General features: G+C 37.3%; 3 protein-coding genes across 3 annotated transcripts; 1 reads left to right on the top strand and 2 right to left on the bottom strand.

Annotated features, from left to right (window-relative positions):
- Positions 1-5909: 5909 nt before the first annotated feature.
- LOC137396727 (exonuclease 1-like) lies at positions 5910-41819 on the bottom strand. Its single transcript, XM_068083036.1, has 16 exons — positions 41600-41819; positions 41180-41299; positions 39035-39158; positions 34699-35052; positions 33642-33847; positions 23201-23312; positions 22045-22210; positions 21713-21831; positions 20414-20474; positions 20086-20218; positions 14664-14883; positions 9332-9471; positions 8233-8444; positions 7040-7296; positions 6705-6865; positions 5910-6128 (listed from the first exon to the last, which is right to left on the bottom strand). The coding sequence occupies exons 1-16, from the start codon at positions 41761-41763 to the stop codon at positions 6047-6049; spliced, it is 2631 nt and encodes an 876-aa protein (XP_067939137.1). The 5' UTR covers positions 41764-41819; the 3' UTR covers positions 5910-6046.
- A 4496-nt stretch (positions 41820-46315) lies between these two features.
- On the top strand, positions 46316-100370 carry LOC137396436 (cubilin-like). Its single transcript, XM_068082717.1, has 22 exons — positions 46316-46385; positions 60234-60334; positions 64354-64447; positions 65412-65569; positions 69568-69699; positions 71051-71239; positions 71703-71819; positions 72638-72761; positions 74502-74641; positions 77533-77631; positions 81291-81379; positions 82359-82453; positions 84220-84332; positions 86173-86283; positions 89211-89364; positions 90145-90281; positions 91041-91193; positions 91486-91620; positions 92703-92883; positions 94224-94387; positions 98355-98465; positions 99875-100370. Exons 2-22 carry the CDS (start codon positions 60259-60261, stop codon positions 100069-100071), a joined length of 2769 nt encoding a protein of 922 aa, XP_067938818.1. The 5' UTR covers positions 46316-46385; positions 60234-60258; the 3' UTR covers positions 100072-100370.
- LOC137397586 (E3 SUMO-protein ligase ZBED1-like) lies at positions 50244-56970 on the bottom strand. The gene is made up of 7 exons (XM_068083880.1): positions 56941-56970; positions 55800-55973; positions 55544-55695; positions 54400-55432; positions 54069-54272; positions 51175-51289; positions 50244-50554 (listed from the first exon to the last, which is right to left on the bottom strand). The coding sequence occupies exons 1-7, from the start codon at positions 56968-56970 to the stop codon at positions 50244-50246; spliced, it is 2019 nt and encodes a 672-aa protein (XP_067939981.1).
- Positions 100371-119496: the final 19126 nt, after the last annotated feature.

Genomic DNA, 119496 nt, shown 5'->3' with positions numbered 1-119496 from the left:
GAAGTATTGAGGCCTTGGTCTGCAACCTAAATATACCTCTTACCGTGTTAGGGCACAAAGTAATACAGTAATAAATATCTTGACATGTTGAACATAAGGTATTGATGTCTCTGGTCAACCCGTAAACAGTTTATGCATACAAACTGGAGCCGCTATGGTTCATACATTGGCACATCCCGAGTTGGTTCGTTTGTCAAGTAAAGTACTATCTTTCCACACGGACATACATGTAGTAGAGGAGATGTTATTTAGCAATAAAAATGCAGCTATAATAACTGCAAACCATGGCAATTGTCCTTTTTTAATAGCTGTTTAACTTATAGCTTCCCAAAGCGTGTCAGCTGAAATCGCGTAAGCCTTAATATTAACAGTTCACTGCTTTTGGCACTGTTGCTCGTTGTTGCACCGAGAGTGAATGAACTCTGAGAAAGCATGCCTGATAGGATTTAGGGCAATGCATCTAGAACAAGTATTTTGAATTGAAACAAATATTGCAAATTTAAGCATAAATATTTCACACAATACAAGTACAACATACAAACACTCGCCGCTCTATAGACAAAAACCGATTAAGCATGCTTTGCTTGATCGCACAAACACACAGCATTCATAAACAAAATGGTGTTAACATTGAAATGTTACAATATGTATGGTAGATGTTATTATTACGTCAGAACGGCTTTGATGTTGGTGGCAAATAGGCAGTTGGAGAGTAGTTCTGTTGGAACATACTGATGACAACTTGTATTTGAGGCTATTTGTGAAGCTGTGAACTCAAACCTGCACTATTTATGAGAGCAAAGGCTCGGTGAATACAGGTAGAAGTTGAGTTTAATGTAATCTTTTTTTTAACTGAGTCTTAAAGGCAATGCAATGTTTAGATTCAAATCTACCTTTTCAACAAACCTAAGAGTTTAAATGCAACTGAATTAATTGTGTTATGATTGTTGATTGGAAGCTGACACATAGGACTGGGCAAAGTGACTCAGTTTAATCACAATGCTGTCTTGATACAACAAATATGTAATAGTTTGTTTTTGTAAACCGACAATGGTATATGACAATGTCGGCAGGTATAGGAAGTTAGATCTAAAGAACAAACATGACAAGGGTAAAGCGTAACAAAGTCGCACCAATGCAGCTCGTAGGCATAACAAATGCAACTACACGGTCGAGCGAAGAACTGGAAGAGTTCTGGAATGATCCGGAGCAAGACAGACTGAGGGCGTTAGAGCAAGAATATGAGAAGGTAATTTAGTGTGTGATTTCCTTGCCTATATACTAGCTTGCGACCTGCCGCCTAGTAATAGGTCGCAAGCAGTATTGCATCAGCATTCACTACCCTATACAGTGCTAGTAAAGATTTTAACTTAAAGAATTTTCATTTTTGGTCAGAATCACACGCGTTTATTGAAATTAGGTATGCATCTTATCAAACCGCTGCAGTGTATGTTAGAATGTGTGTAATCATGGCACACTCTTGGGGCGAAAAGTTTTGAAAAACTCAAAATATCCACAGTTCGGTTATATTGTTTCAATTTCTGAAGCTTTATTCCTATATGGAACCTCAACACGAAATGGTTTATACAATTAGTCTTAAAACTAGTCTCTAATAAATTTTTTGTACAGTATTACGAACCATTTCAGTGAGTTTGCTAAGGCTGGTGAGCATTAGCTATATATTTACATTGATATATTGAAGTGGTCTCTTGTATTTCCTGTCTGTCCTTCTATTTACTGAACACCTCGAGTATTCAACATCTGACTGTTTAAATAATACAAAGGAGCTAGCAATTTTATTTGTTTTGTTAAACATGGACTTTCGCAGATAAAAGCACCTGTAACAGTTTTATCATGAGCAGATGAGGAAGTGGTGACATTGATAGTCTATGGACAGTAACACCTCGACATACAAGCTTAATGCATTCCGGGGCCAAGCTCGTATCTCAATTCTTTTGTATCTCAATTCATTTTGCCTATATAAAATAACTAAATACAAAGTTCGCACCCTCTACAAAACAACCTAAAACAAGATTTTAAAATGGAAACATGTGTTGTAAACTGTTCTAATTCCCTACCTACACTCCGCTTACAAAGTAGCAAATACATGTATTTATAAAAGTAGGTGAGGTGGTAACTTTATCTCAATGATTGGCTTACACTGAATAAAAATGGCTGAATTATTACCCGTCGGCCAATTATTATTGGCCGACTATTAAAATGGCTGAATTACTGCTTCGTCTTTCACTTGTTGCAGGTGAAGACTAAGATGAACCTTACCTTTCACCGGCTGAACATTCTCCGTGGTAACACAAAGGTCAGCAGCGGTAAGCTAGCCAGCCGCAAGAGAGACCTTGGCAGCAAGAAAAAACCCGGTAACAAACATACTTACAGCAGCACAACGAAAACAAAGCGTTCTGTAAAAGTGAAAGAGTACCTGAAGCTGAAAGACTCATTGGTTTTACAAGAAACTGCAATTCATCAACTTCAAGATAAGATTATTGAGGTAACAGATATATGACAGATATATGACAGATATATGACAGATATAAGACAGATATTAACATATACACAATACAATAGTTGTAGATACAATACACACATTCAATAGAATGTTTGCACCTAATCATTGAAAAACTAAATAATTTATGATAGGATTCTATATAGCTGAAGTTGTAATTTTACATAGACATGGTAATTCGTTACGCTAACATAGAGCTGTATTTTTACCCTGGCTATAAACTAAATGCAAAGAGGGCCTGCTTATACTCACACAAGTGCAGCGAGAAGGTTTACACGGAGCTTCTAGTTTTCTAGTTTCAGATTGTTTTATTGCTCGTAAGCTAATAATTGTTGAGAGAAGTCACCACCTCCTCTGGCTGTATAAATGAATGTATTTGTTACTCTACTTAGTGAGTGTAGGCGGTGAACTAAAACAATTTAAAACACATTTTTCCATTGTAATATTTGGTTTGTGAGAAGGTTTGCAGAGGATGGGAACGGATTAATTTGTATTTAGCTATTTTATTGTAGAAAAAATCGATTTGTGATGCAAGAGAATTGAGATACAAGCAGAGCCTTGAAATGCATTAAGCACATATGTCTAGGCATGTCCGTGCATAGACTATCATTGCCACCACTTTCTCATCTGCTCATGATAATACAGTGCACCCTCGGGTTACGACGTCCCTGTTTTACGGTTTTTTCGCCTTACAATGTGGAACACGATGTTTTTTCGTTTCCTCCTCACAGCATTTTTTTTCACCGTATGATATCAACAAACATGTCTCTCGACAATCAAATTTGGCGGTTAGTGTGCTGCATACGTCGGAATAATGAAGATGCTGATATGCTATTCCTTGAAATCCCTCCCTTCACACCTGAAAGAGATACGACGCTCGCTCTCTTTTTCCTTCCAAATGCCGGCAATCGTTTGCTTTATGTAGGATGTTATCAGCTTTTTTCTAACTCATTCCCTCCTGCTATTAGACCAACTTCCTCTAGATGTCTACTTGAGAGTTCTCTAACTACGACGAGCTGACAACTCTGGTCTATCTATCCAAGCGTTCCCTATTTGCACAACTTTCGCATTGCAAACCCGCAATAACGAGGGAAAACTCTTCACTTTTTCTACAGATAATACTTACAAGTGAACATTCGTCTATATATATACATTTCAAAGTATGTGTACCGTAAGTCCTCATGCTCAAGCCATGCGGCTTGTGCTCAAAAGCAGATGACTCACGAAAGAAAAAATAATCCTCCAACAAGCCGCATATGCCCACAGACCGCGGCTAACGACTGAGGTTTTTTCATCCTTGACCCCTTCGGGAGCGAGATTGTTGAGACGGGTTTCGCTAATTTCCTGTCCTCTTGAATAAGAAAACAGGCTACATCAGTACATGTGAAAAGAATTTTCTTTTACTTCCAAGTACGAATTAAAATTCCTGAACCCTTGCATCAACAACTTACTTGCTATGTCTCAGCTAGATTTTTATCTGCTTCAATGTCAGCAGGTATTAACACGCTCCCAACCGCTTGTCTCTCACTCGTGTGTCACGAATTCATATCGAATTAGAGCGATAAATTCTTCTTTAGTCTAAAGTATTCCATAAACATGACATTGAAAATAAACGAGTAGGTCGCCAAAACCCCGTACATAAACGTGTATCATGGCTGCGATTCTATGGTTATAACGCGGAACTGAGCAGAGACCGCATTTATCGAGAAGCCGCCCTGAGCCCCACGTACGTTTTAAAAACTTGGCTTTAGCTGCGGTTTATGACCTTGAACCAGAAGCCGCACCTAACGACAAGCCGCGCGGCTTGAGCATAAGGACTTAAGGTATATGTATTTTAGTATTTCTGGCTATAGCTACTAAAATTTGGCATTAAGGCTCAGTATCACAGAAGATTTGATCTCGGAACATCACATTCACCAGACGACACGCTCAACCATGGAGCTACGGCGAGATTGATAGCTTCTTTAGCGATATGAGTGAATATCTGGGTGAACATACCGCTATGCATTACACAACATGATTAAAGATTGCTCTAACGACTTTTATTAGTAAGTTACTAGCCTGCGCAAATTAGCCATTGGCAATGTGCCAAGCTAATAGTAAGTGGCAGGCAAATACATTACCGGCCACTGTTTTATAAGCTGTTTTAATAGCCGTGCAACGCCGGACATTACGCTAGTCAACCTATAAAACTGCTGCGCTTGAGATGTTTTCTCTGGAAATAGACTAGATGTCTATCTAGATAGCTATCTAATGTTAAGGTATGCTAGAATAGTGAGGCGCTATAAACCCAACTTATGAGTACAATAAGATGCATAGCACAAAATGTACTTTAGAGCTGATGTAGGCTACAAGCCAGTTTGCTATGGCAGGCATAAATCTTTTGGTTCTCAGGCTAAGAGCAAAGCACTGCTTCAGAACACAAATGATAAACCATACAATAGTTACGTGTGAGGAAGACATTTGCTACCTAATAGTATAGCTATTCAAGAGAAAGTGACTCTTAAAACATTCCAATTCTCCTTCATTTTGCCATGAAAAACCACTAAGAAATGGTTTATGTAAACTAAAATTAATTTACAGTCTAATTTCTTTCACTGACCTTTTTAAACTGATTTTAAAGATAGTATATGAATTATCAGCAATCCTGAAGGTGAGAACCATTTGAGACAAAAAATAAACTTTTCCTTTACAGCCACTACAGATGTTTCTAGAGACCACTTGGAATCTACATCAACGAAGAGTAGTCACGCTGTATTTATGTTATTAGGTCAAGGTCATGCCAGCTAACCAGAAACGAGCTAGTGGTATTATTAGAGGAATGCAGAGCAACATGAAATCACGGCTGGAGGAAATAAGCATATTGAAGGATGCTATCTTTCAGATAGTTGACAAATCATGAGCCTTTCAGAGAGAGACCTGTTATTTGTGTGTTGCCATGGAGACTACACCAGCAATTGATATCAGCATCCATAATGTATTTTATTACATCATATTGAGATGAGCTACTAGAACGTAAATTTTTAAAATACAAATAAATTTTGGCAAGCAAAAAGATATACTCCAAGAGATCTTCAATGCACATGTTCCTTGACCTGATATTTAAATAGGGTTCAACAGACATACATATATACACAGACGCGGACACGCTTCGCTATTCAGACTGTGACTTAATTACTAAAAACATAAACAAAACAATAAAATAGTTTGAATGGATAAAGAATAAATCATTGCACCGATCTATAAGTAAATACAACTAAAAAGGTGTTGACACCCTGAAGTTTAGTTGTTCTGAAGTAAAATACCATCTGTAACTTGACCTTCCTATCGGCTATATCAGAACAGTGAATGCTTCCTATCGGCTATACCAGAACAGTGAATGCTTCCTATCGGTTATATCAGAACAGTGAATGTAGGAAAGATACGACCAGCAAACGGCTAAACATACTCCGTATTCCCTGCCTAGATCTTACTCGAGGCTGATACAGTTCAGCAAGGTAATCATGCCACATCTACGCATGGATATCACGTCAAATCAATGACAATCTCTGAAGAGTTTTGAGAGACAAGCAGAGTAGATCTCTTAGCAGAAGGCATCTGAGCTGCTCTAAAATAGGGATAGGAATTGAAAGGCTTTCTGAAAGTGCTTTGACCAATGTGATAGACAAAAGAACACTAGATAGATAACAATTGATGTCACTAGCTTTATAACATCATGTGATAACATTAGCTCTATACCATAACTCGGTAACATATCTCGATAACCTTAGCTACATGTTACAACTCGATAACATTAGCTAAATAACATCAATTGATAATATTAGCTAGAAGCAGCATTTGATAAAATTAGCTATACAGCAGAATTCGATATCGCTAGCAAGATAGCATCATTTGATAGTACTACCTTAAGAGTATCACAGGATATAATTCACTAGAGAAAATATAATCTGGTCCCTTATTTGACCAAGTTAACTCGCGCTGTCATTGATGAAAACCTGCTGTAAACTTACAATATATTCTATCCCTCATAGAAGCATGCAAGAGACAGCCACAGCTCTCAAAGTAAAACAATAGATACACAATTCATTGATGGCAAAAGGTTGCTCCATCAAACCTAATCTAGTAAAGTCAGTCTAGAAATCACATCAGAACACAGTCTAGACAGGCCTATCATCACACTCACTTGGGTCTCGTGAACTTGGCAAGGAAAGAGGAGACACCTGACTTCTTCTTGACACTGTCTTTGTTAGAGTTCTTGAGTTTCTGAGAGAGGATAGGAGAGTCAAAGGCCCGACAATTACTCCTCTCATTTGTATGAATCATTTCTACATCTTTGAGAGCTTCCTGTGAAACCAACAAAACGTGCGATAGAAATGTAAAGGAGGATATCGATGCAATATTATATAGCTGAGGGTCAAATGGGAAGGCAGAAGGGCAAAAAGCCTTAGATCCAAAGTATTTTACAAAAAAATAGTTACGGTCTACTATAATATCCTAAATATTCTGACGCTGCCTCACTTCACTTCGGGTGTTTGAGTCAGGGGGTGAACTCTCTGGCAACATATTATTGGTCGTTAAGATCTCGCGTGGCCCAGAGTCAAGTGTACCGGGCCTTTGGCAAGCAGCTTGCTCAATCGTTGCACAGTTTTCCTTCTGACTAGAGTTATCTCCATCGGCACTATCAGTACACTGAGAGTTCTCTTCCTTCGTTGGAGATTTAGTCAGCTTGAATGCTGAAAGCCTCCGTGTCACCAGAGGTTTTTCTGTTTTACTGCCTAAAAGCAGTCGAGAGCGTTCTGTTATTAGTATGTTGCTGTCCTGCTTCTAAATACACACATACTTATAATAAAAAAAAATCAAAAACAAAAAAATACGGAATGCAAAACTTTATATATATATTATATATAGAAACGCTAACTTCGCAAAGAATAATAAAGAAAAAGCACTCAATGTACTATGTGTAGAGTGAATTATAGTATAATATATAATATAAAGAGTAGGCCTACTTAGCTGTTAATTAATTACTACAAACAAATTTGTAGTAATTAACTAACTGCTAAATGTTTATTATATTATATATAAAAAATATTTAATAAATTTCACTAATAGATAAATAGCCAGGCCTACTGCTAACAGCACTGAAAAGTGCGGAGTGTTGTAACTAACTAAAGTGTTGGAATAGGTTAATGTTGCTTATCTTAAAATCCATTAAACGTAAGATTTAAAAAGATTTAACGCAAGGTCTCTTTAACGCAAGTTACCTGACGAGTGCAGAAACACCAAACAGACCTGTTGTGACCTTAGAGAGAAAGAACAACCTGGATTTGAAGAAAAATACAACACTCTAGCTAGTAATAAATTTCAATATACATGTATATATTTTATATATATTATAGATATATTTTGAATATCTTATATATATTATATGTTTTTACATTTATCATATATATAAAATATACATAAAATATATATAATATATATAAAACACATATACATTGAAATTTATCACAAGTAGAACTAAAACCACAGTGTTCAACATAGAATGGATCAGTATAAATTAGTAGTGAATTAGATAGTCTGCGTATCTTTGTCATCATGCTGTCGATCTCAACTCATCAGGAGTTGAGATCCAACTAACAGCCACTAATACAACATACGACTAACAATCGAACAGCTGAAGAAGGAACTAGCTGAAGGGACTAGCAACTCACCTATTCTGGAAAGCTGCTTAGCTGTAAACGGATCACTAGGGTCATCCGCTGATTTGACCTCGACAGCTTTACCAAAAACAGCCCTCTCTCTGCGACTTGGAGAAGTTGCGAGTTTAAATGGATTGGCAGTAACTGCACTACGCATGGTCGGGCTCACCTTGGGCTGCCGTCGGAATGGATTGATAGGTGGAATGCTAACACCAGCCTCATCACTGCAATGTAATGAATCACTATAAACAACTGATCAAAGCACAAGGTACAATCTAGGCAGCCACACTAGCTGTCTGACATGCAACTGCTGAGCTGGTAGAAAATACGGTATCTGTTATATCAGGAAATATTTAAAAAAGTGTATAAAGCAGACACGGCCCATATATAGACAAGTTTTACAAAGGCTGGTTCGTACTATAACGCCGTATCTTGGCGTTGATGCCACAATACTTCTGTGATCATCGATGTTCACACTATCACAAACCCATTCGCGTTTACATCAGGAAATACTCCGTGACGTCGTGTTATCATTTCTCTTTTTAACTTTCTGCAAAGAAATCTCTTTGTTTTCGTGTGCTGGAATCAAAAACTAGTCCCGCAGCGATTATCATAAACGGATATAAATAAATCTCGCCATCCGCGACTGCGAATTACCATCGCCAAAATGGTTGCATTTGAAATGTGGTCGTCGACGCTCAGTGAAATATCGGGAAAGTTTGACAGCTGCAAACTTTCCCGACAGGTCTGCGATGCTTCGTCTATGCCATCGGTTCACGGTTCACATAATCAACGATGAACGCCGAAAGGGAAACGCTGACAAACGGCAATATAGTGTTAACCAGCCTGAGCCAGGAATAAAAAATAATCATTGTTCAAAATTGATGGAGATGACAACCTGTTCCACATTAATATATAGTCTGATTGATGCTGAAAAGCAAGGAAGTAACATACGTGACTCAATAACATAAGCGATGACTTGACAAATGAAAACAATCAGTCTCTTTTGTCTATATTACGTCTAAACAGATCAAAACAAGTTAAAGTATGGCTTATCTCCTCTTTACAGCACAAGAGTAGACAACAACGAACAAGAGTGAAAGAGCTACACCTGTGTGCTGCTGATGTGAGCTGGGCGAGCTTTGACTTTAGCAGCGGGGATTTGAACTGCTGACTAGGATTGGGCGAGAGGCCAGAACTCTCTGTCCCCGACTCATGGATAGATGACTTGGACCACCGGAATGCATTAGACTACAAAAGCATGACAGGTCTTTAGATGACAGGTCTGTAGATAAGACCTCGTAGTCTATCTACAGTTTTAAATGCAGAGAAAAGGGGCTTAGAAATGCCCTATAACTGTGCAGGAGAACTTGTAAAGCAGGAAACGCAAAAACAGGGATCATGGGCCAGGTGATACTATTTCAATTTAGAATAATGTACATGTATACAAAAAACAAATTATAAAATTTTAGAGTGATGCGCTCTAAGAGTAATGTTATTACTGTCATCCTATATATATATATGTCAATCTCAGTGTTTGTGAGTCCGCCTGTACTTCGGTGTGTCCAGCTATAGCTATTAAAATCTTGGAACAAAAAGCTTGCACCGTGCTGGACTTGAACTCTTCAATATTGCACCAATGATCATGGTGCAATCATTCAATGATGAATTATTGTACCTCTCGATGATTGGTGTTTGTAAACCCATCATCAAACCACAAAATTCTACGAAGGTTCTTACGATTCTATCGCTCTTACTATATACTGTATACCCTTTTCCGGATTTCACACGCTAAATGATGTATTAATTGATACATTACGCCAACGGGTTATGATGCCCGTTATAAAATATTTTTTGCCTGACTCTAGGAAACACGATGCTTTTTTGTCCTCGCCATAATAGGGTGAATTTGTTTTCCCGCCATACGATATCAACAAAAATTTCTCTCGAAATTTAAATTTGGCGATTTGTGTACTGATTATATACGTTATTAGGAGATATACGCTGCTCGCCATGGCGAGTTCAGTGTTATCCGTTATGGTAAAAACCGATTCGCAAACAGATAAGTGATAAAATTTTAGTTAGAAGCTTGAAGTTGAATACTAAAACTTCTTTTAAGTATGTGTTTAGTAAGCTAAATTCATTCAAGTTTGATTCAGCGTTTATGATACGCGTCTGTCTCGAACTCACCCCGATACGTTCGGCGCGTAGCACATTGTAATATTACATTTTCTTGCAGATCATAACCCCAAAATGCAATATACAGTGAAACATGGATAACTCGCCCTCGGATATAGCGAACACATGGTTAACTCGAATGGATTTGCTTGGTCCGTTCCCACGCAATGATAAATGGCTCTATATAACTCGAACTCAACAGTGTTAATTCGAACTGTTTTTTTCCCAACGGCTACAGAAACGGTTGCTATCGCTTTAGAAAATCACTTTATTCCAAGCCATAGAGGTAAACCTCAACTTTTCGTAATTCATAAGCGTCGTTATTACCTCCATCGGCAAAATATTTTTGTCAACGACTTTTCTAAAGGTTTGGTGAAATTTATACTGCTATACGATGAATAGCACGGGCCAGCCGGGTCACCCGCGCAAGGATTTTCGCCATGTACATACAAAACAAAAACAGCATGTTGTTTTTGTTTTGTAATTGCGTGGCGAAAATCCTTGAGTGCGTGACCCGGCTAGCCCGTGATGAACAGTTTTCCGACGTTGATTCCGTGTTGAATCAACGTCGGAATGTTGAATGTTTAAAACGTCTTAAAAATTGTTGTAATTAAACGTATACGTTGTCTTAGCTAAAAAAACTATTCATCGTTTGACCTAAACACAGAATACGTGTACATTCAATTAGTATCCATTCAAAAATCATGAGTGATATACAATGTACCGTAAAACCTCGTAAAACTTTTAATTGAACTGCCTCGGAGTGTTGCTCTTAACGAATCCCAGGTAAAGTAAGGTAATCTTTGCATAAACTTCAAGAAAAATCGGCAAAATTGATCGTGGGTAAAACGCTCAAAAGAAAAAGATGTCTTTTCTTTTGAGTATTTCAGCAATGATCAAGTTTTGCCAATGTCAATCTAAAAAACGTCCTGGCAATAACATCACCTCAAACAACAAACCAATCTCAAGTGATAGAAAAATCTCTATACTTTTTGATAAAAACGTTTTAAACTTTACATTAGAAGCATTTAATTTGAAACAAGCCATTTGCGCTTTTGATTTATATTATAGTTTGTATATGTACATGTATCTACTAATAAATAAGTAAATACATAGACTTGTGACAGTGCTCTGATAACTTGAACGCTCTGATAATTCGAACACTTTTGCTCGGTCCCTTGAAGTTTGAGTTATCCGAGTTTCACTGTAGTTATTGCAGGTAACTATAGTTACTAAGGTTAACATATTGTTTTGTTACTATTTTTTAATTCTGATGATTTCCTCATGATATGAAGTTTAAAACTTGGAATGGTAAATGTTGTATATGTAAAATAAAAATAAATTTTTTGTCCAAAGTCGCTTTTATTACCCGGGGCAACGCCAGGCATTCATCTAATTTTTTAATAATTATAGATAAAATCCTATTGAAAAATAACAGCAATCCAACACTAATCTATAAACAGTTCACTTCATTTTATAACCAACTTGTTTGTACGAATACAAACTGTCATTGCAAAGACCTGCTATTCTGTTGATAATAAGACTAAAAAACTATAAAACTAAAAATAATACTATAAAAGGTGCTCTTAACCGCAAAATACGAAAATTACAAAAATCATCTCATTTGCAAAAATAACAAAGCTAGAAAGCTCGCTTTTTTATGTTTGTGACCTCATATTGCATCATGGTAATTAATATTTGTGTTATGCTGCCTGGTTCTTTAAACCTGAACTCTCATGCCTAAAACTTGACAAGCACCGCTGCTCATAAAGCATGAACAACGCTGCGCTGATTATAATGCTACAACATAAATTTGTGGAACATAAATTTGCGGCATACAACATAAATGTCGCAAGAACAACATAAATGTCGCAAGAACAACATAAATGTCGCAAGAACAACATAAATGTCGCAAGAACAACATAAATGTCGCAAGAACAACATAAATGTCGCAAGAACAACATAAATGTCGCAAGAACAACATAAATGTCGCAAGAACAACATAAATGTCGCAAGAACAACATAAATGTCGCAAGAACAACATAAATGTCGCAAGAACAACATAAATGTCGCAAGAACAACATAAATGTTGCAAGAACAACATAAACTTTGTTGTTGTTTAGCAATAATTTAAATTTCGAAAACGCAAAATAAAATGATCGGCTCCTTTTTATTATTTAAACAGTCAGATGTTGGATACTCGAGGTGTTCAGTAAATAAAAGGACAGACAAACAATACAAGAGACCCCTTCAATATATTGATGTAAATATAATATAGCAAATGTTCATCAGCCATAGCAACTCAAAGCTTCATCAAATACCTATTTTATTATAAGCTAATTTTTTAAAACTAATTTATTGAGCCTGCTTTGTTTGACCACAAAATTACTAACCCTTGGTAATCTTGCACAAGTCAATTTGTAAGATTTTTTCGGAATGCCAGTTGTAAACAAAGGAAATACCAACACATATATAAAATAATTAAAAAATCAGGCATATAGTTTTAGGTGTTTTCTGTTATCCACTCACCCCAGATAGGTGAACCTCAGTGCCAAATATGAGAATTCCGCTGTTCTTCAACCAATAGGTATATCACATTACTGGATGAATGCCCTGAGTTGCCCGAGTAGTAAAAAAGTCTTTGTGCAGAAAACTTATTTTTATTTGACATATAGAACATTTACCATTCTAACTTTTAAACTTTAAATCTTGAGAAAAGTGTTTTTGTGCAGTTCAAATAAATTAAGAGAAAAAATAAACTATGAGTTCATAGAAGTGCGTATGATAGAGGTTACTGTTGCAGCAGAAGCTCGTTGCATCTTGATGAATGACACTGGTAACTTTTGATACCGGTACAAACGTAAAAAGGAGATATCAGACTTTCGTTGTCTGATACTTTGTTTGACCGAATGGAGAGAAAATGTAGAGGCAACTCCTATTTCAAATAATACAATTGTCACCGTGAAAATTATTTAGCTTTTACAGATTTACCGAAACTGGAAATATGAGTGTAACGGCACATTTGAAAGTAAAACAACACATTTGAAAATTACTAATTAAAAAGTTAATGGTAAAAAAATTAGCTTTTAAAAAATTTCAAAGAATAGCAATAGCAAAAGGTAATAATAATTAATAATAAGAAGCGCACATCTAGCGGAGGGAAATGGCGAAAAGAAAATGCAGTATATGGTGAGAGCAATGGGAATGATACTAACATCTTAGCCTTGTGATTACGTGTGCTTATTAGGAGACTGGCAATTTGATTGTCTTGAGTTCAAAGCTACTACGAAGTTGATTTTTTGCTGGTAAAACTTTAACGCTATTACTGGACAGATGAATGACAGACAGACAAACATTGAGATTTACGTATACAGTGGAACCTCGGTTCTCGAACATAATCCGTTTCAAAAGATATGAAAACCGAGTTGTTTGAGATCAGAAACAATTATTCAGATAAGAGTTAATGTATGTAAATTTTAATCCGTTCCAAGCCGAGAAAACAACTTCGGTAAAGTATTTTTTAAACATTTTACACCATAAACTGAACTGTATAAAAACAGGTAGATGTAGATCGGGTTTATTTTTAATAAGATATTTTATATCTATGATAATGAAAACAGAAAAAAAGTAAAAATTTCGTATGTTTTGCTCTTAAAACATCGAAATCATTTTAGGTTAAGATATAATACCAAAAATTGCAAAAATTTATAATGAAACAGCAAAAAATGCTACAGATCAGTTACATCAGAAATCATGTGAAAAAGAACATATAAACAGCAATGGCATGTTTACTTCACATCTTTGAGGGAAAATCCTCCAAAACAATTTAGGTAACTCGACTGGAGGAGTTGTTTCCCTAGCAAATCTCTTCGGTCTGCCCGTCGTTCCAGACAGTTTTGTCCTTTTTATAAAAAATTTGTGATGTGTAACTTGCTTCTCCATGTGTTAACGAATGCTTCCATGCTGTTTCCGGAGTTGTTCCGAGCGTTTAATTATAATACGCATACTCCGGTTTGGTCGAGAACCGAATTTATGTTCAAGAACCGAGGCGAACAAATCTAAATTTTTTTGATCGAAAACCGAATTGGTCGAGAACCAGAGCGTTCGAGAACCGAGGTTCCAATGTATTTGAATAGATTTAAAGTATGAGCATAAAGCCTTCATTGCAAGGTCATTCATATCAAGCAATGTACATGAAACCCTTAAGATGTGCCAAACTTCCTCGACCAGTTTTTTTTTAGAAACTTATCAAAGTTTGAACAAACCTTGAGGGGATGGCTGTCTAGCTGGTCTAAGGCTCCAAGAAACTTAGCCTTGTAAGTTGTGTTGCTTTGTGTGGAACAGTTAGAAGGGCTGAATTGGCTCGCATCGGACTGGCTCAAATCCTCTAACTGTGATTGGTTGACAGAAGCAATACCAGAGTCAGAAGGAGACAAACTCATATCCTGCTGATCAAGACCACACTTCTGGCTAGAGCCAAAATACCTACAAAAATCAACTGATAGAGAAATGACCAATGTGATTGATGAGCACCTGTGTGCTCATCATTACTTTAGGCACCATACATGGAAATATAGTTAATAGTAATTAATGATTTATATTAAGTAATGATTTATAGTAAGTAATGATTTATAGTAAGGAATAGTTTATAGCAAGTAATAATTTATAGTAAGTAATAGTTTATAGTAAGTAATAGTTTATAGTAAGTAATAGTTTATAGTAAGTAATGATTTATAGTAAGGAATAGTTTATAGTAAGTAATAGTTTATAGTAAGTAATGATTTATATTAAGTAATGATTTATAGTAAGTAATGATTTATAGTAAGGAATAGTTTATAGCAAGTAATAATTTATAGTAAGTAATAGTTTATAGTAAGTAATAGTTTATAGTAAGTAATGATTTATAGTAAGGAATAGTTTATAGTAAGTAATAGTTTATAGTAAGTAATGATTTATATTAAGTAATAGTTTATAGTAAGTAATGATTTATAGTAAGGAATAGTTTATAGTAAGTAATAATTTATAGTAAGTAATAATTTATAGTAAGTAATAGTTTATAGTAAGTAATAGTTTATAGTAAGTAATGATTTATAGTAAGTAATAGTTTATAGTAAGTAATGATTTATAGTAAGTAATAGTTTATAGTAAGTGATAGTTTATAGTAAGTAATAATTTATAGTAAGTAATAATTTATAGTAAGTAATAGTTTATAGTAAGTAATAGTTTATAGTAAGTAATGATTTATAGTAAGTAATAGTTAATAGTAAGTAATGATTTATAGTAAGGAATAGTTTATAGTAAGTAATAGTTTATAGTAAGTAATGATTTATATTAAGTAATAGTTTATAGTAAGTAATGATTTATAGTAAGGAATAGTTTATAGTAAGTAATAATTTATAGTAAGTAATAGTTTATAGTAAGTAATAGTTTATAGTAAGTAATGATTTATATTAAGTAATAGTTTATAGTAAGTAATGATTTATAGTAAGGAATAGTTTATAGTAAGTAATAATTTATAGTAAGTAATAGTTTATAGTAAGGAATAGTTTATAGTAAGTAATGATTTATAGTAAGGAATAGTTTATAGTAAGTAATAATTTATAGTAAGTAATAGTTTATAGTAAGTAATAGTTTATATTAAGTAATAGTTCATAGTAAGTAATGATTTATAGTAAGTAATGATTTATAGTAAGTAATGATTTATAGTAAGTAATAGTTTATAGTAAGTAATGATTTATAGTAAGTAATAGTTTATAGTAAGTAATAGTTTATAGTAAGTAATAATTTATAGTAAGTAATAGTTTATAGTAAGTAATGATTTATAGTAAGTAATAGTTTATAGTAAGTGATAGTTTATAGTAAGTAATAATTTATAGTAAGGAATAGTTTATAGTAAGGAATAGTTTATAGTAAGTAATAATTTATAGTAAGTAATAGTTTATAGTAAGTGATAGTTTATAGTAAGTAATAATTTATAGTAAGGAATAGTTTATAGTAAGTAATAGTTTATAGTAAGTAATAGTTTATAGTAAGTAATGATTTATAGTAAGTAATAGTTTATAGTAAGTGATAGTTTATAGTAAGTAATAATTTATAGTAAGGAATAGTTTATAGTAAGTAATGATTTATAGTAAGTAATGATTTATAGTAAGTAATGATTTATAGTAAGTAATAGTTTATAGTAAGTAATGATTTATAGTAAGTAATAGTTTATAGTAAGTAATAGTTTATAGTAAGTAATGATTTATAGTAAGTAATAGTTTATAGTAAGTGATAGTTTATAGTAAGTAATAATTTATAGTAAGGAATAGTTTATAGTAAGGAATAGTTTATAGTAAGTAATAATTTATAGTAAGTAATAGTTTATAGTAAGTAATAGTTTATAGTAAGTAATAGTTTATAGTAAGTAATAGTTTATAGTAAGTAATGATTTGTAGTAAGGAATAGTTTATAGTAAGTAATAGTTTATAGTAAGAAATAGTTTATAGTAAGTAATGATTTATAGTAAGTAATAGTTTATAGTAAGTAATAGTTTATAGTAAGTAGTCCTACGACCAAACGAGCGGGAGCGAAGTTTGAGAGTTTTTATGATAAATGCATGTGCACACAATTTACGAAAATTATTCATCAACAAAGTCGCAAACCCTTGTCTCGAAATTTCATCAACAAATTTAACCATCGTTTTGTAGAGTCGTTAAAGTATAATAACAATACAAAACACATATAAGCCTATTTAAATATGTTACCAAGTCTTTGTAAATTGTTGACAGTCTCTTAAAACTTACCCATCTGAATGGATTATACACAAATAGACAATTTATTTGGCCAAAAATCGTTATTAAAACTTGCTAAGCCTTATTTTTATCAAAGTTAAGACCGAAAATTGAAACGCTGAGCGACAGGAATAGAACAATTAAGTCGTGCGCATTTCACGAAAAAATAACGTGCACATTTCACCAGTCTATAGCATTGTCGGATTGCCGAAGGTTTCTGTAATTAACGTAGGAGTACTGAAATCGTTTCATTTTTGCCGATTTCAAAGTAACTGACATTTTAGACACTTTTGAGTACATTGGTATTCTAACTGATGTCCAACGCAGTGTAAGTAAAGGAAATGACGATGATATTTTTTCTAACGATTCTTATGAGATTATTACAATATTTAATTATAAGTTTGGATGACTACAGAACAATGACTACATAGTCCAGAACTTTTAAAAATCTATATAAATATCACAACTTCTTGATATTGCTAGCTATGACGTTTTGAAATGTAAACAAAATTGTGCATTGGTTTTATATTATTACTATATTAATAATATTGGTTATTCTAATAATATCAGTGAATTTTACTTCTAATATTGGCCAATATTGCATTTCTCCTATTGCAGGGGGAGAGATATAAACATATAATCTTTTCCTTTCATTATTGCTATTTGTTGTATATAATAACACCCACACCCAGTACATTACAGCTACCATTGCAGTTATCCTATTGCACTGCAGTGCCATTTGACTGCTAATATTGCATTTCTCAACCATCAGTACTCTTTCTTTTTTCCAATATCTCTTTGGTCGTGGGCTGTATGACAGTGGAATTTCTAGTGATTATAATACTTAGGCAATGACAATAACAGCAGGAAGGACAAAAACCTGTCCAATAACCTGTTTTATAGTAAAATTGAACATCTAGTTGTAATAATCTGTACATATGACAGTGCACCCTCAAGTTATGATTACCCTGTTATATGATGTTTTTGCCTTACGATGTAGAACACGATGTTTTGTCACCTCTCCAAACAAAATATTTTTCACTAGAATGATATCAACAAAAATTTCTCTCAAAATTTGAGTTTGGCATGCGGTGTGCCGAATACTTTGGAATAATAAATATGACAATAGGTATTTGCCAAAATCTCTCTCAAAATGCATGAAAGAGATGCAGTGCTCCAACTCTCTCAGTTCAGAGTTATATGTTAGAGTGAAAACAAAACTCGAAACCGATCAATGATAAAATTTTGGCCGATGAAACAGTTCAAGTTTAGTAAAATAGGTAAAATTACATAATAATAATATTAGCTAATATACCTATTACCTAAGATTACCTTAGCTAATATACCTATTACCTAAGATTACCTTAGCTAATATACCTATTACCTAAGATTACCTTAGCTAATATACCTATTACCTAAGATTACCTTAGCTAATATACATATTCCCTAAGATTACCTTAACTAATATACCTATTACCTAAGATTACCTTAGCTAATATACCTATTACCTAAGATTACCTTAGCTAATATACCTATTACCTAAGATTACCTTAGCTAATATACCTATTACCTAAGATTACCTTAGCTAATATACATATTCCCTAAGATTACCTTAGCTAATATACCTATTACCTAAGATTACCTTAGCTAATATACCTATTACCTAAGATTACCTTAGCTAATATACCTATTACCTAAGATTACCTTAGCTAATATACCTATTACCTAAGATTACCTTAGCTAATATACCTATTACCTAAGATTACCTTAGCTAATATACATATTCCCTAAGATTACCTTAGCTAATATACCTATTACCTAAGATTACCTTAGCTAATATACCTATTACCTAAGATTACCTTAGCTAATATACCTATTACCTAAGATTACCTTAGCTAATATACCTATTACCTAAGATTACCTTAGCTAATATACCTATTACCTAAGATTACCTTAGCTAATATACCTATTACCTAAGATTACCTAAGTGTTTAGTAAGCTAAATTCATTGAAGTTAAACTCAAACTTATGTTATACATCTGCCTCGAAGCTAAGAGCTCCCCACGGTACGTACTTACGGTAGGTACGTACTGCGCATAGTACATTATAATATTACATTTTATCGCAGATCGTAACCACTAAATACACTAAATTTACTGCAGGTAACTATAGTTATTAAGGTTAACATATTATTTTGTTAGTAATTTTTAATATGTACAGTACTTATATAAAATTTCCATGTGTCTTATCAGATGTGTTTGCATCAGATAGTTACTATTGGTTTCTATATCCCTACATATGAAATTTTTGTCTAACGATGCCAACACTGGAATGAATTGAAACCTTATGGCGAGGTTCCGCTATACCGAAGCTATGTAACATCAGTTATAATTATAGGCTACTGGGGATAAGACAGTAAATCCTTGGAAAAATTATGTATGATAACCTTGAACTCAAAAAACATATTAGAGGTAGGATTTGTTTTGAGTGGAGGAATATTAGCCAACTTCAAATTAAATTTTGCACAAATGTTGCCTATAAATGTTCACCACTTGGCTGAGTGCATAGTCAATAATGTAACTACAAGGACATTGATAATTTGCAAGTATGACTCCCAACCATTTTCCCAAAATGAGTCGAATTTACTGATATTACACATTCAGCTTATAATATGTGTTAAGATAAATGGGAAGTATAGTTAATTTGTAACATTTTTATGCAGAAAAGAACTCTCGGCTACCATCGACAGCAGAATAAATATGTTTCTATACATGACATGTGTATAAACTATTATAGTATGTCGAGGAAACAAGAAGTTTTGCATGATTCCAATTCAACACTTTATCTGTAATCATCAGTTGGAAATATACCCTTACAAACCCATACGTAAATTTACAGAAAAAACAAAACAAACCTGCTAGTAACTGTAACCTTGGCAACACCATCTTCCTCCTCTTTTTCATCACTATGATAAATTCCCCTTAGCTTGTCTTTCTTAAACCTGTTAACTCCCTCCCTTGGAGTGAGCTTAGGAGGAGTGGCAGGGCCTAGCGAGTGCAATTCAAATGTTAACCATGACAAACACTTGCGTCAAATTCGGAAACACGTACATGCTTAGCTAGTGTTAACAGTTGAAACTGTTATAGAAATGAAAAACTTTATGTACAAAGTGGCTGGTGAACAGCTAGTGAGCGGTTCAACAACTGGAAATAAACCATACAACAGAAAATACATTATGTTACCTTTTAGCAGCGCTTCTATATCATCAAATCCATCACTGGTGGTTTCCGCTTCAATAGATTCCTTAAATGAGAGGGAAGTGTATCTCAGACCAATAAAATAGTCAGGTCGTGAAATAGCGTGAAGTATCGGGTTTTAATTCAACAACTTATACTATGTCACCTACTTCCACCGTAGAACTACTGCTCGAATTACTAGTAAGTGTGTTAGCTGAGCTGTACCCTACTCTGATTATGATTACAAGTATGTATATCATATATGCTATATCTTGACACTCCAATTTATTATTCAATTTAACAATCAGTTATTCAAAACATTTTTGCGAGTGTTATTCCAATTCATTCCAATTCCTAGTTATGGAATATGAAATTAGGAACAGTCTTTCATTTAAAAAAATTAAGAAAGAGCGAACAAATTTTCTGTCTCATAATATTACCTCAATGTTTTCTACAAATACAAGAGGTGTTGTCCAATCTGATTTCTTAAAGATTATCCGTTGTTTGAGAATTCGGTAGACTTGTCATGAATTTACCTATTATCTTTCTTAGTTAGACAAAAATCATTTAATGGTGTTTAGATACTGCAGCACTAACTGGTAGAGACTTTATTAGCTATGAATGAAATTATATCCATATTCTAGTAGAGTTCCGATATTTCTCAGTTAGTCCATGACACTTCGCCAAGTCGATTTTTTGAAATCAAATCTATGACGTCTCAATCTTTATGTTGCCGAAGTAGCAACATCACCTTTGCTACAAGACATGTTCACAACTAATAAATTATGACCCTTTCGCTCACTAGAATAGTATTTTCCTTCGATAGGTCACCATTGGTGTGAATGACATAAAACAGCTCTCATTCAAATGTCAAGGTCAGTAGCAACCGTTTTTTGCTACTGAGAATAAATGAATCAGACTCATGTGTCTGGAAATTGTCGGCCATATTTATTGCTTTGTAAGGTCATGGTTACTTTTTTACATCCAAAAGGGTTGATCTTTGAGGGCCGACTTTTATCCATTGAACACTATTCTTTGGCAGGATCAATTTTTCAAATTGTATTGAATTACTAGTGTTAATATTATTCCTATCACTCTTTGCTGATGCGATGTCAGTTAACAGCTATATCTCTATCGAGTTTCTAACGTACCAACATTTTGTTGATGCGATTAGTGACATGAACAGCACCTCAATAATAGCGCGCTAGAGTTAATCGATATATGCTTGACGCTGGAAGAACTGTGACGCCAGCACGACAAAGAAAAAAAGGAAAATAGAAAAGGGAGACTTGGTCGAGAACTAACCTTAGAGGTCTTGGGACAGACTTTAACGGTGGAACATGAAGTCTCATTTCCCACTACGGAGTCACTCGGGGTTGATGTGAAAGATCCTGCGTCACCGCTGTTTAGGTCGCTCAGTAAGTCTAAAACATGTAGCGCAGCTCTAGACAACAACAAATGTTAATCAACAAGAGAAGTTTGGTAGGAGACGCATCGAAGCTACCAGATACAAGAATTACAGGAGCATTCCTCTCTATTCCTTACCCTCCCTCTGTCTTATACTGAGACAATCTGCTCTTTTATGTTTATACACCTCCTTGATAACACTGACACTATTTCCTCAACAGCATACCTACCCTCAGCTTTACACTGGCTCAATCGTCTTTTTCTCACTATCCTGTCAGCAGAGATGAGCGCACTCTTACTATTAGTTGAGTGAGAGTGCCTGTCTATGTGATTATCAGTACCTCCATCCCATGTACCTTTTGGCTTGTAATCTGGATGCCAGATACTAAGCCTGCCCTGCATGCAAAACAACCTTGGCTGTAGTAAGCAACCTATATACCTCTATCAATGCCTTGCAGTTATTACTTCTGCAACAAGTCTATTACCTTCTCCTGCACAAAATCTTTCGTTTTAAAAGCATGCTCTTGCAAACTAGATGCAGTTGTTTACTCTTCAAGTAGAAGCATTTGAGCAAAATCATCCAGTTGCATTTCATACTTTCTGGCAAATCGTCAGTGTCAAAAATTTGTATCAATAACCTACACTTTTATTCTAACATTTGACAAAAAACAAGGTATTAAACAAGCAAAATAAATAAAAAAACATCCTTTCCAGAGTGTCAAGGTCAGACCACAATGTGAGCAGGTGCATGAAATCTGCACTCATGAACATGGGATAACTAGCAGACTACTGAGAGATACCAGAATTGTACCAGTATTGTAGTATTCAAAATTTTGGCAGATAGCTTCTGCAGCAACAGCAAACATTTTTATACACACACTTCTATGTACTCTTTGTTATTATTAATTCAACATAATTATTCAGGATTCTTATTGTATTTTATCAGTTCACTTTAATTATATCAGTACCAATTCCCTTTCTCGCCGTAACAAATCATACTCTATCTAGAGATCACTTGCTAATTATTTCACATTTAAACACCTTAAAACTTTTACAGTTGTTGCAGTTTTTCTCTTCATTTATCTAAACTACACAAAACACTTCTTATCATATGAAGTTTAAAGTTATGATGGTAAATGTTGTATAAAAATAAATTTATTTACAAAGACTTTTTATTACCCGGGCATTCACCTACTAATAATTTACATAAAGTAGTGATACATCTCTCTTACGGTGCTCCGACTAGCAGACAAAGTAGTAAGCTTTAAATTCAAGGCATATGAGGGTCGAGTAGAAATTGTAGAAAGATTGTAGAAAGATGTAAGTAAGATGCTGAGTGTGCAGTACAGAGATAATCAATGATTAAGTCAAAAAACATGAACTTACATTCTCGCGAGTCAACAGCAGATCTGGGTCTATTTTTGGTAGTAGTGGATCCATATTGTGGAGGTTGACATTACCAAGCGCTATCTGCATGGATTGTTGTTGAGGAAAGTATCTGCAACCAAATTATTAAAAAAAATGAAAAATCAGACCAAATTTTTTGTCTCTCAAGATCTCTCACAGTTAAGTAAAAGTACAAAGTGAACAAAGTAAAAGTGATCAAAGAAAACCAGTTTTAGTAGTAATTGGGAAAAGGGACAAGAATTTTTTTTAACATTGGAACAACAAATACGTGAGAGAAAAAGGAACAAGCATCTTCCGTCTAAATTTTGAAAACACCGAATATGTATTGTATTAAGTGTGAAGGAGAAAGTACTTGTAAGTGATCAAATAAAAGAAAGCCTGAAACAAGGGGAGCGGAAGAACTGGTCGTAACAGCAAAAGTTGAACTTCATTTATGGAGTTTTTACATATAACTGAGGTTTTTTACATATATATATCTCAAAATTGGTCGTAGGTGTAATCGTCGTTTTGATTGTCCAGCTATAGCTATTATTTTAGCGTTACCGCTCACACGTTACGATGCCCCTGTTAAGAAATTTTTTCGTAAGGTTCAATTACTATGGGTCAAGGCCAATTCTTCTCACGTGAACATTTTTGGGAAGAGCTTTGACATTATCTCTCTATTCGGTCAGACAAAGACAATACGATATCTCATTTTTATATTTGCACCAGTATCGATTGTATATTTGCACCAGTATCGATTGTATATTTGCACCAGTATCGATTGTATATTTGCACCAGTATCGATTGTGTATTTGCACCAGTATCGATTGTATATTTGCACCAGTATCGATTGTATATTTGCACCAGTATCGATTGTGTATTTGCACCAGTATCGATTGTGTATTTGCACCAGTATCGATTGTGTATTTGCACCAGTATCGATTGTGTATTTGCATCAGTATCGATTGTATATTTGCACCAGTATCAATTGTATATTTGCACCAGTATTGATTGTATATTTGCACCAGTATCGATTGTATAGTAGAAATGATTTGAGAGAAAATGAAAACTTACAAAACTGTAAAGTTTTTAAACTCTGCCAAATAAATGAAATATTTTTGCCGAAGCTCAAAAAATTCATTATTAGCATATGTTTGTCAAACATATACAGAGAAACTCTGATAAATTGCCCTCAGATATATCGAACACATGATTAACTCGAATGGATTTGCTTGGTCCGTTTCCACGCAATGATAAATGGCTTGAGATAACTCGACCGAAACTCCGTTAACTCGAACAGTTTTTTGCCAAACGGCTACCGAGACGGTTGTTACTATCGCTTTAGAATATCACTTTATTCCAAGCCATAGAGATACACATCGACTTTAAGTAGTTCTTAGGCCTCGTTATTACCAACATCGGCAGATATTTTTATTAACGACTTTTCTAAAGGTTTGCAAAAATCAAATTTTACCAAACATCCGCTTAGCGATAAGCCCTCCGAATGCAAGAAAAGCGAGGTAAAATTTGGATAACTTTAAAGTAATATCGGCAAAATTTATAATGGGTTTTTAATAGTAAAGCAGTTTTGTAATAACTGACTTACTGCAAAATTGACCTTGGTTAAAACGCTTGGTAGAAAAATACGTATGTATTTTTTCTGAGCGTTTTAACCGCGATCAAGTTTTGCCAATTTTAATCTGAGAACGTCCTGGCAGTCACATCACCTAAAGCAACAAACAAATCTCAAGTGATAGAAAAATATCTATACTTTCTGATTAAAAATATTTAAAACTTCACACGAGAGACCCTTTAACTTGCAACAAGCAATCTATGCTATTGATTGATATGTAGTTTGTATATGTACATGTATCTACTGATAAATACGTGCACTTATGGCTGTCCTGATAACTTGAATGCTCTAATAACTCGAATACTTTTGCTCGGTCCCTTGAAGTTTGAGTTATCCGTGTTTCACTGTATTGGTAAAATAAATGAACTAGCTGTACTACCCGGCATTGTTCATGTAATGAAAACATTTTTGGACAGAAAATTGATTTGTATTTAACATATAACAACATTTGCCATTCTGACTTTCAAACTACATATCATGAGAAAAGTGTTTTGTGTAGATAAAATAATTATTTGAGAGAAAATAAAATCAACTTTTAAGGTTTTTAAACTTTGTCAAGCAACTGCAACTTTCAAACTTCATACCCTGAGGAAAATGTTTTGAGCAGGTCAAATAAATTTTAAAAAATGAAACAACTATAAAAGGGTTTAGATGTAAATGTAAAATAATTAGCAAGTAATAGCTAAATTAAGTCTGTCTTTCTACGATTACAAAATATGATTTGGTAATTATACAATTAATACGAACTGAGAAAAAAAATAAAAATCCTGAATATGTTGAATTAATAATAACAATTCTTGCATAAAAGTGTGTGTATAAAAAAGGCAACTGTTCCATCAGAAGCTATCCATCAAAACTTTTCTCATGATATGCAGTTTGAAAGTTAGAATGACAAATGTTGTTATATGTTGAATACAAATCAACTTTTTGACCAAAGACTTGATTACCCGGGCAACGCCGGGAAGCACAGCTAGTCTACATATAATTCTAGATGTATAGTGAGATCTCTACTTGCGAAATCATTGCGTTTCAGGAACCGTTTTGCAAAATAGAAAATTTCGTATCTAGAAACCAATCTATTATATACAAATCTTGGTGTTTGTCAGTCGTCTGTCCAGTTATAGCGATAAAGTTTTAGCAACAAAAAATCACTTTTGTATTGGATTTAAATTCGCGACATTCAAATCGCAAGTCTACTAACAAGTGCGTATAACCACAACCTTTCATATCACAACTATTGGTCTAACCATACGCTGTATGGTTAGGTTGGGCAGCCACTGCCCAACCTTTTGCCACATGCGTACAGCAGGATTACGAGAGGTTACGGGAAGTACGAGAGGTTACGGGAAGTACGAGAAGTTACAGGAGTATAAAGGCGTGGGGAGATTGGGAGAGCTTTCTTCTTGCATCAACCGCATGTGAGTACACACGTTTATATAACATGGCGCAGTTGACGAAGCTCTGATTTTTTTTTCTTGTTTTGTTATCATTAGCGATAAATTTTCTGGTTGCGGGTAAGTTAAAACGGTTGAGTAGACCCTTTCACGGGCGTGCAGGTGAGGTAACGTGGGGTAGGGTAGTGTTGTGAGGTGTAGTAGCGGTGAAGTAGCGGTGTTGGTGAGGTGTAATTATTTATTACATATTCGGAGGTGGGAGTTACACTAATTATACGAGTGGGGTAGAGTGTATTTGTGGTGAGGGAGATATTGTATCGGGTAGAGATGGAGAGTGGGTTTCCGAAGCTGGTGTTTGAAGAGCACGGTGATGGGTCGTGGGAGAGATTCATAGAGGAGATGAATTTATGTATTGAGAGTGCTGTCGAGAGAAGAGGTTACGAAAGTGAAGGTGGCGATAGACGCCCTATTATGAGAGGTAGAGCTAGGTTAGTGCCACTATTGAGAGCTATTGGGCACAGTGGTAGAGAAGTATGGAGGGGTGCAGGGTTTGACGTAGATGGCGTAAATTCTACTTATGAAGGGGCAGTGGAGGTTTTACAGGGTTATTATGGTAGACAGGAGAGTATGTTTGTAAAGGGGCATAAGTTCCTTACGGCTAGGCAGACACTTGGGGAAAGTGATAGAGAGTTTTTACAACGGGTAGAGAGTTTGAGCAGATATGCAGAGGTGACTAACGATAATGATAGGGTAAGGTTTGCCCTTATTGTGGCGGTCAACGGGTTGAGAGATAGAGAAGTAAGTAGAGAGTTAATGAAGAATGCCAATCTTACTTGGGCGTTATTGCAGGAGGCATTGAGGGCTCGTGAAATGGCCAACAGCTCTGATAGATTTTTGAGAGGTGAGGGTAGAAGTACCGATTTAAAGAGTGAGGTTAAGAGAGAAGTAGCAAAGGTATCAGAATTTGATAGCCGAGTGCAGTACAGGAGTAAGGATAGAGATAGAAGTTATGATTCAGCAGGTAGATCTTCCCCTAGGGGTAGCCCTAGGAGTAGTAGAGAGTATTATGGTAGTGAAGAGCAAGGTACTAGTAGATATGGGACAAGAGGCAGGGAGTATCACAAGGACAGTGACAGTAGAAAGTAGAGATAATAGCAGGGAGAGGCATGTCTCTAGATATAGAGCAGGCAGTAGAGAAGGCAGTGAAGGTAGAGTATGCTACAATTGCAAACGTAGTGGGCATGAGATGAGGAGTTGTCCCTCCATTAAATGTTTTTGTTGTGGACAGCGAGGACATGTATCCCGTTATTGTAGGGATAGGAGAGAAGTAGGTTATGACGGGCGAAGTAGTAGTAGGAGGTCAGGAGGTAGTCGAGATAATAGCTACGAGCGGTATGGTAGCAGGGACAGTAGTGGGGAGAGGTACAGGGGCCGAGAAAGCCCCCGCGAAATTAGAGGCCAATTTGGCAGGTACAGAGACAACAGTATGGATAGGTTTGAGGGGGAGAAGTATAAGGAGAGGTACCAAGATAGTAGTAAGGGCAGAAGTGTTAGGTTCTCTGGTTCTAGGGATAAGTATGAGGATGACAGTTGACTAGGAAGGAGAATTGTAGAGGTTTTGAAGGTCAATGGGAAGAACGTTGAATTTACGTTTGATACTGGGGCAGAGGTGTCGACTGTAACCGAGGGGACGGCCGAAAGGCTGAACCTACGGCTAGAGGAGCCATCTACTGTCTTGGCGGGAATAGATGGTCGTAAGCTAAGAGTAGTCGGTAAAGCAGGTGTTCAGTTGGAAAGTAAATATAGGTTTATGGAGACAGAGGTATACGTGATGAAGGGATCAAGGACAAACTTGTTGGGTATAACCGAGTTGAGGCAGCTGAATTTGTTGGCTGTAGTCAACGCGGTGAGCAACAGCGAGTTTGACCCAGTAAAGGAGTTCGGGGAAGTTTTTGAAGGTTTAGGCACTATGCCAGGTATCTTTAAGATTAAGTTGAAGGAAGGTATAGAGCCAGTGAGGCTGTACTCGCCTCGGCCTATAGCAGCAGGTTTAAGGGAACAGGCTAAGCAGGAGTTAGATGACATGTTGGAAAAGAAAGTGATTGAGCAGGTTGAAGAACCTACTGAGTGGTGCTCAGGGCTAACTATAGCGCCTAAGGCAGGAGGGAAGATAAGGATGTGTGTTGATTTAACTGGACTGAACAGATCTGTCAAGCGAGAGGTTTACCCTTTGCCTAAGATTTCAGATCTGCTCAGTGAGTTGTCTAAGGGGACGATGTTTTCGAAGTTAGATGCGAATTCAGGGTTTTGGCAAGTTCAGGTGGAGGAGGGATCAAAGTCATTGACGACCTTTATCACCCCTTGGGGTAGATATAGGTTCAATCGAATGCCGTTTGGTATCTCCTCAGCTCCTGAATTTTTCCAGAGAGCAATGGAAAAAGTTATTGGGAGCATGAAGGGAGTAGTATGCTTAATGGACGATGTCCTAGTATATGGAAGGGATGCAGATGAACATTGGTCAAGGTTAAGGGAGGTGCTAGGAAAAATCAGGCGTTCAGGCATGACGTTAAGGAAGGATAAGTGCGAGTTTGGAAAAAGTGAAATTAAGTTTCTGGGCCATTTGGTTAGTGCGGCTGACATTAAGCCAGACCCATGTAAAGTAGAGGCAGTTCTAGGCTTGAAGTCGCCGGTTAATAAAACTGAGGCTAGGAGGTTTACAGGGATGGTAAATTATTTGAGTAAGTTCAGTAGCGAGTTGGCAGAGTTGTGTACGCCTATATATAAGGTGTCAGGGAGTAGATCACAGTGGTATTGGGGTCCAGATCAGGAACAGGCTTTCGAGAAGGTTAAGCAAGCCTTGTCTAAAGCACCCGTTTTGTGTGCCTTTGATATGAGTAGGAGGCATAGGGTGTCTGCAGATGCCAGTAGAAACGCAGTAGGGGCAGTATTGCTACAATTGACGGAGGGTAATGTGTGGCAGCCAGTGGAGTATGCGTCGAGAAAAATGTCTGAGGCAGAGGAAAGGTATGCGATGATAGAGAAGGAGGCATTGGCAATTACATGGGCATGTGAGAAGTTTGACTACTATCTAGTAGGCAGAAAGTTTGAGGTTGAGACTGACCATAAGCCACTTATTTCACTGTTAGGTGAGAAGGACTTGTCAGCCTTACCAGTCAGGGTTCAGAGGTTTAAAATGAGGTTAATGAGGTATGACTACACAATATTTCATACACCCGGGGAGCAAATGTATTTGGCCGACTCTTTGAGCCGACCTAATGGCAAGCTGGACAGCGAAAATGAAATGGGTAGGAGTGAGGATGTAGATACAGCTGTAGTTAGCAGTGTGACTACTGACAATTTTACGGACAGTTTAACGATGGAATTAAGGTCGGAAATGTTGATAGATGATGAGGCTGCTGAATGTTTAAAATTTGTTACGGAAGGTTGGCCGAGAGGTGGCAAAAGGTTGGGCAGTGAGCTTCTAAAGCTTTATAGTGCAAGGGAATGGCTTACTGTACGGGATGGTTTACTCTTCTTTAGAGACAGGGTATACATACCTAGGTCTATGAGAAGGTTGTATTTAGAGAAGTGTCATGTTGGGTATCAGGGAATTGATAAATGTCGTCGGAGAGCTAGGTGCCACTTCTGGTGGCCAGGAGTTAGCGTAGATATCTATGAGTTCATAGGGCAATGTGATACCTGTATCATCCATGGGACAGTCAAGCACCAACCCATGGTTGAATATGAGTTGCCAACAAAGCCTTGGGAAGTACTCGGTAGTGATGTGTTTGTATTAGATGGCAAGTTATATTTGTTGATAGTTGATTACTATTCCAGGTGGATTGAGGCACTGCACATCAACGCTCAAACATCTAGGGAGGTAATAGCGGTTATGAAGAAAGTGTTTGCTAGATTCGGTATTCCTAGCATTCTGCGGTCAGATAACGGGCCTTGTTATGATAGTCAAGAGTTTAGAAAGTTTGCAGATTTGTACGGTATCAGGGTAATTACTAGTAGCCCTCGATATCTGCAGAGTAAAGGTTTGGCAGAAAGTGCAGTTAAAACAGTGAAAAGTTTGTGGAGAAAAGAGCGGGATAAGGAGATGGCATTGTTAGTGTATAGAACAACCCCTTTGTCAACTGGGTACTCGCCCGGGGAACTAATGTTTGGCAGAGCGGTTAAATCGAATTTGGGTGTGAGCAGTAAAGGGGAAGTAGATTACAAGGAGTTCGAAAGTAGAGAAAGGGAAAGGAAGTTGAAATTGAAAAGTAGTTGGGATATCCAGCATAGGGTATAAAAATTGCCGGAATTAGAGCCAGGACAGGTTGTCTACGTGAAAGCGCCTACTGACACAGGAGCAGCAGGTACGGTGGTAAGGAGAGACAGTACACCAGAAAGTTATTGGATACGTGTTGGTTCGGGTGAGATCAGGAGAAATAGGAAACATCTTTTTCCTCTTAATAACAATCTCTCCTGGGGTTCTTCTAACGATACTAACACCGGTAGTCAGGGTGCTAACCATAACATCCCTAATGATTTCTGTGAGTTGTTTGAGGATAGTGAGGAAGGTGAAACGCAGTACTGGGTAGACAACCAGCCTAGGCCTGGTGTAGGCGGGGAGAGAATAGGTGGTTTAAATGATGAATCGGAGGAACCACCCGGTGCCACGGTTGGAAGTGGCCTAGCCAGTGGGGATCCCGATGTGAGTAGTCGAGATACCCGAACCTCGCAGGGTACTAGAGAAGGGGCAATAGCCAAAAGCACTGTTACAAGGAGTGGTCGGGTCAGTAAACCTCGGCTAGATAAAGATAGTTTTTACTATTAACCGTTGTTAAAAGATGGTTGCCATGTTGCAGATTGTTGTAAAGAAATTCCATCAAAACTACGATCACAAATGGCAAGCAGTTCAGGTGGCGAGGCTAGTGGTGGCGGACGACCGGAGAAGGATTGCAGTGAGGAGAGAGTGGGGGAGAGGAAGGACGGTAGTGAGGCTAAGAAGCCTGTAGTATATGGCAGTAGCGGTAAGATTTGGTGTATGATATGTAGAGTTAAACGAGATCACTTGGCGGTAAATTGCCCTGGTAATGCTTGCAGGAGGTGCGGGAGAAGTGGACACTGGCAGAAGGACTGCAAGGTACCCATCTGCCAGTGGTGTGGGGAGACCGGGCACGCTGTTAGTGGATGCCCCCGTCGAGGTACAGGTGGTCCAGTGAGCACGGAGGCAGGGAAAAGGAAGGGCAGTGAGGAAGTACCAGCGCCTCAGAGGAAGGTGAGGAGTTATGCTGAGGTGAGTGGCGGTGCTAGACAAGTTGCTGCACCAGTACCCATTATGGGGAAGGTGAGCTCTTTTTTAGCAGACGTGACCAGTGATGGGATGATGAACATGGAAGGTTGCCGGAAGAGGATCGCTAGTATTGAGCGAGAGGAGGCGGAGGTACGTAGGAAGTTCGAGACAGAGTTGGTCAGACTGGCTGCCGAGCGCAGGGCAGCGGTCAATGAGTTTGAGAATGCAGAGGCATTCAGGGCGGCCATTGAGCAGTTGGCCAAAGTTCAGAGGAGGATTGCGGGTGGTAGGCTTGCACCGGAGGAGGGTCAGGCCGAGGTGAATAGGTCTGAGCCTATATCAATTCCCAGCTCTGTGGCGCCACCCCCTGAGCAGCCGATTACGGCCCAGGGGGAGACTTCCCACAGGATGCCTGTTAGGCCCGTCTCCACTGGGGAGAGCGTGGTCATGACGGAAGGGGCGGAATCTGAGGTTGAGGAGTCGTTATCGGCCCAACTACCAGTTTCCGAGCCAGTTGAGAGTAGTGTTGGAGATGTTGGTGGAAGTAGTGTTGGTTGTGACAGAGGTCACGGTGGTGGTGACAGAGGTCACGGTGGTGGTGACGGAGGTCACCGTGGTGGTGACGGAGGCCACGGTGGTGGTGACGGAGGTCACGGTGGTGGAGACGGAGGTCACGGAGGTGGTGAAGGAGGTGGAGGAGATAAGGAGAGTAGTGCGGCCGAGTACGACAGCAGCCCCGGGTTGCTCGGGAGTGATGATGGTACGCAGGAGGTGTCGATGGAGGAAGACCTGGGTTAAAGCGTAAGGTAAACTTCACCAGCAAGGTGAGTTGATGAATGAGTCCCAATGTATTTCTGGAGGGTTAGTGGCCCATACAAAAAAAGAAAAGAAAAAGGGCATGTTGTATAATCGAGCTGGTGGGCCGCGGGCTACGCTAATGCCCGAGGTCATGGTAGTTACAGGTAGTTACGAGAGGTTACGGGAAGTACGAGAGGTTACGGGAAGTACGAGAGGTTACGGGAAGTACGAGAGGTTACGGGAAGTACGAGAAGTTACAGGAGTATAAAGGCGTGGGGAGATTGGGAGAGCTTTCTTCTTGGCATCAACCGCATGTGAGTACACACGTTTATATAACATTATATATTACTGCATAATTATATAATTAGAATTATATTACTGCGTAATTATATATATTATATATAATATATATATTATTATATATTACTGCATAATAAATAAAAAGTGCACATAAAAAGGAAGAATAGATAAACAATGAATAAAAACTTCAAAAGGTGGGTCCACGTTTGTTTAACTTTGGTGTTGGCCCTCTAGACGATACCGAGGTCAGAAAAGGTGGGTTTTATATTTTTTTTTTAAAAGGTTTTTACGAACGTATGTAGAACAGATGAAAACGAAACATTCGTCATTACTGATGTCACTAATGTGTGGAATTAATTATGTTAAACTTGAGGCAGCATATTATGTCAAACTTGAGGCAGCATATTATGTTAAACTTGAGGCAGCATATTATGTTAAACTTGATGAATTAACTTGCTACTTTTTATTCTCATAAATCTTTCAGTTTTTCAGTCAATTAGAGTTCTTTAAAACTGATAGACATTTGAAAATGACAATAATAATAAAAATACTCAATTCTACTTCATAAAATGTCGAGCAATCTTCCAAACTAAATTATTCTCAGACAGCCAATTATTTACCCGCGTGAAAGTGCCATACGTTTACAGAGAAACGCTGGCCTAGAGCATGGTAGACAACTTTTTACTGAAATATTTGAATCTCTGTTTTCAGATGTTCCTTTGAACAAAAAATGTTAAAATAGCTGATGTGCTAAGAATAGACCTCAAAACATCAGCATTTGTGTTTACCTTTTTTTGCGCCAACACAACACTCCTTTCTGAACATCAACAATTGAAAACATTAGCCTGTACCTAAACCATTATGCTAAGTTCACTCATTCGTCTTTTAATATTTTAGTTTTGCTTGCCAAACAACCACCGGGCAACTTTATCAACCGATTCAACCGACCACCAAACTTCATATAGAATTTATATAATGCAGTGAGGCCTTACTGTCACCCCGCTAGCTACTAACAATGTAAACAGTTACCTTCCAGCAAATGCCATATCCTTAGGATGCTCCGTCAAGTCACAGCAGGTGTCTGTATGCGGTGTCATGGGTTTTCTTGTGCGGCTCAAAGGGTCGAAAACCACCTGATGCTTGAAGGTCATAAATGCATGGTTGAATTTTTCAACGTATTCATCAGTTACTGAGCCTTGGGGCAGCTTAATGGAGAGCGGCAGCCTGCGTAGCATCTAGTAAATTATATGTCTATGGATGATGGACTATCACACACTCATTGCTGGATAGAATAACAGACTAAAGACATCCACAAGAGATCAGTTATTGCTCAGCTTGAGTAGCAACTAATGCTGAGCAATAAATGAATATCATGTAACACCTTACAGATCCTATACAAAACATGTTTCATATCATCATGGGCCTGGCTTCAAATAAAAGTCCATAGTATTTTCATATAAATTCAGAGATGCTCATCTCGTGAATGGTAGCACCTGTTTACTGAAAAATCTGAAGTCATGTTTTCAGATGCTACTTTGAACAGTAAAATTAATAAAACTACTTATGCGCTGAAAATTGCTCAACGAATCAGCCTTCCCTGAAATTTTAAAATTCCAAATCCATGATTAGATCCATTGCCCATGAAAAGCCCTGAAAATCCTTAGAAATGGTGTTAGGCTGTACTAGTGTTGAAATGGCTTCTAGCAACGGCTTGCTTGTGGCAACAGAGATACAAAATATTTTCAATTTCCTAAAAACAAAATCAACAGAATTTATTTATTTCACATCGTATCAATATATTAGTATCAATATATTTCAACTGGTTGCCTTTTCTTGCACCTAAAAGCCCTCTGTGGAGTGATCTAATTCATAATTGCTCTGCTTCAGCCACCACATTGAAGCAGCTACTTTTACTACTACTATCACTACTATTAATACTACCAGTACTACTGCTACTATTAGTACTACTACTATTACTGCTATTACTACTACTATTACTACTACTACAACTACTACTGTTACTACTACTATTATTACTACTCTCGCTACTACTGCTATCACTATTACTACTGTTACAACTACTCACACTAGAATTATCGGAAGATGACTGGTTCTGAGTGATGAATTTACAAGCCTTAGCGAGGCCGATGCCAGGCAGCGATGGCACGTAGTCACAACCCGAAAGTATGCACATCTTGACGAAGTGGTCAAATGTCAACCGTTTTCGGAAGGATTTGTGCTCGAGGAGTCGTGATCTCTCTTGCACGATACCATTTCCATTCAAATCTAACTTGAACATGACCCTCTCACAACCAAAGCAGAGCAGATCGCTGTCCTCGGAGATGATGAGTTGAGCGATTCCAGAGATGCTGAGGTAGGCTAGCTGCGCGTCTGCCTCATAGGGAGCAACGATACAGTCTATGCCTTGAGACACCGCTGCCTGGGAAAATACAGAATGTAAGTACACCAGCCAGCAAAGATCTAACTAGGGGAAACACAAGATTCCTTGACTTACACCAGCTTATGAGAAATCAAAGCGTGTGGTGTTGCTTTCTAGAAGCGATGTCAAGTCTCTTAAACTGCAGAGCTTATTGTCCAATTAAATTCAAACAACTCAACAAGCCACTGTCCAATCAATACCGGTCTGAGCTGTTCAAATAATTATTAAATAATAGATATTGTAATTTAAAATCATTTCATCCTGAAACAATTTACTGGCGTTTATCGTATCTGTAACGCTGTAATAATGTCTCTATACAATAAAAAACCATTATATTTGGAGTTGTCAACTACTTTGTTATATTTTAGAAAGGCCCTGAAAACAGACAAAATTTGATCATATTACTTCAGGGTAAGTATCCAAGTCGTTACAAATATATTAAAGAGTCGCACAAGTCACTCTATGTCGTACTTCTGGTGCTTTGATTGGATGACTTTCCTTTCCACAGGCTTGTTTAATGCATGGCTGTATTCGCTGATATTTAACATTATAAAAAATGTTTACTGTCAATAGCGAGTGATTTATATAGAAATTAGGTCACAATTTGTCATGGTGACCCAATTGTGATTATGTGAGCTAATATTGCATAGCAAGTCACACAAAAATATATTATACTTTAAAACTCAGAGCATGTTTGCTAGTGGTTTGAACCGACTTAAAACTTTTTACAAACCATACAGTTAGATAGTTAATGAATTAAATTGAGTCAAGTCACCAGTTAAAGCTGGATAAATCTTCTAATCAATGATAAGCAGACACATGATAGTTAAAATTACATTCGGATAAATTTACATTTTATACGTACAAATATAGAGTATTGCACAACATTATAATTTGGTACTTACACCATTAAAAATAAACTTAAAAAAGAACAATAATAAATATACAGTCAAACATGGATAACTCGAACTTCAAGGGACCGAGCAAGTGTTCGAATTATCAGAGCGTTCAAGTTATCAGAGCACTGTCACAAGTCCATATATTTACTTATTTATTAGTAGATACATGTACATATACAAACTATAATATAAATCAAAAGCACAAATGGCTTGTTTCAAATTAAATGCTTCTAATGTAAAGTTTAAAAAGTTTTTATGAAAAAGTATAGAGATTTTTCTATCACTTGAGATTGGTTTGTTGTTTGAGGTGATGTTATTGCCAGGACGTTTTTCAGATTGACATTGGCAAAACTTGATCGTTGTTGAAATGCTCAAAAGAAAAGACATTTTTTTCTTTTGGGGTTTTACCCATGATCAATTTTGCCGTTTTTTCTTGAAGTTTATGCAAAGATTATCTTACTTTACCTGGGATTCGTTAAGAGCAACACTCCGAGGCAGTTCAATTAGAAGTTTTACGAGGTTTTACGTACATTCTATATCACTCACGTTTTTTTAATAGATACTTATTGAATGTACACACGTATTCTGTGTTTAGGTCAAACGATGAATAGTTTTTTGTAGCTCAGACAACGTTAAAGTTTAATTACAACAATTTTTATGACGTTTTAAACATTCAACATTCCGACGTTGATTCAACACGGAATCAACGTCGGAAAACTATTCATCACGGGCTAGCCGGGTCACGCAGTCAAGGACTTTCGCCACGCACATACAAAACAAAAACAACATGCGATTTTTGTTTTGTATGTGCGTGGCAAAATTCCTTGTGCGCGTGACCCGGCTAGCCCGTGCTACTCATCGTATAGCAGTATAAATCAAATTTCACCAAACCTTTAGAAAAGTCGTTGACAAAAATATTTTGCCGATGGTGGTAATAATGACGCTTATGAATTACGAAAAGATGAAGTTTACCTCTATGGCTTTGAATAAAGTGATTTTCTAAAGCGATAACAACTGTTTCGGTAGCCGTTGGGCAAAAAAACAGTTCGAATTAACAGTGTTGAGTTCGAGTTATCTATAGCAATTTATCATTACGTGGGAACGGACCAAAGGAAATGTTCGAATTAACCATGTGTTCGAGCTATCCGTGGATGAGTTATCCATGTTTGACTGTATGTATATATATATATATATATTTATATTTGGTATTGGAGTGACGCTACTTCGCAGATTGTCACCTACAGTGGTCCTCGCTATACGACATTAATTTGTGCCGGTGTTGGCATCGTAACACGTGGCGAAAATGTCATATAGAGGGGTATAGAGACCCATAGTGACCATATGACCCATAATGACCATAGACCCATCTAATGCAAACACCGCCTGGTAAAAAACATCAGAATTTTATATACAGTCAAACTTGGATAACTCGCTCTCGGATAGCTCGAACACATGGTTAACTCGAATGGTTTCATTGGTCTGTTCTCACGTAATGGTAAATTGCTTTAAATAACTCGACCTCAACTCTGTTAACTCGAACAGTTTTTTGCCCAACGGCTACCGAAACGGTTGTTATCGCTTTAGAAAATCACTTTTTTCCCAAGCCATAGAGGTAAACCTCAACTTTTATTAATTCATAGGCATCGTTATTACCACAGTCGGCAAAATATTTTTGTCAACGACTTTTCTAAAGGTTTGGTGAAATTTGATTTTTACCAAACACCCGCCTATTGATGGCCCTTCGGAAGTAAGGAAAAGTGAGGTAATTTTCGCAAACTTCAAGAAAAATAGGCAAGATTGATCTCGGTTAAAACGCTCCAAAGAAAAAGATGTCTTTTCTTCTGAGCATTTCAACAACAATCAAGTTTTGCCAATTTTAATCTATAAAACGTCCTGGCAATAACAGCACCTCAAACAACAAACCAATCTCAAGTGATAGAAAAATCTCTATACTTTTTGATAAAAACGTTTTAAACTTTACATTAGAAGCATTTAATTTGAAACAAGCCATTTATGCTTTTGATTTATATTATAGTTTGTATGTGTGCATGTATCTACTAATAAATAAATAAATACATGGACTTGTGACAGTGCTCTGATAACTTGAACTCTCTGATAACTCGAACACATTCGCTCGGTCCCGTGAAGTTCGAGTTATCCATGTTTGACTGTACATATTAAAATTTAGTAACAAAATAGTATGTTAATCTTAGTAACTATAGTTACCTACAGTAACTTTAGTGTATTTAGTGGTTATGATCAGCAATAAAATGTAACATTACAATGTACTATGTGCAGTACGTACTATAGTACATTCTCATATTCAAGACAGACACATGATATAAACTTTGAATTTAGATTAATAGACACACACCTAAAACAAGCTTTAGTATGTTTTTACTAAACTTTAAATCTGTCAATGTCTAAAATTTGATCGCCAGTTTCCAGTTTCGATTTCACTATAACTAATAACAAATAACGCTGACCTAAAGGAGAGCGAGCGTCGTATCTCTTCTAGGCGTTGTAGGAGGAATTTCGGCGATAAGCATATCAGCATCCTTGCTATTCCGACATATTCAGCACACTGACTGCCAAATTGGAATTTTGAGATGCTTTTTTGTTGATGTCGTATGGTAAAAAAATGTTGTATAGCGGGGCAAAAAAAGACTGTATGTCACATTGTAAAGCGGAAAAACTGCATAACAGGCACATCATAACCCGGGGGTACACTGTATTGTTCTTGGAACACCATAGTTAGAATTTTGATTTTTAATCATGAGTTAGTTATTGTGTAACAAAAGTTAACATAAGTGTAACATAGTTATTGTGTAACAAAGACATATGTATCAAAGGTTCATCAAAACACTATTTCACTTCAATCTTGAACAGTATTTCATATTTTTGAACTCTATTTATTTCATCAGCCTTTTTCAACCTCGTAAAACAAACATTGCGCCAAATGAAGCTTTACATCGTGATTCAAGCAGCAATTTATACTAGAATGAAGAGTGACAATCCCAAGGTCATACAACGATTGCTGGTAGCTGAGACATCGATAATAGACATCGTATTCAATTACTCACAACAATGACCCTATGAGCCATCTGGGGCGTGATGTCTATGCATCTCTCGAAGTACTGCCTAGCCTCAGCCCTCTTGCCCTCCGCCAACAAAGCATTGGCCTTCTCTCTGTTCGCCTTGCGACGGCTGTAGGAGAAGAAGAGCAAGGTCAACATTGCCATCGCGTGACACTCAAAATACATCTCAATCAAATATCTAATAGTTCTGTCGGGGCAGCAGTTTCAAGCCAAACTTTATTAAACAGTACATCATTTTAAATTGGTTTCAAGTCTAGTTTTTTTAAGCCTCATTATTTTATTAGGCTTTTTATTATTTAATCATGTTAAAATATATCTATATGCTATATAATATATATATAATATATGCTTTTTATTATTCTCTTATCATGCTAAAATATAATAACCAATTTTCCTATTTTTATTATTACTTTTTCTATTCCAACAATAAAATTACTAGCTTAAGTTCTTAGTAATATTTTATTCTTGCTTGTTGTTTTGTGTGAAGCACTGAGCACTTAATATGCATACATCTCTCTTTGCATTTCTTATACAGAAGGAAGATAAACTCGATGTTCATAAAATAGTATATACACCACAACCTACACATATAAATGTAATTTGTTTCATCCTTGAATTAACTATTTTCATAGGAACACATTCAAACGTCTAAATAGAAATTGAATTTGTTCTGGGACATATTTGTAATGCAAGATCTGTCATATAATGCAGTGAATAACACACATAAATATAGTGAATTCCATTTCCATTTCTTACATTTTTTGTCTGATTCACCTTTAGTTTCTTCATTTTCACTTGTAAAACTACAAACATCAAATGTTGGAAATTACTCTGAGTGTAAAGTCAAATAATTGCTTGAATTTTATATCATATAATAAAAAATTTTATATCATGAAATGGAAAATTTTATATCGTGTAATGGAAATTTTTATGACGTGTCAAAAGAATTTATATCGTGTAACGAAAGAATTTATGTCATGCAATGAAAGAATTTACATCATGTAATGGAAAAATCTTATATCGTTACTAAAAATTCCTATGTTAAGAGGTTTGACACTTTCTGTGTGAACGATATACGGAAATTTAAAAAACTTTACAACTAACCTTTTTATTACCTGATCTAAGAAAAACAAATTATATTCACCTCCTTTAGTTTGCCTTGCGAGCAAGAGTATTTTAAAACGCAGCTAACTACGAATTTCTACGAATAGCTGCCTTTGCAATAAAAAGATATAAAAAATAATCATAGCAAAAAAAGGTTGGATGTTGTCAAATCAAATGATAAATTTTGCAATATTCTTTCAATTAACTTTCAATAAACTTTCAATTATTATCAGACCCCAATCAAGATTGAAGCGTGATGAAAAAAAAACTAATTATAATATACTTGACAGAACCAAAACCATTATTGCTAACAAATTGTAAAAATTTGTTTTTCGACAAGTTGAATAATTTTTGTATTCGTCTCTACTAGTTGTGGCAGTGACATTAAATCAACCACCAGCCACACTGTCTGTAATGTCTTTGAGTTATGTCTAACTTTTGACAATTCTAACTATGTTTTGTGCAGTTTTGCTATTGCAAGATTAGCTTGAATAAAGAAGTTTAAAAATAATTTTGGTTAAGGATATATCAGGATATATGTATATATATCAGGATATATATCATATCAGGATACTAAAATTATCCTTACTCCTTGGTGTTCTTTGTATCTGAGAATAACAAATACTAACATTACCTCAAAGACGGTAATCCTTGAACTGAAACACTACTGTCAAACATACATGATGAGCTGGATATTTGCAATAAAAACTAAACAGAGGGTAACAAAGTGGTATAAGCAGACACAAAGAGACAAGGTTGGAAAAAAATTTTTGGTGCAGATATGATTTTTTATTTACGATTTCTTTGATTTTTTATAAGTTCTATCGGATTTTTTCACCATTATTTCTCATGTACATTGTATTTGTTTTGTGATGCATATCAAAATGCTGGTAAACCAGCTTTTCAGTGTTGGTGACTCACATGCTTTAACTTGACTTAAATACTTCTTGCATTCACCAGTCATATAAAATTTGATTTTTCATGCCAACCCTGATGAGGATAGCTGGCACTTTCAGCGATACTCACTCTCGTCGTTCCTTCTCAGTATGGGCTTTAGCCGGCAGGTTCTGTCCATCAAACACAAGAATAGGCTTGATACCAAATGACTTGAGAGTATTCCAGTATTTCTCACAGTAAGCGACATACCTAAGCAATGAACACGTTAATAAATAACAAGAGAAGATGAACATAGAGGCAGCATCTAGACATCATTCGACTGATAATCTATCAACTAGTTTACTTTGATGATAGGATCAGCTGAAGCTTGTAAATCAGTCTACTTATTAAGAAACTATGTATAACAGCTGCAAAAAACAGATTTTGAACATTTGAAAGAGACCGTTGAATGTTGACCAATCAGAATGCGTAGATATAATATTGACCAATAAGAACTTGTAGAATAAAGTGTACCAATCAGAATCTAAAGAAGCAAAGTTTGTCACTCACTGTCCCTGGTCATTGCCTGCAATGGCTATCTGCTCAACACAGCCGTATACAGCCCTGTGCAGCCAGCAATAGACATCGACAGCTGCTGTGCAACCTCTGTAGGTTTTTAAATTATCGATCTTTTGTTGTTCTTTTAGGAATTGAAGGAGACCCTTAATCCCCATGTCACACGCACAAGTGGCTTGTCGTCATCTTTGAGATACTCAAACATTTATCTAGGAATATATGTTTAATGGTCCTGTACATACTAGTATTCATTGCTAACAGTGTAAACTGTTAGCTGAAATGGATGTTAGCATCGGAAAGATAATGGCAGTCAATTGTTTTGCTATGGTAATTTCCGGTACTCTATGTACAAAGCATTACCTTTAATGCTTTGATCATAAACTAAAACAATTATCACAATCAAATATCACAATTAAAAAAGTGCCAAATGATCTGTATGAATACTTTTGACTTCAGTGTTGAAATCATGTAATGTAATCTTTTGAACCACTTCACTGAAGACTACAACTTTTTACAGAAACGACGAACCAAAAAATAAACAGTTAAATTGGCTGAGATAATAGATGAGGATTCAAATATTATTCGGCAAAATTTTTATCAGAATATAGACGATATCTAAGACAATTTTGCAAACAACTCTTGAAGAAAATTTAGTAACAATGAACTTTACTCTTAGATAATTTTGTTTCATTTGATAAATACTTGGACACTTCAAAAAAGCCATAAACAAATCGACTAATTATTATCCTAAATAAAATAGCTTGGCATGTATAAAACAACAACACCGGTTCCAGTAATAACTCTAGTGGAACTCCTGACGTTTACTGAAATAAGATAGGAGTAACAGTCATTGATGAGATGGTTTTTAGTCTTTGTAACAAATTTAATATTAATTCAAATATATTATGCACTACTTAAGCTGTAGAAGCAGCAGTGCATGAACATCTTGATTCTATCTAGACTATTGTTTAGGCCATTTCACCAAGCTTCTTCCTCCTTCCTTCATATGTTCTTTCGAGTGATTGAACAAAAAGGAAGAGCTAAGTTCCGACTTCTATTAAATCTAACGTCTAAATCGTAATAATCGTCGTCTGTTATTTGTAATATAAACGTTAAAGCTCTGTAACTTTGTACATGCGACTGATTATTTTGATTAAATTAGTAAAAGAAAGCCAAGCGAGTCACATCAAAGAGACTTGCGTCTTCCTTGCCGTTTTGATATTGAGAGATATTAAAAACATTGATTTATGTAACTAAGCGAGAAAGCAAAGTTTGTCAACAAAATAATGCATGCACGGGTGATGTAAAACATACCAGCATGTACAAAGCTGTTGTTCACTCATGCCGACAAACACAAACAATTACCATTTTCGCGCCCAAGGTCAAAAGTCATCCCCGAAGGCCTAAGTTTTTAACGGCCCATGTTCCGCTCCGCCCCATCTTTTGAATTTATCGCAAAATCTGTATATGCGGTACATAGGAAGGACAATTTCACACAGTAATCAAAATTCGCACCTAACAGACAAATCCATTACTGTGGGGATTACTGTGCTGTCTCCTCGTCTGCCTGTAGTGAAATTGCATATATTGGTACATCATATAGTACTGAAGTACCACCTGGGTTCTGAGATTAGACTAATAGAAACACGCTCTGATTCAAGCCCAGAACGGTTTCAATATTTCATGCATTATGTAGTCTTCCATGGCAAGAAATTAGCTGTTCCAGTCTCTTTGTAACCTGGGTCATAGACGCATTGCACAGTGTCCACAGAGGGCTTACCAAACTACTTCTGTAAGCTTTAGTGTCAGTGTTTCGACCAAGAGTGCACGATGGCATAAAAGACAAGTGTGGCTTGGGGGAGCTAAGCGTCACAGAGTAGCCTTTTTTAACAGTTGGTGTTGACTTATGTACATTTGATCTAAGTCAAATGTACATAAGTCAAGTTTGGAAGTCTCACATATCTTATGGTTGTTGATTAGCTAATGAAATAGCTGGTAGTCAAAAAACTTAGCACAAGATTTAGTAGCTTACCAGCTGTCCATAAATTGAAAGACGTATTTTTTTATTTTGGCAGACCTGAAATGGTAACATCTGACTGTGGACCACAGTTATTGCCGATAAAGTTCAAGCTTTGCCAGCTGATATGTTTGAGGAATATTAAGTTCTGATTTTCTGTTCTTTGTTTCCGCTGCATCAAATTTAGCCTTGCTTACACAATCTTTTCAAGAAAGGATATACATGTAGTCAGAAGCTGCTAAATGCGCGGTTCTAGTGTTGCCAATATTTATGCTGGCTTAAATAGCAGAGTGAAAAAAGTTGAGAATCTTCGTAAATCAAGGTACTGTGAGGTACCAAGTCTGATTTTCATCCAACCCATCCACGGCTGTTTCTGGACAAGATCCTTGCTTATATAATGTTCATGACCTCAGTGCTGATCGCAAAAAACTAATGTCGTGTATATCTAACTAGAATGGGTTTTTCAACGCAATGAAACACAAATTCAACTTTTTATGGGGCAATATTCACAACACTAACTCACCACTACCTCTATCAAGCGATGAGCAAACAGCAATAATTGTCATGGTGATGAAGTTTAGTTTAGAGTCTTTTCAAATGTACTGAATAATGTTGACACGTGTTGACATGTGTTGACATATACCTCATGCTGGTTGACAGGCTTAATAGCCATCTGAAATACACCTGTAGCATTAAGTATTTTCCTACCAGCTGTGTTACTGCAAGGTAGATGTTATATTTTTTGTACATGTATAAACTTTATAGGTAAAATAACAAGGACAATGTACCTTAGCTGTGTGCACATATACTTTATTTCTGTAAAGCGCTACACTTACGAATTCTGTCAAAACAAACTGAAGAAATGAACTGTCTGCTCCTAACAACAAATTTATATTTATATAATAAATTTTTTATATATTCAAGCGTATCAAGAAGTTTGTTTTTATAAAGCTACATCTACACATATGTATAAGCTTTTATGTAGCCTGCAAAACAGTGCATTGAAAAGCGTTGTACATGTAATGTTGAAACATACCGGTATACACACCCAGGACAGTCTACTAGTCAACTGGCTGCCAGAGAGTGAGCAGTTACTCAATGGATCAAGATCGATATCAGGTAAGATCGATCAAACATTTAACAAGTAACATTATCATATGAATGCTGATGAAATGAGGTTTCTCCTGAAAACGGGTTACAAAATGTATTTCAAGGCTGCTCAAACTAAATGGAACAAAGGTGTGATAACTCCTGATCACCTTGGTGTGATAACTCGAATCCTGCGGGAAGATCGTATGACATCAACACAGGCTTAGTAAAGTTAAAGCACAATTGTAATGGTTTTTTGTGTGGCTGGAGTAGTGGATAAAAAAGGTCGACAGGTAGGTACGTTTTAAACAAGCAATAGGATATTTTAATTAAATTTTAGTTTTTCATCATGCAAAACAGTTGCTAACAAATACATCCTAGAAATCATCAATAAAGGCTCTATGTGCACAATAGCTTAGCTAATCAAGGTGCACAGCCTAGTTGGCAAGCAATGGGTAGGGTGTGGCTCACATAAGTAAAAAATCACTGCATTTTAATCACTGCATTTCAAAAAGCAAAAGACAGAAAAATGCCCAACGATACAGGCTACTCTGAATAGACTATCTGTTAATAGTTTGAGAGACACAAGTGACAAGCGTCATGGGTGTAATAGGCGACAGCAAGTGTTGAGCTTTCTAATAAGCTCAATGATCCTTCAACTTCTCATAACATACTAGAACATTTGGTTTGTGTTGTACTCTCTAAGTCACAGAGGGTATGACCAATAGCTTTTGATGATAGCATAGTAGAACATTTAACTCGGGTAGTGCCAACTGAGTTAAGGGGTGGAACTCTAAGCATATGATCAGCCTGGGCTAGGCTGCAACCAGCTTCACTTAAAAATTACGATATGAGCATAGGCGGTGATATTGGTCAGGATCCATAGTTTTATTGTGAAAAGGAAGTACATTACATGTATATGTCAATTAATTGTAATTACGAATTGTCATTTCATGATTCAGACTCTATATCAAGAGTTATCGTTCCACGTTTTTTATTTTCGTTTGTACTTTACTGGACAACACGTTTTTTGTACTATTGGCCACTATTCAAATACATCTACAAGTATTGTCATGAATATTGCTCCATCTTTTGAAAGTAAACCATGCAGAGTCCACTCTGGCGAATACTGAATGTTTGATAAATCACCAAAAGTTTCACCAAACAAATGTCACAGATGGCGAAGCCTCACGCTGGTCTTCAAAGATAGATTGCGCATCGTTGTTTCAATTTCATACCTATACGTACTAGTTAAAGATCTAATCACTTGGATTTGGCCAATCTCTGGGGCAGACCTGCCAACCAAAGAGTGGGGCAATGCGTGAGATTTGGTTTTGGGGCAATTGATGTATCAATGACAGTATATATAAAATTGTGGAAATTGGGGCAAAAATCTCGCGCATTTTCATTTTTTCTTTGGGGTGATTGCGTGAGTCTCACGCCCAATGCGTGAGAGTTGGCAGGGTATGCTCTGGGGGGCAACGAAAGCGACGGCATATTTGTTTCGTAAACGCTTCCGTATGGCGACTCACTTCCGTATGGCGGCGTGGACGTCGCCCCAAACCCGTCGGAAAAACTTACTCTCCGCCTCGTTTGACATTGACTTCAAGGCTATCGTATCGATCGCAGCGATTACGTCCTGGAAAATAGATTTTCCTCACCTGGACACAGTCGGTAAGGTAACTATATGCTCTCTAATCTAATAAAGACGTTACCTAGATACTTTTCGTATACTTATCGCTCTGTTTGGACTTTTAGACAACCAAATGCCATATCAGTATTTTGACTTTGTGTTCTCTCACCAATGCAATGCATCTCTGAGCAATGCATCTTTTACAGATGCATCTTTTACAGATGCATTGTTGAATGAAGAGCTTGCCGCAAATTGAAATTTGATAGATTTGAAATCATATAATTATTATTTTGAATGCTTATAGCCTGTCTCAAACAAATGAAATGTGAAGTTTTGTATTTCAGTGATATTTGTACAGTTTACTGAATTTACTATAAGATACATTGCTAACTCTTCTGGGCCCAGTGAAAGCCAGAAATCACCAGTTATGGTTTTTCAAAATGTTACATTAAAAGAATAAAAGCAATTCTACATGCAGTTATTTAGTAACCATTACTATTTTCAACAAGAAAACAGTTCTCTTTCTGATGTCTTTAGGCTAAAGATTAAGTTTGTTCCAAGTAAATGTGTCATTACGTACGACATATACCGCGGGTCTCTAGGGGTACAATAATGTTGTTGTTACGTGTAGGTGTCATGCTATTGCTCTCTTAAACGGTCCTATAATTCTCTAAATATATGTTCATGTGGTTCACGTACACGCATATAGGAGATATACGAGGATATATATATATATATATATATATATATATAAATATGTATGTAAAAAGCTTATATTTTAGTTTGAAACTACTACATTAGTCTTTGACCTGGTCAGTGTATAGTTCTGGATACACAGTGAAAAGCAAAAAAATTTACGCGTAATGCCTTCTGACATATTAGACAATTTTTTTGCTGTACCTGCAGCTTTTATATCATGCAGCAATAATTTTTTATTGTTTTTATGTTTTTTAAAAATCTTTTTCTTGCTCCACTTGATCTTTTCATAGATTTAGTAAAGCCCAAAAACCTGTAATAATCTTAAGCTGATGCTCTCTTTGTAGAACTCTAGGCTCTTGAGAAACTGTACCACAGATTATTTGTGGACTAAATTTAAAAACGGAATTTTGAAAGTCATTAGCTCCAACATTTCTGAGCACAAGTTGCGAACAAAATAATTTGCTTTACAAAAGAAGTAAAAACACTCTACTGAAGTAGAATCAGGGCAACCCCCGAACCAGGCCAAGCAGGAACTGATGCGTGGTTATAGATTGTAATTAAACTGTTGTCACTTTAATATACATAAACAATCAGCTATTTCGTCGTTATTATTTTATTGCACTCTTTCAATAATCCAATTAGTTCACAGCCAAAACGTGTACAATACAAAAAAACTTGCTCGCTAGATCGTGTCCAATGCGCATGTCTCCACAGGTCCAGGTTAGCAACACTTAGTTAGCATGACAGCCTTACGTAAAGTTACATGTATAAAACAACACTTCACCTCATTCCCCCTTGATCTCCAGATCACTTAACAATATCAAAAAAGATGATAATCTGCCAGGTTTAGGGGAGGCCTTCTATCCCGAACTGGTCTCATGTGATTGTCATTGTCAATATCATCAACATCTACTACCGGATTGTTAATATGGAACTCCATCTTAATGCCTCAGCAGCACACCGCGTCTCCACCACATCATTCTCGGAGCTACATCTCTCACCATCAGCGCATCTTACATCAGCGACATGTCGATTCACACCATTGACTTTCAGAGTATGTTCACCGACAATATTTGTGACATGTCCAATCTTCCATGGGAGTCACATCTGGCATTTCTGGGTTTGACAAAAACTATGTCTCCCTCTTTGAAAGGGCTATATTTTGCGTTCCTTGACCCCACATCTGTCTTGCTCGGACCTGGTAGTTTGGTCTCATACTGAAACAGGGCTTGCATCGGTACCACGCCGTCTGAATTGGGAGAGACATTGTACCAATATACCATAGCTTCTACCGATCCTCCAAAACGCGCAACCATCCGTTTGATTGTACAATGATTGCTCTCTACAATACCATTCCCTGAGTGCCTGTATGCTCAACAATACACTGGCACGACTCCTCGCCTCTCTAAGAACTCTTTAGTCTGAGTGCTTGAGAAGCATGGCACGTCATCCATCAATAACTCTTCAGGCGCTCCTCTCGCACGAAACACTCTCATTAGCTGCTTTGTCACTGCATCTGCCGTCTCATTCTGCAGTGGCATCCATATGGCAAATCGACTGGGACCGCAATCAACAAGTGTTAAATATGGTCTTCCTGCCACTGTGCTCACAGACAGCTGCCCATGTTCCCACCGCACTGGGTGTGGATTAATACTTCTACATTTCTGACATGCGTTAACCACTTGTTCTACTACATCACGTGCGATCGCAACTTCTGTCGTTTTCTGTACCAAGTACAGAGTTCGGTCAATCCCGAAGTGATGTCGCCCATGATTTTTAAACACCACTGGTTTCATATCTCTCCTCTCACTGTCATCAGACCACACACTCTGGCACCCCTTTGACTCCTTCAGCCACTTCTGCGGCACCCGTATTAGTTTGTATGCTGAGTTCCTCTCAGAGGGCACCAGAGTTACATGAACATCCAGCTCATAATCAGCAATGGTCTATGCTATGGTCCCGAGCCTTCTTTTAATAACCATTTCACTTAATCCACTAACCTTCAGACGTTTGGTGCCTTCTAGTATTGACTTCACCCACGCATGCACACTAGCAGAGTCAGTAACTACTTCAGCTCTCCTCAGCCCCAGTGCAGCATCAGATTTATACCTTTGATCACAGCTTCTAATTCTGCAATGTTAATGTAGGCCACATCATCATCCTTTCGTAGCCATGACCCATATTCGACTATATACTTATCTATCTGCAGTGCACACCCTATAGCTATGCTTCTGGCGTCACACCATACCACAGCTTCTTTGTTACACATCACACTCCATGTTTCCTTCACAGGTTCATGATTGTCAAGTCTGTGGGCCAAGTTTTCAACTAGTGATGTAACGTAAGAGGGCAATACATCATCCCACTGATTCGCATTCGTCTGTCGTTTTATGTAACTGCAGGCCACTCGTAACCAGCCTGCTACAGGATAATGGCCGGTTAGCTTGCCACAAACAGAGAACAAGTCTCTCTTGGTAGTTGCATTTTTCGGATCAGATAACAGCCCGTCTTGCTTCCACTCTAATTTTGCTGTAGGCCCAGATACAACACGAAGACCGAGCACTCGAGTGTTTGCGAGATTCTCTGGATTTTTGGTCACCAGTCCATAACTGAGCAAGTGTTTCTGCACCATCTGTGGTGATACCACTTCCTCGTTAACCCAGATATTATCAATGTAGTGATCTGTCCCCTCCTTCACTCCTTGGTCCAAAGCAAGGACTGCACTCACTATCTTCGACATGATCTTCGGGGCAACATTCAGCCCAAAACCCATCCTAGTCATCACATATAACCTCCCCTTGTACTTTGCAGCTTGAAACTTTCTTAGCTCATCTGCGATGTGAACCTGGAAATAGGCTTTTTCAGATCTAGAATAGAAGCTTTGCCTTTTCTCCAAGCTCTCTGCTTTTCCGGCACACAGCAGTGTCTTGACCTGGAAAACTCCTAACATGCTGGTTAAGTTCTTGATAGTCCATCACTGGTCGCACTTTCTTTGGTTTATTAGGCTGTGCCGCCGCCATCAGAGGTATTATGCCACTAATATTTCCATGCATACTACTATCATACGCCTGCAACCAACCATCTTCTATCCATCGTTCTACCTCGTTACAGAACTCCTCTCACTGTTCATTGGAAAAAGAATATTCTAGACACGTATTTCTCAAATCTGGTTCTCCATCCTTCCATTTCCACTCTGCGACCTACTTTCCACCATCAAATGCAGCTGTAAAATCATTGCCTTCAACTCTCAGAGCTCCGTCTCTACCTGAGATCACCATCCCAGCTGCACAACATTGATAGCCCCAGGTCATGCTGCTGTCTTTACCAATCAACACGCCTCCTATCTTAGTGATAATATCCATCCCCAAGATAACATGAGCGCTACACACCAGCGCTGGTGTTACCAGGCACCTATTTGTTACCTCCAGTCCATCAACAAATAGGTCTACATCTGCCTCACCAATGCACAGTGTCTTCTCGTCATTTAGCATTGTCACAGTTCGTGGTGGTCCTAATGCAACAATGTCATTATCTGCACACGTCTTTTTAGTAACCACTGATTTCTGACACCCCGAATCAACTAAAGATTTTAGTGACCTTTGTTTTTTTGATATGATAGGATTAAATGGTAATACCTCGTCAGCTATTGTTGACTGGGGGAAGCATCCGGTGCTGATGCTCCTCCTTCCATGTTTTCCGTCTGACCCTGTTTTGATACAAGCTTCTAGGGGCAGATTCTCGCTATGTGGGACTGATCACCACAGATATAGCGTGCTCGGAATTTACAGGGATTAGCACCACTATTTGGTTTCACCCCCCTTTTCTGTGAACAGTGTCGGACGAGATGAGAACCTCCGCATATATGACAACTTACTTTTGGTTTGTGTCCATATTGGCTGTAGCCCACAGCACAGGCTTGACTACCTGATCTACTGGACAAAATCAGTCTGGCGCGTGCGACCAAATCAGTCAACTCTAGGGTTTTTACCGAAGCCATCGATTTCAGTTGAACAGATATGTCTAATGGAAGGCCAGTCATAAATGCACATTTCAGCAAGGGGTCTGCATCTGTCTGTCCAATTAGATTAACTAGCTTTTTCAAATCAGATAGATATACATCTACGGTCTCACTTGCTTGTAGGACGCATCTCTGAAGCTGGTCGTAAGCAGCATAGCAGTTGACACCAAATGCCTGGGGCATCGCAGGCTTCAGCTTTGCATAATCATTTTTAGTTTCATCTCCCAGCTGCTTATAAACAGCAAACGCTGGTTCATTCAGAAACAAAGGCAAAAATGCCGTTAGATCGTCGATCTTCTGTATCTTTGCTACCAGTTCAACTTTCTTTAGCCAGTCAGCGAAATCTAAAACTCGTTTGTGAATCCTCGTATCTTGAAATTACATCCGATAACTTCAGTGTCGCCATTTTATTGCCGAAATAGATTGTAGCTAAACTGTTGTCACTTTAATATACATAAAAAATCAGCTAATTCGTCGTTATTATTTTATTACACTCTCTCAATAATCCCATTAGTTCACCGCCAAAACGTGTACAATACAAAAATTGTGCTTGCTAGAAACTGTTCAATGCGCATGTCTCCACAGTTCAAGTTTAGCAACACTTAGTTAGCATGACAGCCTTACATAAAGTTACATGTATAAAACAACACTTCACCACAATAGTAACTTAGGCACCTCCAATTTCACTATATTTCCGTCACTGCCAGCGTAAAAGCCGTTAATACCGACTCACTATCACACAGCTGATAGCAGACTGTGGATATACCAACGCAACATCAACAACAGCCGATAAATCAGACTGTGTAACAGTCGATAGCAGACTATATATATACCAGCGCAACTCTAACAAGAGCCGATAAATACAGACTCTATATATACTACAGCCGATAACACACTGTATTTATACCAGCGCAACTCCAAAAAGAGCCGTAAATACAGACTATATATACTACAGCCGATAGCAAACTTTATATATACTAACGCAACTCCAACGAAAGCCGATAAATCAGACTCTATAACAGCTGATAGCATGCTTTGTATAGACTAGCACATCTTTTAAGCCAAGCTGTCTAAGTTACGAAAGAGATGTGTTGTACCTCAATAATTTTATTGTGATATCATAGTATGCCTCACCATACTAGCCAAGTTTCGACTCCTCCTCAAATGCAAAAACAATTGTTTATATAAGCGAGCAGAAACAAACACAGCATATGATTGGTGGCCACAAGTAGTTAAAATTTGTAGGCCAAAACGGCAGTTACTTTAAAAAAAACAAACACTATTTACAAGTAAATACGTAATATAAAAATTTTGCTACATTTTTGTAATACATTAATATATATGGGAAAAAAGGAACCATCGAATATTCTTTCTTGAAGTTCAGAGGATTTTCTGCTTGTAATTCCAATTTAGCGGGTGCATTATAATTCCTTTAGCTGGTGTATTTTAGCTTGCATTTATTCCATTCTTCATTAGCCGTTGGAACACGTCATAATTTGAATTCTTTAGTTAGATAAATAAGCTCTGATTGACTCGCTAGTGTAGTTTTAGCCTTTGCTTCCATCCTTTCTTTGGCCCTTCTCAGTGCCACCAACATTTAATCAGGAGTTGTCCTTTCGCTTTAGTTGTCAAAAGTCTTTTTCGTAAATTTTACGCAAATTTACTACACTACTATGAAAAAATAAGACGTCCATATTCTCAGATGTTAACTTACTTTGTGAAGTCTTAAGATTTTGAAAACTATTGAAAATCTTTTTAAACTCATAGTAAGGGAGACTAGATATTTTATAAACAATATGCCTCTCAGAAAAAACTTAAATAAGGAAAGTTCGACCTGTTTTTGAGCTTCTTTCTAAGAACAGGATTAGAGACGATGGTGTAGGCATAACACAACTGTATTTCCGATGCTGAAATTGCTCCTGGTTTTGCAGAAAAATTCAAGTCAGTCTTTACTATAGCTGATGATTGTGTTTCCGATTTTTGACTAGGTTTACTGAAGACTCAGTGACCTTACAATTTGACCTTTTTATGACCTCTAAATTATAAGACCTTTTGACTTGATCTTTGTCTTATTTCTAATGCAAGTGACAGCACCCATGCTAACTTCGCTCTATAGACTCGGTTTTATACCAGTTGCATGCCAACCGACTCGAAGTGGCTAATATGGTCTCAATATGGTCTCAATATTCAAAAAGCATACAAGAAGGAGATTTGAAATTATAGAGCAATATTTCTAGTGTATTTTGTTGAATCATTAAACATATTATTGCTCAGGACCTAGATATTTTCTCAATAAAAGCAACATTTTGCCTAGTGTATCATTAAGGTCTGAAAAACCAGAGTTGTGAACCCCAGTTAATACTAGTGCTGGGACGATATCAAAAACTCGTTTCGATACGATATGATGGCGTAGCCAACCGATATATCGAAATATCGGTTATGTTATTCGGAGTTGTCTTACCTGCTGAAAAAAGCTGTCGTGAGAGAATAACTCCCTAATGAATCCATGTACAGTATAATCTTTTGAAGAATCGAGCATCAAATCGAGTAGAGGGCTATCTATCGACAATCATTCACCATGGTATTATATTGAATGCCATTCATCAGAATTATACTCTATTGGACTCTGTAAGCGAAGACTGTGATACTAAAGCATTTAAATTGGTGGTTTTATTGACAGCTGGTTAGATAATTGGAATGACAGTGGATTAAGTAATTGTCAAGACTCTAGGTTTTACAGGTTGCAAGCAAGGAATACCAACTGGTCCACTTTCTGTGGTTTCAAACAACTTCTACGCTTGTTCACAATATTTCCCGAGCAACTAAACAGCCTTTCTGAAGAGCATGACGTGGCACACATAGACAGATACTTTTTTGCGAGTGTAGACAGATGTGGTAGCGACGGATTATGCGTTCTCCACCAATGCAATGGATTCATTTCTGCTGAGCATACTGGATATTCCTTTGCCAGGTAGCGGGCCAGTTCACATGCACACTCAACACTCACATCTTCCTTTCCTCTTTCCTCATGGGGTAGTCGCCTCGACTGGCTACCCATCAGCAGACCATGGAGTGATTTCTTTGCTGGTGGCTCTGTTTGTTGATGTTCTGCTTGATCATCAGCACGGTCTTGTACCACCATTTCTTCACCAGAATCTACACTGGAATTCACACTGGCAGCTGCCTCAGCACAAAGTTGTTCAGAAATTGCCTGAATAAAGTACAGAACAATCAATCAATTGGTGGAATCATTAATCTGAAATGGCTGGTTGACACTTTACTTTACACTTGTCTTAAGAACGAAGGAGCTCAACTATCAGTTATGTGCAGTACTTTACCACTTTCAATCCATCTAGCAAATGCCCATCCTTATATCTGGGGTCTAGAATGGTGGCCTTCCCCAGCAGCTGCATAACTTCCATGGTGGGATCCTGCTCATCATCCTCATAACCAAATTTTGTTATGACGTACTCTTTTACATTCTTTCTGATGGTAGTTGCGAGGGGAGTTAAAGTTTCAACTGGCTTTGCAATGGCGATCAAATGTTCCACGAGAGGAATCACTGCAGAAACTGTAACATCCTGGTCTCCACTCAGAGCGTCAGTCAGAGTCTCAAACGGTTCCAAAGCAGAGGCAAAAGACTCTAATACTGAAAACTGGTCTGCATCAGGCAGTTTCTGGACATGTTGTCTTGATGCTCCTAACACCCGTCTGATTGGTCTTTCATTTTCTAGTACACGGTTCACCATCTTTAGTTTTGATCCCCATCGGGTTTTGCAGTCGGTTATCAGAGATTTTACAGGAACACCAAGCTCTTTCTGCGCTTCGGACAATTCACGCTTCTTCTGGAAACTGCTACTAAAAACTGCAACAAGGCCACGGCAGGCTTTCACAGCTTCATTGATTTCATGCAACTCTGGATCAACGACTGCATTTTTCCCTTCTTTTGGGACGGTGGCAGACTTGATAGCATTGTCCAAGATGTGACCAATGCAACCAATTCGAGGCTTCTCCAGTATTTTTGCTGCTACAACCATATTAGAAGCATTGTCTGTAGTAAGGCTGACCAGCTTGCTCTTGTCTAGGTTCCATTGTGTCAGCAGCTCTTCAAGTGTTTCTGCTATCTTTTGACCAGTATGACTCTCTGGTAGGTAGACAGTATTCAGGTTCTTAGTTACAAGGTCCCATTCAGGAGATACATAGTGTACAGTAAGCGATAGATATGGTGTAAGTCCAATGCTTGACCATCCATCAGTTGTTAATGAGAAGTGGGTGATGTTAGCAAGCTGATTACAAACACCAGTCTTTGTTTCAGAGTACAGACTCGGGATGAGTTTATCAGAGAACAACTTTCTGCTTGGCATTTTAAACCTACAAGACACGAATATAGTTCATTATCAGTGAACGGTTTTTCCACAAAAGTATGACAAAGGTTCTGTCTAATGTTAGACTGCAAGGCAACAAACAAGATATATTACTAACCTTGGATCCAAACACTCAATAAGATCCTTAAACCCCTGCTTCTCAACAGTGTACAGTGGCATACTGTCCTTAGCGAGACATCTGGTGATAGCATTTGTGATCCTCGCTTGAGCTTTATCTTCTGGCGCGTATTGACGCTTTTTATCCCATACCTCCAAAAATAAATTGGAAAGGTCAATTAACTGGAAAACCTAGTAGCAAATTCTTCAGCAAAATCATATGCAACTGCCACAGCAAAGGAGAAAGAATTAGTTACCTCCTGTAGTTTTGTTTGTTGTGGTGCCTGTTTGTCAACGTATGTGCTTTTACCAGGGGGTCGTTTTTTAACCTGGTCATATTTCAGAGGGTGATGGTTCTTCAGGTGAGCGAATAAATTAGTTGTGTTGCAGTCTGAGCGCTTGATCTTTAATCCACAGTCATCACATGTTACCTGCATAAACAGTTAACAATGATCATCAATTAATTGAATTGTATTTAAAACATATAACCTATATATTGCAACAGTACATAAATAATAGGATATAATTATACTATATATATGCACACACAAACACATCACAACAATAATTTTTAATATTAATAATAACATGTTGTTGTAGTGTGTATGATGATGAGATATATATGTATATATATATGTATATATATATGTACATAAAATATATACATATTGTATATATATACTCATGCTACAGACAGTACTGTTTCGGCTATTGAAGCCTCATCAGTGCAGCTCAGAGCTTAGGTAAGGGACACAAATCCTATTACCAATGAGAGTTGACTTCCTGCCATGAAACAACCAAGTTGCCTCACAGTCTTTAAGAAACTCAATGTGCTGACACCAGAGTGCTCAAATCACAAAAGTGGCGAACTTTGCACAAAGGCTAATAATGCCGCACCTCTCACAGAGTGCTCAACCAAACCGAAGTAAAGGAGCATATACTCATGCTACAGACAGTACTGTTTCGGCCATTGAAGCCTCATCAGTGCAGCTCAGAGCTTAGGTAACGACACAAATCCTATTACCTATAAGATCACCACCAATCCTATATACGTATATAGTGATCGTAATTATTAAATTATTTACTGTGAGTGTATGTAGCACTAGGTAGTATATACGATGAGCAAACCAGACGGTGAGTAGCAAGTTATTAATAACATAATGATGAGGAATCAATCCATCGAGGGAATAAAGAAAGGTAATTAATAAAATCTAATAATAATAAATAATGATGTCGCCCTCTCTTTTTGCTCACGACTACTACTAAACTATTGCTTATTCACCACGCAAAGCATTGATAGATTCAATTGAACAAACAAATAAGGAACTCGCTCACCTAATCAGTTGGCATAGACACACCCTCAATTTCGTTTTCTATTTTGGAGAAATGAGCCCAGACTGGGCTCTTCGTCTTCTTTGCTGTCGCCATGCTTGAAAGATGGTGGATTCAGTTGGTCTGACGATATAAATATTGACGATATCGTTAAATATCGACGATATCGTTAAATATCGACGGTATTCGATATTTCGATATGGGCAAAAAGCACTCGGTACGGTCGGTATCAGAAAGTGATATCGCCGGTATACCGAAATATCGTAATATCGTCCCAGCACTAGTTAATACACATGTATATAACAGACTATCTACGGTATACTAACTTGGGGACTTACTAGGGGTTTAAGGCTGCTTCATACTAAATCGCGGTTTGTCGATGTTCATCGTCGACTATGGGAACAGTAAGCATCGGATGAAGCATCGGATACTACGGGAAAGCTGTCAGATTGCAGCTGTCACATTTTTCCGATATTTCGCCTAGCATCGACGACCGCCCGTACAATGTGAACCATTTTGGCGATAGTAATTGGCAGTCGCGGATAGCGTGATTTATTTTTTACATATATGATAGTTGACTAGTATTTAATTTGAGCATGCAAAAACAAAAAGGTTCTTTCGCGAAAAAAATGAGAACACTACGTCACGGAGCTGTTGCTTATGCAAATATGAATGGGTTTGTGATAGTGTGAACATCGTTATCATCGATGACCACTGAAGTATTGTGGCATCAACACCGAGATACGGCGATATGGTGTGAACTAGTCTTTAATACTATGTCATGTCACAAACTGTGTCATATAGCCGCAGAAGGTGACAACAATACAGATAGTGCATGAATCATCAATTTCATCGCCATGCATTCCTTATGCATTGGTAAATTGGACAAGTCATTCTCAAACTTTTGACTACAAGTTATACCTACCCTTGCATAATCCTGTTTTTACTGTAATTCGCCTATCACAGCAGTCTATCACTATCGAAAGTTCACAAACAGTATATGGCTTTAATGGCAATTATTGTGTCTCAAGGTTTTTACTCGAAATTCTTTACACTCATGCCACCCGAAACCCTAATAGCCACTGTATGTGTACCACAGTGTCACACCATGTGACACCATGTCTCGTGCACTTTAGATGAGTAACCAAAATTGGTGTATTCTCATTTATAGAGGTTGAACATTGTCATTTGCCTTTCTCTTCCCAAACATCTTCATGTTTTGCATAGAAATAATTTTCCAACTAATTTTTTAACTAACTCACCCCAGGGCTCAACTTATCATAAATTCTCTTTCATATAAGATCAGTGTTGCAAAATCTCAATTAATTTATAAAATCTGTTTATAACCAACTTACCCCAGGGCTCAACTTACCCTACAGGATGAAAATATTCGATGGATTTAATAGTTCGCGATTTCGCGAAGTCTATTCCGCGAATTATTAATTTCCGCGAATAATTTAAACACAAGGGAGAATAACTACTGCCTCAAATTAAAAACTATTATTAAATTAAAAACATAAATTCTCTTTCATATAAGATCATATAATATCATATAAGATGATTGTTGCAAAATCTCAATTGATTTATAAGATCTGTTTATTCAAATTGCTGTACACTTGGTTTTAATAAATCCTGATTAACATTGGAGGATTTGGGGAGTATTGGAATTGTTTGAATTCCAATCACATACCCCCTCACAATTTTAAGAGAAATGCTGAAGTTGTTGCCTTAATAAGTGAATGCACTGCCTTGCGTCAGTAAAAACCATATCTTTATTAAACATCTTTGTTAAGACAGCAGACAGACAGACAGACAGTCTACCTGTAAAAGTAAAATTTTGAGAATTGTATAGATAGATAGATTAGAGTAAATATTGCATTGTATTGCATTGTATTGTATTGCATTGTATTGCATTGTATTGTTGAGCACGATAACCGCCTGCCTATAACAAACACCTCTAGTGTCTGCTAAAAACCATTTTATCACATTCATTCGCTGTCGTCAGTAGATATTGTACTTACCATAACTGTCAAATATCACACAAAGGCAGGATAACTCCAAGTTTACCGAAATGCATAGGAGTAAACACATACTTGTCACCTACCCAATTCCGTCGTAGATATCTTTTAGACAGTCTGTCATTCTCACTCCTCCGGGATGGAGAGTCGGAATGCCCTAAGATATCGCTTTATCACTTTCAAAGAATCCCAAGCAATATGAACACCAAGTATACAAATTTGTGTGTAAAACAGAAACATGCTGGAAGTTGTCATGGAGCTTTGTTATCTCAGTACAGGCTCATATCACTAAATCATTAATATTCCCTCTTTTAAATACATAACCAACATTTGACATGAATTTCACTGTCAAACTCGGTGTAAAACATTAAAAAGCTATCAATTGAGAGGGTTTATGATTGTAGTGTGTAACAAACTTCAGGGTAGACTGCTACTTGATTTTGTATTTGCATACAGAATCAAGGCTAAATCTGTGGCTTTTATGATGAGATTGTTTTACTGCTTGCTGCTTGTATAACCCCTTATCTATTCGGTGTTTAGCGGTGTTTGGTGTACTCTTAGCAAAGTAGCTTTTGTTCCTGAGTATGCATCCTACCCATCATTATCAGCAGACCTGCCAACCCTGGAGTCGGGAAAGGAGTGAGAGTCTATTTTGAGGGCAATGAAAACACGAGGATTTGATAAGTGGGGTAAATTTTCATAGCGTATAAAAACACCACAGCGAAAGATAATATAACTCCATATGGAAACCACATGTCATGGAGGTTATTGATAGATGAGAATGCCACAAATGTTTATACATAGTTGTTTATTAGTAGTAAGTATATGATTACTACTTGAAGATTGGGGCAAAAGAACAGGTTTGCTTGGCTAAAAGGGGCAATTTCGTGACACGGGTGTGTGATGTGTGAGGCATGGGGCAATCGCGTGAGTCTCACGCCCAATCATAGACCTATTAACTATACGTACTATTAACTAAGTATAGTTAATAGGTCTATGGTTGGCAGGTATGATTACATGTATTAGTACTACACTGTGATGAGTACTATGAAAAGCTAACAAAAGAACGGCTCGGCTCTCATTGGACAGTTCATTGGCTGCATTAACACTAATGAAGGGAAGTCCCCTTTTTGGTCGCTAGCCGCCATCTCAGCGTGCTACTTGCTCTGCTTGTTTTTCTGAATAGCGTGGCGTTTTATCGGCTTGCAATATGAAATATGATATTCTGTCATAACCTTATTGATATTTTATAGATATATGCTGTTCTTCTCATAAAATAAGTTTTTGCTCTGATGAATTTATTGTCGTGCTGTCTTTTATTCTGAATTTTATTTATGGTAGGTCTTGTAATCACTATCTAGCGGAGATGTTTGGGAAAGGCAGTTGCTGGGTAACAGGCGCTATTTTGGTCATCTCGTTTGCTGGCTTTCTCCGTCTCACAGGTAAGTAACTTACAGACTTTTTCCGGTTTCATCTAAAGCTGTGGTCATACTCTATTATGACTGCGAACTTGAAGGCATTTTAATGCTGTGAAGGTACATGCGACCTTGAAGCTTGCAGGCAAGCTATGATCGTAAGCGCTTGTGAATAGAATTTGTGCAATTGCAGAATCAATGGATTAGACTAGTCATTATAATAACATGCCTTGCTTCATATTCGATGGTATATCTTTATGCCCTGCGCTTTATCTTTTTAAATACGTATATCTTTATATTAGGAATGTACACCAAACTTCATTGCTGAGCATGCTTTATCTAAATTATTAACTTTGTTTAAATTACTAACATAAGCTGTTTGTTTATATAAACAAACAGCGTATGTATTCGAACCCCAACTCCACTATAAACCGTCTCAATTTTAAAAACTAAAAAGTTAAGGAACTGCGGTTCTCCATCGTTTCATATTTGGGTTCTACATTGGTCGCACAATATTAAGTAGTGCTTCATTTGTCCGTTTATAGTTTTAAATTTAATAAAATCGCGGATCTCAAGAACACTGGTACTAGTCGTAATAGTAAAGGGACGCTATGTTTTTTATTATAATTAAATCAGGAAATTATGGAAAACATGAACAACCATCTTCAATCATTTCTGTAAGAAAATCTCCCAAGTCGTCTCATAGCTGATGTGAAGAAAAGAAACTGGAACGAGAAAAAGTTTGGAGACTGAAGTCTTTATGGTCAATATTTGAAGCTGTGCAATGAATTAGGCAAAGTATAGTTTATGCTTATAAAATAGTTGCTCCAACATTTAATTTTCTCCGCGTACAAATACGATCTTGAAACGGATTCACTTTGGATGCTAAGATATTGCTGTATTAGAATTGCTAATTAGGTCATTCGCCCAACTCAGACAAAAAGTGCAATTGACACAATTGCTACATGGGATTACATCACACTGTCATATTACTAGCTGAGGCCAAACGTCGTTGGAGAACTTCAATGGAGTGTTAGTCAATTGAGGTTATCTCAAATCAAACTTCGTACTGGCTATTCAGTCTAAGTTCTTGCTGTCGCAAGGTTTATCTGCAGTAAACAGCCAAACTACTTTTTAAATATATCCAGAGTAATTAAAACAGTTGAAGCAGCATTGATATGCTTGACTAAGTTGCGATTCCTCAAGGAATGATTCTTCTTAGTTCATAAATGCCAGGTTGATTCTAAATGCTATGTGTAAGCTAAAGAAACTAGTTAATGTAAAAGGGGTAATATGTATTTTATGCTAAAGCCGATTGTTGATGCCCAAACTGGCAGGTTTACTGTAATTTTCCAACGACAGATAAAATGTCCATCAACAGCTAATGGATATAGTTTACGGTGTGCGTAGCCGCTGTAACGGAAGACATAGTGTTGAGGATATGAGGCGTTGCCCGGATGGTGTCTTAGACAGTTACTATGTTACTACAGTTTCATGATGCACATGATACGGATTTGGAGTTGTGTGCTCATTGAGTTGCCATATGATAAGTGTTGCCAAGGAGTTGTGTGCTCATTGAGTTGCCATATGATAAGTGTTTCCAAGGACATTCGGGTGTTGTGGATTAACCCTTTCAATGTCATCCATGTACAAATTTAGCCATTTCCAGCCATTTTACTGAAAATTGCCCATTTTGCTTCATGATATGTATACAATTTTTTTCAACATAAAACTCTATCTAGAACATTTTTGTTAAATATTTTATTTTGCTAACGCGGTAACAAACAGTACTATGAAAAAAATTCAGTGTATCTTTACTTTGTCCATTGCTAAAGCTGTGTGAAGCTACGATCGCTACGAAGCTAAAACGATTCTCTACAGTGTTTCTTACTCTTACAAAAACTATTACTTTCACCACCATCCAAGTCAGTGCTGCTACTTTAATTATCTGTATAATCACTAAAATTTGAATGAATATGTCATCAACATAAGTAATTCTTTGTTTTCTAACTTGGGAGGTACTTGTGAAAGCCATAATAACATTAAATAGTTCGAACGTCAGAAAGAAAAATGTACGTTTTCAAGTTGGAAATTCCCAAACAAAAATTTAAAATTGCTTTGTGAATTTAGGTTAATTTAATAGAGAAATCTTCGGACAATACGGTCAATACCACAAAAGTCCTAAAGATCATTGGTTATGTGCTCGGTGAATCATAAAATTGCTAATAATACAAGCTACTACGCAATTGCTGGGAAATTCGCAAAAATGCGCATACAGCAGTCGACCATAGATTTCGCATAAATGCGCATACGCCAGTGAAAGGGTTAATGCTTTCATTTTGTTAGAAAAATATAAGGATTTCTAGGCCAGAGGTCGAAGTGGTACATTCGAAACTGCTCAAATAAAAATAAAAATTACTGAAATGTGTAAAATGTTTAAATGGAATAACTTGCATGGCAATTTTTGCGCATCATTCGCAAGTGTCGTTTCCATTTTTGCAAATAAATTAAATAATTTGCGCATATTTGCGAGCAGCCAAACTCACTTAACTTACAGATATTTGCTGTTTCCATCTTCCTGATGACGACCCGCTTGCGTATCACCCGCATCATGGAAACAATGAATCCTAGGCTAACATAAAACAATGAATCCTAGGCTGACATGAAACAATGAATCCTAGGCTAACGTGAAGCAATGAATCCTAGGCTAACATGAAACAATGAATCCTAGGCTAACATGAAACAACGAATCCTAGGCTAACATGAAACAATGAATCCTAGGCTAACATGAAACAATGAATCCTAGGCTAACGTGAAACAATGAATCCTAGGCTAACATGAAACAATGAATCCTAGGCTAACATGAAACAACGAATCCTAGGCTAACATGAAACAATGAATCCTAGGCTAACATGAAACAATGAATCTTCTAAGGCTAACATGAAACAACGAATCCAAGGCTAACACGAAACAATGAATCCTAGGCTAACATGAAACAATGAATCCTAGGCTAACGTGAAACAACGAATCCTAGGCTAACATGAAACAACGAATCCTAGGCTAACATGAAACAACGAATCCTAGGCTAACATGAAACAATGAATCCTAAGCTAACATGAAACAACGAATCCTAGGCTAACATGAAACAACGAATCCTAGGCTAACATGAAACAACGAATCCTAGGCTAACATGAAACAATGAATCCTAGGCTAACATGAACAATGAATCCTAGGCTAACATGAAACAATATGCACCCAATGTTGCCATGATGCGGTTAAACCACATCATGGAAACATATTCGCATCAACCGCACGATAAAAACGGTACAAATCTGCCAGCCAAGCGAATTTTGTTGCTCATAAATTTTTACCGAATGTTGCACGCTTGCTGAAGTCGAAAGCGGCACTTGTGAATGATGCGCAAGCTATTCCATTTTAAACATTTTCTGCTCTTCAGTCATTCTTATTTCGATTTGAACAGTTCCGACTGAATGTGCCACTCTGGCCTCTAGTGTAGAAATTGTTATCTTTTTTAATGAAGCGCGCACTTTAATCTGCAACACGCTCCTATCGCGCATTAACTCAATGTGTGCACGGTTTCAAACCAGGTTCATTCGCGCAAGGGAAGCAGCCAATGCGTAGCCCTGGTTTCTTTTCTGTCTTGCATCTTTGCGAAGGTCGTATCCTTTGCTTTTTCGTGACGTCATTTTATCGTTGTCGGCCATCTTTATAGACAATTTTATCGTTAAAAACACGAAGCTTTTGCAATGAACTTTTGAAAACGATGCTTTTGTTTACAATTTTTTTATTATAGTATCAAAACAACACCAAAAAGTACTATTAAATAAAAGAAAAACGATCGTTTTTTACAAATATTTTCGTGAACGAGCGCATCTGCAAACGGCTTGATGACATAAAAAAGTGATGGATTCTGTGTGTCTGTTTTGTTCTACAGACTGAGTGACTAAGAAGGTTTCTTGAAGTAGCAACTTCCCTTATGCACAATAAGAATTCCAGTATAGTTCTAGTATATACTTGTTTTTTAGACGGGACTGAATGCTGGAAGACTGTCCTTACCAATTCCACTGGTTCCTTCAGCATAACAAGTGGACATGAGAATGTCACCTGCTACAACTTCACGTATGCATTTCATTATGACATGGCGTTATCTCCCCTTTAAGAAACACGGCTCAAAGCTTCACTGGTTTCTGTGTTGGAGTTGTATTACTCTTAATTTCCTGTTGAAGCTATTATTCATAGTTTCACCATGGCAATCGATGTGTTGTGAGAGATCGTCAGGTGTGCCGGTAAAACACAGTGAATCAATATGCTCACGATTATTCTGAAACGGTAGATTGTAGTAGATTCGCGCAGTTATTAGATTTTCAATCCACAAAGGTGGGAGTCGTGAGTTTGAATCCCATATGAGTAATCTTTTCACAACTTCCAACCATGCCGTTGAACAGACAGACAGAGCTCCTATTATAGTAAATATCACTATTATAGCAATTGTAGACATTGAAGTTGCAATTGCTTCAAAGGTAGCTGATCAATAATTTCACAATATTTAAGTGCCTCACTCTAGTGTAATTAGCTTTGATCTCACATTGACTGCGAGTTAAAAGATTAAATGACATCATTTTAAAATTACATCTGTTTTGCAACAATGTAGTCTCGATTTTTCTTCTTCTTTCAAAGAGTGTGATATATTAAAAGAACAAAAAACCAGTTCAGGAAACGGAAAATGCGCGATGCAAGCTCCACGCTGTGTTCTAGGGTGATCATACCTTTGGCAGCACACAAACTTGTGAGTTACGGTTGGAATGCCGACGATTAGCCATGTGAGACAAACACTTCTGTTGTCTGTTATTCTTAAACATTTTCCTCCAGATGGTCCCTAAACTATTTTTTTATGGTTACCCAGCACGGTAGATAATCATAACGCAATTTCAAAGCAGATTCCACAAATATGCTGTGATATGAATATCACAGCCAAGTTTATTACTGTGATATTCATATCACGGCAATGAACTTAACTGTGATTTGTTGAGATGTTTAATAAATCTAGAGCAAAACTGTAACGCTTAGAATATTTCTTTTTTAGGCTGACAAATGCTACAGGCAGCATCTTCTTCAGAATGGCTCCAGGTGGTGACAATGTTAGCGATCTGTCTAGTATTGCCATATATAATATCAATTCTACAGGAGGTGCATCTCTCATCTCCTTCAAGTCTTTCTCGGGTGATGAGCCCATACCTGCCTGTAAGTACCTGTACATGAGCCCTGTAAGTACCTCTTACAGGGCTCTACTTATCACTCTTATCACTCTACATACCTGCCTGTAAGTAGATTTCATAGAGCTCAATCAACTCAATCGTTGATTAGATGGGGCGTAGGCCACCTGAAGGGTACCACACAGGCTGATACCTGTCAAGGGGTGTGCGCCAATTAAAACTTTAAACAGTGTGTGTACAGTAATCCATCGTATCCCCTGGGGTTGTGCTCCAGACCTACCAGCAAAGTTGGAGTTTCTGGAAAACAAAAAGCTAGATTTTATTGAAGTATGGGACGTAAGTTGAACATTTTAAAACACTTGATCTGGTTGCTAAACTTTAGTAATTACTGTACATCTAAGTGCATGTACATGTCCTTCTACGTGTGGCATATTTGTGTAGTAGATCATATATACAATACATAAAGTTGTAATGATTTAATGATAACTCAATTACAAAGCGTGATGAGGTCGATAGATAAAAGAGGAGAAATCAACACTAGATATTCTTTAGCCAATCAGCGTGGGGATAACAAAACGATGAAAAATACTTATCAGCAACTCTCTGCAGATGAAGGAGGGATTATAGGTCAAATAGGGAATTAGGTCAAATTATGTTCAATTATCAAGTGGGCTCGAGCTATTTTTGGGTAGAAATTATTTTTTTATCGCCGAAATCACCCAACTTGTTGCTCGCGGTTCCTCATATCAAAAGACTGTACGCCATCTATTATATGCGCTACCATAATATGCTGCCTTAGCTCTGACAGTATGTTGCTATAATAGGTATACGAAGGAAAGGTGACCGATACAGCAAATTCACGATAGTTGAAGACGTCAAGTCATAGTGGTTACCTCATGTCAAGTTTTCTATCACTCGATGCTGTATACAAAATCCCTATACTTGAATTGTATCAGCTTAGGCTTCTCTTCTATCTTCACCAACCATGTGTACGGGATGTACTGTACTAAGAAATGTTCTAAAACGCTAAAAATGTGCTCGCTGATAACATAATTAGCCATTGAGTCGCCAGAGATGCCAAACTGTTCCAAACCCACTATGACTCACTGTACCTAGTGTTGATACCATAGTAGAGTCAGATAGAGAGACGGCGTGAAGAGTTATCTTTGTCTAGTGTTGTCTATTGCTGAGTCACAGGCGTTTCCTCTGAATAGAAGACATATTTTACAGCTACTTCATATCTAGCATTTAATACCAAACCCACACCGGCCTTCATCCTCACTGCAATCTCACTCATCTCCATCAGATCCACTAATTGGTAACATAAAGCTTCCTTACTTTGGTTTCCTGTGATTGTAGAATATTGTAATCGGGAATTTCGTATTGCTTGTGGCAACTGGAAACGGGTGTTTTCATGAAAATCACAAATGGTCTGCGATATGAGTGCATTCACAGTTTACCGGAACTGCCTTATAATGCCGTTTTTCCTTGTATAGTTTTATTACCATTGGCACAAACCGGATGGGTGGCATTCTATGAGGATCCAGAAGTTTTCTTTTCCTTAGATTTTGCGCTCAGTTTTGTTGGCTAGTAACTAAAAACGTTATTCAGCCGTGGCACTGTAATTAGCTGGTCTTTTCAGGGGAAGTCCCTCCCTATCAATAGAAATATCTGCAGGGAAAAGTCAACAACTTGCCAGCAGAGCGCTCATTTTGCAGTCATTCAAGTGCCTCACTATAGTTCATTTATATTTCGTCTCACAGAGCCTGCTAGTTGAAAGTTCACTGACAGCATTTTAAAACTGCTTTCATTTATAACAATACAATCATGAGATTTCCCTTTGCTCAATCTTATGGGTTTTAGTAAAACAAAACTAGTTTGAGAGACAACGCTGGCCAAGCAAACTCTAGGCTCTGTCAAAACAGCCTTTATGATTGACTGATATCATTGCTGTGACTAGCCGATGGGTATCCACGAGACTGCATCGTACCAGGCATTTTAAAGGGTTAAAATATGCGAAGTAACAAAGATTGACAGGAAAATAAGTTACACACTGTAATATTTCTGTTATGAGTTTTTGGCCTATAGGTAAAGTAGGATGACTAGTTTACCACCTACCAAGGTCAATCTTCAACACACATGGGGCAAGGTCGAAGCACAGCACAAATGTCGAAAAAATCTGTATTCATATATCACGCAGTAGTTTTTGAGAGGTGGTTATAGAATTGCATCATTTGGCTTTTTGGTCTCATTTTGTGGATTGCGCGAGCACTAAATTTCTCCTGTATGCAAACTGAAAATTTTGAAAAGTGTCCGTCAAATTAGCTATTGTCAAAACCTTTCTTAGTAAATCTCTCGACGCTGGCTCTGTTTTTATAAATCATGATTTTGAGCAGACAAATTTTATATAATCCAACTCAAAAACTGAGTGAGTTAAATATGTTGTATTTAATCACGTATAACTTGAAATTTTCTACTGATTTTTAATCCAAAATGAAGGGTGCCTGTTATACACAAACTAAAAGTAGTCGCATATCGAACTTTAGCCCAATAAATCCTTTTCCTGGCTACAGACCGCCGTATAATCATCAAAACAAGATGTACAATAAAGTTTTTATATCGGCTCTACATACTGTTGTATTATATGGCTTACTGTAACTAGTACCGAGTGGTTTTCCTGCTGTGTAGTCAAATCAGTATTGTAGAGGGACACCTTGGGCAGTTGGCGCATAACAAATGATTTACCCTTGATTGTAAGAGTCATACATAACTCCAGCCATCTGCTCCCGCCTTCCCATATCACGTATCCGTAATACTGTTTGTGCATTTGAACACATAATTGTGCAATATTTATTCTGCTCGCGCTTGTTCTTTCTATCTTGCTGATAAGACGCTCTTGGTCATAGTCAGATGTCTTTAGTAGTAGTTGCTGCTTCCTATTCAAGGTCTGAGTAGATGGAACGTGACTAAAACTTTTTAATAATTTTCGTTCAAAAGTTGAAGGTCAACTGACAGCACAAATTTTTATTACATTAAAATCAGCAGGTTACATTATAGTTCGAGGTTGTAATGAATACAGTACCAGGTTATATCAGCATTTTAAAGTGGCAAAAATTGACAGATAGATCGTGGTCTTTGCAAAATATTATATACAGGCTGGAATATAATTTTATAATCCAGCCTGTATATAATAAAGGCTATATAATTTTATTGAAATTGAAGCTTGTTTTTTTGAACAAGGTTATCTAAGAATTGTTCATTTAAAATACTTATTCATGAAAGCGGAGCGTTAATAGGTTTTAAACAGATGGCTCCGAGAATAGCTAATTTTATGACCACATTCAAGTTTCCAAATTATGTGAAGAACTTGTTGCTTGTGCCTTCTCAGGTGTGAAGTAATCTAAAAATGCTTTAAAAATTTGACTGCTAGTTTTGGAGTGAGTTAAATTTATGTACAGTCGACTCGAGCTTCTTCGACCTTCACTTCTACAGACTTTCAATTGTCTTAGGCAGCCATGTCTGTCCGAAAAATGACAAAATGGACCGGTAGGTGGCTCCTGTGACAGACAATGCGTGCATGCAAGCTCTGGACCAGAGTGTTGTACTGCTATGTTTGTCTGTTATTATTACAGCTATTAATGTTTTACAATAAGACCATATTTTACTCTCTCATGTATACTTTATATGCATAATGTAACATATAGTAGCCTAGGAGTACATGTATGTGTGAGACAACATAGGCTGTTTGATGTGCCGTACCGCACTTAATCTTCAATGTGCGGACATGGCTCAGTCTATATCAGTCCAAACAAACGGAATTGTCTGTACATGCATATTATTTGTTTGTAATTGAGAAATCACTTGGAATTTGAACAAAGCGCTTTTCCATCTACTTTCTACTGATCGTTGTTGAACACTGAGGTTGGGGGGGAAGAGAGGGAGAGGGGGGGGGAGAGAGAGAGGGGGGGGGGGAGAGTGATAGGGAGACAGTCTAACACTCTAAGCATTCAACATTTTCCATTTCAGCTGCTGAGTATCTTACCATTGGCTTTGGAAATCGAACAATGCTGCCAGTCGCTCGAGTCTTTGTGAATATTTCGGCTCCCTTGAAGGCCAACTCATCGTATGTCATCGGCACGTACAGCAATGTATCTACTGGTAGGTGTACACTAGACTGTAGATGGAAAGATATACAGTAATGTATCTACTGGTGGGTGTACACTAGTCTGTAGATGGAAAGATACACAGTAATGTATCTGCTGGTGGGTGTACACTAGTCTGTAGTAGTAGGCTTAGTAGCTCCTTGAGAGGGATTTATATTACATCGTATTTATACTAAAGCTTTACGATATGGCGATTCAGTAGTTTGGTGTGGAGTTTTCCGGTAGCTGAGTTAAAAATCGCCACCATTTAAAGAAATATCACCTCATAAACGATATAATAGTGTAATGGCAATTTATCTCACACCTGATGATTTTCAGAGTGAGTGATGCTGGAACTAAAACACACCGGTCTTCCAGTCTTATAATAAACTCATTCCACAGCCTTCCACGCACACGGGCATTCATGAATAAATGTTTTTACGAACATAAAAGTTTCGTTTTGCGTTAAAATATACAAGAGAAATATTAACAAAAATTCATAAGTTTATCTCATAATAATATTGGGATATATCGCGAATCTTTTATTTGCAATATTGAATTGAATCATTTAGTGAATTATGGAAATCATGAAGCTCTAGTTTATACCCTCACGGATCTTTATTAATTCACCAGAAAGTGAACCTGTTGCTATTCAGTAAACAAGCCTCACAGAATAAACCATACGAACTGGACTTTCTGAAATTCCAAAAATTATTCACTCTGTATCTCCAAATCGAATGAGTATGCCGCTGTAAAGTTGCTCAGAATCGTTTAGCGTGAAACGGCCCTGAGTCTCAATCACAAGCTTGTGTAGACGTGTTCAGTGAACATTAGCTTTTCATAATAGATAGGCACTTATGCCTCTATGGTATGTCGGCATCTATTATAATGGATTCTAAATTTAGATATATAATGCCCAAGGCTTATCTCTCTCTGTAATCCCTCGTTAGAGTATATGTCTGCCTGCATACCAGCATAGATGACCCTGTAGCACTATCATGGACCTGCGCAGGTGATTTCAGTGTTGACATCGGAGGTCATCATTCATTTGGTTGTCCGATGAGCTGAGCCATTCTTTTTGCTTCGCTCCAAGTGGTCAGATCGTATCGAAAACAAAGTTTAGGGATAATCGCTTTCATTGGTGTCACATCACCTCCTTTGCTTATATCTGCGAGATAGTTTTGCAATTTCTTCCTAAATTTTTTTGCTACAAAAATCAGCGAGCTCGATTGGAGCTCGTACCATAACAACAAGCACCACAACAGTCATACTGTTTTTTTAATCATTTCTCATACCAAGCAGACAACAGACATAGAAGATTCGCTGTAGTTATTTATTTAGTATACTACTAAATGTGATATTTATAGCTTGTCAACTCAACCAAACCCTGCCAAGTAAGTTGATGGTGCCGACGTATGTCTCTGGATTCAACATGTCCTTCACCTGTACCCTCAACTATAGTCAACCTTCCGGGGAGGAGAGTGTCTACAGTTTCACCAATTTCCGTTTCACCTCTCCTTCAAGCCAACTCAACGTGACATCGTCTTCTTATAATGGTACTTGTCACTGCCAACCGTATGCTTCACTTCTTCCGTTGGCATACGTGACACTTGTTTGTTCTAACTTATATGACAGATTGGGTTGCATTTATTAGAATAAACATTTCTTATAGTGACACTAAAAGAGGATTCATATTATTTAAATTTTAATAATTTATTTTATTATTATTATTTATTATTTTAGATATTTTACATATATAACAATTCGTAAATTCGTTAAGTGAATCTGAATTTACAAAATTGCATATGTTCGTTGGATATCCATGTTTAGACCTTCAACATTTAAAGTAATCAGATTTTAAAATTCAGCACAAAGCCTTCTGGTATTGTGTAGCCACGCTTTCTGGTATTGTGTAGCCACTCTTTCTGGTATTGTGTAGCCACACTCTTTATGGACATTAGTTATTTCTATCAATATCGTAACCTACACCTGTGACATTTACACTTCTATGGACTTTAGCAAGCTTTGCTGGAGCAGACCTTCCGTATGACTTCAGCGTATCAGGGAATCTTCTCCTGTCTATGAGTGTCAACTCCAACACCAATGACAGCTTCTCTGCTTCATCTATTTCCTCCGGTAAGTTGTTACCAATTGCTCCCCTTTGGCAATTGTATACAGGTGCTCTCTTGTCATCTTTAGTCCCAACTCCTCTCTCATCTTCAACTGTGTCCAACCTTTCTTGTTTTTTTTTGCGGTTTTTAGTGGTGGACTTGTTTTCTGCTGCTGTCTCTAGTTCCCCCCTCATCTTCCGCTGTCAACAGCTGTTCCTTTATGTTCTACCTTCTCTTTTAATTCCTGTTTTCTGTTGACTTCAGTTGCTCTCAATCAACGGTTTGTCCAGCTATAGCTATTAAAATTTGAGAATGAAATATCTATTTTGTTCTGGATTTGATCTCTTAACCTCCTTTTTGCCAGACAAATATCTTACCAATTAAGCAACGCGAGATTGATGGATTCATTCGGCGATATATGTCGCTATGTGGGTGAAACTACCCATATTGGGCGGCATTAAAGCCAAAGCTTGCTTTTATTAGTAAGTTTACTAATAAGTTTACTTATTAGCTTACTCAAATTAGCTATTGGCAATGTGCCAGGCTAATGGCAAGTGACAGGCAACTACATTACCTGCCACTGTTTATAAGCTGATTTTTAATACCCATGCAGCACCAGGCATTCCACTGGTATACTATATAAATCATGTCATTGTTAGAGCTCTACAGATGTTCTCATGCCTCAAGTTTTCTCATTTCTACCAGTCCTTTCTCGTGTCTACCTCTTCTTTCTATTCTTCAATTATGCAGGTTATCTCTTCTCTCTATTTTATTACAGGCATTATATTTTTCAGATGTCTCTATGAGCTCTCTGGAACTATTGCATACTTTTCTTGCCTGTAGATTGTTTCAAAATGGTGACTGTGAATTCGTCTGGTGCAGAAATCAGAAGCTCAGGTTACTTGTTGGGACAATACACCAACAACCTTGACTGTCGTGTTGTTCTCGTCTCTTCTGACCCCAACAAGTAAGATACTTCATTTATTTTGATTTCAACTTAATTGCAATTTGGAATTCCTTTTAGACGCTTAAGTAATCATCATACACATATTTGTATTATTGATAGAAAGTTATTAATAACAAATTAAAAAAGTTTCTTTGATCTTAGAATTAACACCCCAAAAGTCCTAGCCTATCCGTGGAGTTTTCTGCCCAAGTTAATGTTTATCATTTTAATATTGTACGAGAGGTACATTGCAACAGCAGGTTACGTATTGTCAGCATTATAAATATTGTCAGCATTGTCACTATCATTGTCATTTTGGCCATGGTAAAAGATTTCCATGCATGGCACTCGATTTGTTCCCTCAATTTTCTTAGCTATTACAATAGCGCTATTCGAGGTCTGATCAATAAGTTCCCGGAATTGTGTTATCATGACTAGTAGTCTTATGTCGAGTTACTTTTTCATGGTTGCAAACGAAAGAACAACTCCTAATTAGTTAGTACAGAAAGTTTTATGACAAAATTCGTAGTCGTTGCTAAGCAATATTAATAGAATCTCGGACTAGTTTGAATCTTCCGGCGAATTTTTCAAAATGGCCGATCAAAACGAACAACGCGTCTGTATAAAATTTTGTGCCAAACTCGGTAACTCACCATCAGATACCCTTCAAATGTTGCATACAGCCTTCGGGGATGAGTCCCTAAAGAAAACACAAGTCTATGAATGGCACAAACGGTTTAAAGAAGGAAGAGAAGAGGTTGAAGACGATAAACGCTGTGGAGCTCCAACATCACGAAGGCCTGTCACTGCTATTGACACTGTAAAGGCTATAGTCAACGCTGATTGCCGTGTTACTATATGAGAAGTAAGCCAACAAACTGGGCTTTCTTTTGGTACCATTCATAAAATATTGAAAGATGATCTTAACATGCATAGGGTAGCTGCAAAGTTTGTTCCACGTTTGCTGAATGATGATCAAAAGCAGAGAAGAATTGACATTTGTAGCGAACTTAAGACAGCAGTACTGCATGATCCCGACTTCCTAAAAACTGTTATAACAGCTGATGAAAGCTGGGTGTATGGGTATGACCCTGAAACCAAAATGCAGAGTTCATAGCGGAAGTCACCTGAGTCTCCTAGACCAAAGAAGGCGAGGATGTCACGGTCAGCGATCAAAACGCTTCTGGTTGTTTTCTTTGACATTGATGGAATAGTACACAAAGAATTCTTACCTCCAGGAACTACTGTTAATCAGTATGTTTACACAGATATCTTAAGGCGCTTGAAAGAAGGTATCAGGCGCAAAAGACCAGCTTTAGCGAAGCCAGGTGGTTGGAGGTTACATCATGATAACGCCCCAGCACGCACATCTTTGATTGTGAATGAATTCTGTGCCAAACACTCCATCTCTATTGTGCCTCACCCCCGTACTCACAAGACCTTGCTCCCTGTGACTTCTGGTTGTTTCCAAAGTTAAAATTTTCCCTTAGAGGTGAACGATTTGAAGACATCGAATCAATTAAAAGAAATACAACTTTGGAGTTGCGGGCCCTGAAGAAAGCGGACTTCTGTCACTGCTTTGAGCAATGGCAGCGGCGTTGGACTAAATGTATAGACTCTCAAGGAATGTATTTTGAAGGAGACTAATTTAGTTTGTTTGTAAAACTATCTATATTGCAACAATACAGCCATTCCTGGAACTTGTTGATCAGACCTCGTATACCTAGCTGATATTCTCTTTGCAAGGCTGGACTGTTTTAGGCGCCTTTCCATCAATGTCACAGACATGCAGTTAGCCCATGACTCCGATCATTTAGAAGTAATAGATGGGGGTGCTAGCAGAGACTTCTACACCAAAGGCCTAGCCTACTATACTGCTCTTGATGGATATAAGGACAAAGGTACACATTCATTTACATGTATTTACACTTGACTTCTTGACTTGCAGATAGTCACAGTGACTCTGAAAATTTTATTTCCTAGATTATAATATTAGTTCCTAGATCATGTTTGATAGTGTTGACAATTTGTCAAATATGCCTGAGTTGGAGTCTTCTTGATATATGAATTTGTCAACATTTAATGTCAAGGCTGCATAGATATCTGACTCAAGATCGTCAAGGTTATTTGACAATCAAATTTTCTCGAAGCCTTATGTGATGACAAGAAAAGAAAGGCTGGGTTGGAAGTGAAAACTAAAAACAAAACATGAAAAGTAAAATATAATTGAATAAAATAAAGACGTAAGCTGATTTAATTTTAATGTTCACCTTATTCAAGTTGGAGTAAATGAGATTATGTATCTCCGTCATCACCTCTATATGAGCATCGCTTGTCTCTTGTATCACCAAGGCTAAACCTCTGTTCATATCTCTAAATCATGAGATGATAACACCAAGGCTAAACCTCTGTTCATATCTCTAAATCATGAGATGACAACAACCAATTTGCGGCGATCAATGATTTGCTTATATATAAAGATGCATTTGTTTTATAAATATTTTCAATTATTTGCAGTTTTCGGAGATTTGCAGGCTGTAGAATGAATTGAATAAATTTTGCTATTTGATCCCATATGCCAGGGATATATGCCCATATATGGGATCAAACATATATGATCCCATATGCCCCAGTTTTGAAAACCAGGCGGATGACATGTAGAGGCTTATACAGCAATATATGAATACACATGAATATACCGTAAAACCTCTAATTGAATGCCATGGCGCTCTATTTTTCAACCCTTTATAGTGGCGGTCAATTGAGGCGGGTTCAAAGAGAGGCTGGCGGTGTATTTTTTGAATGGCTCATCAAAATTTTGGGAAAGTAAATTTTGCCCTATTGCGGGCGAAGCAAATGTTGCCTATATGTTGCTTTCATTTTGCGGTGCGGTAGAGCGATATTAAACCTTTTGGATGCAATCAATCTGCTAACTTACCTCCAACTTGTCAAAGATCTTTTAATAAATATGCATGGAAAAACTGAGAAATATCTTTACCAGTTGATATCTGTTGCTTGCAATTGACCTACGATGATATTATCGCCTGTGTCCTTCTTTGCAATTTGTTGGCATTTCAATGTTTATTTTTTTCTAAATTTGAAGACATATTCCTATTGTATATCTATATTTAACAATTTTGCATAAAACTTATGACATTCATTGATATGTTGGCTACAGTTTGCAGCCAAAACTAGCTTTTTATGTGCAATAGAAAAGGAGTTATGAGCATCGATCCATTGTAAGCCGCGTTAAGATAGCCGCAAGGATGCTATAAAGCTGCATATTTATAAGTTATATAATGATAATGTATCAAATGATACAAATACATATTCATGAACAAGTAATATAAACGAACCACGTTTATATTACATCCAGAAACAAAAATGAACGTTTTTAAAACAGAAATATTTCCATCTGCACAATTAGCTGCGTTTTGATTGTTGCTTTCGATAGAACAAACATCTTCTAGTTCTCCAATACCTTTCACAATATTTTCTAGCTTCAACTCTTCTGCGCTGCTGAACTTATTGATAATGGCGTTCAAATTAATTTTTGGCAGAGCAAAACTTTTACGCTTAGCACAAATGTCACACAAAAAAGTCTCGCTCGCTAAACCTTATCTTTGGCCCAAAACTTGCAAATCGTTTTTGCTATGCATATTCTTCGAAGTATCAAGACCATGTTAAACAAGGAACTACTATTAGCCTGAGACAGTAATTATTTCTATGGCGTTGCTTTAAAAGTAAAGTTCATCTACCATCGTAAATTTGAACCGTTTTTCATATATGTAGGCTACTTCGAAGTAGAAAAACCGCGTTAAATATGGAACTACTATTAGCCTGAGACAGATCTTAATTATTTTTATGGTGTTGCTTTGAAAATTACCAATGTACCAACGTAAATTTAAACCGTTTTTTATATACGTCCATCCATGTACTTCGAAGTATCATGACCACGTTAAACAAGGAACTAATGTTAGCCTGAGACCATTATTGATTATTTCTATGGTGTTGCTTTCAAAGTATTAACGGAAAAAGCGAAAAGCTTTGAAGCTGGACAGCGAGATAATTGATTGTAATTAATGTAAACGATTCATTATTAATACGATTTTGTGGACACTTTTTTTTTTTACTGATCACTTTCTATTATTGGTTCATAAAGATCAGAGATGCTAAAGGGATAGTCAAATGAAAGTGGCATTCAAATAGAGGGTGGCGCTCTATATTACCAACCCTTCTCGTTTAGTGGCGATCAAATAAAGGGTGGCGCTCTATATTACCAACCCTTCTCGCTTAGTGGCGATCAAATAGAGGTGGCGCTCTATATTACCAACCCTTCTCGTTTAGTGGTGATCAAATAGAGGGTGGCGCTCTATATTACCAACCCTTCTCGTTTAGTGGCGATCAAATAGAGGGTGGCGCTCTATATTACCAACCCTTCTTGCTTAGTGGCGATCAATTAGAGGTGGCGGTCAAATAGAGGTTTTACAGTATATGAATACACATGAATATGCATCAATATATATGAAAACACATGAATACACATGAATATGTGAATACATGAATATACACGACTATTTACGAATATACACAAATATATACGAATACTGTATACATGCATACATCAGCATTTAGCTTCTTTTCCTACTCTTTCCATATGTTGTTTCTCCATGTTTGCCATAATTTTGAAATTTGCTACTCTTATTTCCAAGCGTTCATATAATTGTTCCTTATAAAATGTCATGGCTTTCATAGTTTGTAGTTATCTTCCCTCACAGTTATCTTTTTGCAGCTTCTGTGGTTGTCAGCAGTGGGGATGCCATCATGTTGCGGTTCATCACGGATGACCTTGGCACGGCTAAAGGTTATAAGTTGCTTATCAACCAAACTGGTCAGTGTTCTGTTAGTTATCTTCTTTTTTGGTATAGTCATTCCAAAGACCTTATTTGAAAAAGCTCATATTTGAACCGATTTCTCTCAGGCTTTCCTACTTAGCTTTGTCTCTTATAATTTGCTAGTTTGAGACAGGGTAAGTGGTGTGATATCTCTTGTCACTTGTGTTCATCTCTTTCTTCACCTCACCCAAGTTGTCATGGTGTTCACTAATTCAATATCTTAATATTTCAGTTTTTGAAAAACTTTACAGCAATTTCTGCCAGTTATTTGTATCAGTTTAGTAGTTTTTGAACCCTAATAACCAATACATGGTTAAGCTAGAAATGTTGAATAACCACAGCTGCTGTTGACTGGAATTGGCTCACAGTAGTGTCACAGTGCGCGACTCACCAAATGTGTCTTCAGCGTGGGGATCATTCATAGATGACTCCTACGTGACAACTGCAAGGGCTTCTTTAAAGGAATAATAACTCCTAAGATGCATATCATTATAGAATGGAAATTCAGGGATTGTCAGTCTAGCTTGTAGCATTTGCTGCAACATTAACTCTTTCACTACCGTAAGCCGGTGTTTCGGCTATCGCGTTAATAGAAGATCAGACTTATAACCGATGAATCAGTTCATCACTAGGCTTCACTTTTCTTTTCATGACGATGCCTACTCATCAGCTAGCCCAATCAAATTTGGTCTCTAATGAAACAACCTTGTTGCCAATCATGTACAAACAATTGAAAATCTTTTGGCTCAGTAGTTCTATTGCTACTTAATTTTTAGAAAGGGAAAATCGTTATCGTCATGGCAATATGAAATTCACCACGCTCGGTCAATGCAAAGAAAGCGTCAGAAGATTTGCAAGAGTGTGTTCACTAAACAATTTTATACTTATCTTGTAGAGAATTTTGTTCTGAATAAGATACAGTTTACAGTAAAACAATATCTGCATTGATTCTTGAGATATTACATAATGCAAAAAGTAGTGAAAGCGTTAAAGATGTGGTTGCGTCAAATTTGAGTTGATCTTAAAAGAAAGCATTTTTTTTCTCTATCAGTTGATGTTTGTTGTGTTACGCGATCTCATTGCCAAGATATTTGAAAATTAAAATCGAAAAAGTCTGATCGCCGTAAAAACGCTCAGGCCACAAAAACGTGCCCAGACTTGCCCAAAATGATGTCACGCGTTATACAACCTGTCTCTATCTCTCGTATTCACATTGGCTATTTGCGATAAAAGTCTAGTCTTACGCGGCTCTATTGGCATATATCTTATTTTGTATTTGCTCATGTTGGCTAGAATAAAATTTTAAATCCAGCTACAGATGCATTATTATGAATGTTTCAAAGGCCTCAAATAACGAAAATTGAAAATTTGTTCTGCTCACTTTCTCCAAATGTTGTGTAAACATTTGGGTACCGACTATCAATTCTACCGGTGTACGGTAATTCTGTCAAGCTAACTATGTAGAACGAGGTCTTTGTATCAGCACAGTTCCGCAGCTACCCATACTAACGATATACAGCCTCCCATAAGTCCCGCCCACATTATGTCCGTCGCCTATCCTTGGGGCGGGGCTGTATATCATTGCCTAAACCGTCTACGTACTAGTTTCTTACTAGTAGTATTCTTACCGAATACTACCGAAGTGAACTAAGCACGCCGCATCTTTGAAAAGAATATAGATAGGGATAGAGTTTTAAGGATGAGAAGTCTGCTGCAAACTGGATTTGAAATCAAATTCTCCAGTTCTGCGGACATCCATATACCATATCCAATTCACTACAATATTCTGCAAATCATGTTTTGCATTATCTTCAACAATATTATTTTATTATATAATTTTTACAAGCAAAAATATTTTCATCTCGGCATAAAGCTTTTATTAAAAATATTCATCAAGTCGTGGCCACTCACATAGTTTTAGCTGATACAATAAGACAAATTCATCTACTGCAACAAACTCAAACAAAACATCATCCAGCACGCATTCAAGTCTTGCTTTCTCCTTTATAGCAGTTTCCACACTGACAAAGCTTCTTCGGCTGGTGGGACGACATAAACATTCTGTAATCAGTAAAACAAATGCAATAAATATATGTCATTCATAGATATGTCATTCTAAAGCGTATCTATTGACAGCTTCCAAATTGGGAGTTAAATAGATTGCGAGTGTAATTTTAAAAACGAATAAACGTTTAACAAAGGCACAAGTACGCCAAGTCAATGATTCGAAGCTTTGGTTCTGGAAATTAAAGATTTGCATTGATCAATCGATTTTCTTCACTTTTTACAAGTGAAAAGTGAACATCTAATGTCAAATCATAAATCTAATTTACTAGATAAAGATGCCACAGAAAATTTGAAGTGATTGTAGCTAGGTGAACCGATAAAAAAATATAAAACGATGATTAGTGATAGCAAAAAGTTACAATTTTATTAATTAGTACATGTATTAATGAGTACTAAAATATTACCTTTAGTATATTCATCAATCTAAGCCATTGTATAGCTAGATGCTAAAGATTAAAAAGAAGCCGTCAAAAACTTACTGTACATATGTATCTCGCACGCGCAGGAAATTACATTTTAGCCTCAAACAGGGAAATATAATCTGAATGTAAACTCAACAGGAAACTCTATAGGAGACTCAAAGTAAAAGATAACTTTACCTCCATTCTCCGAGCTTCCTCCGTAGAACTTTAACTACCTGATGCCAAGAAAACTCGGAGTCACCTTCGCAGTAACTTTACAGCAATTTTACAATAACATTATTACATGTATGTTGTTCGCCAATAAAACGTGTCTATAGAGTAATTCATTAAAGTAACGATGTTAATTAATTTAGTAAATATCGATGTCCATGCGATTTAATAATAGAGTAAAATCCCTAAATTTGAGATCACAGACAACACATTTTACGAGTGATAACATTTATTACGGCCTATATAAAACTTTCACGCTGATGATTGGCTAAGGGAGCGACCTCATATTTATCGCTCGTGGTTTCTTTTCAGATATATTGCTTGTGACGTCACGAAAGAAGCACCCGCTGGAACGTGAGCTTTTTAAAAGAGGGTCTCATTCAAACGCATATATCTCTAGACAGGGTTGGTCTACAAAGACAAAAATGGCATCAAATTGTAGCTGATGTTTTAGCCTTTTATGGGTCTTAATTTCATTAAATCGAATTTTTTGACGCAACCACATCTTTAAGCAACAAAATATAAGTTTTGTCGGTCCATCTGCCCCTGTGCATCAATGGCTATATTCTCTGTCACGAGTAATACCTTCACATGACAGCGTTTTGTCTGGCAGAGCCTTCTTTCAACTAGCAATGATGTAAGCAGATTCCATCCATTCTAAACTAGCTAGTCCATCCATTGGAGTGTAGTGGCAATTATAACAGGTGCTTGTTGCTACACTAACTGTCAAAGTTTATCTGGTATCTTAATGTGTTTTAGTGGCCAAGGATTGTTGTATGTGAGAGTGTGATTACTTGGCTCTGTAAGGTCATTTCTGAGTATGTCGTCTTTCTTCCCTCTTCATTCATTGCACTTGTGTTGAACCATGTACCATGTCTATTTCCTGGCACCACATCTGTCATTCCGCGCGTGAAAGTTTCACACGCGTGAATTGCCAACTGCTATGTGATATGCAGATGCGAGTGGAACGTATTACACACCGTCCACTATTGAGGTCAGCGCCAAGGACTTTGAAATGGTGTTACTAGCTCCTCCTAATAAACTGGTAGGTGGAAGTTTCTTCTGATCACATCTGGCTCTTCATTTTCTACCTGGACTTTCTCTCATAAACTATGTAAGACGGTCTGCTGTTTCTAAGGCATTCCTTTGAGACCACATCGTATGATTAGTATGCCGCAGTTAAGGACAATTCATTCCATTATTGCTCTGTGAAACTTTGATAAAATTTGTAGCAGATCATGTTTTGGTTTCACATGTTTATACTATCACAGCACCAACTACTGTAGGTCAGCGTGCTGCCCGATGTGCCGCTATATCGGAATAAGATGTCCATTTGTATTGTAGCTTGATACATTATACTTGGCTATTTCAATGCTTTGCTAGATCTTGCATACTATGTACATAGTATTGATATGTACATAGTATTGATATGTACATAGTATTGATATGTACATAGTATTAATATGTACATAGGCTTGATATGTACATAGTATTGATATGTACATAGTATTGATATGTACATAGCATTGATATGTACATAATATTGATATGTACATAGTATTGATATGTACATAGCATTGATATGTACATAGTATTGATATGTACATAGTATTGATATGTACATAGTATTGATATGTACATAGTATTGATATGTACATAGTATTGATATGTACATAGTATTGATATGTACATAATGTACATACTACTGCACATACATTACGTTAATTAGTTACATTGGTTGATTGGGACAGTATATCTTCTATGCTATTCATATTTACCTGTTTCGCTATTTTATGGTGATCTGCTCATGTTAAACCTTCGTTTAACCCTTTCATGACCATTCCCAGAATATTCGGGAAGAAATTGTTATTCCCTGGGCTTAATCTCGAATTATGCCAAACTGTGCTTGGTTGCTATAATAATGTATACATTGGATTCAGTTGGATCTGTGTCAACATTCTATGACCTGATGCTATTTGTCAACATGCTATGCCCTGATGCTATCTGTCACCTACTTCTCATAGGTGAAGCTGACTCCAGCTACCTTCAAATCAGCAGCTGCTCAAGTCGTGTGCTATGATGGCAACAGTAGATTATCTCCCCTTGTCGCTTCTTACAGGTAATTTCCCGCTTCACTTATCCGTTCTGACTTTCTTATTTCTTTTCTATACGTTCTTATTGTCTCAGTTGGAGAATTTGTTTGGAGATGAGGGTTACTAGATAGCCTTGTCCTTTTCTCGTATGGCCTGGAGAGGAGGGCTCCTAGATACCCTCATCCTTTCCTCGTATGGCCTGGAGAGGAGGGCTCCTAGATACCCTCATCTTTTCCTCGTATGGCCTGGAGAGGAGGGCTACTAGATACCCTCGTCCTTTCCTCGTATGGCCTGGAGAGGAGGGCTCCTAGATAGCCTCGTCCTTTCCTCTTATGGCCTGTAGAGGAGGGCTCCTAGATAGCCTCGTCTTTTCCTCGTATGGCCTGGAGATGAGGGCTCTTAGATAGCCTCATCCTTTCCTCGTATGGCCTGGATAGGAGGGCTCCTAGATAGCCTCATCCTTTCCTCGTATGGCCTGGAGAGGAGGGCTCCAAGATACCCTCGTCCTTTCCTCGTATGGCCTGGAGAGGAGGGCTCCTAGATAGCCTCATCCTTTCCTTGTATGGCCTGGAGAGGAGGGCTCCTAGATACCCTCGTCCTTTCCTCATATGGCCTGGAGAGGAGGGCTCCTAGATACCCTCGTCCTTTCCTCATATGGCCTGGAGAGGAGGGCTCCTAGATACCCTCGTTCTTTCATCGTATGGCCTGGAGGGGAGAGCTCTTAGATAGCCTCATCCTTTCCTCGTATGGCCTGGAGAGGAGGGCTCCTAGATAGCCTCATCCTTTCCTCGTATGGCCTGGAGAGGAGGGCTCCTAGATACCCTCATCCTTTCCTCGTATGGCCTGGAGATGAGGGCTACTAGATACCCTCGTCCTTTCCTCGTATGGCCTGGATAGGAGGGCTCCTAGATAGCCTCATCCTTTCCTCGTATGGCCTGGAGAGGAGGGCTCCTAGATAGCCTCATCCTTTCCTCTTATGGCCTGTAGAGGAGGGCTCCTAGATAACCTCGTCTTTTCCTCGTATGGCCTGGAGAGGAGGGCTCCTAGATACCCTCGTTCTTTCCTCGTATGGCCTGGAGAGGAGGGCTCCTAGATAGCCTCATCCTTTCCTCGTATGGCCTGGAGAGGAGGGCTCCAAGATAGCCTCATCCTTTCCTTGTATGGTCAAGAACCGTGTGGTGCTGTTTAACTAGGCTTTGTATAAAACTTTCTGATTAGTTAGTAGTTAACTAATTAAATGGAAGGAAAAAGTCACCTGATTGCGTTGAGCCAATAGAAAACATGTTTACAGCCCGCGCTTAGTTTTGCTTTGCAAAAATTTATTTTTTATGTCAATTTCTTCACAATAGCCAGCCGTTTCAGATGCATTACAGTGTTGAAGGTTTTGATGATTACTTATTGAGCAATAGTAATTGTGACAGCGGGTATTCTGAGCAGTCATAATAATGCTGTAAGCTATAGTAATTGTGACAACTTGTCTGACTTCGGAGCACTCTCAACTTGTTATATAGTAATAGTGGAAGGAGCTGAAAAAGTGTTAGAGCTCATTCAGCAACACATTTGTAGCTTTTTATGATATCAGCCGATGTCAAATTTTATGTCAACTAATTTAGTATCAAAATCTTTTTTTTATAGATCTTGTGGTTCAAAAGTTGACAATTTAAATGCACTATTGTCAATTATTAGGTTTTACCAAATGTTTTACTACGTCCAAGTAAAAAAATTCATTGGATAGTGAACAGTGATAGTGATCTCCTCATCTGGCTGTATCACTGCCTCCGTTCTGCTGTAGGTCAGGACTTGACTTGTATGCAGCTTTCTCGACAGGAAGTGAGATGCTCTGTGTTGTCAAAGGGCTAAAGGCTGAGGAGAAGTTTAATGCTCTGGCTGATGATATGGTTCAAGGTGAGGAAAGTGCTGAAGGGTGCTTGCAGTGCTATCAGGATTAGGTTGAGGGTCAACTTGCTATCTCAAGCCTGTGACGGTGTGCGTGGAGTACAGAGTATGAGAAGTGGTGTTCTTATTCATCCGAACCAACAGGCACTGCACCATGTGTGTCACTTGTTAAACCCTAATCATCTGAATGACAAGGAATTGCTGTTGGTTATTCTAGTTCTTCAGTTATTAGCAGACAACTAAATTAACCATTTGCGTCTAACGATTGTACGACTAATAAACCACAATTCGTCCTTCATACTTCATTATTCTACGACCAGTATGTCACCAACACCTCGGTGGGTTGACCGTATGTACCAGTATGTCACCAACACCTCCGTGGTTGACCGTATGTACCAGTATGTCACCAACACTTCGGTGGGTTGACCGTATGTACCAGTATGTCACCAACACCTCGGTGGGTTGACCGTACGTACCAGTATGTCACCAACACCTCCGAGGGTTGACCATATGTACCAGTATGTCACCAACACTTTCGTGGGTTGACCATATATACCAGTATGTTACTAACACCTCTGTGGGTTGACCGTATGTACCAGTATGTCATTAACACCTCCGGGGGTTTAGCTGGAGGTGGTTCGATTCCATCTCACAAGTCAATGTTCAGTCATACTTCCACATACGAGTGTCCCCAACGTACGAGAAACTTTCGATATGAGCAGAGTTTTGAGCAAGTTTCTTTGACATATGAGTATTTGAGATATGAGTAATCTTTCAAATGCGAGTAATCTTTGAGATACGATCCCATTCTCGATGGCCATAATATGGTTAAGTATGCGTGAGACCGTTTTCGAGAACAATATCGCTTGGTCTTTATCCTCGAATCAGTTTGAAAAATGTTTTTAAAAGGTCAGCTAAAAGTTATGGTGAACGCGAGGCGAAACGCGCCAAACTGGAAGCTGATAATAAAAAACTAAGACAGCAAAATTAATGTAAGTTTAGTAGAAGATTAAAACTTAGTTTCAAGTGTGTATTTAATAAGCTAAATTAATTTGAGTTAAACTCAAAGTTTCTGTTACATAGCGCCGCAAAAGTTTAGGGCACTGAATGCATTACTGTCACGTCTCTCTAAGACTGCCGTTAGTCACTACGTCTGTCATGCAGATAGATACAGCAGTGTACATAGTAATGTTGCATTTTTTAGCAGATTTTAACACCTAAATATATATTTGTTATTTTTGTAGCTTAAGTACTAAATAACAACGGTTGAAAATCAGTTTTTGGACCATAATATCATGTTTTGTGTTTTTTCATAGTATGGTAAGGGATTATATAGATTGTATTTAGTTGTTTTGTGTAGGAAATAATGCCTTGAGACATGAGTAAATTAGCATAAGGGCTCAGTCCTAGAACACATTAAGCTTTTATGTCGAGGTATGGCTGTACTGGTTATTATTTTGTCAATCTAATGAAGGATAAGTGTTTCTCTTACAACATATGCTTGTATAAGATATTTTCTAGCATTGATTCTGGGAGTATATCATATGAGTTCATATATAATCAGCAGCATAAGTGAGATCTTTTTAAATTCATGGGGAGGATGTAGGGAAACGTTGTGAGAAACATTACCACTCTATGTCAGTCTTCATTTAATGAGATGTGTTTTTGCTAGTAATTTGAGCGTGATTGACAATTGTCACATAGGTCAAACCTGATCAGCGTTTATTTGATTGGATGATGCCAGATAACGACTTTGACCTCTTATTTGAGACAAAATTAAGCTTCTAACAAACTGCAGACGAATGGAAGCCTCTGGTTCACTTATGCTCCTTTTTTATTTTTTCTAAAGCTACCAGCAAACTGTCTGTATCTGCTGCCGATTCCTACTCGGTCAGCTCAACCGCTGCCGGCAACCTTTCTTATGATTGGATAATTCAGCCAGACGCATTCTACGAAGAAGGTAATCATTCTTATGCTGTTATGCCTAAAGTCATGTTTAATTGTACCTTCTATTGTACTATTAACTGTGTGTATGCAATCAGGGTGCTGAATGTTAACCATTAATATCATCTGTTAATATCATCTATTAATATTATCTGTTGACATTGTCAATATTATCTGTTGGTATTATCTGTTAATATAAATAACAAAGTACTTTAAAGAATATTTATTTGGTTGTCTCATCTAGCCTATGTGAAGTGTTGTGCATTCACTCGCATTGCTCAGCTGAAGAATTCAATACTAAAACATGAACACTCTTTGATACCCTTAATTTGTGCTGCTTCTTATTCATAGGGTATCCTCTATCGGTTTGTTTTGGCGCTGATGTTTTGGTGCTCATGTTTTGGTACTCATGTTTTGGTGCTGATGTTTTGGCTCCAATTTTTATGGTGCTAATGGTTTTGTCCTCACCCGTCTGAAATGAAATAATAATTTTTAGTAGATATTTAAAGCAAACCTTATATTTATTATAAAAATTATATATTACTGTTATGTATGGATTTAATTAACTTAAGCAAGTATTCAAACCTTTATTTTGATAATAATCGTAATTACAATACGATATTTAAAATCAGTCCTTTTTTCTTGAAATCTGTTATTAATAATGGTAATTACTGTTAGTGGTACAGTACGAACTGCTGCGCCTGTACATGTTTAGAGCAAATAAATGCTTCGTTTAATTACCGTTAGTGATTCAATTATCTCAGTGAGACGTCTTTATCTTCTATCGCTATTGATGTAGCCAGTAGTACTGAAGGACTCACTTGCCACAGATCATGGAGGACTGGCTAAATACCGATAATCCACTGAGGTTATTTTATGCGATACTAACGATACATCATATCATCAGGATCAAGAGAGAGACATATAACTTTATGCATCGACTGCTCAAATTACGTTCGTAGTGCTAGTAAATAGAAACATTACACCGCATTCTGTACCTCATCATTGTTCTTACGTACGTGGTTAGCTGCAATAAATCATATCGCCGTAATTGGGAAATACCGCACTTTGTGATTACGTCCTGACTAAAGCCAAAAGATTCCTCAGCTGTGTGGATGTTTATTAGGCTATAGACATGAAATAGATTGTGTGCCAGGCTCGGAATTCATTAGGTAACAGTAAGGAACTTGCAGCTGATGATTTTTCATTAGTGTAGCGGGCTAAAATACGGTTTTCTGCTAAATAGTTGATCTGCAAAAAGTATCTGAAGTTTCCGATTTTTTAAGAAAAGATCGGCCGATACCGATTCAGATACTTAACACCTATATCGGCACCAATACCGATTCCGATATTTAAATCGGGGCAACTCTAAATATTTAACTTGGAGGCCATTATAGCCTGTTGATTGTTTTCTATCTTGTCAGTTGTCGCCCATCAGAAAGAGCTGGCATGATACTACATGCTATGAGACCACATGCAATAAGACCACATGCTATAAGACTACATGCTGTGAGACCACATGCTATGAGACCACATGCTATAAGACCACATGCTATAAGACTACATGCTATGAGACCACATGCTATGAGACCACATGCTATAAGACCACATGCTATAAGACTACATGCTATGAGACCACATGCTATGTACTCTTGGTTAACTAGTTTCAGTACAAGTGGTTATTTCAGGCATCAAGTGGTAAGGGGCAAGATTGTCTTTATTTGATCCCTGATGAGCCTGCTCCATAAAATCACACCAAATCATTTAGCATTTGCTGGAGTTGTCATGAATGCATGAGACAGTTATTTCAGAGAGCGTAAGCTTTTTCTAAAAATAGTAGCACGGTATTCCACCCATCCTCCCCATCTGGGAGAGAACCCTACTATCTGGCTTCTTTTATGCAAATGATTAATTCCTCAACAAGCTCACAATATTTCACCATACTTCAAGCCTGGGCCATTATTTACTTTTTGCCATTTCGCTTCCACAGAAATCATTTTGTTAGTATTTAAATCTGTTCAAAGACTTCGGCTCTGATTAAGCCTTTCTTATGTGATCCACCCTTAGATATTTATTGGATATATTCTTTGGTTCTCAGTCTTATGAATTTCTTGTGAAAGCCGGTTTGTCTACCTTGCACAGACAATTGTGTTGCCTGTCATGTGCAGACAAATCTGTTTATGGTGGGTGTGATGTGGATTAACTCGTGTTGTTAGGCAGATGAATGCGTGTATTCAGTGACAACCATGTGGATTGTTTTACGTTACAAGCAGAGTTATATATCAGTACAATTGAACAATTGTTATAATATTCTAGAACAGCAAAGGTCAAGTTGCGGGTTTTTAAATATTTCTGTGGAATTGGCAAGTTTAATTGTTCAAATTATTTTTTTAAACATTTTAGCATTATTTTTTGCAATGTTCATCCCTACTTTTAGCCTGCCACTCCTATAGTTCCTCCCATTTTGTGGTCTATCTTTTATTGAAAGCTGTTAATCAATGTGGGAAAATACAAAATAAAAAGGCTTGCTTTAGAATATCAGACGAAGAGAGTTATTTTTCCTTGGCCGGTGATCACATCAAAGTTTATAATTTAGACTTGTGAAAAAATAATTATTAATTTGTCCGGCACAGACCTGATCAATAAACATTGCATATGACCTGCAAAAAAGAATGCTTGCTTGTTACGGTTACCTGATGTTATTGTTATGGTTACCTGATGTTGTTGTTATGGTTACCTGGTTGTTATGGTTACCTGATGTTATTGTTATGGTTACCTGGTTGTTATGGTTACCTGATGTTATTGTTATGGTTACCTGGTTGTTATGGTTACCTGATGTTATTGTTATGGTTACTTGATAACTGGTTAAAAAGTATGAAGGAGTATAAGAGTGTTTACAGCTTAATCTTTCGGTTGCATCTGAAATACCTTTTTGCTTTGCAGTCATTGAGCTCACCATTGGTCGCTTGTCCTTCTCTAATTCGCCGGCTAATGTATCGGTATCTATAGCGAGTCTGATGAATACATCATACACAAGGGTTTCTCTAAGCACCCCTCTTCCATATATTGTCAGAGTTCCTCGGGCTGCAGGTCTCAGGTAGGATATAATCTATTTTTGTCAATAACCATATTCAACGTGGATAAGCTAGACCAGTAGTGGCTATGTTCGTCATTTTATGCGATGAAAATATGATTGTGATATCCAACAGTTGTTCATGAATACTATTTGAGTTCTAATTTAGCCTCATGAACTTGGAGGCGGTCGATAGCTAATCACGAAGTGTCCATACAGTGATAGAGTGGTGAAACCTGGGTGCGCCTGTGGCGAAGCGTTACGCTGGGCTGACAACCATGTCATGTTTCCAAAAGGTGCTATAGTTGAAAGATGGTTGTGCGGCGCCTCATGTCAAGGTTTTATCTTCAAAAGGTCAAGGACAAAACAAAATGGAGATTATCAGAAGAAAAGACTACTACTTGTATGACGTTATTCGTTATGCACATTATGCTAGTTAATCAGCAGCTGCCGTCGCTACTGCACCAAGCTACGATACGACAAAATACTCTGCCGCTCATGTATTCATTCCGTGGGGAGAACCTCAGCACAAATGACGCAGACCTTCCAGGAGGCAGAGACTACGTGTTGATTTTAATTTGTGTTTAAAACGAGAGCAACGTCATTAGCCATTAAGCCCGTTTCTATGGCACAAAGATGGCGCATTGCACGGGTGTTAGTTGTCACTGTTGAGGGTGGCATGACTGTTTCTGTGACGGCATAGCAGTATCACATGGGGGTGTGTCACTGCGCTATTGTTGTATGGAAACGTCGTAAATGTCAACTGGACGTCGAATGCTAAGTTGAATTTTCTGCCCGTTGTAGGCTCTCAGTGAGAGTAGTTTCCAAAGTGCTGGAAGGAATCCCTGGCCTGTCATTCGCTGCATCATATACCCTCAAGAACTCTACACAAGGCCTGTTTGAGTCAACAGGAGTTATCACCTCTCCCGGATACCCTAATGGTAGGGACAGACAAACTCATTGTAGATTTATATTCACTAGTGTTGTCGGTAGCACAGCAGATAAGTCAGAGATTAGAGAGGTTGTGGAAAAATGTATCGAGTGCTGTTCACACTATTAAACCACAATAACCCCGGGTTTTTGTTGGTGATAGAATCACTTGGTGAGGTGTAACTAGGCTTGCAGTGGTTTGTACTCTGCATTTATCATATATAGTTATATATTATGTTACTTTGTGTTCATTTTATGTTTTCACTTTGTTTAGTTGTCCTATGAAAGTAAATATTGTGTCAACTGTATATCCTTATCATCAGCCGGGTTTGCTGAAAATAAATTGCAGATTTCAGTAAAGAAAAATGGCCTGATAATGCAGAGGAGATTTTTTGAGGAGTAGGTCTATGGTCTAGGGTTGAGCATAGAGAATTGAGGTTGTAGGGTTGGGCATAGGGAGCTGAGGCTATAGGGTTGGGTAGAGAGAGCTGTGGTTGTAGAATTGAGTAGAGGGCGCTGAGGCTATAGGGTTGGACATCGAGAACTGGTTCTATAGGGTTGGGCATAGGCAGCCAAGTCCATATCTTTACAATTAGTGCGAGAAGACAATTTTGCAGAATGTCACAGCCTATCGTATGCGTGTGAAAGCTCTGTAATTAACATATGAAGTGAGTAGAATAGTATAGCTGCATATTCTCGCTGTGTGCACAAGACAGTATGCAAAACATGTTGTGTCTGTCTCAAGTATACAGACATGTTGTGATTATCAGGTATGCCAGCACTTACCAACAACACCTGGTTCATAGTTTTACCTCCCCTGCAAGCTCTCCAGTTTAGCTTTGATTCCCTATTCAATCTCTGCAATGGTTCTACCTTGGTTGTGGCCATAAAGAAGGACAAGTCCAAACCTGTTGTGTATACCGGTTAGTAGACTTAGGACCATGTCTGCGTGTCATCTGTATTTATAAATTGTTGATCGTATGATGGATTTGACGTATATCTTATTTATATTATTTTGTCTAATGCATTTGTTACATCATGCTCATTTTTTTAATTCACACTCTTTTTAATTATGAACAGAGGAAGTTTTTCTTTTAGTTCATCCGTAGAGTTGATAAAAACAAAACAATATACTCGCCTTCATAACCATGTGATAGACATGTGAAGCTTTGGTGTGTACATGTATATAGCCTTAGGTCATTCTCTCCGTTACAGGGCCGATGAAGAGAGCACCCGCTGATCTTATCCTCAACAGCACTACTTCCAATCAGTCTCAACTAGTGAATATCTCACTTATGGCCAACAACCAATGTTACCAGGCTGGGGTGAAGATTCGCTACACGCATCTGGGTTCGTAGTGCTGCCCTAATAATTATTTGCTGTATTCGCAAGTAGCTGCCATAAATAAATATTTCACCTAAACAATTTTCCTCCATATCAAGATACGTCAGTCTTTAATGTACCTTGTGCTTATCCAATAATAATCTCTCTACAAAATTAACCTTTATATGTGCGCTTCAAAATCTGCCACTTGTTGACAATTAAGTTTGCATACATAGCCTAGCGACACACCTCCTATATAGAGGTGCAATGCCATCATAGAAACAGCCGTGTTACTCTCATTATGTCATGATTCAGAATCGCTGTTTAGAAGCGAAACACTCGTGAGATGCGCCATCTTTGTGCCGTGGAAACGTTTTGAGCAACCAACTGCAGCTCTCTTGGCCATGCGCATAGGTCTTGTTTTCCTTTTGATTCATATGTAGACCTTTCAAATATACAACCTTGACATAAGGCGTCACTCAATCATCGCTCTACTATTGTTAAGTAACTCGCAGGTACATACCTGGTTACAACATTGTAGAATAAGCCCATCTGTGAGTTGCCATATAGCTTATATGCCAATAGCACCTAGAAGCCAATAAAACCGTGAATCCTATACCGTTAATCTGATAGCTTTAACGCCATTGCGATAGACATCACTCACCTTGACTCCTAGTAGCGTCTCACCATTGCCGTAGACATCGTTAGACTACATAAGACCTCAAAACACGATTACACATGAACTATGGCTCTTTATGAAAACATGATTCTGCCTTGACACTTATGGCTTATGACATTCTGCCTTGACACTTATGGCTTATGACATTCTGCCTTGACACTTATGGCTTATGACATTCTGCCTTGACACTTATGCCCGGGCTTATGGCCCACCCGGGCTTATGGCGCACCCAGCTGTCGTCACACTATCACTGTATGGTAACTTGGCAATTATGAGAGGTTCTGCTCAAAGTTGTCTTGTTAAAATGCAGCGTACTAAATGGTTACAGAATGATAGTATAAAATTTACCTCTCTTTAGCTTATAGCTCTAATTCTTTTGACTTATTGCGCTCGGCATGTTTGTAGTAATCTATTATTTTTGTTTATACAGATAGTGGCTACATGTCTGGCCTGTTAGGCCCTTCCCAGCTCCTCCGCACACCTAAATTTCCTGCCAAGCTCAACGTAAGCTACGTAGCATCTTGGGTTTTCTCTGTTCCTACCAACGACAGCGCAGGTCTTCTGCAGAGCATCGGTGCCAGGGTCTTCTTCACACCAGCCGCTGGCACTACGTATGTTGGCATATTATGGCTTCCTCCTTTGGTGTAGTCTTTTAGCATTTCTTGTGACAAACCACACACCACAGTTCTAGTTATGTATGAGTAATTCTATGGTTGCTAGTTGACTATATGAAAGTCATATAAGTTTTTTTCATGCTGATAGTCATAGCAAAGTTCGCAAAGCATTATTCGAAGGCTTTATTTTTGTGACGTGGTTTACGCTAGCAATGTCGTACACTCTTGTACAACCATCTAGTATGGCTTTAGTGTCATGATTTCCTGTGATTGCTAAACCATGTTAGACCAGCCTAGTAATCTATGAATTGATTTAAATTGACAAAGTTTGTGCGTACGGAGTTGAACCTACATGATAAACGCAGTGTCGTACTTGTCATATTTTCTCCAATGTGTACCTCAGTAGAACAGATATGATATGAGACTCTAGTATAATCCAACTAATGGAAACATCGAGCAGTTGTAAGATTCCCCATAGATGGGGAATGCCATGCCACAGGAAGGCATGACAACTTCTAATAGATTTTGCTTGCCTATATTTTAGGCAGTTTTTTACTCTGAGGGTGAGTTAGCAATTATAAAGTTGAACAGATAACTCAGTATTTACAGAGTTCCGAAGTGGATTCACCGGCTTTTGTACAGATGCAAGTTTCAAGCAATCTGTCAAAAATACATTTGCATGAATATATAATTAACGATTTTTTATATTAGCTGTTAAAAATTGGGTTGCCTTTTTACCTCCGATGATAGCAGTCATAGACTTGAAATTAAGGTAAAGCAATATCACTTGAGTGATACCACCTGTTACTATCACCTGTTAATGTCACTTGAGTTATACCACCTGTTAATATTGCTCGAGTAATATCACCTGTTAATATCACTCGAGTAATATCACCATAGGCTATCTTTACACCATATGTTATTGTGTAAGGGGTCCTAGGCTATGGTGTAAGGGACCCTAGACTATTATGTAAGGGAGCCCTAGGCTATTGTGTAAGGGGACCCAGGCTATTGTGTAAGGGAGCCCTAGGCTATTGTGTAAAGGGCCTTAGCCTATTGTGTTGGGGAGCCCTAGGCTATGTTGTAAGGGAGCCCTAGGTTATTGTGTAAGGGAGCTATGTTGTAAGGCTATGCTGTAAAGGGCCCCTAGGCTACTGTGTAAATCTTTGAATTACTCCAAACCTGTTTCTCGTGTCACTCTCCTTTCATTTTCAGATATTCAGTAAAGACAGTCTGCATGCTTATTCGAGACCATCGTTTGGATAGGTGGATGCAGTTAAATATTTTCTAGAATTTTCTTCAGTTGAGAAAATAATTCAATGGGTTGTATATTATAGGCTGGAACTGAGGGATGGGCCCCGTTTCGACTCCCCTCTCATAGCTCTCAACTCAAGCCAAGCTGTTGTCACCAAGGGCAACCGCCTCTATGTCAGTTATCGATACAACGACTCAGCTAGCAAGCTTCCAGGCTCCCCTTTCAATCTTACTGCTTTCGTGCAAGGTGATAAGCCATATTGAATTGAGACAAGCTCAAAGTCTATTTTCATCATTCCCAACTTTTTTGGCAGCAATTCAGTTGTAGAGTTTTAACTGTAGACAGCTTTATACTCTCCCTTAGTAGGTGTCATGGTAACTGGTGTATTGAGCTGTTATTAGGGAGAATACTGCAAGCCAGTGTCTAGCATAGTCAGGTCTGAGGCTTGTCCTAGCAGGTCTGAGGCTTGTCCTAGCAGGTCTGAGGCTTGTCCTAGCAGGTCTGATGCTTGTCCTAGCAGGTCTGAGGCTTGTCCTAGCAGGTCTGAGGCTTGTCCTAGCAGGTCTGAGGCTTGTCCTAGCAGGTCTGATGCTTGTCCTAGCAGGTCTGAGGCTTGTCCTAGCAGGTCTGAGGCTTGTCCTAGCAGGTCTGAGGCTTGTCCTAGCAGGTCTGAGGCTTGTCCTAGCAGGTCTGAGGCTTGTCCTAGCAGGTCTGAGGCTTGTCCTAGCAGGTCTGAGGCTTGTCCTAGCAGGTCTGAGGCTTGTCCTAGCAGGTCTGAGGCTTGTCCTAGCAGGTCTGAGGCTTGTCCTAGCAGGTCTGAGGCTTGTCCTAGCAGGTCTGAGGCTTGTCCTAGCAGGTCTGAGGCTTGTCCTAGCAGGTCTGAGGCTTGTCCTAGCAGGTCTGAGGCTTGTCCTAGCAGGTCTGAGGCTTGTCCTAGCAGGTCTGAGGCTTGTCCTAGCAGGTCTGAGGCTTGTCCTAGCAGGTCTGAGGCTTGTCCTAGCAGGTCTGAGGCTTGTCCTAGCAGGTCTGAGGCTTGTCCTAGCAGGTCTGCGGCTTGTCCTAGCAGGTCTGACACTGTTCCATCTGGCAAGTTTGAGGCTTTTTCTTCGAGCAAATATGAGACTTGCCCTTCTGGCAGATCTGTGGCTTGTCCTTCAAACCGCAGATCACAGCTTGGAGTAAAAGCTAAATGGGATGTCGGCTAGAGAAGTTACAACCACAAATACTATTGACAAATAATTTAATCTCAGGCACATAGACAGTCCTGTTCAAAATTTAAATATTTCTCCTGGAAGTAAGGCTACTTGGACTCAAGCGTGTAATATAAAATATATAAGTATGTAATATATAATAATAATACTTTTAATATAGTAGATGTGGCTCAATGCTGGTTCACTCAGAAACATGTCGAAGAGTTGGTCAAATTGTTATATCCCCGTGTTCTATTTTGAGACATCTGTTCTGTTGCGATAGCCAATCGGTAACACCATCAACACTCTGTAAACATAGTTTTGTTTCATTATAAACAATAAACAGTTCTATTTTCAAACAATCTAATTTTAGAGTTGAAATATATCTACAAGGAGCTACCAAGATCTATGTTGCTAGTAGCAACCGTTGTCAGCGTAATTTTTAAACAACACGAGACACTTTAGTTAGAAGTTTGAATATTAAACTCGTGTTTGCAGGAGCTTATAGCAAAATTAAAGTTATTTGTTGTGTATCATCGCAGCAAAGTTAAAAAAGAGAATAAGAAATGTGAAATGAGTAGCGAAGATGTGCATTTGTTAGAGCAACTTTATTATAACAGTTGAGTGTCACTGAGTGACGTCCACATGTACTGTTTTTAGTCAGGCTAAAATTGGGTCTCAAAGTCATACGCGCTTATAAACAGAGAATCTTATCCTTACAGGGTTAACTGCATGTGTTATCTATTGATATAATGCCTTATATCGTGATTTAGTTGAACTAAAAGTACATATGATAATATATAAGTCTACACAGAGCTGTAGTTAACTGAAATATAATAACACGTTATGTTAGCGGGGTATAGGTAGCAATCCATCGTGTTTTTTTTACGACATCAAGCCGTTTGCACATGCGTTCATTCATGAATAAGCCGCCATATTTGTAGAAAACAGTCATTTTTATTTTATAGTACTTTTTGGTGTTGTTTCGATACTATAATAAAAAAATTGCAAACAAAAGCATCGGTTTCAAACATTTATTGCAAAAGCTTCGTGTTTTAACGATAAAATTGTCTATAAAGATGGCCGACAACGATAAAATTACATCACGAAGGATGCGTTGTTTCAGCTTTTATGTCACTCTCAATATTTTTATGGCTCGCAATTAATAAATTATGCTTTAGTGTTCGTGGTGTGGTATAGCATCCAGAACTAGGGGTGATTGACTAAACGCGCTGCTAAAGTGACTCTGTTGCAGATGACCCTCTCATTTAATCAGTTATAATTTCCTCGTGTCATAGTTTACAGCCATTCTGTAAGCTTGCATATTGATAGTAGAGCTGGTCGATGACTAACATCGATTGCCATCGTTATTGCTATAGTAGCCACCAACTTCACTGGCCAAATATCTTTTAAAACCTTGTTTCAGACACTATAGAAGACATACAATAGTAGCAATGTAACTGTGGGTGGTTCGTTATCTTGCTAAATCTTCATAGTTACCTGTTTTTCATAGGTTTCACTGTATGTGTCGCTGTTTACTGCTATCAGCCATTTGTGTCACTATTGTAAGACATTGTATATCGGAATTGATTGTTAATTCCTTACCAAACCTCATTACAAAAGTTACAAAATTATGGCAAACATCATTTTTATTCTATGACGCCGAACATACTGCATCCACTATCGTATGTTTCAGTTTATGAACTTTTTGTTACCACAGCCTTCAACTCACCATCCTGACTCCTTCCCAATACTAATAGATTATCAACTTTTAAAACACGTTTGTTCAACTTGTTGTATTTGCTCTAAGTGTGTGTGACCTTGCAACAATGTTAACCCGTTGGCTGGGTTAAAGCCTCGCAAAAACACCCAAAAATCGTGTAATTTCTTGCTGAAAATTCAATAGCTCAAACTGAAATTTATTTCTATTAACAAAATTTTTTTGTACATAAGCGTTCATTCACATATTTGCTACTACAAAAAGTCCATGACTATGTACAATTGTCCATGTATGAAATGCTTAGAAGCATTCCTTTCTGTAGAGTCCAACGCTACAGGGTAGCCATGCGAGCTACCATAACAATCACTTTTCTCTGTATATTCACAGTCTTGAGAGTTTACATCACTTCCATCATCTGAATTATTTTCATACTGATCAGACAAACGATCACTAACGATCGCAGGATCAAATAAATTTTTATTTTATCGTTTTGAACGTCGAGCCGATGTTGACTGGTTTTTCCAACTTCCATTTTTTCAAAAGAGTCGGGATTTCTTTAGCTTTTAGCACAAGGCAACGCCTCTCAGATAATCGTTTCATATTGTAATTCATCGACTAATATCTTGTTGATGATATTTAAATTTTACTAGCGTTTATATCCTTTGTTTAATGTTACTAGGCGCAGCTTTATAAACGTTTTTCAAAGCGACATAAATGTCGTCTCCCCACGCAACCGATAAACGGCATTTTGGCCATTTCCCAGCCAAAGGGTTAAAGGTGGTCCGAGCGTTATGACTCATCAGTATGAAATAAACAGTCGAGCTAGGGAGTCGCCTTACCTTATATCTTTCAATACATTCATGCAATAAATAACCTGATGGAAACTCCACATTTAACACGTCTTACTCAATAATTCCTGTTTTCTGTTCTCTCATTTTTCTTTTGACATCATTGTTCTGATGATGACTACTGCCAATAAAAAACTATACTGTATAGGTAGCAAACTCATTAAAATTGTGTATAAGCTACTACATGTGAAAATTTTCCCATTTTTTGGATTAACTGTTTACTATACGAGCTTGTGTGAGCTCATTTTCAGCTAGTTATTGTTCCTTAGAGTTTTCAAGGAATAATTTCGTCTCGTTCCCCTGTTGACCTCCAGTTACATAGCTCGATATTCATAGTTCGTGAATGCAGTCGTTAGTCTTGTTAGTACTCAGTCTACACTCAGTCTATGCTCCTTGGCCTTCACAATAACTGTTTTTTTTACCCACAATGCCATATACATGTACGTCTTTTCCAGTGTGTGACAACTCCTTCCAGTGCCAGCTTTTGACTAACCAGTCTGTATGCATGCCAGCCAGCTGGAAGTGTGATCACATTTACCAATGCCGAGATGGAAAAGATGAACTTGGTAGGCTGTTTACTCATCCGCAGTTTTAAGTCTAATTAACATCACTTACTATAGCTGCATGATTGACTATTGTACATACATATGCGGAATCATCTGTTAAAGATGGTACTGTGGGAGCTGTTAAGGGAAAAAAGAGAGAAAACATGGATATTTCGGAATGAGTCTTTAATTTTAATCAAACAAGATCAATGAAATACAGAGCAGAAGTCTTATCACATAAAGTGAATATTTTACATACAGCTTTATGTATAAGTAGGAATTTTAATCCAAGTGATTAGTCATGTAGTAGTGTAGAGCAGAGCATAATGCAGATGCATTGCTAGTGTTTGGAGCAGTGGCAGATGACTCAACTTCTATCACCTGAATACTTGCATCACTGTCTAAGTTGGTGTTTTCAGCTTGACATTTTGCTACGTGAGCTTTAAACCTATATGCGTGCCCTCGCGTTACTACAGCACACCTATTACATTTTGCCTTAAAACCTTTGCCTTTTGCAGTTCGAGTGAAAAACTGCCAAATGGGCTCATGGTTGCTAGGCGTGTTGGAAATTTGAGGCACAACTTTAACTTTTCAAAATACAAAAAACTTGATAAACTGAATTCTAACAATCCAACTACTTTGGCTTGTGCCCAATAAATGAAATATTAGTTTGCAAACTTAAAGCTTTTGCCCAAAAGGATTTTATTGTTTTAATTTCTAATTATAAGTAGGCCTAATCCTTTCTCACTAGCCAGACTTGAGAAAGTATTCATTCGTTATTAGAGATGATGATTGGATTAGTATTTTTCACATAATTTTTATATTTCATCATTAAAGAGGTCATTATATCACTTGATAAAAGCAATTGAAAATTAAATTCACTAATTCATTGTTGTGCTAGGATGTCATGTAGTTTCAACTTGAGCTCTGCCATCAATTTACTACTGTGACCTAAATAAACTTCCACAGCTGATAATTACATATAATTGCATTTCTATCGCACATGAACCACTAGGAGCTTAAATATTTTGTTTTTCACAAAAAGTAATGAAAAACCGAAAAAACCATAGAAACCGGTTTTTTCGGCTGGTTTAAACCACTCAGTTTAAACCGAGCCAACCCTGGTAGAAACGATCACAAGATAGCGCTATTAGTTAAAAATCTTGACTCACTAAACGCACCTGTCATTTGATGTCTGTCATTTAACTCAACTAAGGCTTTAATCTAGCGGAGATAGTTTGCTGACATTTTCCACAATGAGACTAAATATTTCCTGTTTGTTTTTGGATGTTTGTTGCAGATCATTCGAAATAAGCGCAATACTCATAGAATCATAGCGTGTCAACAAGGAAGTTAATAAGATATTCTATGTGTTTTATAGCCTGTGTTCCTTGTAGGATGTTTTAATAGATAGTCTATGTCTCTTGTAGGATGTTTCATACCGACTACCACTCCCATTCCTGCCGTAACCAAAGACGTAGCGAAATGGTGGGTTGTCATTCTCTGCATCCTTGCTGGCATCATTCTGGGTGGAGTACTCGGTGTTGTCTGCATCCTTGTGATTATGAGACGACGAGGTCGTGGTTATTCTCAGCTCAATGATCTCCTTACTCCTGTTTCGACATAAGAGGACAATCACAGCGTGCCTGCTGCTCGCTATGTCGCTATTCTTTGCGCCTCACCGACGCGTATTCCATGCTAAACGATATATTAAATAAGCAACAGAATTATGCCTATACTACCGTTATGCAAGCTCAGTTAATAATACTTTGATCCGTACCACTTTCAACACTTTTATTCTTTATTGAACTCTAAGCACAATTATTGTTTGTTTTTATATTACATGCTTTCTCGTTCCTCCCATGATGCATTTCCTTGTGTACAAAGCCGTGTAACATTTTGCTAATATATATATTAGAAGTGTAATGTTGAGGGTTATAGATTATAGGACTTCAGGAGAGCCAACGGAAGGCAATGAATTGGAAGGAAATGAATTTCGGTCTCGTTGCAAAACTGTTAACCATTCAGAAGACAGAGGTAGTAAGTGCTACCCGCAAGTAACTCGAAACAAAAACTACGTATGCTATAGTAATAAGCATACGTAATACCGGTATGCAGAGCCTATTACTAGTTAGCTAGATCAGTGAGTGAGTTAGTGGTTCCGTGACTGGTGGAAATGTCCTTCTGCAGTGGTAATAGTGAATGGTAACCTTTTTCTGCAGTAAAAGTCCTTAGTGTATTGTAGGTATATGTGAAAAATTTGATTGTAGGCATAGGTGAAATCAAGTTTGGTAAAACTGAAACGTCTTCCCAGTTTTCTTATAAGCTCTTCGGGTAATTGAGTTAGTTGTCTGTTTCCTTTTGAGGGTTCACTATTACCAAGTGGTATTCACATTTATTTTTGTTCAGAAATTGTCAGGTCTAGTGACTATACAGTACATATAGTTTTGCTGGAACATGAGGGAACATTAGAGAAGTTGGTAGAGTATCAGTCTGCCATGCCTAAGTCGTGAGTTCTGTACAATGCAATCGTTTTCCCGAAGTATTATGGAAAAAAAACAGACGCAGCTCATACTGTCACAGTACGTATTCATATAAAGATTTCTAGGCTCCTTTTTTACTAGTTAGAACAAAAGAGAAGGCAAACCTTAATTTTGTGTTTCATCGCTAGTAATTATCAATTGTTTGTGGTAGTTGTGCGATTATTCTCTATAATGCTATAAAAGCGTCCAGTAAGGAGATGTAATGGCCTTAAACACGCTGTGGTTGTAGCAGTTACTGGTAGTAAGGGTGAATCATAGAAAGTGGGAGTTATCAGCTTTTGTCAACCACATGAAAATAAGGCGAGGAGAGTGTGTAAGAGTGGGCAAGGGCATAACTCATCTGCTAATTAATAGACACCTGCTCTATATAGATTATTAGGCAACTTATTAGAAGTTAAATGTAAGTGTCGAGTCATATCATCGCCCTCAGAGTTAACCATTAGCCAATGCATTTCTAGCAATGGTAGTAACCATAAGAACAATTACCCTGATATTCTGAATGCCGCTTAAATCAGCTTATAACCCGAGTTTGCTTAAGCACACCACAACCAATGTTCCAAGTTGTGATTTTCATTAGAACGTTGATTAGCATTTATTTTCACTGTTAAAACACGGAAAGTAGAAAAAAATGTTCACATGAAGTTATTTCAAAAACAAAAAAGGGCATCATTATATAACATACTAAATTCATATAACCATAATATCACTTCCTTTCCAGTTTCAAGTTCAAGTAGTAGCTGACAAGACTCAACACAACTACAGCAGCAAAACATACTATAAACTCGGACAACCATATCCCTCTCCACAGACTTCTGATGTGTTGTTTCTTATAGCGGTCAGCAGCTTTAACTTTCCTTTTGAGATCACTCTTTCTGAAACTAACATATCGCCGATCTACGACCATCTCATCCTCTTCCTGTTCTTCAACATCTGCGTGGCATGCGCAGTCGCCGCACAGCTGGTGCTTGTCTGATTGAGGTAGACCTCGACAGTTATTCTGCTGGTCGAGTCTTTTGATGATTGCCTCTTTCAAGATCTCTTTTGTAGTTCTGCGAATGTTAGCAGCTAAAAGTTTGCAATTCTTTCCAAGCGCTTCTTCAACTGCTTTACCTAGCTTTGGTAAAACACGCTGTCGCGGGTCAGTTTTTAAGTTTTTATTTGCTGCTGTCATCTTACCTTTACACGACCGTTTTTCATTTTTTTGTATCCATCTGGTGTCTGGTTTTTTCTCACATTCATCTGAGTCGGACTCCGGAGCTTCGTTCACCTCTCGACTTACCGCCTTCTTTAGCCTTTGTGCCATTGGAACCCTCTCATCTAAGCTTACTTCATTGTCACCGCCTGAATGTGAAACTGAAGTCTTGTTTGGTCTTAAAAGAGGTTTGTTTTCTGTAGGATTGAGCAGATAGAAAATCGCCATTAAAATAGCACTACTATCAAGGTCATCAGGTGACAAACAAGATTCTCGTGAGGGTCCAACAAATCTGCTGCCGAGCTCTCGAATCAACTCATGACATTCCCCTAAAAGGGCAGCCGCATTATCTTTTTTAGCGGTCGAGTTACTCTTGAACGCTGAAAGCTCCATTGTTTCGCTACTATACGCGAGCTGAGATGGAGAACTCGTTTCTGCAGAATTGATTGGTGCAGAAGTGACTTTGGTGCTCTGCTCAGATGATTGATCATTGACTATTGCCCATGTCACTTGTCGTATTTGGGCCTGCAATAAGTAAAGGAATTATCAGACCCTTAACATCAGAACAACTGGCATTTCCTGGTTGCAATGAGTTATTCAAATTTTGAGCTGTAATCTTAGAAGATTTAGTGAAGCTAATAATTGTGTTTCGTTACGTCAAGATAAAAGGACGACAAAAAAGGGAAATTAGAAGCCGAGAGCAACCGCTTTCCTATAATCCTGAGCTACAAGGATCTGATCAATTCAACTGGCTTTTTCTCAAGGTAGAACAATTCCAAAGTTACAACCCAGTCTCACCTATTTACTAACTTTTAAATAACTACAAATGTAACAAAGCAATACAAATTTCCTTGCTCCGAGGCTCATTTGTTCTCTGAATTGCTGAAAGTCATGCATCTCAGGAGAGCTGCTGGTTTATCCAATAACAAGTAAGAACACAATTGTGCAATTAACAAATGAACTCAAAGAACATACATGTACTTACCGTTGGCAACATGAATGCGGGAAACCAGAGTAACAATCTCTCACACAGCCAATCTATTTAAATAAGCCGTAACTCCACGCAGTCGCAAGCCAAACTATTTATATGCTAAACAAGCTATGATCAGTCAATAGTAGTTTGGCCAGCCATGAGATTAGATTAGTAATTGGGCTCTACTAGTAATTGGGCTCTACACGCCTTTATTCACGTTTATTAAATCAAGCAATGTTAAACTAGACGCTTTCATAATGTAAACCTTATTTTACGCTAATTCCACATACCGTAAAAATATTAATGTAAAAATTTGATTTTATATTGGGTGAAAAATTTCATCTAGCGTGAAGCGCCAAGTCGGTACAAATTTTCAAATTATATTTGAATAGCGAGAGTTTCATAGTTGGCCTTAAAATATCGCTTTCTTTTTTGCCACACTAGAGATAAAACGATGTATGGGTTATTAAGTTTCTTTTACTTAATGTTACGTAATGCAATATTTTTTGTAGTACAGACCTTGCTGTGAGGAATCAAAGGAAAAAGATTGATTTAAATTGACATTGAAGGTGTGTGACTTCCTTAACTTGATGTAAAATTATTGAGCCAAGAACCCTAAACCAATTGTAAGTGTTAAGCAAGAAGGGGAAAGTCGTCGGTACAAACCCATGATACTACAACTTCTGTAGCGTTAATGTATTAAAAGGTGAAGTCTACATGTAGTTTTTTTTGCTTTAAGGGGCCAGAGGAGAGAGTTTGAGAAGATCTTGGAAGAGATTAAACGAGTTACATGTATTTCACGGTTCATACAAGATAAAATCCTTATAACCTAAACAATCTCAGAACGGATTATTTATATTATAAGTACGTCTGCTGTATTTTAAATACAAAACATCAAAAGAAAGGAGGTTAGGTTAGTGTTGATGAGAGCTGTATTAGAAAAATAACCAGCATGTTTATTATTTGAAGTGTCTCGGTGTTAGGAGCAGGTAGCAGAAATAACAACAACAGGTGGCTGTTCGGAAAAAAAACATATAGCCAAAGTTTCATGGCAAAATGTGAATTTTGTAGTTCTTACATGTAATCTTTGGGCTACAGAGAGGCTTGCAGGCAACTTCAAGCTAATAATGTCAATGGGGCTGATTAACTCTTTGATGTATAAATTACTTAATTTTTACTCACAGGAATATATCAGAAAGCTATCTATAGCTTTAGCAGTAGCGAGTAGAATTATGTAGAATAATAGGCTAGAATTATGATTAATATTTGAAGCATTGAAGTAAAAAAAATCACAGAGCTTAAATCAGCAACAATGATTTGTACAATTTCCAATCTAAAATCTGTGACAATATATGGTATAGATTGTGAATTGTATGATACGAGGAATGAATTTCATCAGAAAGTCGAAAGTCGACTTTTGCAGTCAGTCAATGTGACTAAGACTATGTTTGTTTCTTTGCATAAAAGCCGATCTTCCCTCCGCTTGGGTAATAAAGTCTGCCTGCTTAAAGTTTGTTTCAGTCTGCCTAAATTTATAATTTCTCTCAGCTGCATCTTTATAACAAAGTCTAGACCTTTCATGATTTTTTCTATCACGCTGACTTAATAGCACATAGACACAGAGTAAAACCAGCTGACTGGGCTAAACATCTCATAGCTAGGCCAAAGCGGGAGACTACAACTCCTCATACAATTAAGGATGTTTTCACAGCACTTCATAGCTACAATGCTGCTCAGTGAGTATTTCTAGAGACAGGAGCCTTGGGAGGCTGAACATGATGGCAGACTAAATCTATCCGTTTGAGTTCGCAGACGCTAGACGCAGCAGCAAGAACCAGACAAAAGATAATTGTGTCTCTTCAAATGACAAAAGAATGGAATTAATAGGAAACTTGTCAGAAAGTTTACGTAAACGATGTCTCAAGCATGTTCAGACACATTCAGCTGCAGTAATTGCTTAGTGAGATTTCTCACCGAGCAATTATTGGCTAGACTTATTATTGACACCATCTCTTCTCAGCTAGAAACAAACTCAGCTTTCTTCAGCGTTTATAATTAACTTCTTTCTCCTTATCGATTTATCTTAACTAGTTACTCTGGGAAACAAAACAATATTTTATTAAAGAATAACGCGATTTGTTGTTATAACAGGGTGTGACAACTGACAGCTTCTAACAACGAGTACATCTGTATTCGTATAGAATGCATGAGCTACAGCAAAATTACATAAGCTTGAACAAAAGCTCACATTTCCACGGTGTCAAATAAATGTTTAAGCATTGAAAACACAAAAATAACATTAAAACAAAGCTGGTTGAAGGACAAAAACTTATCAAGTGGTAACAAGGTACAACATTAGCTAACAGCCAGGCGGAAGTTTAGTCGAGCTTCTCACTCACGTTTCATTCTCGTGTTTAACTCGTAGATAAAGCAACCCAGAACGATGATGGAGGCACAAAAGATTAGAAACTCGGATATGAATAACAATTTCCAAAATATACGACCTCGTGGTTTGTAGTATTTAGACATATCCTTTTCATGTTCTTCTTCTGATTCGCTCTCACTGTGTTCATCCTCAACATATTGGCAGCATTGGCAGTTACCATGTGACTCACTCTTTACTGCTGAACACCGATGAGAATGGCAACAATCAAGTTGTCTCATCACGTCTCTATAAATTACTTTTCCGACTTTAGAAAAACTTGCAGCCAAGAGCTCACGGTTCTTCTTGAAGGTTTTGTCGATAGCTCTATCTAGTTCCTCTAGGGCATATTCTCGTCTGCTAATGTTGACTGTTGCTTTTACGGAGGCAGGCTTCGACCTCCTTACTTGCCGCTCGCTTTGTGATCTCTGTCTGACAGCTGGTTTCTCTTCGGACTCGCTCGGAGACTCGGCATCTAGCGTTTCCTTAATTGCGTCACTCACAGCTCTCTTCAGCCTACGCTTTAAACCATCTCTTTTTAGCGAAGCTGCCACGTTTTCTTCAGAGCAAGTTTCTTCCGGATTGTCAGGGCAACCTTCTCCATCGTCGGCAGCGGAAGTGTCAAATGACGCTGATGATTCATGGCTAGGTTTCAAGTCATGCTTCGAGTTGTTACCTGCCAAAAGTACACCAACTGCTTTAAGCAGAGCAATGCTTTCCAAGTCCTCGGGTGAAAGATTGCGAGGTTGGATGTTGCCTGGTTTTCCAGAATAATCAAAGCTTCCTTTTAGCAAAGAAGCTACTAGATCTGCTTCAGTTGTGACACTTTTGGATGCAGAAGGCTCATTCGGTTCTGCTTGAGCAAATGCGCTCGGCTGCATAAGATCTCCTCGTGCATCAGACACTTGATCTAAGTTCAGAGAATCATCTTCTCCCATCTTGTTGATGTCACTTTCTATATCCAAAGCATTTTTATCTGCCATCTGCATGAGAAAAATACAGCATTTTTAAGTAAGATCGACAGGATATTTCCACATTTTGGTATTTTATTCAAATTCTCTAGACGAGATCCTAACGATTAATCCTAACAATTACAAGGCGAGCTCAAAAGTGGTTGTTCTATGGGTGTTCTAGTGGCTTTCCCAGCACAAAAGAATTCTACTTAATAGCCAAGAACAAGCAAAGCGTGAAGCAGAAAAATTCTGATGTATTAATTCCATCCACCAACTTTGACAAAAATAATTTAACATGGTAAACAAAGCAACACCAGCTACTGTAGATACAGAACAAGGACTACAGGCATAAGAACTAAGAGACCACACACAGAGAGCCGAGGTAAAAATGTACTGTTACACTAATAGCCAAGATGTGTATGTCATAAACTTACCGCTGTAGTGATACCAGCCAGAGAAAGAACTGTTCATCTAACACCTCCAAGCACTCATCCCGGCAAGCCAACACATTTATATACCCAACAAGCTATAAACCAATCAATAGCAGAAGTGCCAGCCAAGAGATTATATACGTCATTAAAGCCCTGATGACAGCAATACGAGCCAACTCTATTTTATGTCCAGAGTTAAAATAAAGGAAATCTTTTTTAAGTTGAAGATTACCAAAAATGCAGATTCGTGTTTGCTTGTTATCTAGATGTGTGTTGTCTAGAACGTGGAGAATAAAACAACTGGATGTGCAGCTAGTACATGTATGTATTAATCCTTGTAAGGTCTTATCAAGGGCAGATTATTCCAATACTGTCTTATGCAGCTCCAACTTGGTATAGCTCTGTTTCACAAGAATCAAAATACCTATTAGAAAGGCATCATAGCCTCTGCTTCCGTATCATATACCTATGGATAAAATCTTATACTAATACTACATACTGTATATGACAAAAATTACAGAGTTAAACACCTATCTAGAGTTGATGTGTGCAAACTATGTGCTCGAGGTCAAACACACTCCACAATGTCTTTTAAGTTGTCATATCCCTACTTGTCAGCTCTTCATTGATTGAGCGACACATTTGATACACGCTGCCACACTGCTCTGATGAACAAATCACTATTTTATTCCTTCCTTCATTGACAGCAATCACCTTTATCCTTTTATTGTAATTTTTTTACCCTATCAGCTTCATGCACTGCTCATAAATTAAGTTCACATTCAAATTAATATATATATAAAATAATATAATATATAATATAATATAAATCTTTATCGTCATTGGAAATAATCATAAATAAAATGATGTTTTTCAAAAGAATGCCAAATAAAATGAGCAGACAGAAAACAAAAAGTATTACGTTAGGTAAACAAACAATTTTTTGAAAATCGGTAGTGTAATAGTATTGCGGAGAAGTCAGGATGGTGTTGAAGGTTGTAGTAGCAGAAGGTTCATAAACTGAAACATATGATGATGGATGTAGTATGTCTTTGTCACGAAGTAGAAAACAATGTTTATCATGTGTGGAAGGAGAAATACAAATATTCTTGGCATAGTTTAAGCTGGATTTTAAAACCTGTCACACAAATGCAAAATACGCGAGTTTGGGTTAAGGCAAAATGTTCAAAGTTTTTGTGATGCGATGGGTGGAAGTGTGGAGTGTTGGAATATATGATCGGTCATACACAAATACATGCACTGTTTTGGGTGCTATCGAGTCTTTATTTGCGAACAAATCTAAAACTCTATTTGGCAGCAAGATTCCGCCAACATTTTGTTTTTGCAGCAGCAAAAAAATGAGACAGGAATTGATGTGTTAATCGACAAATAGAGACCAACAAAAATCATCTATTTGAAAATTTTATCGTCCATTTTATCGTTCATTTTATCGTTCATTTTATCGTTCATTTTATCGTTCATTTTATCGTTCATTTTATCGTTCATTTTATCGTTCATTTTATCGTTCATTTTATCGTTCATTTTATCGTTCATTGACAACTGACTTAAGTATAGTTGCCGTGCTTGGCCAACTGGCTGTAAAAGTATCACATAATGTTTAAAAACAAGTAGGCTATATCTGTATTCATAGAAAATTCAATAACCAAATTGAAATTACTGCTTGAATCACTGCTTAGATTTTCACTGCGTTAAATAAAGCTTCAACCTTGGAAAGCACAAAAACATGAAAACCCATCCGTTTGAAGGATAAAAACTTATCGTGTGATGACGAGGCGCAACGCTAGCTAATAGTGAGGCCATTAGCCAAAAGCTGAGGTTTTGGCTGATTTTTTCACACGCTTTTTAGCATCTCGTTTAAATCGTAGATGGAGAAACCCAGTTCAATGGCGGAAGCACAACAACTTGAGAACTCAGATACGAATTACAATTTTTAAATACGACCTTGAGAATTGTAGTATCTAGCCACATCCTTTTTATATCCCTCTTGCCACTCCCTCACTTCCTCTTTACTGGAGCTGATAAGGTATTGTGTATGCACCTTGGCCGAATTATGTTATAAGAAGCATGGAAAACTTTTACTGTGACAAAAGAGATATTTTTTTAACTTCTTGATCAAAAAAATCAATAGAATGTCATATGAATTCGTTAAATAAATATTCTAGCAGGCAGACCATTGTTCTATGGTGACTTGGTATTAGGACCTGTATTGATTATTATGTTTTTGTTTTGTTTTATTATATGACATTTATACCCTGGCCATCAAGTGTGCTGTGAGAGATTGTCGGGTGCAAATACACGTACAATTGTTCTGGTATGCTGCGTGGCTGATAGATAAAAGTATTGAGCAGCCAAGCTGAATGATGTGAGTTCAAGTCCCATATGATGCAATATTTTTTCCCAAACCTCAAATATAACCTCAGACAGACAAATGCGGTTTTTATTTTAAGAAAGATTAAAGGTAATAGAAGCTTATTTTTTTATTAACTTCCGGTTCGCATCTATGTATATAAACCTCAAAGTTTGTGTGCCTGTATGTGTGTGTTTCTGCGTGTCCAGCTATAGCTATTAAAATTTGGGAATGAAAAATCTATTTGACGCTGGATTTGATCTCGGAACCTCCTGCTCACCAAGCAAATATCTTACCAATTAATCTATGCGAGATGCATAGCATTCTTAGGCAATATGAGCCGAAATGTCGCTTAAAATAGGCATATCATTCTGCATTACACAACGCCACTAAAGCTTGCTCTCACGGCTCATATTAGTAAGTTTAGCAATACAGATAGTAGTGTACTTAAATTAGTCTTTGGAAATTTGCCAGGCTAATGGCAAGTAGCAGGCAACAGCATTATCTGCAAATGTTTATAAGCTGCTTTTTAATATCCGTACAATGCCGGACATTTAGCTAATATTAATTAAATTGCACATATATTATTGTTATTGTTATTATTATATTACATTGCACGTATACTGCTTTAAATTATAGTTTTTGCTGAAGTCATGATGATACCATCACATTGAATTGATACCATGAGTTTTGATGACCTCATAAAGAGGCTATATTAATTTATGCAATACCACAAATATTCTACATACTATCATTAATTGTGTATGTTAGACAGCACAGAGAGCAAGCTCTAAGATTCATTGGTGCAAAGATGGCTGCTGGCGGCTCTGACGATGTTCGATTAAAATGTCTATGGCTGAAACACTTGAGAAAGATAAAACAAGAAAATGAACAAGGAGAGTCTTGTTTGGAAGATGAACCAGAAAGAGAAGCGTTCTATGGTGGTCCGCATGGTCTCACTATGACTCCGGAAGCGAAAGCGAAGAAGAGAGTGGTTGATAGTTTGTTTGCCACATCGCCTGGTCCCAGACATTGGACAGAAGACCCGTGTACGATACCAGGATTTAACCAGCCATTGCCTACTACTTCACAAACACCGGCATACCAACAAGGAGCATCTGGCGGTAACGCTCAACAATGTCAACAAAGAACACCGACACCTGAAGAAAAACTAATGATGAGACAGAAATCTGCTGCTGATAGAGCTCGAGAAGCCTACTTGGCAGCTATCGACGAGTCTACAGCGAATTACTCGGCAGGTGCCCTTGGAGGACGTTCGCCTGGCCGACCGAAATGCTAGAAAAGCAAACTTTTGCCAAAACCTAATGATGAATCTAATATCACACGTTGACTGGAAGACATTGGCTAAGTGAAAATAACTGATTTTTTTTATTAAATGCAATAAACAGATGTGCAAGCAGTTATAAATTCTTGCCTAGTAACTGATTTGTTGCAGTTTTTATTTATTTTTGAAACATTCAAATTTAATTGATTACTTGATACAGTACCTTAGTTGAGAGAAGTTTGACATGGCTGTAACATGTGTGTATAGAGAAGTCACAGAAAAAATATTTGTCCTTCAACTTGGTTTACTTGGCTGAGCCATCAGAGGTGGTATTCTAATCAGCCTTTTTGGTTCACTAAGTACTATTAAGAAATTGAGAACTCGATTATAATTAGATTTTGGCTGGAAATGATAACAGAGAGTAATGATATAAATAGAGATAATAACAAATAGTAATAATAATATAGTTAGAGATAATAACAGACAGAACTAATAGTGATAACATGTAGATATACATGCGCATATGTATGATCTCATGCATTTTACACACCACTGACCGGCATATGACATATGACTTATTATGACATATGATATATAAGGGTGTTCAACCATGAATACTATACACTTACATGCACACAAAAGTCAGGGGAGAGAGAGGTGGATCTCTTATAATAATAAACAGAAAACATTCCTGATAAGATAAAGTACGAGTGTCATACCAGAGATGCTTAATGGTCATAAACTTTGTTGAGGGGATAAACAAACTTATGCTTCATTGATAAGTTTAGTATTTCATAGTCACAGACTTCACATGAAGGATCTGCTTGTAAGTATTTATTTTGCTATACAGTGGCAGAGTTTTATGAAACAAAAACTAGCTTGAAAACAACTTCAGTTTTTTAAGTTTTTAAGTAAATTAAAAGTTAAAATCTTTAATTCTGCGCAGCTAAGCATATAGAGGTGTACTGCCAACCCCACCACGGCTGATACCTCTTTAAGTAACGGTACAAATGCTCATTTTTCTAAAGCTTGTGGTGCCTAAAAAATCAAAAGTCAGACGTGTGTTTGCTATCAATGTACAGCTAAAAACTTCTTTTTTGGATAAGCCGCTATATTCAGCTTTAAATAAAATATACTTCAAGTGTTACATGACATTGTGTTGTACACATCATTTACGCTTTTTCGTCAGCAATGTAGATATAACAACAAAACAGCTATGCTATTTTACCTGCATTACAGCCACTAGGAAAGTGCACTGAGCAAGTGTAAGTTGTTTGCAAAAAAATACTGTCTTTAAGTTACATCATAATGGTTGACTGTCTTACAGCTTCTCTTTTTGTTAAATGGGAAAGCTCTACCGTGTTACATCTCGATTGAACTTTTCGCCTGCAAGTTTCCTGAGCAACGTTTTTGTACTTCTACTACCCGTTCTATTGGTTGAATATCTCATTCCATGATGTGTGATTCGCTCTTGTTCTTTGCTACTAAAACATTTAATCGCTTGATCTGTATACAAGCAATTGAAATATAAAACATACAGAGTCATACTCGTAGATGTTCAGCTGATAGAACCTTCTACCTTACGATGACTCCGCAAAACTTTGAATTAGAAAATGTACTAAAATATTTAGTTAATCCATTTACTAGGGAGCGCCCTCTTTACTTTTGCTAGACAGTGCCCCTTTCTCACGAATCACTTTTCAACATCGTAAGTGTAGTGTCTATCTTTTCTTCCATTTCATCAAGTTTATCTGTACCTCTCACTCCTGTCAAGAATAGCTGAGCCATTTCGGGGTCCGATAGTCAGCTTGTCCCTCTTTCATGTTTGCTCTACCAGTTTCTAGCTTTTTGCTCTTCTTAAAAACTTGTAATTTATATCAAAGTTAATGTTTTCACTCCACATTCACAATGTTGTCTTTTTCATAAAATTGCTGGTCAGTTTAAAATTAAATTAATCAACATTATTATTATTATTATAATTATTGTTAATCAAATATGCTCACAGTCACCTGAGTGTATGTGTAAAAACTATTTCCCTGTATAATTTACGAGTGAGACCAGGGATAAATTAGTTTGCTACAGCCAGTCTCTTAATGCCATACGTTTAAAAGAGGAAATGCTGTCACAGCCAATTAAACGGACTGAAGTTTGTTGAATCAACAAACAAAGGACTGATATGGAAATACTTGAGTAATTCAAGAGCTTTAGTTACACCAAGGTTTGGTTGTTAGTCTATGGTCAGGCAGCCAACTCTTACGTGATGCACGCAGAAGCTCTGAACTTGACACAAACAGGGTAGTTATCAGTTACGAGAAGCATTAGTTCAAGAGTCGTCATACCCTGCCATAAACATATATATATATATATCCTCTCTCATGACTCATACTACCACTGGGAGCAGTTAATCTGCCTTTTTGCTCCCACTATAAGTGTTATTCTAGCTAGTACAGACACTGACAGTCTGTTATGCTAGTTGTAAATGGTTTTACAGAAGTAATTTAGAGTTGTCTGTCTATTAAGGTAAATAAATGACACTTGAGTTTTATTTGTAAAAAATATTGAATGTGAATTACAAAGTCACTACGATTTTTATTTTCTCAACTGATTTTTTCTATTTTGTATGTTTTAGTAATTTTAACCTTTCCCATAACTCTGATGACATTGTGTCACCTTCAACACTTGACATTTTATTAGAAAACATACATTTAATGAAAATAAGGAGTTGCGAATCTTTACTGATAATATATTTGGAATGGTCACAACAATATACTAACTCTTAAAGTTTCTTTTGTTGAGAATTTAATAAGGAAACCCTCGTAAGAAAAGTATTGAATATAAATGTATAATAAAGCTATTGTTAAGAAATGACAATTTTTAATAGCTTATACAGTATCTTAATAATACTTGCTAAAAGTCATTTTCTTGAACAAAAATTATGAGCGATTAAGTGGTTTTATGTTTTTATATTCTTTTATTGCTCTCGCAGGACCCAGTTTTATAAAGAAACTGAAAAGTTATGGCGGTGAGTGATTAATTAAGACCCCAACATATACTCCTATATTATATTTTTCAGATCTTGTTGTAACAGTTGTAATAGAATCAACTTTGAACTCAACAGTAATCTGATATTGTTATATTGTCATATCCTGAAATAAAACATGAAGTCACAACTCTTTATAAGTATATAAGTGATTTGATATTTGGCTTCTATGGTAATACTAAACAAGCGATGTGGTAACTTTTACACAAAAACTTTACGTTTTGTATAAAAGGACCTGATCTTGACCTCAGCTTAAAAGCAATTACAAAAACTATTATTATTAATTCATGTTCTAATGGTTTAAAACTTTTTTGTTGTGCTAAACATTTAAACCAAAAACTTCACTCACGTTAAATAAATTTAAAATTTATTGAACAAGTTTGTTTTAGGTTAAGAAATTAAAAAGTTGAATGACTGAAGAGGCTTCTTATCAAAAGGTTTGACAACTCCAGTTTTCAATTACATAATGTACCTGTAAAATATATCTTTAGATATCAGAACAGTGCATGGGAAGACAATGCCCAATTTCTTATTATTTTGTTTTAACGTATGTCAGCTTTGTAGTTGCTGGTCACCTCAAACATCTTACCAGGATCTGCATTGTTTCAGGATATGATGATGGAGTATTTACTAGCTGCTTGCTTGACTCTGATTGGAGTAATTAAAGGTATAAATAGCATATCATATCATATATTATGGTAGCTAAATACTTGGTACTAATATTTCCTCGTTGTACTGGGAGCGGAGGTAGACAATCGATTCTATAACTGGTAAATACATGTAGCACAGTGTTATGCAGAATCCGGTGTTACGAATATCTGTCGATCTAAAATATATGTCTATGGAGACTATATATAAAATAAAGTCTGCATAGACATACAAATACATCTTAAATGTAAAGCAGAAATATATAAAAAACTGTTTTTATTGTTATGAACTTGATTTCATTTTTAACTGCTTCAAATTTTAAGCACACGCTAAAAGAGTTGAAATTCATTACAATGATTGCCATACTAAACATGTTATAATCAATATATAATAAATAAAATATATAAGGGATAAAAGTGCATAAAGGTTCTATTATTTTGTAATTTGGTTCAGGTAACTTCTGCGTAAAAACTTGCAATGATCAGCGTTGACTGATGGCAAGAGCCTGGATTACTAAGATTATTAGTAACAAGCTGTTAGGGTTACTGACAACCCTTACTAATCAAGGTTATATGCAATAGTATACTCCAAACAGGTCAAACTATATGATAGGTCAAAGGTCAAAGCAAACAGAATCCATTAAATTACTCTCTATTGTTACTCACTGAGAAGACAACAAGATATGCTGTTGAACATCCAATAGATTGAAGTTTGTGTGGAGTTTCTTCACACTTCAAAACTTATTTGCTTTAAAGTTTAATTGTATTAAATGCTTTATTTATTTTAATTCACATTTTAATTGCTTCAGGCTGTCATCAGCGTGTTTTGCTTCAGGCTGTCATCAGCGTGTTTTGCTTCAGGCTGTCATCAGCGTGTTTTGCTTCAGGCTGTCATCAGCGTGTTTTGCTTCAGGCTGTCATCAGCGTGTTTTGCTTCAGGCTGTCATCAGCGTGTTTTGCTTCAGGCTGTCATCAGCGTGTTTTGCTTCAGGCTGTCATCAGCGTGTTTTGCTTCAGGCTGTCATCAGCGTGTTTTGCTTCAGGCTGTCATCAGCGTGTTTTGCTTCAGGCTGTCATCAGCGTGTTTTGCTTCAGGCTGTCATCAGTGTGTTTTGTCATAATTGTGACGAGGCGCGTGTGCGGCCCTTTCCTTATGTTCTTTTAAAAAAAGGACATAAGGAAAGCATAAGCCTAGCAGATCTTTGTATCTTCAGTGTTTACTTTTGCATCAGTAGGAGTTAGCACTCTGTCTTATAAACGAACCTAATAGAAATATTCTCACTTCACTGTTTTGATTGATTCTATTTTTTGTGTCAAAGTTCCGACGATCATTCTTGTTGTGAATACAAAAATAAAAAGTAATGGTAGAAATTAGACCTAAATGCAAGATTGCGTGAGTATTATTGAAGCATAGCTAGCGAGTGAAAGCATCATCTAGCAAATATCGAAATGTTATGTCTGTCTGCGTAGCCACTAAAGCACCAAAACAGTTCTCTAAATCAACCATCTTGGTTTTCGGACTTGACCATAATGGTTCAAGGTCACATAAAGGTGTTAGACACGTATATAGCTCTCTACAGCACCTCTAACAGGGTTGTTACAAATCACATTTGTCATAAACTCTCTGTCTGTAGGTCAGGAGGTTATCCTTGGCATAGATACAACAGGTTACCCAGGAGCCTTCTACAGGAATGAACCTGTAACCATAGTCTGCACAGCGAGAACATATACAACCGCGACAGCGGTCTATCTTGTAGATGGTCACACGTCTTCTAGTACTCAAACTAGCTGTATATATGACAGCGTCAGCGGCGTCCAGATCGTTATTAATGAGCTCTCAATAAAACTTAGCTTATCCAGTATTAGCTCGGAATACTGCAGATCAGCTGTTGAATCACCCCCGTTTGTTCTCTCCGTATCAGGCAATGTCACGGCAGCCATGTTGAATGTGAGCCTTCTTTGCATCGCTGACCTGAATGGTCATCGCTACAATTCAACTACTCCTGTTGTCATCTCTGACATTTACGGTATGATCAATTTAATTGCTATACTGATTCACTCAATGCATATTATATTATATACCTTGCACTATATATAATATAATATTTACAATTTCATGCTTGGGAATCACTCTTTACGCAGCTCTTTTGGAAAATTACAATGTTTGCTTGTAAATCATATTTCATGCACTTCAAAATTTAAATTATTTCATTTTTATCACATTTGTTCAACTTATTCAAATTATATTCCATATATTTTATTTTCCTTGCCTGTCATTCATAACTAATACAATCCGTGTAAAGCCGTTTCGTAATTGTACGAGTAAATAAATGTTATGTTTTTATTTTTTATAATGATGCTAACCTTAGCAAAGAAATGCTGAAAATTTTTTAAAAGCTATACCATTACCGATACATAAAAAATGGTGGAAAAATATATACTTTTTCACTGAACCTTAAAGTATCAACTAACATTGTACAAAATTCTACATTTCACATGTGCAGATAATTTCTAACATTTATGTATTGGAGTCAACTATCTGAACGCCCACAACTCAGAACTTTCCTAAAAATAATTTGTCTTCTCCCAGTCGGTATGAGTCTGTTAACACTATACGTAATGTTGTTACCAGCCACCATACATGTAGATCCATCAACCAAGGATGTCTCCAATACTTCTCTTAGTCGGTATGAGTCTGTTAACACTATAATGTTGTTACCAGCCACCATACATGTAGATCCATCAACCAAGGATGTCTCCAATACTTCTCTTAGTCGGTATGAGTCTGTTAACACTATAATGTTGTTACCAGCCATCATACATGTAGATCCATTGACCAAGGATGTCGCCAATACTGAGCACGCAGGACACATAAGGTTTTTAGAAATAACAATGTGTAGATCTCAAGGTCTGTACAAAAAGTTTCATACTAATATTTCCTTTTACCTTAATCGTTAGCGCTGCGCTACGTGTAGCAAGCAATATACTTGCTGTAGAATCTCCCGCGAATCTTCAAATAACTACCTTGGGCGAGGTGGTAGAAGGAGAAGAGTTCACTTTCCGCTGTGAGTCGACCAATGGAAGCCCTCCATCGGTGTATGCCTATGGTAACTACTGACTTACAACTCATGAATTGAGCTACTGCAAGCAATTTAATGGTATCATACATGTAGTAGTTCTCATGACACTATACTGGTATTATAGTAGTTCTCATGACACTATACTGGTATTATAGTAGTTCTCATGACACTATACTGGTACCATAGTAGTTCTCATGACACTATACTGTTATCATAGTAGTTCTCATGACACTATACTGGCATTATAGTAGTTCTCATGACACTATACTGGCTATCATAGTAGTTCTCATGACACTATACTGGTTATCATAGTAGTTCTCATGACACTATACTGGTTATCATAGTAGTTCTCATGACACTATACTGGTATCATAGTAGTTCTCATGACACTATACTGGTTATCATAGTAGTTCTCATGACACTATACTGGTTATCATAGTAGTTCTCATGACACTATACTGGTTATCATAGTAGTTCTCATGACACTATACTGGTTATCATAGTAGTTCTCATGACATTATACTGGTTATCATAGTAGTTCTCATGAAACTATTAAACTGGCTTCAGAAACAGGATTTTAACTTGATTAGCAAACAGCAAACAGCAAGCAGCTAGCTCTATTCAGTCTATCAAATCAGTTACGACTAAAAACATTGAAAACTTATAAAAAATCTTTATGCTTTTATTTTAAACATTAATTTACTTTTACTTCATTTTCATTTTTATTTTATTTCATTAAATATGTTTGCTAACAATGCTTGCAGATCCTTAAACTATATGATAGGTCAAAGGTCAAAGCAAACAGAATCCCTTAAATTACTCTCTATTGTTACTCTACTGAGAAGACAACAAGATATGCTGTTGAACATCCAATAGATTGAAGTTTGTGTGGAGTTTCTTCACACTTCAAAAAGCAGGTTGAATTTTTTGTTGTGATTTAAAAAAGTGCATATTAAAAAATAAAAAATATGGTGTGTTCACCCAATAAAAATAAAATTACAACAACGGGTTTCAGCATTCTTAGACTATATATCACATCTAATGTAATTTAACAGAAAAATTTGCATTTGAAACAATTTTTGAAAAACGCATAGTAAACTCAAAACAAACATTTGTAAATTCTGGCAAAATATTTTATTTCATCACCTGTTGAACTCTCAATATCCCTTTACATCTAGTACCTATTTATAGATAAGAATATTCTAGAATTCACCACCATTTCGTTTTGTCTTTTATCAGCTGCGGTTATCTTGCAAGTTAGACATGTTTTTAGCCCAATAGAGCCTGACTTTAGCAAGTACAAAATTTTCTCTCACTCAATATGCTACTATGTACATTTGTTATGCCATCACTTCATAGAAAAATTAAAAAATTTAGGCGATAGAAGTTATCTTTCCTTGAAAACGAATCCTTTCAGAGCTGCAACAATCAATAAAGTCAACAAGATTCTAATGGAATTCTATTGCTGAACAGAACCTTTCTTAAAGCTGTCTTTTATGTAATAACATATAAATATATATTACAGCATCATCAGAGTTAGTTTGCTAGATCTTCTAACCTCGTGCCAACTTACCTTTTTTTATTCACAGAAGTGCTGAGAGGAGATGAGACTGTATCTACAGTGGATCATTATACACCAAGACCTGAAGACAGAAATGGCTTGACTATTAAATGCACTGATACGGTACATACTGCATTGGAGAATAAATACCCTGAAAGAGTCATTGCAAGTTTGGATATTTTTCCCTTATGTAAGTCTTTAATGTTAGTCCTTGACCCAAATCCACAGATATACCTACAGCATATAAATGATCTATAGCCCCCATCTACTATATAGAGCTGACTTACATGCACATTTACAACATATATTTACAAAATGGACAACATATAGTGTAGTGTGCATGTACATGTAGGTGAGATAGATACCATATACATGTATGAACAAGTCAGATGTATGTTATATAATTCTCAGATATCTATATATATAACTGACCTAAATATATATACAAGTATAGAGTTGATCTACAACCTAAAACAGATTTTAAAAATCTGTACATTCACATGCGCAGATTTTTAGTTGACCTACATTCACTCATGCAGGGTGTAGTTGACCTACAT

The sequence above is a fragment of the Watersipora subatra genome, chromosome 5 (genome assembly GCF_963576615.1).
Source record: "Watersipora subatra chromosome 5, tzWatSuba1.1, whole genome shotgun sequence".
Taxonomy (NCBI): Eukaryota; Metazoa; Bryozoa; class Gymnolaemata; order Cheilostomatida; family Watersiporidae; genus Watersipora; species Watersipora subatra.
Note: the sequence above shows the minus strand (reverse complement) of the source record. Positions and strands in the feature narration are given on the sequence as shown.

What these genes read in the sequence shown, in the direction of transcription:
- LOC137396436 (XM_068082717.1), top strand. Translation starts at nt 60,259, where the DNA reads ATGTTTGGGAAAGGCAGTTGCTGGGTAACAGGCGCTATTTTGGTCATC. An exon ending in TGATGAGCCCATACCTGCCT is followed by an intron (nt 65,570 to 69,567) that starts GTAAGTACCTGT and finishes TTTCCATTTCAG; the next exon opens with CTGCTGAGTATCTTACCATT. An exon ending in CCCCTTGTCGCTTCTTACAG is followed by an intron (nt 82,454 to 84,219) that starts GTAATTTCCCGC and finishes GTTCTGCTGTAG; the next exon opens with GTCAGGACTTGACTTGTATG.
- LOC137397586 (XM_068083880.1), bottom strand. Translation starts at nt 56,970, where the DNA reads ATGGCGACAGCAAAGAAGACGAAGAGCCCA. An exon ending in AACAAACAAAACTACAGGAG is followed by an intron (nt 55,696 to 55,799) that starts GTAACTAATTCT and finishes TTATTTTTGGAG; the next exon opens with GTATGGGATAAAAAGCGTCA. An exon ending in TGCTAGATGGATTGAAAGTG is followed by an intron (nt 54,273 to 54,399) that starts GTAAAGTACTGC and finishes TACTTTATTCAG; the next exon opens with GCAATTTCTGAACAACTTTG.
- LOC137396727 (XM_068083036.1), bottom strand. Translation starts at nt 41,763, where the DNA reads ATGGGGATTAAGGGTCTCCTTCAATTCCTAAAAGAACAACAAAAGATC. An exon ending in CATCTTCCGATAATTCTAGT is followed by an intron (nt 33,848 to 34,698) that starts GTGAGTAGTTGT and finishes ATAATTTACTAG; the next exon opens with ATGCTACGCAGGCTGCCGCT. An exon ending in TCTGTCCCAAGACCTCTAAG is followed by an intron (nt 20,475 to 21,712) that starts GTTAGTTCTCGA and finishes CTCTCATTTAAG; the next exon opens with GAATCTATTGAAGCGGAAAC.